The following is a 138,825-nucleotide window of genomic DNA, read 5'->3' as shown; positions in this document are numbered from 1 at the left end:
AAGAAGCGTCTACTACTGGAAGAAAATTTTGCTTAGCTTGAGAACTATCAAAAAGCACAGAAGTATTCCCGAACCTGCGTATCCTCTCTTCAGACATTTCCATAGTGTGGACACCCAGGTACTGATGGATTATTCAAAGATGAGAGTAAGAGGGGTTGTATGTCACAGGCTTACATATGAATTGTTAGCTGGTTGGTTTGTTTTTTGTTTCAGTTGGCTTTGTGTGTTGATGGGTTGTGGTTGGTTTTATTTTTTTTGTTTTTTTGTTTTTGTCATTGTACTGCTACTACTGAGATTTGGTAGTATCTTTCTGTTGAACTTCTGAGTTTTAAAACTCTGATTGGAAGATACTGAACTGCCTTAGTACCTCCTCCTATTTGATTACTGTATGGGAACTGCTGAGTCAAGGCCTGAACCTCTGATTAATCACCTGAGGTGAGCAATGAGTCAGCCCTGGGAGCACAGGTGAAAGCAATTCACCTGTGCTGCAGGAAGGGGTGGAGCCTGGCTCCACCTCTCCTAGACCCATTTAAGAGCTGACTACAAGTGGGGAAGGATCTCTCTCTCTCTCTCTTCAGAAGATCCACTCCACTGGAGTTTCCTGAGTGAGCCCACGATATGGGTCAGCAAGTGGAAGCTTTAACGGTAAACAACTTGAGTCACTATATTCGATGCAGAACAGTTGATCTTTTTGTTCTGGTAAGTACTTTGTGACCCAAGCATTGAACTTCACTTACCAGGCTACCTCTTAACTCAGTGAAGAGAACTGCTATAAACACCTGCTTAAACTGAGTTCAAGAGTAAAACTTTGTTGCCTACAAACTCTGATTTGGTACTCAGATATGGGAAGTAATCCTGAGGATTGTGCGTGCAGAAAGTTGTGCTTTCTTCAGCTTAGCTACTTTGTTCTGGGTTTATTTCTAGCTTCAGGGAACAGTCTCAGTTTCGTAAAGCATAGGAAGATCATAGATTATTGCAGCACTTAACTCATCTTTTTTTTGTGTGTGTCTCAGACCTTGAACATGCTTTAAAATAGCAGAGGAGCGTAGGGATCATTCCTTAGGTTTCCTCCAAATACCGATGTAATACGTTTACATGCTCTTAATTGAAACACTGTCTTTAATAGAATGAAATATGGGAAATGAAACGTAATAGTTCCAGTGTAAATGTATCATCTCACTGCTGGCCTGCTGGAAGCTATGAAACAGGTACAGTGTCAGATGGTTATCGGAGAGCACAAAATCTTCATGAAGCTCCTTTAAGGGGTAAGTTGATGCTGAATTTTTAATTGAACACTTAGCTAAACGGAGTAAGACTTCTTAAAATGTTTCTGCAGTGTTCTGAGATGAATGAGTAAAACTGGTCCCTTGGGAAAGTTCACTCAAGTCAGTAATCACAAAAACTGGATATAAACTCTTTTCTTGGTGTTCCTTTTCAGTTGCTACCTCTGGCCCATCTGTTCACTGTAGCCAGTCACCTGCTTGTAACTCACAGTCTCTTCAAAGAACTGCTGCAACCAGTGTAGCACCAACAAAGGTGAGGACATACGAATCTGCTCAAGCCATTTCTACTGATGTGTTGAAAACAACTGGTTTTGATTCTGTGTGTAGCAGGATATAACTGCGGTTCCCGAGAGAGCGTTTACTAAACTTGAGGTCTGCTGGAGACAGGCAGAAAGTTCCGTAATCAGCTAAGCTTTGGGATATTGGGTTTGGGAGAAACAGCCAGCAAAGCATGTTTTTAACCTGCTAACATATGTCCTCTGCTCGTTGTCTGCAATGTTCTTTTCCCCAAAATAGTATGGGGGCTTGATTTTTTTTTTTTTTTTTTCTTTTTAAATACTAAAGAAAAATGAGTCTATTCAGCTTACGCTTCTCCCCAGTCTGTGTTTTCAGATACCACTCAAGTTTTGAACGTATGATTTTAGTTTAAACTGATTAGAGTTGAAATGTAATTTTACGGTACGCCTTGCTATTAAGAGTGCGTGTTGCATGGGCTTTAGCACCCTAATCCCTTTTCCTCCTTTTCCACAAGGAAGTAACGGTGCTTTTTCTTTAGGCACCTGTCTGTGGCATGGATGGACTTGCACCTCAGCAGCGTAGATACACTCATCAACAAGCAATCCGCACGCCACCTCTGCGAAACACTTGCGCTGCTGTGTTTCCTCAAGACACGTATGGCGCACCTTTGCATTTTGATGCTCCATCTGCTGGAATCATTTTGCCTCGTGGTGGTGGTGATCGCTACAACTACAGCCTTCCACAGGCAAGCACAAATCCACCACTGCCTGAACCAGGCTATTTCACAAAACGTGTGGTTTTAAAACCTCTAGAATCCAGTGTTAGTGTCGCACAGGACAAATTGGGATCTGCCTTTGCTAAAAAGGAAGGCCAGTGGAACTGTGACATCTGTTTAGTAAGAAATGAACCCACTGCCCCAAAATGTGTTACTTGCCAGAATACAAGCAAAACTAATTCAGAAGTATCTCTACAAGAATTTTCCTTGAAACTTGAAGGGAAAACACCAGCATGTACCTCTCAGAATCTTGCAGATGGTGAAGCAAAGCCTGCAGAGGAAGGATGTAATTTTTCAATGTGGATGCCTCTCGGTGGATTTAAATTTGGTATACAGGAGTCCAGTAAAAATACCGCTAAGAAAGATGATCCATCCAAAGAGTGTACAACTGACTTGACAAACATGGATGAAAAAGACAAAAACGAACTGCCTTCAAGTAGTGGAGTTACACTCCAGTCTGAAGAAACAGCAGACAGGGACAAGAGTGAGCACACCCGTGAGAAAGGCACGTTGGTAACATCTCATGTTTCTCGTACGAATGCAGCCAAAGCATCTCCTTGTGGTAACAACGCTGTAGCTGTGCTGGAGGAAGCTACCAGGGTGAGAAGCGACCTCGGCCATGGTAGTGATGCTTCTGATGCCACCGTAGAAGCTTTAGAGGTATCAAGCACCGCTGAAACGCCAGCAAAAACGGAGGTTTCTGCTCCGAAGTTTGTATTTAGATCTGAATCTGTCAGGAGCGTTTTCAGTAACAAAGAGACATTCCCGTTTGGGAATACTTCAGCCCCCGGCTCCCTCTTTGGATTCAGCTTGAATCGTCCAAGAAAGAGCGATGAAGGAACTTCAGCATCTCGGAAAGCAGAGCAGGAAAAAGCGGGAGTAGCTGAACCACCCAAAAGCTGTAGTGCTGCTCAGAAACCTTGGGAGAGCGAGGCATCCCAGCCGGCTCCTTCGGCACAGGGTGGGCCCTCCAACTTCTCGTTTAAAATCCTGGAGAAAGGTGAGTGTTAATTGAACCAGTAATTTATTCAAGTGTGCAGCTCATTAGTCAGTCACTTGTTAATGCTGGTCATTGTGTATTACTTCTTCTGTCTTAATAGTATGTCATTTCTTTCAGTTCTAATGCACGTCTGTGAATCTTCAAATCCTAGACGTTCAACTTGAGTAAATATGAAGTTGTAGTTCTTTGCACGTAAGAACAGAAGCGTGCCTTATGCAGGACTCAGTGCAACTCTGTAGTGAGAAAGGGAGTTGCAGGTAGGATTTTGGAATCTGTCCGGGGCGTCAGAGTTGATCTTAGTGTTGCTTTTTTTTGTAGGGAAGGAGTTTGGTACTGCTAGAACCAGGAGATGCTAATATTGTTTAAACAACGAGGCGTTTAAAATGTCAGGGTGAAGTGCTGACAGTGCATTTTTTGTGTTAAGCTGGCAGTTATTGTGTTCAAGGCCTCGCTCTGACTGGTAACCTACGAGAACAGCAGTTGTGCTTAAGCTTCAACTCAAATTATCCCTTCAACTAGGAGGCATCCTTCTTGTCTGCTTCCATTCCTTTCCAGTAACTTCACATCTGTCGCTTGAGCCTTTGTTTGTCGTGGTTTTTCTTCTTGTACTTCCCAGAAGTGTTGTGAAATAAGCTCTATTCAGTCTCTGGTTAATACCATCTGGAGTTCCAAATGCTCAAAGTTCATCGGTAGCACACGCTGCTGCTGACTGCTTTCTGTTTCTTACTTTCTTTTTCAGTCCTTGGTTTTGCTTTTCCTCTGTAGATGATACCCATATGGCTCTTCTCTGTAGCTGTATTTTGTTTGGCGTATGGCCATCAATAATTCTTGTAACAATATGAAAATGCTGACCTGTTCTTGGTCTGAGACTTGAATTTCAAAAGGAAAGTGTATAGTGCTACTAGAACCAACAGACAACATTTACAATATGTTTACAATATTTAAATTGAGAAAAACTGTCATCTTCCATTTGGCCAGTCACTCTTTCTGAGGCTGTGAGTGTCTGTGTACTAACAAAAGGTGGCACGTATTGAGCTTCCAGAAATATAAGTAAATGTCAAAGGAAGCTAGTTTTTGTAGTGGCAGTTGCAAGATTGAAGTCTTCATTATTGCATGGAGGTTCTTTGATAGCAGCAGAAAACCCAAGTGTGATGGATTTACAGTTCCTTGGTTATCCTGAATGAGTGTCTTTTTACATAATGATGTTATTTCAAAAGCTCTACATTTAAGATGTTCTGAATATCGTTAGGTTACTTTATAACGTATGTGCCAAAAATGATCACAGTATTTAGCTGTCTTATCAGCTGTTTTCCACTAACTTTTGTGCTTTGCAGCAGGCCCCCTAGTCAAACGTGAATGTGTTACTGCTTGGGAAACTAAATCTTCTGAGCAGAAGGCTAACGGAGAAACTCCACAGGTCCCTTCTACGTCTGTCTGTGGCTTTAGTAGCAGTGCGGAGGATGCCAGTCCAGAAGGCTCTCAGAAAGAAGTAAAAACTCAAAGAAAAAGTACGAGTCAAGTCTTTACGAAAGTTTAGGCAATAAATTTGCAGTATTATCCTTAGACTATTTTCACTTAGTGAGAAATAAAGCGTCCGGCAGATTAGAAACTACTTGGCTTGTTTGACTGTGTCTCAAGTCTGTTCTGGCACTGGAACTATGGTACTACTAAGAACTTAAGTTTCTCCGGGAGAGAAAGGAAACAGCTTTGCCTCCTAAAGTAGAAACAGCTTTGGCTAGTAGAATTCCTCCTAGCAGGTATGTAAGAGTTAAGTGATTTCAGAGCAGTTTCCAAGGGAAATGGTGCTTGTTTTGGAATCGTACTGCTTCAAAGGTACTTCAGTCTCTTGTTGAGTCAAAGCTGTGTGTGTTTTAAGAGTGATGAAGAATGTCTGAAACCTTCCAACAACAATTCTTGTTTGTTTTTTTGTTTTTCCCCAGTTGTTCACTTCCCTTAATCCCTGTTAGTTAGCTGTTCTGAAACATTAGTAGCACTATAGGAAAGTTGGAGACTGAGAACTTACTATCATGTTTTTACTGTACTGCTGTTGTAAATAAATGAAGAAATTTATCAATTTCTGGAAGGGAGGGAGGGGAGAGGGGAAATGTGGCTTTTTTGGAGGGAGTCATTATTCTTAGTGTCCAGACTTAATGTAGTTTGAAGTTTGTATCTTAGGCTCTTACGGCTTATTTGCTTACTGTTTTATTAATCGTACTGACTCAGTCTCTACAAGTAAGGAAGAATTACATACTCCATCAACCAGTGAAGCAACAGCAACAGTATTTGTGCAGTCAGCTGCCAGCAGCGGAGAAGCAGAATCCACAGAAACTGCTCGCGTGTCAGAGAGTTTACCAGGAGGTGGTGATACAGCTTTTTAGGAAGTAGAACAACTTGCTTGAAGAAGCCTGATGTAGCTTTGTAAGGCTTAACTCAGTTGTTCATGTCTGGATTTCGTGTTTAACCTTAGTATGCCTAATAAGAGGAGAAGCTTGCAATGACTGTAGTCTTCTAGTTTGGCTTCCTGTAAAGAATAGAACTTAATTGCAGGTTAGTATAATGACTAAGCAAGACTGATGGAGCACAAAAAAACAGTATGTAGTGTCCTTTAATTGGAACAGTTAATCTGATGAAGTCTGCAAAATGTTGTCTTCCTCTTTCTGCAATATCTTGTCTGCCTTTCCTCATCCGTTAATCATATTACGACGTCTGTTGTTTTCTTTCTTGCCTTGCCTGCTCTCTTTCTCCTTCAGAAATGCTTGTCTGTCACATGTTTCTCCAGTTCTTTCAAGCTTTTCTTTAACTGTGGAAGATGTGTTAATTGAAGGATGTTAAAAGGCAGTAATGTGCACATATAAAGTGAGGAGGATACGCAGCTGTGAGGCCTCCATTTATTATTTTCAGTTGATTCTTATTCTGATCAAATGCCAGTATTAAGTTACTTAGCAGCCTTCATAAGGGGAACACCTGGAATGCTAACAGTGCTGGGTTATCACTCAGCACATCATTCAGCAGACCTGAAATTTCACTGGGAAATATGCCGGCACACTTGATAGCTTAAAAATGAATTTCAAAGGCTGAAATCTGTTGGGCTCTCTCCTTTTGAGAAGGCAGGGCTGTTTGGTCACTTCAGTGCATGATGAGTATAGAGCTGTGGGTACAAAGCCACTGAAGAAAGGAAAACATCGAATAATTTTGGATTATGATGTCAGAATTGTAACAGTGTTGTTGGTGACAACAACTTCTGGGGAAATCACGCGTTACTGTGCTGTGTTTTAGGTGGAGGTAGTCTGGAGAAGAAGATGAAGGAATTCCCTTCAAAGAGAGGGCGAAATTTTACAGTTGGGCCAGAGATGCTGCTCAGTGGAAGGAACGCGGTGTTGGAGAGCTCAGGGTCCTCTTCCATACACAGAAGAAGTGTTACAGGATCCTTATGAGAAGGGACCAAGTTCTTGAGGTGTGTGCAAAGCATGTCATCGCTAAAGAAATGAACTTAGTGCCCTCTGAAACATCAAACAGTGTTTTAATTTGGACAGCTACAGGTGATGCTGGTTAGTCGGTTGAGTGGTTTTTACAGTTCTTTTCAGTATCTTCTGTAGTTTGTTTGGCTTTGTTTTACCCTGGAGATTATACAGAACAAAAGCTGCTGATCTCTGGCTGCAGTGACTAGAGCTAAGGAAATCTCGGATTTGTTTTCAGATGGTGAAGTGAAAGTAGAGCAATTTGGGGTCAGAGCTAAAGTTCAAGAACTGGCCAATTCTTTTGAGAGGAGATTTGAAGAATGCCAGCAAAGCTTGTCAGAGCTGCAGAAGGGCCACCTCTCTCTGGCAGCGGAGCTGTCAAAGGACACCAACCCTGTTGTTGTGTGTTTTGTTTCTGCCAGTGACGAACCTGTAGGACACACAACCACGGAGCTGCTTTCAAATATTGTCCCTCGAACAGCTGAAAATTTCAGGGCCCTGTGCACAGGGGAGAAAGGCTTGTGGGTTCAAGAATACCACATTTCACAGAATAGTTAGTGACTTCGATGTCAGGTAAGCTTAATGTGAAGGCTTTTCATTGAGAGAAAAAACCCTTCTGGGCTGCAGCACTCCATGAATCCTGCCTGAAAGTGGGCTTTTCCAGTTCTTGAATGTGGTGAGAGTAGCCGAAATCAGCAGGGCTGCAGTCAGCAGCGATGCCTCAAGCTTTCCCGACACTTCTAGAGACCATCGCATTTTATTCTTGGAAAGCTATGACTTCAGGGGAATGCCACAGACTTGCATGTTAGACTTCGTTTTCTTCATACCTGTTATCTGCCTGATCGCTTCTCTTTGGCAGCTGTTTGATCTGTAGGCTCTTCAGAGCCGGGTGTCAGCCTTTGGCAGCAGCAGGAGGCGGAGCTCCCGACGTATTGCAGGCAGCGTTTGCGCTGCTCAGGGCCTTGGCTGCAGCGTGCGTGCAGAGAACAGCGTGAGTGTTTGGCATGGCTGTGCAGCAGAGAATATGAAATGGTAGTTTTCTCACTTCCTCAGTGCCTCCCAGCACAGGACTCTGTGGTAGATCAGAAATTGGTGTGCGTGTTGGATTTGCTGTTTAGCAAGTGCATTCTCCTGCTGTATCTCTGTGTGTCTTTGTATTCTACTGTACTTTGACTGCAGGAGTTTTCTCGCAGGAGGGTCAGGGCCATCCAAACTCAGTTCTGTTGTGCTTTGAGTATGGAGCTCTTTCAAGCCTTGATTCTAGGCCTAGTGGAGTAGAAGCCAACACTGTGTGAATAACAGTTGAAAAGTGTCCTTTTCTAGAAGAGGAGCAAGGCAAAAATGGTGATGTAATTCTAGCGATTCAGTTGCAGGCTTCTTTTAACTTTGTGTAGCATGGCATTTTACATCCTGTTACTGTGTTTCCTACAGGTGAGTTCGTTATTGGTTGCGTTACTAAAGCTGTGAACAACCACTGGAAGTGCTTCTGCTGTGATATCTGCCAACAAGTATTGGCAGGAGTTGGATTCGTCAAGAATGACGGCAGGTGGGTCTTCACCCTTCCTTCTATCACTGGTAATGATGAAAATGGAATGACAGTTGGGAGGGATGGTTATGGTTCCTAAGGCTTTCCTGCTGAGATGGAGTAACCAAAGTGTCTTTTATGAGAAAAAGGTCTAAGAATGCATCACAAAACTGAGAGTGGATATCTTAAAATGTGTGCATAAAATATTAACTACTTGTCTACTTCGACACCGGATTTCCTGTCAAGTGTGTGTTGTACCTGGTGATGTTTCAGGATGAGTAGGATACACTGTGGTAGACACTTAAAAACAAATCAGATGCAGAAGTTTTGTCATTTTTAAATAGGTTTTTATTTTCCCAACATGGGTTCCCCAATTTGAGTCCAGTTTATCACCTTTTTCACTAATAAATGCGCTCATTTCAGTGGGATCCTTCACGGTTTGTTTTTTTTTTTTAAGTAAACTGTGTAGCCATTGATTTCATGCTTTTAATGCAATACACGTGGTTATGTAGAGAGTTAGGGCCCGTTTTGCCATCCAGCTTCCAATCTAAATTTCTGAAGAGGCTGAGGGTAAACATGGGAGTGGGGCGGGATGAAAGTCTGCAATTTGCAGCACAGGGTGGTACCATAGGAAATAGGAAATCTGAGTGCAAACTTGCTTATAGCAGCAAAATGATTGACATTATTTTTCTAATACAAAGGGCAGAAAATTGGTTGTCTTCAGCTGCTTCAGTCATTATCTTGCCTATGTTCTTTGCTTTTAGTTGAGTTGCACAAAGTGTGTTTTTCTTTTCAGATTTCCTTCATCTCGTTTCATCAGCTTCTGCAGCTGCAGAATACATAGCTGCATGTTTTTACATCCCCCAGTGATGCATGGATGAGGGGGCATTGTAGGATATAACACACGTCACTAGTTGTTTGCTTTTTAGTACAAAGGAAGCTATCATTTCATTATCATGGCAGAGGCTGATTTGAAGAACAACCGGTAGTGTTGTGTCAGCGGTATTGTCAGCTTATATTTTTCTTTCTCTGATGTTTGATATCACGGGGAAAATGCAGAGGAGTGCATTTTTCTTTCCTTCAATTACATTTAAGTAAATCTAAAAGAAACCTGTGCTAAGAGAGCCAGAATGTAAGCCAGGCATGACTACAGCTTTCTAACCTGTTTGAGACAAGCTCCGTAGCTATTTTCATAGAGATTTGATGCATCCTACTTAGCAGGCTTTTCTCAGAATCAATCAAGCTTGTTTAAAAAAATAATCATATTGAACTGTCGTATTTGATGCTGCTAAAGACATTATTATAGTATAAATCCTGTTACTGAAACAAGTGCTAAAAATTAAATGATCTCTACGGAAGCTCTGAAGTTGAAATTGTTCTATTCATGCTCTCAATTAATGAATTTTTGAACAGGAAGGAATTCACTGCTGATGCTCACGAACCGAAAGGAGAATAATTACATGGTTTACCTGCCGTGACAAAATGGGCGTCCCCATCTGTGGAGCACACAGAAGACCAGTTGAAGGACGTGTGGTGAATGCTATGGGCAAACAGTGGCACGTGGAGGTAAGCATCAGCTGACACGTTGTCTTTCACAAGTGTAAAGGTTAACGTACTTACCTGGAATATCGCTGATCAGCTTCCATGAAAGGGTTAGAAAAGTGTGCAGCAGTGATCAGCAAATGCATCTCCTAATCCCATTTTCAACCTTGATGTGCCTGATCTTCCACTGAGAAAAGACCTCTGCCTGCGGAGCTAAAATCAGGAGATGTCCCAGGAAGCATTGCGAGGTCCTTGCAGAAGAAAATGTCACCAAGTGAGAAGCAGGATATATGGAAAGGCAGTAAAGTTCTGTGACAAACGTAGTGCTAGTGGGCATTATAATGTTTCTATGGCTTCCAGTTACTTGCCACGTAAGTATCTCTAAAGCAGTTTAGGTGACAGTTCATATTTCAAGTCTCTGTACAAGATTTACTTCTTTATCTTCCATTTAAGTTATAAAGATAAGCAGTCTAGTCCTTTTGTTGTGAAAATATCCTGTAGCATGTACTTTCTTCACAAGATGCAGTGGTGCTGAAAATGTAGTCTTTGTCATTAATAACGTATCAGAATCACTTCAGTGCATTTTTTTTGTAACTTTTGGGTTGAAATGTTAAAGACAGTAAAAGGAATGTTATTTTAGTGATCTAAAAGTACAAAACAATAGTTGTAATTCTTATTTTCAGGATAGCTGGGCTAATCAGAATCTAGTTGCTCTTCAAGCTTAGTGTTGCTTATGTTGAGCTGTTTCAAGCTTTTACAGATGTTTAAATGAGAGCAGCTAATGACACCCAGTTTTCCCCAAGAACATAAAGACGACTTGCCACTCAGGAGTAGTGGTTTAACACAAAGCTTTTGAATGGCGTGGTCTTCCTTACAGCTGCAGTTCTAAGATGACTGTGTGTTAAGATAAGCTGCATCAAGCAGCTCTTTCATCCGGTTGCTGAAGACTAACAAAGACTAAATTTGTCAGAGGACAGCACCTAGCATTTAAAGAAGAGGTATATGTAGTTGTACCGTTTCCCTCCAGACTCCCTTGACTGTGCAGTCCAGCACCATAATGGATAGACCTTTATTCTTTGGAAGCCAGGTGCAAGGTGTTGTGTACACATCTCTGCTTGGATAAATAAAGGAGGATTACATTTGGGAGTTCTGCAAATTTGCAGGTGGATCCTAAATTTGTCAGCGATGAAGGGCAGGTGATTGAAGTATGCTGGCATCCCTGCAGACAATAAATGCCATGACATGATTAGCAACAGTATTGCAGTCAGGATAGAGCAAGAACATACACCAGGGAAGAGTTGTGTGTTGAGTGGATGTACAGATGTTCAGCTGGATGTTTACTAAAAATGCATATGTGACTCTTCATTGCTGGATTTCCAATGCTCAGATGTTCAGGATTAGGGAAGCAGCAAAACAAAGCCATATTTGTAGAGGGTGGAGCAGATGTAGAGAAATATTTTCATTTTTAATATCATGAAGCCATTTGTAATTAGATGACACAAGATTCAATTGGAAACCCAAATCAGACTTGCCATCCTTCTCCTTTTATTTCATTTTAAATAAAACAGGAAAGCTATTGAGATACATTTGAGAAATTACCGTCAATAAAATCATTGCTTGAAAACTTTGTTGTTTCTACTTCCTCTTCAGCTGTTTTGTTTCCACTGCAGTCGTGATTGAAGGAGATGGTAAGCAGTTCTCTAGCTGTTTTCTTAGCTTAGTTACGTTTTGATGAAAGTTCTTTCTAAAAGTGGAAGGAAGGTCCTTTGTTGAATCCCTCACTGCTCCCATTAGACCGCAAAGAGGTCTCTCTATCAGACATCAGGATAGGTGTGATTAGTCAGAGGCCAAATGGGCAGAAGACCTTACAGCAGCTGTTTTGTGATGATGGAAGATGAAACAGGAGCTAAAGAGAAACCTTTTAGTAATAACCAAAGGCCAGAGATGCTGGGAGATGCAGAGGAGGCTTCCTGCCCCACCGGCTTTAAAAAGGGACACATACCGCTGTGAGGGTGACCACATAGGCATCTCCCCAAATGAACTTAGGGATCCATGACCCAGATTTGTAAAATATTTAGATACTGAACAATTTAGGTGGGCTTTGTGAGGGATTACTTTTTATTAAGTGCCTAGCTTCTATTGTTTCAGTTTGGTACCTGGAGATATTCACCTATCTGTCACAGGCACCTGTCTTTTGAAAACAGAGGCTGATGATAATTGCACAAAACCAGGAAGGGATTGTACCTGGAAAGATCTGTCCTGCAAAGGCATAAGTGCAAGTGTCTTAATTTTGAGGAGGAGAGATTGTTTGGTGGGCTTTTGGGACTGTCATCAATGATGAAATGCCCTAAGGCAAATCATTTCACGTGCGTCATGCCACGTTATTTTGTCCCTAGCTCTACAGCTCCCTCACCTAACACTGTAATACACGTCTTAGCCTCACCTAGGCCAAATCCATTCTCAAAGCGGGAGGAAGCCTCTGGTATACAAAAGGAGCCATAAAGTAGCTCATAGTCATGTGGGTCATGTAGTCATATAGGGTGAGACCTACGTTCCAGAAATGCGCTTTCCCCACACTTGGGGACTGGGCTGGACCTCGGCGGCTGCATTTCCCTCGTCCCCCACCAGGGGGCGCTGCTCCCCATCCAGCTCAGCACGCACCCTGCGCTCACTTCCAGGGGGCGTTCTCGGCAGCGTGCGCCCTTTGCACCGGGCAGCCCGGGCTGCGCTTTACTGACGTGCTGCTCGGCCGCGTTCACAACGTGTGCTCCAGTCAGCCCGCAGGCTGTCGGCTTTTCAGCGTCTATTACACAGCCCAGTGCCGGAGCTGGTGTGCGCTAAAGGCACCTGCAGCTGCCGGGACAGCCTGAAGAAAAGCCTCGGGAGGGGTTTGCACGACCCCAGGTGAGCCGTCAGCCCGGCGCTAAGCGCACAGAAGGGAACGCTGGAAGGGCCGCTAGAGGCAGATGTTGCCTGCTGGGTCCCCGAAGGGAAACTGCGGGCTGCCGGGGAGAGAGAGGGGAGTGGAAATTCCCCCGCTGGAGGCTTCCCATTCAGACACTCCAAAGGAGGAGTTGAAAGCTGCCATCAATCCATGCGTGCAGAGCTGTGGAGCGGGATCATCTCGTGTCTGCCGTGGCCCAGAGGGAGAAACGCACTCCCGGCTGGGCTGTGTTACAGAGAGCCAACCGGGCAGCAGAGCACGCTGAGCTCCTCTGCTCACTTCCTCACTGTCCCAGCTCCAACCCCTTCCTGTGCCTCTCGGAGCCCAAGCCGGGCTGCAACACGCCTGGCAACCGCTGCTCCCCTCGTTGCAGCCCGTCTGGCCCAGCAAACCTGCCGTGCTGGGCAGGAGCTGGGGCCGGGACCGGGCTCCCGCCTGGGCTACAGCAGCGCCGGTTCCGCCCCGCCCGGTGCCGCTCCCCGCTGCCCTCCCGCCGCTGCTGGCAGGGGGCAGGAAGCGTGCGCTCCTCTGCACGAGGCACGAAGGGCTCCTACCTTGGGTGCGGAGCAGGCTGCTCCCACCTCCGGTGCAGGCAACCGGGCTCCTGGGAGTCGCTCCTGGGAGAGCAGGGGATGCCGAGTGCCCGCAGCCCGGAGCTGGCCGCAGGACGGCCTTGCTGCACCTCCTGCCGCCGCGGTGCTGCCCGGATGGCTTCCAGCCAGGCTCTGGCCGCTTCGGCACAGCCTCAGGTGCCGGGCAGCAATTCCCACAGCGAGCACGCCCCGAGCCGGCTGCCAGGCCTTGGCAGTTTCACAGCTCGTTCTCGTGGCACATCTGCACCCGTGGGAGAGAGGGGAGGATGGGGGCTGTGTTTTGTCACGCTAATGAAGCGTCGCTCTCTGCTCCGTCCCTTTGCTTCCTTTGCTGGGGCCATTCGCACATCCTTGCGGTCGCACATCCCCACGTTGCTGTCCTGGCGCTCCTTTAACTCCTCTCACCCGTGAGCAGGTCCCAGAAGAGGCAATCTCCCGCTGCCCTGCTCTCGAGGGCAGCATCTCCCTGCAGCTGGCTCACTTCCTCACTGAGCGCTGCCCATGGCACTCATGGCACGTTTCTCCTCACTGAGCGAGTGACTTCTATTGCTAACAACTTCCTATCCTGCTTTCTCAATTCGGTCTTCTCTGCAAGGCATGAGCATGGTTAAGCTCTCTGTGTACGAGGGCCAGCTCTGCTGTTCACTTATGTAGATCTGACTTTAAGGTCACCCAGGAGGAACCGCCCTCGGGGTAACCGGGGGTTTGTGTCTGGAGAAGACTGCTTCCTTTTCTATTGCATTTTCTGTGGGGCAAAAGTGGCTCCAAGTTTCACTTGGCAATGTTTAAACTCTACGCATCTTTCTGCAGGGGATGTTCCTCTGAACTTTGCCGTGATCACAGCCGCATCTCTTTCCTTTGTGCTGGTAACCCAGCTGCACACATGAGCAAAATTATTTCCTCTGCTCACATCAAAATTTTCTAGGAAGCAATGGTTTTGTAACAAAAGGGCCAGTATCCCTATGGCAGAGGAGGTCAACACATCCTCTTCTGACTCTGCTCTTGAGAAGAAAAAAAAAAAAAGAAAAAGAAAAAGAAAAAGAAAACAAACAAGGAAGCTAACAAAGAAGCCCACCCTAGTCTAGTCTGGGACATGGTTCACCAGATTCTTCCAAGTGTTCTCACTTCTGTCTCACTCAAGGCTAAACAGAACTTCCATATGTGTGGAAGAACACAGATCATGGCCTGAACAGGACGACTTGTGGAAAATCAAACTCCATAACCACAAAGTGGTTATAAAGCAGGTATATTTTGAGTTACAGCACTGCACACACACGCTGGGTACTGAGGGAGTAGCCTCTCCTAACATGCACACCGTAAAAGGACAGTTTAAGGATATTTATGGAGACAAGTTACACATATGCAAGAATAGGAGAGGATATTACGATTGATTCTAAGAAAGGAGGTGTAGATTATTCTGATATTACCCTTAGTATAGGAGGAGATATTCACTGGTTCCAAGAAGTTATAATATTCTCCACCCCAACTGCTGAGTTACTGTGGCTTGCAGCTCTTATTCCTTGCTGTAGTGGCACAGCAAGGAACCAGTAAGTGAGCACGAGTGCCTGGAGCGGTGCGAGAGATGCGTTCCTCGGCTCACCTCCCCCTTCTCCAGGCTGCTGCTAGGAAGGGTGAGTCAACCCCCCTCTGACGTCCCCCCCGAAGCGTCTGCGTCACTTTTTCTGCTCTACACCTCCTTACCTAGTACATAATTCCGAAACAATTCTAAAGAAATAGTCCCACATCAATTCCCCCCTTTTCTACAATCTAGCAATTGTCACGTCGCTAGATGACACCATTCTCACCTCAGGATTTATGAAGAACGCCCCGCTTTCCATCTTTTAGTGTATCTTATGCTGTTTCCATTAAACATACTCAAGAAACAATGTAACAACACATACGAATATTCCAAGAAAGAGTAAGACTACACAAGCCTTGAAGAGTTGCTTTAGCCAGGCAAAGCCCGGTAACCAACTGGTTAATCTGCTCCACAGTTCTGTAAATCCAAATGAGGTGTTATCCAAAATAACTTGGTGGATCACCTGAATTTATTCCCATAGTTTAGTGTGCACATCTGTTTCTTTTCTTTGAGTTTCGTCAGTTTTGATTGATTATAGCATACACCCCTCCTTCTTTGGCCGTCAGGAGATCAAGAGCCATTCCTTTCTGCAATACTACTTGACTAAGAGAGGATACCTCTGTCTGCAGTCCAAGAATAGCATCCATAGTTGAGTTCTTGATTTCCCTAATGTAGCTGCTATACTGATAATTGCCTTTTCTGATTCACTTACTCCTAGTCTAGGAATAAACCATCCAATAAAACTACGGAACCCAGAGGGCCTGTCTATATGGGGGTTATTACCTGCTTCACCCTTTTCCAAGAGGTTCTCAGTATCCCTGGAGGAGGCGCTGTTCCATTGAAGCACTAAGTATCCTCCTCATAATGTCCTTTCTAGTTCTCAGGAAGGGTCTCACATTGAGGCCTGTCTATAGTTGTATACTGAATTTAGGTCCTTTTTCCTATTGTCGTGATTTTATTTGCACACCTAGGCCTACTTCCTGCTCCACCCATAGTGTCCAATTGGTGGAGGGAATCCCACACTGAGGGATTTCCATTCCTCCATCTCTTGGTAAGGCTGTACATATCCAACAATCAGTGAGCTTTAGGCTAACCGCTAGTGATATTTGAATAGGTGATTTCACGCCAGGCTAAAGCAAGTGCAATCTATAAACACATTCTAAACTTATTGTCTCTTAATCCTTAGCTCCAATGGTCCAGTCTTCTTAATATTCCACTGGGGTTGAGATGTCTTCTTAACTCACGTGTAGCTCCACAAGCTTGCTCTTTCACCTTGATCGCTGTATATGATATGATATGATGATATGATATGATATGATATGATATGATATGATATGATATGATATGATGATATGATATGATATGATATGATATGATATGATATGATATGATATGATATGTTCTGGAACCCCAGATCTTGGAATTATCTCTTGTAACAGTACTTTAGTTACTCCCTGCACCCTGTTGGTCCTGCAAGGGAAAAGCCTCTGGCCAACCTGAAGAGGTGTCTGTTAATACCAGCATATACCTATACCCCCCTTTTCTTGGGAGTTCAGGGAAATCAATTCACCATTGTTGCCCAGGATAAATTCCCTTCCCTGTTTGTCCCAGGGCACCCTGGGGCCTGTTCTAGGATTACTCTGTAAACAGATCTCACATTGCTGTGTTACCTGCTTAGTGGTGGTGTATAAATTCCAAGCCACAACCCGTTGGCTCAAGTATTTATACAGGGTCTCGGTTCCCCAGTGAGTTTTCCTGTGCTCAGCCATGATTATGGCCCATAATAGGGAGGTGGGAACTATTATCTTGTTTTGAAGCCTGCACCTCTGTGTCCTCTGTTTCTGAATGCTCTCCAAGCCCCCTCAATTAGTTTATCCAGGTCCTGTATTTTGCTTCCTTTACTCTGTGTATCGCTGGGAGAAAAGACATTCTTGCGCTGATTAGCAAAAGACCTTGGGAGATGTAAACAAGTTCAGCAGAATGAAGGGAGAAAGCCGAAAGATTGTAACTATCTGTGCCAGACCGAGCCTCTCGACGTGATCACGAGGCGTCCAGGAGTGAGCAGATGCTATCAAGGTCAAGCTGACCAGTGGCAAACCTGAGGTGGCTGACAGAGGTGAGTGGCCTGTGTGCCACAGGATGGCACAAGAGGGACGAGCCCAGCTCTAGTGCCACCTCCTTCAGGGCAGGATGGAAGATCCAGCACTGCCGCATGCAGCAGGAGGGTCACAATTCATAAGACACTTGACCAAGAGCATATTGTTCAAGTCCACTGTACACAATAAAAGTTTTTGTTCTGCACGAACAACAGAGTCTGTGTCTAATTGCCACAGGTAAACCTTAATCTGCTTTGCCCTCCTCAACCTGAATGAGGACCTCTGGATAGGATTTAAAAAGGGCATAGAGAGTTTTTACCAGTATTCCATAGTTGTATATCCATATGCAACACCACCTTGTCATCCCTAGGAAAGTCCGGAGCGCCTTTGCTGCTTGAGGTTCCACAGTCTGGCAAATCGCTTCCTTCCTTGTTGTTCTCTAGGGTTTGGAATCCAGCAGCAATTTCGTAACCCAAGGTTACTTGTGGCCACGCCATCTGGGCTTTCTGTGGAGAAACTCAATAGCCATCAAGTCCGAGAAAGTTTAGTAGACTAATTGTCCTTGCTATGCATACCTCCTTTGTTGTGGTAGCTATCAGAAGGTCATCCATGTGCTGTGACAGGATTCCTTGTCCTGGGGCCGTACCCATTGCTCCAGTCTTTGGCAAGTTGGTTCCTGAAAAGAGTGGGACTTTGTTTGTTTGTTTGTTTGTTTTAACCTCTGGAAAAGTGCTGTGCATGTAAGTTGTGTTGCTCTTCCTGAATCAGTTTTCTCCCACTCAAAGGTAAACATGAGCTGATTCTCTGGACTCAATGGTGGACAAAAAATGGCATCTTCTAGGTCCAGAACGGCAAACCATGCCAATTCACCTGATAATTTTGGAAGCAGCGTGTTTGGGTATACTACCAATGGGTATAAATCCTACACTATCCTATTGATGGCCCTTAAATCTTGTGCTCACACTCCAGTAACAACCCGAATTTCTGAAAACTGTCAATTATTGGCTGGATTCCTTTCCCATCTCCGAATCTGAGGGGGTACAGTTTAATCCGAACCGGCCGAGCTCCCTGCTTTATTCCGATTGCTAGTGGTGCTGCATTCTTAGCTCTTCCTGGGGTCTCTACTACCCACACCCCAGGATAGACTTGATCACTTCCTTTGTCTGGGATCCTGGTCCCAGCAGGGGTAGCGATTAATGATAAACTAAGCACCTCCATTAACTGTTCTTCTTGTACCTTACATTCCAATTTTCCTTTCAACTTGATTTCAAGATTCCAGTTGTTCTAATAAATCTCACCCTAGTAAAGGCTTTGGTGAATTTGGCACCTACAAACATTTGTGTATCCCTACCTGTTTACCTACACTAAGTTAAGGGTTAAGAAAGTAAACTTCCTCACTTTTGCCAGTGTCTTCCCTTACGGTTACAAATTCACCACTCACTGGAGTATTTAACACCCAATTAGATGCTCCAGTTACTACAAATTCCACACTTTGCTGCAGTTCCTTCCTCAGCTTAATCTTCTCTACCCTTGACTGTTACTGCATCTGTTACCAAATCCAGCGCCTCTTTTTGCACTAACTGCTTTCCCGTTCAATGGGGGCAGAACCTCCTGGGCCCTTCCAGCTCTCCCCTGTCAGCTCTTCCTGAGGAGATCTCTGGTCCTAGAGCCCTGCTCTCAGCTCCTCCCTTCCTAAGGCTTCCCGTGCTAACACTGGGATATCAAGTTTCCCAGGTCTCTGCAGATGAAGGCTATTCGCTCCCAGCATCTCATCTCCTGCCTTCGCAAAAACAATATTAACTGCTAAATGGTCATCGCCTTCCAACCACCATTGATTACAATTTTTAATTAAAGTTTTCTTGCTCACGGGGCCCCCAGGCTCTCCAGCAATATCTCAGGTGGAATTTGCCTGGGAACTTCCTTTCCCTGTGTTCCTCCATACTAAATTTCATTGATTCTTTATTGTTCCCCAAAGTCCACACCTTATAGCTAGTAAGTTACTGTGACCAAATACATACTCCTCTTTAAACCCCAGTCCACAACGCCAACCAAAATGCCAGTTTCCTCTATTCCACTGTAATTCCTGGACAGTACTACAGGTCAAGGCTCTGATAACAAATACAGGGTTAAACAAATATCCAACTAAACTCGATTCCCACGTTCACACCACTCACACCTTGGATCCAAAGGTTAGCATTCACACTAGATAGCAGCCGCTTATAAAGTCTCGTTGCTGGGTAATGGAGTCTGCCTACTTCCCCAGGGCACAGGAACACCAAATTCCCTGGGCACGAGCTATAACCAATGTCTCCCAGCAACAAGAGCACTTGTATTGTAAATGGAATTCCACAAGCAATAATTTTATAACAGAAACACTTATCAATCACAAAGATAACGACAATGAAAAACCAGTTTGGACATTTACTCGTTACATGATCCTACCAGGCCCCTTCCTGGCAGCTAACTGCAAATGCCCCCCAGCGCATTTTTGTTGCGATGATTTCTCCAAAGTATTACAAAGCTTACATTCCCGAGCGCATTATAGCCTCAATCTCAGGGTGCCTTGCAAGATTTCACCTCAGAGATACCTCCCCAAGTGGGACCCTGCTCTCAAGGGTTGTGCTCCCACACCGATCTGCATCACACAGCCTATAGCTGTGGATCCACCCTCTGGGGGAGCACCCTCGCTCCTTCACCCAAATGGAGGACATCTCCTTAAGACATACGGGTCCCTGTACCTGTAATGTACCTGGTGCATACCAGGGCTTTCTCTGCCCCACAGTGGATGATGTGTGGGCCTCGAGAGTTATAGCATAGCCAGCCCTCGTACAACAGAGAGCTTAACCATGCTCATGCCTTGCAGAGAAGACCGAATTGAGAAAGCAGGATAGGAAGTTGTTAGCAATAGAAGTCACTCGCTCAGTGAGGAGAAACGTGCCAGCAGGCAACATCTGCCTCTAGCGGCCCTTCCAGCGTTCCCTTCTGTGCGCTTAGCGCCGGGCTGACGGCTCACCTGGGGTCGTGCAAACCCCTCCCGAGGCTTTTCTTCAGGCTGTCCCGGCAGCTGCAGGTGCCTTTAGCGCACACCAGCTCCGGCACTGGGCTGTGTAATAGACGCTGAAAAGCCGACAGCCTGCGGGCTGACTGGAGCACACGTTGTGAACGCGGCCGAGCAGCACGTCAGTAAAGCGCAGCCCGGGCTGCCCGGTGCAAAGGGCGCACGCTGCTGAGAACGCCCCCTGGAAGTGAGCGCAGGGTGCGTGCTGAGCTGGATGGGGAGCAGCGCCCCCTGGTGGGGGACGAGGGAAATGCAGCCGCCGAGGTCCAGCCCAGTCCCCAAGTGTGGGGAAAGCGCATTTCTGGAACGTAGGTCTCACCCTATATGACTACATGACCCACATGACTATGAGCTACTTTATGGCTCCTTTTGTATACCAGAGGCTTCCTCCCGCTTTGAGAATGGATTTGGCCTAGGTGAGGCTAAGACGTGTATTACAGTGTTAGGTGAGGGAGCTGTAGAGCTAGGGACAAAATAACGTGGCATGACGCACGTGAAATGATTTGCCTTAGGGCATTTCATCATTGATGACAGTCCCAAAAGCCCACCAAACAATCTCTCCTCCTCAAAATTAAGACACTTGCACTTATGCCTTTGCAGGACAGATCTTTCCAGGTACAATCCCTTCCTGGTTTTGTGCAATTATCATCAGCCTCTGTTTTCAAAAGACAGGTGCCTGTGACAGATAGGTGAATATCTCCAGGTACCAAACTGAAACAATAGAAGCTAGGCACTTAATAAAAAGTAATCCCTCACAAAGCCCACCTAAATTGTTCAGTATCTAAATATTTTACAAATCTGGGTCATGGATCCCTAAGTTCATTTGGGGAGATGCCTATGTGGTCACCCTCACAGCGGTATGTGTCCCTTTTTAAAGCTGGTGGGGCAGGAAGCCTCCTCTGCATCTCCCAGCATCTCTGGCCTTTGGTTATTACTAAAAGGTTTCTCTTTAGCTCCTGTTTCATCTTCCATCATCACAAAACAGCTGCTGTAAGGTCTTCTGCCCATTTGGCCTCTGACTAATCACATCTATCCTGATGTCTGATAGAGAGACCTCTTTGCGGTCTAATGGGAGCAGTGAGGGATTCAACAAAGGACCTTCCTTCCACTTTTAGAAAGAACTTTCATCAAAACGTAACTAAGCTAAGAAAACAGCTAGAGAACTGCTTACCATCTCCTTCAATCATGACTGCAGTGGAAACAAAACAGCTGAAGAGGAAGGAGAAACAAAGTTTTCAAGCAATGATTTTATTGACGGTAATTTCTCAAATGTATCTCAATAGCTTTCCTGTTTTATTTAAAATGAAATAAAAGGAGAATGATGGCAAGTCTGATTTGGGTTTCCAATTGAATCTTGTGTCATCTAATTACAAATGTCTTCATGATATTAAAAATGAAAATATTTCTCTACATCTGCTCCACCCTCTACAAATATGGCTTTGTTTTGCTGCTTCCCTAATCCTGAACATCTGAGCATTGGAAATCCAGCAATGAAGAGTCACATACGCATTTTTAGTAAACATCCAGCTGAACATCTGTACATCCACTCAACACACAACTCTTCCCTGGTGTATGTTCTTGCTCTATCCTGACTGCAATACTGTTGCTAATCATGTCATGGCATTTATTGTCTGCAGGGATGCCAGCATACTTCAATCACCTGCCCTTCATCGCTGACAAATTTAGGATCCACCTGCAAATTTGCAGAACTCCCAAATGTAATCCTCCTTTATTTATCCAAGCAGAGATGTGTACACAACACCTTGCACCTGGCTTCCAAAGAATAAAGGTCTATCCATTATGGTGCTGGACTGCACAGTCAAGGGAGTCTGGAGGGAAACGGTACAACTACATATACCTCTTCTTTAAATGCTAGGTGCTGTCCTCTGACAAATTTAGTCTTTGTTAGTCTTCAGCAACCGGATGAAAGAGCTGCTTGATGCAGCTTATCTTAACACACAGTCATCTTAGAATTGCAGCTGTAAGGAAGACCACGCCATTCAAAAGCTTTGTGTTAAACCACTACTCCTGAGTGGCAAGTCGTCTTTATGTTCTTGGGGAAAACTGGGTGTCATTAGCTGCTCTCATTTAAACATCTGTAAAAGCTTGAAACAGCTCAACATAAGCAACAGTAAGCTTGAAGAGCAACTAGATTCTGATTAGCCCAGCTATCCTGAAAATAAGAATTACAACTATTGTTTTGTACTTTTAGATCACTAAAATAACATTCCTTTTACTGTCTTCAACATTTCAACCCAAAAGTTACAAAAAAAATGCACTGAAGTGCATTGAAGTGCAGTGAAGTCCCCCCTGGTGGGGGACGAGGGAAATGCAGCCGCCGAGGCATTCTTGGTGCAACGAGGGACCGGGGCTTGTTCAGCTTGGAGAAGAGAAGGCTCCGGGAGACCTCCCAGGCCTTGAAGGAAACGTATAAACTGTATAAACTGGAGGGGGAACAGATGTTTACAAGGGTGGATAATGACAGGATAATGGGGAATGGTTTTAAATTGAGACAGGGGAGATTTAGTTTAGATATCAGGGGGAAGTTTTGCATTCAGACGGTGGTGAGGCATTTTAAAAGGTAGCCCATAGAGGACGTGGATGCCCCATCCTTTGGGGCATTCGAGGCCAGGCTGGACGTGGCTCAGGGCAGCCTGGTCTGGTGGACAGTGTCCCTGCACATGGCAGGGGGTTGAAACTAGATGGTCATTGTGGTCCTTTTCAACCCTCCTTTATCCCCTCTTATCCCCCCTTGGAATCATGCAGAAGGATCTGCATGAGACATCCTAGAGAGGTTTGGGGGCTCTAGGGGGCTCTTCTGGACTCAACCAGAAGAGTCTGGAGATATCCCAGAGGGACCTTGGGATGTCCAGGGAGTCCCCGGGTTGGTCCTGTGGCACCATGGAAGGATCTGGAAGTTCCCACTATGGGCCCAAGAGCTCTGAGGAGTCCCTGGGCTGATCTGGAAATGGCCCAGCAGGGTCTGGTAGGGTCCAGGGAGTTCTCATGTGGGTCTGAGTAGTCCTGGAGTCATCCAGAAGGGTCTGGGGATGTCCCAGAGGAGTCCTGGGGTGTCCAGTGGGTGCTCATGCGAATCTGGGGGGTCTGGCCATCCGTCTCATCATCTGCTGTAACATGACCACAGCACTTTCATCAGTGGTTTGGACTCACAGCGACAAGACGCACTTTGTCAACTGTGTCACCAAGGAATCATAAGAATTGGAATCGTTGGAACTGGTTAATATGGACTGCTGTTTATACTTCTAAAGAACCCATCCTTGTTCAGTGTATTAATTTTAGTTTAGCTACTTTTAGGATTGTTTTTGAACCGTGCTTCTTTTTCTCTTAATAGCGAAGGGGGAGATGTGGGATAAAGAAAGTCATTATCTTGCTAATGAGTAAAGAAACTTAGCAGTAACTTGAGCCAGATGTAAACACACACGAGGCTCCTGCTTCCTACATGTAAGTTGCTGTTGCACGGGTATAAAAGGTTGTAAGCATCTTCAGTAAAGGTCCTTCATCCTTCCTTCTGCACCAGCAAGGGAGTCTGAGCCTCTCCGCACCAGCAAGGGAGCTCGGAGCCCTCTTGCCAACAAAGAGGAGAGGAGAGGAGAGGAGAGGAGAGGAGAGGAGAGGAGAGGAGAGGAGAGGAGAGGAGAGGAGAGGAGAGGAGAGGAGAGGAGAGGAGAGGAGAGGAGAGGAGAGGAGAGGAGAGGAGAGGAGAGGAGAGGAGAGGAGAGGAGAGGAGAGGAGAGGAGAGGAGAGGAGAGGAGAGGAGAGGAGAGGAGAGAGAAAAGATTGAGCAGAACAAAGGAAAAAGGGAAGAGAGAAGCTTGTAAGGGGGAGAAGAGTGATGAACAAGAGGGGAGAAGAAAGAGGGCAGAACAGAAGAGAGGATACAGGTAAGAAGAGCAGATCTAAAAAGATCCTTTTTCGGAGCAGGACACCATCACTCTGATCAGAGTGCTGTTGGCTGTTCCCAGGCCCTAGAAAGCAAAGCAGCCACGTGCACAGAACGTGCTGGAGAATCACTGACAGACACAAAGGTCTCAGTGCCCAGTCTTGTGCAGGAGCATTTACCTGCTCTTAATTACAGCAATTTTGCATTAATGGAGCGATCCATTAGCAGCTAGTGTGGAGGAGGCCCAGGGCAGACCTTATTGCTCTCTATAACTACCTGAAGTGAGGTTGTCGTGAGCTGGGTGTTGGCCTCTCCTCTCATGTAACTGGTGACAGAACTAGAGGGAATGGCTTCAAGCTGCACCAGGGGAGATTTACGCTGGACGTTAGGAAATACTACTTCTCTCAAAGAGTGGTCAGGCAGTGGAATGGGCTGCCCACGGAGGTGGTGGAGTCACCGACCCTGGAGGTGTTCAAGGAACGTTTGGATTTCGTGTTGAGGGATATGGTTTAGTGAGAACTATTGGTAATAGGTGGACGGTTGGACTGGATGATCTTACAGGTCTTCTCTAACCTTGGTGTTTCTGTGATCTTCTGTGATCTTCCCAGTCCCCAGTCCTGCCCTGTGCTGGTGCTCTGCAACAAACAGCAGTCCAACACACTGTGTCCCTGCAGAATCACAGAATCGCTCACGTTGGAAAAGACCTTCAAGAGCATCGAGTCCAACCATGACCTGAGCAAAGTACCCCAACTCTAACAACCCTCCTCTAAATCATGTCCTGGAGCACCACATCCAAACAGTTTTTAAACATGTTTGGGGATGGTGACTCAACCACCACCCCAGGGAGCCCATTCCAGTGCTCAACAACCCTTACTGTATAGAAGTTTGTCCTGATATCCAACCTAAACTTACCCCATGCCTGTGCGTTCTGTGCAACCCCACAGATGTGACAATGCGGACTGGCTTCTGCACTGGCTTCTCAAAGGAAACGGTGTCAGGAGGAAGCAGCTGATCCTGCCACTCACGCTGCTATTCTGGGAGTCCCTCCCCAGGACTCCCACAGCTTCCCCTTCCCAGCCCCGCTCAGCTCCTCGCGGGCTGCAGACGCTGCTGAGGCTCTCGCACTCCACGGCCGTCATCTTCTTCTCGTGCTGCCGGACCGCTCTCTGCAGGGCTGCGCTGAGTTCCTGCCGCTGCAGCCAGAACCGCAGCTCCCGTGCTGACGGATGGAGGAGCTTCGTGCCGGCACCCACAGCACGTGGTCCCCGGGCTGCCGGTGGCACGGCAGGATGCTCCCCTCCCTGTCTCCCATCGCCCCTCAGCTACGCCATCCGCCTATAATCTGCCTAAGGATTCCAAAGACCCTGCAGAGGGCTCCGGTCAGGCCGATCGACGGCTGATGCCAACGGCACGAGGTTCAACACCACCACGCGCCGGGTCCCGCACTTTGGTCACAACGACCCCAGGCATCGCTGCGGGCTTGGGGCAGAGCGGCCGGAAGGCCGCGTGGAGGAAAAGGATCCGGAGCTGCGGGCCGACGCTCGGCTGAACGCGAGCCAGCAGCGCCCTGCGCAGGCGGCCGAGAAGCCGGCCGAGCATCAGCAGCAGCAGCAGCCGCTGATCGCCCCGCGCTCAGCCCCGCCCCGCACAGCGCCGGCCTCGGGCCGGCACCGCGACCGCCGCCTGCAGCGGGACGCCAAGGTGCCCCGGAGCCGCTCGTCTCCAGCGGGTTCCCCACGCCACCGCCGGGCCGCGCCGCCCGCCCGGACGCCCCGCTCCCCCACCTGCCGGCGGCCGCCAGCCCGCGCTCGCCGCTCTCCAGCAAGGCCCGCACGGAGCGGGGCGGGGCGGGGCGGGGCGGGGCGGGCCCGGCCTCGCTGAGGTCCCCCACGTCCCCGCCCTCCTCCCGCAGCCGCAGCCGAGGCCCCGGAAGCGGAGCGGGCGCACGACGGCAGGCATCGCGAGGGCAGCCGGGCTGGGGCCACGGGGACGCGCGCGGTGATGTCGCAATGACGGCGCGCCCGCGGACGGAAAGGACCCCGCGCGGAGCGCCCGCCCCGTTCGGCGCACCGACCAATGGCAGAGCGGAGGAGGCGGGGCCGAGCGCGGGCTCTCCGCCAATGGCGGCTGCGGACGCGGGGCCGCCGCCATGGTGATGCCGATGGCGCCGGCGGGATGGAGGAGCCGCGGGGCTCCGTGCGGGGAAAGCGGAGCTCCGCCGCTCCGCTGCCCCGCCGCCGCTCTCGGGGACGCCGCGCGGTCGGGGGAAGGCGGCGCGGGGGCACCGCCGCCGGCCCCGTCCGTCCCCCGTCAGAATCCGGCTGTCCTCGGAGGGGGAACCGAGCCGTCCTCCGTCGTTGCGGCGAGGCGCTGCCGGGCTGCGAGAAGCGGCGGCTGACCGCGAGAGGCGGGACCCGCCCGGTGTCCGGGAGCGGCTCCTGGCTGAGCCGGGCAGCCCCGGAAGAGAGGGAGCGATCGCGCGGATCGAGGCGCGTTCGAGCCCGGCACGGAGTCCGGCCCAGCGGAGTCCGCTTCTCGCTCGGCTCCAGTCATCGGCAGCGCTGTGCTGAGCTGCTGCCCCGCAGCTGCAGTCTCCAAGCGCCGTTTTCCATCTGATGCCGTGGAGACGGCGCGCCCTCCCTCATTGCAGCGCGTAAAGCCGCCCCCCCGGCGACAGCGCATGCGTGATGGCGTCCCCGTGGCGACAGCGCCTCAGCGCGTGCGCCGCGCCGTCCCCGCTGGGTGACGTCACCAGCCCCGCGACCCGAGGAGGAGGCGGCCGTGCGGAAGTGGGGCGGCGCACCCCGGGGCTCCGAGCGCCGCCTCAGCTTCTACAGGTGGGTGTTCGGGGGGGGCACCGGGGCGGGGCCGGGGTTAAGGGGGCTGGGGGCCACGTGCCGCTCTGCGTTGGCCCCGCGGGGTCTCTGTGGCGCTCGGGGCTTCCGCTCGGCGGGGGCAGCTGCCCTGTGTCTCCCCGCCTCCCCCGCCCCGTGTATTTCACTGCCCTCCTCCCCTCCCCCCGCCACTGGTCGCCCACAGCCTCCCCCGTCGCTCTGTGTGACCCCCGGGGTTGCGCCTCCCCTCCCCTTTTTCCCCCTTCCAGTTCCCCCATTCTGATCACTGTAGTCCTCTTCATCATCATCAAATCATCAAATCACCAAGGTTGGAAAAGACCTTCAAGATCATCCAGTCCAACCATCCACCTACCACCAATATTTCCCCACTAAACCATGTCCCTCAGTACGACATCTAAATGTTTTCTGAACACCTCCTGGGAAGGTGACTCCACCATCTCTTTGGGCAGCCCATTTCAGCATCTAACCACACCTTTGAAGAAGAAATTTTTCCTAATGTCCAATCTGAATCTTCCTGGCACAACTTGAGGCCATAAACACACAACCTGCTGTTAATACTTTTCCTAATGCCCTGACAATACTGAATGAGAAACACATCAACCTCCTGCTAGATATCTCCGAATCAAGTCAGTAGAACAACAGAGAAAGTAGGAGATGCTAACATCTGAGAAAAAATACTGAGAAGGGGAAGTAAAACAAGAAGAAGGCAATGAAGTGGCAGGTGGGTTGTCCCTCCATACCTCTGCTGGTCCTTCACTGAAATTCTTTTCTGAGGGCAGGGCTTTCTTCTCACTGCAATTTCTTGCTTCCTGCAGCCCTTCCCTAAGGCAACAGACACATTCCTGCCAGCTGCATTAATAACTTCCACCTTGTGACACTGAAAACAGTGGGGAACTGTTTAAGAGCATCCTGTCTTGTACAGATACATACAGAAGCAGCAATTACAGTAACAAGAGGAATAATAACGACAAGAAAAAGCACAAGGTGGAAAAAGTCTGTGAAGAAAGTGTGGGCGAAAGCATTTTTTCAGGTTCCTTGCACGAAATATTCCCAAGCAACAGACACTGTGAAGTGGGAGAAATCCAGAACTTCTACAGCATTTTGTCTGAATGCCCTCACAAAGAGAAAGGAGCGGGCTTCAAGACAGGTATCAGGATTTGGCCAATAATAAAACATACCGTTAGTTTTAAATGTGTTCCTTAACCCATTGTGTTACTTTGGCTCTCTCTGAAGGGTTGAAAACTAAGTGCTTTTTTCTCTGCTTGTAATCCATTTCCTGTGGGTTGTTACCACCTATCTGTCTGGCAGGAACTACCCAGTTACCCCGTTGATCAAACCTTACCTTTGGATGTCATCCAAAATTACTTAACAGAAAAGAATCCAACTGGCATATCTACTATGAGGAGAATGAGCAACATTTCCTTGAAGAATTTACTCAAAGTAGGCGTGCGTATTATGTGCCAAGAAAAGAAGGAAATTTGATGCTAGCATCAGTTGATGAACATTAGCATATATTCTTTATATGGTACATGCTGAAGGCAATGCTGGAAAAAAAAATATGAAGAAAAATCATTGTTTTAAGGTCTTCCTGCCTCAATTTAGGGAAAGAAAATGGCAAGTTCTTCAATGGAAAGGCTTTTTTGTTGTTTTGTTTGTTTGTTTGTTTGTTTTCCATGAAGAATGGAAGTACTTCAAGAGATGGGGGTTTTGTTGTCAATGTCTAAACAAAACATTTGCATTGAATTCAAAATCTGTATGTTTCAGCGTGTCCAACACAGCCAAAATATTTTGCTTAGAGAAGGCAGGCATGTGTTACTATTTTCAATGCGTTTCATGTTTAAAAAAAAAAAAAAAAAAAGTCAATAATGAAGCATTCACTCTGTTGATCCAGTTCTCACTGAGTCATTAAGGGCAGGGAACAGAAGAGACAGAAGGATATGAGACATCTTTGAACGCAGCGTATACAGCGGACTACTGAGAAATTCAAACCCAAACGTCTAGACTAAGTGGAAAAACTTGAAGGAAAAGAAAATAAAAACAACACACAAAAACACAACTTGGAACGAAGTCAAAAAACCAGGATGAAATGAAACAAACTCCATCTCCCCTCATGGAGATGTTCTGATGCAGTTTGGCAGACCAGCTATATGCTCACTTCCTGCTCCCAGGCCAGCTGTGAAGATTGCTCTCTGAATTATGGACTCACAGAATCGTTAAGGTAGGAAAAGGCCATGAATATCATCTGGTTCAACCGTAGACCTCTGGAAGGTTTCCTCCCAGACCACCACCCCCTTCCTTCAGGGGACAGGTGCCATGGTTTATTTTAGTGGGCAGCACCTCCTCAACTTAAGTTCCCTTGCCTTCAGTTCTCTTGCCCCTCTGCAAACACAGCAGCATGCCCCTAAAAATAAACAAACAAATAAATAAATAATCCTGTGGTTTTGACACCTGTCCTCAAATTCCATGTCTGCTTTGACAGAATTACATGTTTTTAGAGGAGTACTTGGCCTGTGATTTTCAGTTAGTTCTGTCAAGCAGTGCACAGACCTTGGTCTCTGTAAAATGGGGCTCTCAGATAGGGTGAGCAAAGCTCACATGAGGGGAAATCACTAAGGGCAGGCTTGTCAGCAGGTTTGAATCTATCCCCTGAACAAAAAGAAGTGAAAAAACAAATTTGGCATCTTGGAGCCCAAACTGGCAGGCCTGATCTGAAATGACATTCCAGTTTTCATTAGCTAGTAGGAGCTGATTTCTTTCCTCCTTATCCAACACGACCTTGAAACATACCTTAAGCTTAAGTAGGTTGTTGTAGTCTTCAGGGGCCTATACTAGCTTTCCACTAATGGAAACTAAGTTTTGAACTCCAGGGGATGAAATGAGGTGAACAAAATTGTCTATCTATCTAGTCACAGCTGTAAGATTTAGGGCATATGAAATAAAAAATGGGGCAAAAGGGACACCAAGAACCGGTTTGAACTTTAAGGTAGTAGAATATGTACAGGGCTGGAGCTGAAGAAGTAGCTTAAATAAGAGTCTTGTTTCTTGTTTTTGGCTTTTGTGGTTCAGCAGGGTGCAAGGATGACAAATATTTAATAGCAGACCACTTCTGCCACAAAGCATGGCCATGGCTACAGAGGCTGGATGATGTCAAAGGATACAGAACAGCAGTCGTGTGATTATCCAGTGCATCACGTGGTAAGTAGGGGAGCTAACATGACTCTGACACCAATTCTTAGTCTACAGGCTTTTGTAGGATGGTATTCCTTAGCAGTATCTTTCACCTGGGGGTAAAGGGAGGGAGACCAAACATCCTCGGACAACCACATGCAATTTCTCACCATCATCAAAAAAGTAACCTGCTGTCAGTCATCTGGCTTGCTCCCTTCTGAGGTTACAACCCTTCAACAAAAGCAATTCAACAACAGACCACTCATAAACTCCCGGTCAACAAAAATAGTTCTTTTTTCTATTGCTGGAAGAGCTGCAGCAGTTTCAGTCTCCCGATGAGCTATACCACTGCAGCACTTCTTTGGGCTTGAGTTAGTGGTGCACCACTTTAACTTAGTAGGCTTAATAAAATACAGAAGGTACTTCACCTTTTTACTGAGAGGGAGGGCAGGAGAGGCAAAAATTGCTACTTTTTGCAAACTACCCTCAGTTTGCAGTATCCCAATGCTCTGTATGAAAGCCTAAAACCACAAAGAAAATGACTATATCTTTAAATATTAGCAATGCAATTTCCTTTCTTCTATTCTTGTGAATTCCAACTGCTTTCCTGATGTTTGCACTTACCAAGTAGACAACCCAGTGATTACTTTCTGTGATCAAACCTGGCAGCTGTGAACTCAAAAGGGCAGGCTGGAACGAAAGCAACACAGCAATGCTGGAGAAAAGAACAGCGTGGCTTCACGTGGTGATGGAGCTTTGTTTCCTATCTCCTCTGAAATTCTGCTCTTTCACATACCCTGCTGTTGTACAGCAAGAGGAAAAAAACAATCAGTGAAAGGGTTGAGTTTGTAGGAGACATGAGCTCCACTTGAAGAGCCATGAGACGTTGGCTGGTATGCTGGTTCAAGGGTATGCTGGTAACTCGTAAACTGAGAAGCCTCCAAGTAAACACTCAGTGTGTCAATAAAAGGCTTGGTGGAGGGCAGAGAAATGTGCTGCTCCTTAAGGCGTGGTGCCCCCATGAACGGATGCACACGGTGTCCATCTCTGCTCTGCATTTAACGCAGGGCCCATGTCCCAGCCCACGTCCCAGCCACGGATCGCGTCCCGACCCATGCCTCGAAGGACTACATCGCAGTGCTCGCCCTATACGCGGGACCAGCTGCTGAGCCCAGATCCCCCAGTGGGGGCAAGGGGCTGCTCAGTAGGGCTGCCCTTTATGCTCTCACCCCCTCGGGCCCCTCCTGCGAGTCTAGGGGGCGCCGAGCTCGAAGGTCGCTCGATGAGGGCCGGGGGTCGCCGGTCCGGTCCGGTCCGGTCCGGGGCAACGGAGAAGGGCCGTCCGCACACCCCGGGAGCTCCCCGACAGCCCGAGCGGCCGCAAACAGGGTTAAGGCCGAGGCGATTTGCGCGTAATCCCCGGCACGGCCCGGGGAAAGGGGCGCGGTGCCGGGTAGGGGCGGTGAAGGGGGAGGGCAGCTCGGCTAGACCCCCGGGAGCCGGGGGAGGGAGCGGAGCCGGTGGGGAGGGAGGACGGGGCCCGGAGGGGGCCGGGGGGAGAAAAGGGAGGAGCGGCAGGGGGTGGAGGGAAGGAAGAGCGGCGTGGGGAAGCGCTACGCGCCCGAGCGGCGGAGGGAGGGAGGGAGAGGAGGAGGCGGCGGTGGAACGCGCTCGGCTCCCTGGGCCGAAGGTGCCCACCCCTCCCCTCTGTGCCTCCCCCGTTTTGACCCCCAGGGTCCACCTGTCTGCCCCCCCCCCCCCCCCCCCCGGTCCCAGCACCGGATGCCAGCACCGGGACAACCGCCTGTCCCGAAGTCCACACTGTCACTGTAACCATGGAATCTGGGGCCGTACCAACCCGTTTACCTCGAGAGCCCCATCAGCGTCCTACAGCTCCTGGAGCCTGGTGTCGCTGTCACCCTGGCTGTCCATGACTGTCCCAAGCTGTCCCCCCTGCCATGGTGGCACAACTGCAGCGCGGTGCCATCCTCATTGAAGAGGTGATGAGGAGGGGTACAGGGAGGGGGGCTGGGGACAGTTGGGGGACACGTGGGGTGTGACATGGGGTTGGTGGTGTCACCATCGTTGGGTATCACCTTCACTGGATGCCATTGGGTGTCATCGAGTGTCACTGTCTTCAGGTAACACCGTGACACAGGGTGACCTCGATGTGGAACAGCCGTGATGCAGTGTCCCCATCCCTGGCTGTCACTGTTGTTACCGTCATCCGGTGTCGCCATCACTCGTGTGTCACCATCCCTTGGATGACATTATTCCCTGTGCTGTGATCACCACACAGAGGTAGGCACTGGTGGCCCCGCGTTGTCACCGTGCTGTCTCTGAGCCTCTTGCTGTCCTTTGTCACCCCTCCAGGCCTGCCTACAGCCGGACTCAGTGACACTGGAGCCCTCTGGTGCCCATCATTGCCTGCCACGAGGACGGGGACACACACGGTGGTGAACTCTGTGCCACCACCAGAGGAGACCACATGTGACATCAGCGTGGCACAGCCGTGATGCAGTGTCATCATCGTTGTGCGTCGCCAGCAGCTCACCAGCTTCAGCCTGTATGACACGTGGCAAGTTCTCGTGCCATTTGCCGAGTAAACCACGGTGACTGTCAATAATGATATTTCAACCTCGTGAGGTGTGTGTGTGCCTGTGAACGCACAGGTTTTTGTTTATTAAGCAGACGTGAAACAACTTCTCTTACTAAGCCATTAAAGTTAGGCTTGCGTTCTTTCATAACAGAATTCAGTAAGTTAACTGGAACTCCTCCTGGAAGAGGAGATCTCCTCTCCATGCCAGTGACCCAACAGAGCTCCAGGTGACCCGGGCTGATGTCACAGTGCGATGCGCTGCATCACAAGGAGATCTTCCACAGGGCAGCATCAGTGCCAGCACTTCCCTGCAAGGCCTGGGCGCTGCTGCAGCACTGCTCAGGGGCTCTGTCCTTCTGCGGTCAGGAGTTGGCTCAGGGGCAGCAAGGCTGCACTGGGTGACCTTTGTTGACACGTGGAGGAGCAGGGGCACTTTGCGGAGAATTGTTGGTTGGTTGAGGAGCCTTGTTTGTGGAGGGCATCCTTAGTTCTGAGCTGAGGGCTGTCGGCCAGCGACATGGAAGGCTGTTGGACTGTGAGCCTCAGCTCGGAGCTGGTCTACACGTTCCCAACGCTGCTGGAACTCTCTACCAAAGGTAAGGCTTTCCGGACTCCCTTCCCAAGGCATCGCACGGGGCTGTTAGCTGTCCAAAGCCTCAGCTCCTGCTCTCTGTGCTTGGCTGGGCATGGCTGGGGGCTGCTGCAAGAGCCCTGCCCAAGGGTCCAGCTCTTCTGGGGACCACGTGGCAGCCAGGTCCCAATAGTAGAGCTGCCCAGAGCCCCCAGGTTCCTTTAGGCATGCTCAGTCCCCTGTGATAGGGCAGTCCAAGACCAGGTTTCCCTGGGAGAACACACCTACAGGTGTTTCCGTAGGTTCCTGCTCTGGGAGGAAAGGCATCCTGTGTCCCACAGGCTTCCTATGTCCCCGTTTCCCCTCGGGGCCCTGAATAAGGCTGAAATCAGAGCAAAGCCCAGCTCCGCTAGCCATGGCGGTGCTTTTCTGGGGTGTGTGCGTGTGCCTGTATCGATCACTGTCTGTGTGAGGAGCTTGCCAAGCAGTTGTGAAGAGGCTGTCCTGGAGCATGACATGTCTTTTCTTTCCTTTGCAGAGATTGTGGCGGTCTGGGATGCCGTGTCTGATTACATCCTGGAACAGATGAAGCTGGACAAGGTGGGCTGGTATGCTGGTGTCCCTTGCCCTGGAGAGAGGTTCAGTCCCGCCAAGAGTGTGGGCCTCACAGAGCAGTCCCTCCCTGAGTACCACACTGAGCAGCACGCTGAGCCCAAGCCGGGTGCCCAGAGCAGCCTGTTGGCCAACTGGGAGGGAAACCCAAGGCCAGAGCTGCCCTGAGCAAACGTTTGGCACACGCAGGGGCTTTGCTCTGCCCTGTGATCAGAACGGGGAGAGCCAAGGGAGAAATGGGTGGGGGATTTTTTCTGGCCCTATGCCAAGGATGTCCTTGGGAATAAGTCCCAGGCTTAAGCCCTGTGCTGTAAATGCCCGGGCTCTTCTCTAGCCAAAGGATGTTGGGAAATACTATGCGAAGGTGACTGTCTTGCAGGGATCACAGATTTTTCCAAAGCTTTCCGGAGAGCCCCATCTCACCCTGCTGTCCATCAGGAGTGGGGAGGGCGGAGAGCAGTGACCCCATGCTCTTGATGTTTGTGGCTTTTGCCGCCCCTAAAGTACACACTCGTCAGCCTTTCTGTCTTTTCCCCGTGCAGGGAGTCCTGGTTCCGGGGCTTGGGGTCTTTGCTGGGGTCCGAGAGCAATTCCACAGCAAAGAAGAGGCAGTTTCGGTGCTAAGGCCTGTCTTCCAGCTGGACATCGGGGTGCTGTGGCTGCAGGACCTCCAGTCTCCCAACGACATCATCCCTGGTGAGAAGGCAGCAGCCACCTTCCCCTTCCTGTCCCACGTCTGGCTGGGTGTGTTATCCCTGCTCTCTGGAAATGGCCGGGAGCAGCAGAGAATTGTCTGCAAAGCTCGGGGTACAGCGTGAGTTCGTCCCGAAGGAACCACAGCTCAAGAGCTGTTTCTCCGAAAGACCTTTTCTATGGGATTTGGTCAAGATCATGTTGCATGGGAATGTGGCTTGCTGTGGCAGTGAGGCTGTGCCTTCTCCTTGCAGACGATGTCAAGATTGAGTCGCTCAACTACCGGCAGCTCTCGCGAGCCTCCGGCGTCCCGCTGAACGTGGTGCTGCGCTGCGTGCGAGAGAGTGTGCTCTTATACTGTCACCTCCTGAGGAACAGGGAGCCCGTCTCATTTGTCTTTAAGAACATTGGCGTTATGACGTGCCAAGACGACTTCCTCCTCATGAGGTTCTTCTGCAGCTGCATTGCAACGCTGGAAAGCAATGCCACCGTCCTTTCTCTGTTCCGCACTGTAAGTTGAGGAGGTTTTGAGGGTGCGCCATCAGATCACTGCTGGCCAGCCTGGATGTGGCAGGCCAGTCCAATGCTTGTCCCCACGGCTTTCTCCACTGGCAAAGAGATTTCCTGGATCTCTGCCCCTGCAGAAAGCCTGGCAGTGCTCTTGCACAGCCTCTCTATTTGGCCATCCTGCTCCTTCAGAGCAGAACAAAGCTCTGATGTTCACGGAAGAGGCTTTGGTGGAGAGCAGCTTTCTCTTGGCATGGGAGCCAGGCTTGCTTCCTGTCAAGAAGAGCCATGAAAAAATGGCCTTGGCAAGCCTCCAGCAGGTCTGTGTCCCTTTGCAGAGATTTTGGACAGAAGATTCTGCTGACTTCGGGCCAGAGACCACCGCCCATGGGATCCGGGTGTTCCCGAGGTGAGCGCATTTCCTCTGCAGCACTTAGCTGGCCAGGAGACAGGCTTATTTCCCACCTCCTCCTCTGAGACGTGCCCTGCTGGGTCTCCGTGCTCGGCATCCAGTCGGGTAGAAATCCTGGAAAGTCTGGCTCCTGGGAATCATGGTTGTGTTACTGGTGCCCAAGCTGTCCCGATTCTCATCAGAGAGAATGGACTGCACGTGCAGAGGAATTTGGGCTACGTGTGCTGGTTTGGCGTGGCCAGGAAGGAAAAGGATGCCACGCTTTGCATAGCACATAGATAAATACTGCCAACCAACTGTGTGGGGTAGGAAGTCATCCTTCTTCAAGGGTTGTCACTCTTTGTTTCCAGGTTTCAGCTCACTGTGGAAAAGAGCAGAGCAGAGGTTGCCGCGGAAAAGAAAGCTGCAGTAGAGCGGAAGATGAGTAGAGGTGAGGGAACGGGTCCCAGCTGTAGGGAGGTGGGCCCTGTCCCGTGCCGGGTGACCGGATCCAGGTTCACGTGCTGTGTCCGTGGGGCTGCTCTGAAGAACTTCTTTCTGTCTTGGTTCCAGGGGGCTCTGCCGGCAGGCTGCTGCAGAGGCGGAAGACACTTCCCCCCTCCATGCTGCTGCAGCGCAAGCCAAGCTCAAGGCAGCAAGACGTGGTGAAGGAGCCTTCTGCCAGGTGAGAGCCTTGGGTGAAAAGAAGAAGGAGATGCGTGTGCTCGTGTAGGAGTAGCCTCCCCTTTGGAGCTGCCAGCTCTCAGCACCCAGAAAGGCTCCTGACACACGTGTCCCAGTGGGAGCCGTTCTCTCCAGGGATGGCAAGCACGCGGCACAATTGCTCAAGGCAGACACACCAGCTTCATGTTCCACCCTGGCCCCCGATCCCTGGGGGAGCTGAATGCTGATCCCCATTGATGGCAGAAGCTCTTCTCCCTTCAGGGGTCTCTCCGCACTGCACCGGAGCCCATCTTTACGGCTGTGGGAGCACGGGGGGAGACCGAGGTGCCCTGGGCTCCTGCAGACTCCTCTTGTGTCTGTTTGCAGCGCGCTCCCGCCATGTGCAGGCAGCTCCCGCGGGACGAAGACAGCGGGACAGAAGGAAGCATCTACTCCTGCCCAGACCAGCACTGCACTCCCTGCCACAGAGGAGTCTAAGAGGGTGCTGCAGGTACCGGCCCTGCCTTGCTACGGGGACTGTGCTGCTTGAGACTGCACAAATGACAGAATGGTAGAATCATAGAGAAGTTTGGGTTGGAAGGGGCCACTCAGACCACCTAGTTCCAATCCCCTGCTGTAGGCAGGGACACCTGTCTCTAGACCAGGTTGCTCTAAGCCTGACCCAGCCTGGCCTTGAGTGCTTCCACAGGGAGGGAAGCAAAAGCCTCTGTGTGTGCAGTGACCTGGAGCACAGCCCTTGGGGTGCCATCATTTCACATTTCTACCTGCTCCTTCAGCTCCTCTTCAGTAGATGGAGGGTGCTGCACACCTTCCCTATCTTTTCTCGCCTCCTGGCCTGCCACCTGCCACAGCACTCTGATTTTGAGCAGGGGCCATGAGAGTGGAATACGACCTCTGAGCCACGTTTGCTACAAGTTGCGGATCCCGTCCTGCCTTTAGGGCCCCTGGTCCTTCAGGGACAAAACAGTGCTGACCGGCTGCCAGAGGCGAGGAGCAGGAGCGTGGAGCTGAAGGAAAGTCCCAGGGGCTGAGGCTGATCCTGTATGCTGCTGTGTCTCTGCAGGAGCTCCGGGAAGTGTCTGCATTGTGGAAAGAAGTAGACCGCACGTGGCCCATGCACCAGCAGCAAGTAGAGCAAGCACGGGCAGAAAGGGCGGCGTGGGAAGGCTGGAGCGTAGGGGCGGACCAGCGTCCACCCCAGGTACTGTCAGGGATCGAGCCTGCTGGCAACAGCCGCCATCCTCAGAGCCAGGCTGCGAGCTCAGCAGGACTGAGGGGGTGGGGAGTGGGACAGGCGCTGTGCAGCATGGCAGGGGCTGGCCTGCTCCTCCTGGGGAGGAGAGCTTGGCACCTCGCAGGGAGAGCCCTGCAGGGAGAAGGGAAGGGCGGCGGGCAGCCGTGGGCTGGCAGGGCCAAGTCTCCTGCTTGCCGGGGCCTGCTGCAGGGCCCTTGACAGAGGGCTTCTGAGAAACAGCCCCGTGCTCCCAGCCACTTTGCTGACAGCGTCTCCTCTTTGGCAGCTGATGGCCAGGCAGAGCATGCGTGCTCCGCATCCTCCAGCCCAGCCCAGGGGACAGCAAGTGGAGAGGAGGTGGAGGAAGGATGTGGATCCTCTGCCGGGAAGTAAAATGGGAACAGCGACCAAGCTGGCACTGCATGCTGAGTAAGTGTGTGCGGGCTCTGCTGGCTGCCTGAGGCACTCGGGCAGCTGTGACCCTGCAGCTCGGGGACAGGCCCGGCCCGGCCAAAAACTCTGGCGGGGTGCAAGGGTGGGGACACGTGGCAGCACGGGGATGCTGGGCTGGGTGAGGGGAGAGGCAGGGGGGCTCAGCAGAGCCCAAGGGATGACTTTCTCCTCCTGCTGCAGCCTCCTTTCCCCACGAGTGGCTCAGGTGCTCCAAAGGTTGGAGCCGCACCTCCATCAGCAAGAGGCTTTTGCCAGCACAGCGGAAAGAAACCGGCAGAAGCTGGAGCTGAAGCGGCAGCTCCCCTGGTGAGCTCCACAGGCAGCAGATCCTGAGAGCCGGGCTGGAGCCCAGCCTGCACTACTTGCCTGCGCTCAGCCCGTAACGCTCCGTGCGCTGTTCTTTTCACCTCTGCAGTGCTCGATGCTCGCGTCGCTCCAGAGGGGAAGGTGCAGCCAACGGTGGTGACCGCGGTGGAGCTCTCGGCAAGGGGGCTGGGAAGCTGTCCAGATTTCCACCTGTGAATGGAAGATCATAGAATCAAAGACTCATTGAATGGCCTAGGTTGAAAAGGGCATTGAAGGTCGTCTAGTTTCAACCCACCTGCTATGTGCGGGGTCGCCGACCACCAGACCGGGCTGCCCAGAGCCATATCCAGCCTGGCCTAGAACGCCTCCAGGGATGGGGCATCCCCCACCTCTCGGCAAGCTGTTCCAGCACGTCACCACCCTCCGCGGGAAGAACTGCTAACATCTAACCAAATTCTGCCCCCCCTTCCACAGTTTAAAACCATTCCCCCTTGTCCTGTCACTATCCAGCCTCGTCAACGGCCGTTCCCCCTCCACTTTATATCCTCCCTTCAAGAATTGGCCACAATGAGGTCTCCCCGGAGCCTTCTCCTCACCAAACTAAGCAAGCCCAGTTCCCTCCACCTTTCTCAATAGGAGAGGTGCTCCAGCCCTCTGATCATCTTAGTGGCCCTCCTCTGGATTCGATCCAAAGCTCTGCGTCTTTCTTGTACTGGGGCCCCAGCCCTGGACGCAGTACTCCCAATAAAAATAAATTGGCCTTATTTCCAGTCGGTCTGCTGGTGTCGTGTCTGTTGCCATCAACTAATGTGATGGAGCCGTGCTTTGAGAGAGGAGTTTGGGTGGCAACAAGAGCTGCTCCCAAGGCCCGGTAGGCCCATGCTCTCCAAGAGCGGATTCCCAGGACGGCAGCCATCTCTGCTGGCCGTGCACACTTCCTGTGCAGAAGAATTGATGTGTCCCCTCGTATCCCCATAGCTCCCTCCCAGCAACAGAAATTCCGTGGGAGAACCGCAGGGGAGCTCTGTGGGGACGAGGAGCAGGCAGGGGCACAGGGAACATGAGGGCTTCTGAAAGGCCTCTCCTTTCCCCAGAGGGCTTGTGAGCACTCCTGCCTGCAGCTGGGAACTGTATTGCCAGGAGCTCTGCAAAGGTGGATTTGCTTGTAACTGTAGGCAGGGAGTTTCAAACCAACACTGCCGTCCACAAGGGGAACATTTACATTCTCTGTCTGACAGCACTGAGACAAAGATTTGAGCTGGCAGTCTGAAGGCCACATTAAGCTTGACTGGAACAGCTGTACAGTGAGAAACCATTTGCCTTTTCACGGGGAACACAGCTGGAAGGGAAATCCAGAACAGGGGAAAGGAAGGCAGATGGTTGCCAGGCAGAGCTCTGAGCGCAAGGAGATCTTGGAGTGGATGCTCCTGGAAGAGATGCTCAGACACATGCGAGATGAGGACGCGATCCAAGACAGCCAGCACAGCTTCACCAAGGGCAGATCGTGCCTGAGCCATCTGGTGGCCTTCTACATTGGGAGTGCCGGCACTGGTGGTCCAAGGAGGGGCAACTGATGTCATGCACCTGGGCTTGTGTGATGCCTTTGACATGGTCCCGCCCCATATCCTTATCTCTAATTGGAGAGAGATGGATTTGAGGAGCAGCCTCTCGAGTGGATAGAGAATTGGCTGGATGGTGGAAGCCCGAGGGTTGTTGTCAGTGGCTCCACATCCCGGCGGAGGCCGGTCACCAGCGCTGTCCCCCAGGGGTCCATCTGGGGGCACACTAACACTACTCGATAGCCTAATGGGGTGTGACTGATCAGCCCCGCCCCGCTGCCGGTACTGCTGGCTCTGCCCTCGCCCCGTTGCCGGCTCGTTAACGGGAGCCCCCGCACTTACCGCTCACCGACAGCGATCGCAACCCTCCTTGCGGTGTAGTCCCGCGTACGGGCGGCTTACGGTTTCTCCTCGCTGAAACAGCCCGCCTGATCCTCACAGCCCGACTCCTCCTCTCCGTCTGTGGTGGGCAGCGACGCGAGGCTGCCCTCCCAGAGGCTTCTTCTCGGCGGGGGCGCGGATGCAGAGCCGTTGCCCTGGCGACGTCCCCGCCGCGTCAGCCGCTCTCGCCAGAGCTGCCCGGCCGCTCTGTTGTCTCGGGGATCCTGGGTGAGGGGACCGAGCGAAAACCCCCGTACCTCGCGGTCGGTCGCTGCGGTTCTGGCTGGAACAGCTCCGAAGCAGCGAACGCCGGGGATCGAGGCTTCTTGCGAGGCACAGTCATCGAGGCAGAAGGGAGAAGCGTTCATTTGTGTCCCCGTGCGAAGTTCCGGAGGAGAAACGAGGCTGTTCTCCCCCTGAAGCTGAAACGGAAAGTTTCGGAACTATCGCTCATGGGTTCCTTTTGCTAAACTCACACGTTGGTTCTTAAACCGATGTGCTAATCCCTGCTGCCGAACAGAGCACCCCACATCAATCCCTCCTCTTCCTTTGAGGATTATGGTGTTTGTATGGTTGGAAATATCCAGATAATTGCATAGAGAGACGCTTGGAAGGAGGATCGAGGGGAGTATCTTGATGCCTGCCTGTTGCATCCCATCCTTGGAGCTCTGCCCTCCCCCGAGTCGCTCTCCCACCTCCCCAGGAGATCCCTGAGGGCTCTCCGTCCCCCCACTCTCCCGGTCTTCTTCACCCCCCACTGCCCTTCGAGCCCCACTCAGGCTTCAGGCCCCGTGCCCCCCGTCCCCCACCCAGGGTATTTCACTGCCTTCCCCCCACCTCCACCACGGGTCGCCTACAACCCCTGGAGTCCCTCAGTCTGACCCCTGGGGTTCCACTCCCCCTTGTCCCCACCTCCAATTCCCCCACTCTCATCGATGGAGTCCTCGTCCACCCCTCCCCAGTTGTTCCTCCACCAGTGTCTGCCCCTGTTCCCCATTCTGACCCCCAGGGTCCCATGCCTGGCCCCCTCCCATCCCGTTCCTTCCTCGGTCCCCCACTCTGATCCCTTGTGTCCCCTTTCCCGCCCCCCCCGTACGTCTTCCCATTTTGTCCCGCAGATTCACCCCCCCCCCCAGTCCCCTCTACCTGACCTCAAGAATTCCCTGTCCCCCCAAATACCCCCACTCTAATTCCCCTATTCTGAACCATAGTCTCCTACCATCCCCCAGTCCCCTCAGTTTGCCCCCCTCCTTCCTGACCCCATTTTCTGATCCATAGAGTCCCCTGTACCCCCCATGCCCTCCTTCCTGACCTCTAGAGTCCATTCCCCCATTTTGACCCCCAATATTCCCTAACAGGACCCCCCTTATGTCCCATAGTAGCCCCCCACAACCACCAGCTCTTCCCTCCCTCCTTCCCCCTGGCCCCCTTTCCACTCATGGAAGCTTCATTCTCCTCCCCCCAGTCATCCCCCCACAACCCCCACTCTCTGCCCTAGACCCCCTTTACAGAATCACAGAATCACAGAATCACAGAATGGCCAGGGTTGGAAGGGACTTCAAGGATCACAAATCTCCAACCCCCCTGCCACATGCAGGGCCACCAATCTCCCTGTTTAATGCTAGGCCAGGCTGCCCAGGGCCCCATCCAATCTGGCCTTGAACACCTCCAGGGATGGACAGGGCATCCACAACCTCTCTGGGCAGCTGTTCCAGCACCTGTAAAGAATTTCCCCAACGTCCAACCTAAATCTCCCCTCCCTCAACTTCAAACTATTTCCCCTCGTCCTGCAGTCATCAACCCTTTCAAAGAGTTGATTCCCCTCCTGTTTGTAGGCTCCTTTTCGGTACTGAAATGCTGCAATGAGGTCACTCCTCAGCCTTCTTTTCTCCAGGATGAACAAGCCCAACTCCCTCAGCCTGTTTTCATAGGGGAGGTGCTCCAGTCCCCTGATCATCTTCGTGGCCCTCCTCTGGACCCTCTCCAACAGCTCCCTGTCTTTCTTGTACTGGGGGCTCCAGACCTGGACACAGTATTCCAGATGGGGCCTCACAAGAGGGGAACAACCAAGAACAATCACCTCCCTGTCCCTGCTGGCCACCCCTCTTCTGATGGAGCCCAGGATACCATTTGCCTTCCGAGCCACAAGGGCACACTGCTGGCTCATGTTAAGTTTGTCATCCATCAAGACCCCCAGGTCCTTCTCCACAGGGCTGCTCTCAAGGACCGCTCCTTCCAGTCTGTAGGGATGCCTGGGATTCCTCCGGCCCAAGTGCAAAACTCTGCACTTTGCCGTGTTGAACCTCATCAGGTTCACCCGGGCCCACCTTTCTAGCCTCTCGAGGTCCCTCTGAATGGCATCCCTTCCTTCAACCGTGTCGACTGGCACCACTCAGCTTGGTGTCGTCAGCAAACTTGCTGAGGGTGCACTCGATTCCGTCATCGATGTCATTGATAAAGATGTTAAAGAGCACCGGTCCCAAGACAGACCCCTGGGGGAAGCCACTCATTACCAGCCTCACCTGGACATGGAGGCATTGATGACCACCTTCTGTCTGTGGCCTTTCAACCACTTTCTTATCCATCGAGTGGTCCACCCATCAAATCCACATCCCTCCAGTTTGGAGAGAAGGATGTGGTGGGGGACCATGTCAAAGGCCTTGCTCAAGTCCAGGTAAATGACATCGGTCGCCTTTCCCTTGTCCACCGATGCCGTCACTCCATCATAAAAGGCCACCAGATTGGTCAAGCATGACCTTCCTCTGGTGAAGCCGTGCTGGCTGTCACGGATCACACGCCCTTTCCTCATGTGATCAAGCATGTCATCCAGGATGATCTGTTCCATGATCTTCCCAGGCACAGAGGTGAGAATTCACTGGCCTGTAGTTCCCAGAGTCCTCCTATTTTTTTTTTTAATATTTTATTTTTTTAAATTATTTCTTTTACACTCTATAGAAGCTCCCCACAACTCCCCAGTTTTTCCCTTCCATCCCTCCCTCCATCACCAGAACCCCTTTCCACCCCACAGCAGTCCCACTCACTCACACCTTCCCCCCCTAGATTCCACACAACCCCCCTTTCCAGTCCAAAAAAGTCCCACTGACCCCTTTCTCACCCCACCCACACCCTCCTTTATCCCCTCTTATCCCCCCTTGGAATCATGCAGAAGGATCTGCATGAGACATCCTAGAGAGGTTTGGGGGCTCCAGGGGGCTCTTCTGGACTCAACCAGAAGAGTCTGGAGATATCCCAGAGGGACCTGGTGTAGGGATCCTGCTTTGGCAGGGGGGTTGGACTCGATGATCTCTGGAGGTCCCTTCCAACCCCTACGATTCTGTGATTCTGTGACCTTGGGATGTCCAGGGAGTCCCCGGGTTGGTCCTGTGGCACCATGGAAGGATCTAGAAGTTCCCACTGTGGGCCCAAGAGCTCTGAGGAGTCCCTGGGCTGATCTGGAAATGGCCCAGCAGGGTCTGGTAGGGTCCAGGGAGTTCTCATGTGGGTCTGAGTGGTCCTGGAGTCATCCAGAAGGGTCTGGGGATGTCCCAGAGGAGTCCTGGGGTGTCCAGTGGGTGCTCATGCGAATCTGGGGGGTCTGGCCATCCGTCTCATCATCTGCTGTAACATGACCACAGCACTTTCATCAGTGGTTTGGACTCACAGCGACAAGACGCACTTTGTCAACTGTGTCACCAAGGAATCATAAGAATTGGAATCGTTGGAACTGGTTAATATGGACTGCTGTTTATACTTCTAAAGAACCCATCCTTGTTCAGTGTATTAATTTTAGTTTAGCTAATTTTAGGATTGTTTTTGAACCATGCTTCTTTTTCTCTTAATAGCAAAGGGGGAGATGTGGGATAAAGAAAGTCATTATCTTGCTAATGAGTAAAGAAACTTAGCAGTAACTTGAGCCAGACATAAACACACACAAGGCTTCTGCTTCCTACATGTAAGTTGCTGTTGCACGGGTATAAAAGGTTGTAAGCATCTTCAGTAAAGGTCCTTCATCCTTCCTTCTGCACCAGCAAGGGAGTCTGAGCCTCTCTCTCCGCACCAGCAAGGGAGCTCGGAGTCCTCTTGCCAACAAAGAGGAGAGAAGAGGAGAGAAGGAGAGGAGAGAAAAGATTGAGCAGAACAAAGGAAAAAGGGAAGAGAGGAGCTTGTAAGGGGGAGAAGAGTGATGAACAAGAGGGGAGAAGAAAGAGGGCAGAACAGAAGAGAGGATACAGGTAAGAAGAGCAGATCTAAAAAGATCCTTTTTCAGAGCAGGACACCATCACTCTGATCAGAGTGCTGTCGTCTGTTCCCAGGCCCTAGAAAGGAAAGCAGCCCCGTGCAGCTAACACAGAACGTGCTGGAGAATCACCCACAGACACAAAGGTGTCAGTGCCCAGTCTTGTGCAGGAGCTGCTCGTAATTACAGCAATTTTGCATTAATGGAGCGATCCATTAGCAGCAGCTTGCTCCTGAGTATGACTACTACCCTGATGTGCAGAAAAGCCTGATGTTTCCTAGAAAAGCCAGTTTCCTGACTGGCTGCAGCTTCCATCTCACGATTGCCATGATGCTGCTGACTCGAGCATGAAAATGCAAGAAGGAAGCAAGCAATCTTACTCCATGTTTACCTTCATGGAATCACACAGTATTTCAGCAAAGCACGCAGGCTTTTTTCGCATGCATTTTACTCTAAGGAGAGACAAGAACAAGAGAATTACGGTCAGTAAAAGCAGGAGGTTTTCCACAAAGCTGCAGCACTTTCTTGGTGCAGGTGTTTCTTCTGTCAAGATGCACCTCCAGGTTAACAAACAGCAGCTGCAGTGCAGGCATCCAGTCAGTGATGTGCTGTGAGCTGACGTCTCTGTGCCTGGTGCACAGCAGTATTTGCACGAAGGCTTTCATGCCTCCTGGGAGCAAACCTCTGCTGCCAAAGCACCCTATGACCAAGCACACTGTACCATAAAGCACAAGATAGCTTTCTCACCTGACTGGGTCTGTAAAGCATAGAATCATACAATGGTTTGGGTTGGAGGGGACCCCTAAGATCATCTAATTCCAACCCCCTGTAATAGGCAGGGACACCTCCCTCTACACCAGGGTGCTCCAAGTCCCACCTAGCCTGGCTTTGTGCCCATAAACAAAGACAAACCATGTCTGCCATGTTAACAGCCACTCGAGGAAAGACACAGCACCTCTCATCATTACATCACTTTGTAGACAACGTTTTAAAGCAGAGCACTCACGCACAGCCAGCAACGCATGTTCCAGGTCTCCTGACACCTCAGATTTAATGCTGTCTGTTATGTCCTTGTCAGCAATGCCTCACTACCATCAAAAACTAAGGGGAAGAGTCCATGGCAGAAAGTCAGAGAGTTAACACGGAGTTTACTAGATCAATCTATGCCTGTGACAGGGGGCAGTAGGCCCCTGCCCCCCACACCCCCCGGCCCCACAAAATGGGAAGGAAGGAAGGGAGATTAAAAAAAACAGCGGCAAGGAGGAAAACTTATTTTACTATGATATCGGAATGCAAGATAACACAATATAACACAATCTAATTGAAATTGAGACTAATAAATCAAATAAGATAGGAGAGAGAGTTCCTGAGACCGAGTCAAACCTGGAAAGCTTGGAACGGCTGGGAAAGCACCTCCAGCACCCACTGCCAGGCAGTAAGAGCCCGCCCCACCCGGAAGGGTCAGATCCATGACTTCTGTAATGTATAGGGACAGGTACCTGGAATTGGAGCATTAACACTTTAATTCCAGCACACTACATGATGTTTCGATGCAGAATACTGAAAACCAAAAAACATAAAACCATGACAGATTCAAAAGAACGCTTTGCAACAACAAGCTCCTTATATACTGCACAAACGTTCTATCATTCCTGCAGCACTCTCAGCTAAATCCAGACCGTCCCTCAGAAATATTTCATTTTCATTGCTAGCAGTCTTCTAATTGGCCTACCACAGCTATTACCATTTTCAAGACCTGCTACTTTGTGCTGCCAATCAAATTTCTTAGCTCCTCTCCCCCCTGCCCCAGTGGCAGTCACACTTCACTCTGTCAGGGACACAAGGACCCTTTGAAACATGGAAGATGTGTCAGATGCCATCCTCAAGGGAGCAGCCAGATTCTAGCAAGAACACACACACAGCATCCGTTAGGAGCAGGGCCACCACCTGGGTGCTGCCCACATTTTCTAGCCATAATGTAGCTAAGTACAGAACCATGCCCACGGCTCTCAGCATCACTGCAGCACTCCAGCCATCATCATTAGCAGGACAAGGCCTGGCCTTTCACACTACTTATGAAGCTTGTAGTTCTCATTAATGTGACGAATCTCTTCATTGGTGCAAGAAGCCAGAATTTCAATCAGGCAACCTTCATCTTTCCTGCTCCCTAGGGAATTGCCATGGCAAGATTTAAGATACCAGCAACTGCTTGTGACGTGCAACCAGGTTTCTTTAAGAGTTAGTAATAAATAAGAAAACATACATAACAAAGCAATAAATCCTTGGACAGAACTTAAGCAATACAGAAGGAAGATTTCCAAACCCTCACAGCACTCCTTAGTTCGTGCACATCATACATGGTGGTGGGAGTCATCCCAATGATCACCCTCTCAAAATTCCCACTCAGCTCTGACTTCAAGTCATCAATCAAACCCTAGAAGGCCAAGAGGACAGAAGGAACTGAGCTGTTCACCACTTCTCTTCAGGCTCCAACCTTCCTTGCATCAACAACTGCTCTGAACTGAACAAGAACAAAACAACCCTGGTCAGGTAAAGTCTCTGCTGACCTTTCTCTTACGGAGATTAGGTCATTTCTCACTTTTCACCTAAGTGACACAACCACGTTCACACATCTCTGAAGACCACCTACCCTGCCAATAGTGCTCAGAACTTGCTGACACTGGGAAACGTTTAGTTTGGTCAAGACACCAATGATGGCATCTTCATCTGTGCCTGAAACCAACAAATGGAAGCCAGTCAGGCTGCTTGCACAAGAATCAGAAGAGCCCTCTGCTCTTGTGCCACCTCCAGTACCCTACACAGACGGTTCTCAACAGCCCCAGGACTACAGCTATGCGCACAAAGCTGCCAGGACCCACACCACCAGAGCAGTTGCATTTTGGGACATGAAGGGCAGTTCTGTTTCCACTTTTCAATGATTTTTAGGACAGTTGTGCAATGTGTTTAGGACAGTGGAGCATTGCAAGCAGCTATGCTTCCCTCTAACAGATCACCAGAGCAGCCATTCCCAGCACTGGGGAAAAAATAAAAGTTGACCTGTGGAGGGAGATCAACTTACCAAAGCCCTTCATGACCTTCCTGAGCGCCTGCGCTTCTTGCTCAGCGCTGAAAACTGAGGCCCGCTTGATTGTTGCCTAAGGTCACAAGGAAAGGATTTAGTAAAGGCAGACTTGCACACATAAGAGTTGAACTGAAAACAAACAAACAAAGAAACAAACAAACATAAAAGAGGTGAACACAGACAGTAAAACTCCACCCACACAAGTGATGTTGTATCAGGCTTCTGTCTCACGCAGCAGTCTGCTCTAGTGGGACTTCCCAGGCACATCAGAAAGAAGCCACAGGGGCACAACTACATGGAGAACATATCTCCACATTGCTGCCCATGGAGTACCTGGTTTCCAGTGAAATAAAAGCTGGGCCACCTGGCACCTGTGTTCAGGCCCACCAGGCCTTCTTCCTAGCAGTTCTCCATGTCAATCATAAAGCAGCGTGCTCCCATCATAGCCCTAGTCCTGACCTGTAGCAGTAAGGACCATTATTCTGCACCATTACCTTTGCTCTGCTCGGCACTGGTGAGGCTGCACCTGGAGAACAGTGTCCAGGTCTGGGCTCCCAGTACAAGAGACAGATGGACATGCTGGAAAGAGTCCAATGGAGGGCTACCAGGATGGTGAAAGGACTGGAACACCTCTTCTATGACAAGAGGCTGAGAGAGAGGGAGCTGCCCAGCCTGGAGAAGGGCAGCTCAGGGGGATCCCACCCACGGCCATCAATCCCTGCAGGGAGGGGCAGAGAGGACGGAGCCAGGCTGCATCCAGTGGAGCCCAGTGCCAGGACCAGAGGTTGCCACCAAACATCAGGAGCACTCCCGCACTGTAAGTGCTGCAGCACTGGCACAGGCACCCACAGAGGCCGGACACCCCTCACAGCGGGGGCAGTCAGCCGCGCCTGCCGCCGATCCACGCAGCCCGAGTACGCCCGGAACGGGCCGGGTCCGCCCAGCACCGACCGACTCGGTCGCTCCACGGCGGCGGCGGCGGCTCGGGTAGGACGGAAGGACGGCCCGGCCCCGGCGGGCACCGGCCCACACGGTCGCGCCGTGGCAGCGGCCGTACTGCGCACGGTCTGTCCGGCTCCGAGCGGCTCGGCCGCTCCGCAGCGGCGTGGAGAGCGAGCAGCTCTGAGCGAGCCTCCGCTGTCGCGTGGGAGAAGGCGAGGGAGAGCGAGCCGCGGCGAGAGCCGGCGCCCGCGGCGGAACCACCGGGCCAAGACGACTTCCTCCGCACGGGACTCTGAGCCGCGGAACGACTGGCAGCTTTGATCGAGCCTCTGCTGTCGCACCGTGCGGCGCCGTTACCTGCAGCACTCACGTTCCTCTGTTGCATGGAGTGCTGTGCTGGTCTGAGCAGAAGTAGGTGCTTTCTTCTGTCCCGCTTTCTTCGTCCTGCGGGAGCTGCCTGCTCATGCTGGGAGCGTGCTGCAAACAGACACGTGGAGTCTGCAGGACCCCGTGCACCTCGGTCTCCCCCTGTGCTCCCACAGATGTAATGACGGGCTCCGGTGCAGTGTGGAGAGACTCCTGAAGGGTGAAGAGAAGAATTTCTGCCATGAATAGGGATCAGCATTCGGCTCCCCATCACTCCGGGAGGCAAGCATGGGGAAAGACATTTGGCTAGCCTGCCACATCCAGGCTGGCCAGTGGTGATTTGATTGCACACCCTCAAAACCTCAACTTAGTGTGGGACAGTGCAATGACTCTGGTATTGCCCTCCAGTGCTGCAATGCAGCTTTAGAAGAACCTCGTGAGGAGAAAGTCATCTTGGCACGTCATAACGCCGAGAAGGGTTCGTTGTTCCTCGGGAGATGACAGTACAGGAGCATGCACTCTTGCATGCAGCGCTGTACCATGTGCAGTGGGATGCCGGAGGCTCGCGAGAGCTGATGGTAGTTCAGCGACTCAGTCTTGACATCGTCTGCCAGGAGAAGGCACAGCCTCACTGCCACAGCAAGCCACATTCCCATGCAACATGATTGTGACCAAATCCCATAGAAAAGGTCCTTCAGAGAAACAGCTCTTCCTCATTCCTCCTGGAGGAACTCACACTGTACCCTGAGCTTTGCAGACAATTCTCCGCTGCTCTCTGCCGTTTCCAAAGAGCAGGGATAACACACCCGGCCGGACGTGTGGTGGAAAGGGGAAGGTGGCTGCTGCCTTCTCACCAGGGATGATGTCTTTGGGGGACTGGAGGTCCTGCAGCCACAGCACCCCGATGTCCAGCTGGAAGACAGGCCTTAGCACCGAAACTGCCTCTTCTTTGCTGTGGAATTGCTCTCGGACTTTCCTCCCGAACGGCTGCACGTGGGCCCCCCTGCTGGATCCAGACCCAGACCTAAGATGCAATGACCACTTAAAAATAGTGGAAGCTGGTTTTCTCTTTACAACCATCTCCTTTCCTCGGGGCTGAGCTCTGGGCCCGAGGCACGTTCTCCTGCTGCCCTCTCCTCCTCCCCACTCCCAGCTCTGCTCTTCACACCATCCCACCCACACCTCAACTCTTCGTGCCTAAACGGGAGGCTGATGTGCAGGCCATGGCTGCCTGCGTGCAGCTGGGCTTCCCAGGGCAAACAGCAACCCTCAGTACAGCCCAAGGCTGAAAAAGCCATCAGGAAAGAGGCGAGCTCAAGGGGCTGAGTGCAGGGACACCTTTCTTCCTCCCGGGCTGCTTCTCCTCCTTTGTGCTTTTGCTAGCAGTCCTTGGAGAGCAAGGGGATGCTCACAGCCTATTGCTAGCAGTTACAGTTGGGCTGAAAAGCCACCCATTGGGAAGACCAACAAGGAAATGGGGGAAAACCAGCAGAATTTCAGGGGAGAGCCAACCGGTTCATCGCCCCGCAATTGCCAGCCCAAGCAAGGGACCTTTTGACCAGCTACGGAAACAGGCAGCACAATTTTTAAAAAGTTGATTTCGTTTTTATTCAATACAAAAGGATTTGGGTTGTATTTCTCAACACAGCCCAAAATGAAACCCCAGTATCCAGGATTTCTGCTTAGCAGTGAGTCATTCAGCCTCCAGTCAGACACAAGGAGAAGCCTGACATCACCTCTTCTCTCTCCAGGCCCGGCTAGCTGTATTTCAATCTCATACTAGACCGGCTCTGGCCCTGAAGAGACGCATCCTGAAAGAACACAGCGTCTCCATCTCTTGCCATAGATGAAGTCCTGCCTCTGGCAAGTCCTCTTGGCTTGGAACGCAGCACAAGCCCTTCCCTCCCAGTTGCCTTAGTTCCTCTGCACTGTCCGTGACAGGGAGAGCACGGCCATGCCAGAAAACCAGACGACTCAGTCAGCTGCTTTTGGTGCCACCTCTGAGGAACCATTCCAGATGATTCTAGTGTCCTCGGTCAAGCCCTTATCGGTTCTTTTTGCTTTCCTTCTTGGCTTTCTTCCTCAGCTGAGCAGCACTTGCCTTGGGTTTTTTCACTGTCTCCCAAGTCTTAGTCCCAAGACCGTGTGAGTCCTACAAGAATCAATTCAGAAACGGTCAGGGAACCTTCACAGCTAACAACTGGCTGACAGCTCGCTTTGGGAGCTCAAGTCATCCTCCTGGGCAGCTTTGGCTGCCAGTACTGGAAACCGCCTTCCTGACATTAGGGCACACTAGAAACTCCACTTCTATCTCAATCCCAAAAGACCCACACAAACTAGAATCCAAAGCCATCTTCTGCAAGGCAGCACCTGCACAGGGGTTGGACACTGCCTGGCAGTGCACAGAGCACAGCAGCAGCAGCAGGATAAGATGAGCTTGCACCTCAAGGCTTCTTGCGTGCATCAGGTACAGCACGCACATCGAAGGAGGGACAGAACTATACCACTTTCAGCAGTGCCGGGACACACTACCGTAGGCAACAGCTACAAATTGTTCCCTCCCTGCCTATTGTCTGTGCCTTTCTATCAGCCTCAGAGAGCATGACTTACTGGCTTATGGCACCTGGAAATTGGCATGATTACAACTGACGCACAGAGAAGCTGCAAAGTGGCTCCGCAGAAGAGATCGTGGTGCAGCACATTCTCCACCAGCGTGGGCTCAGGGATCTCAGCTGGGGAGAAATGCCCTTCAGGAGCCACAGAGCAGACAGCCTGCTGCTCTCCCACTCTCAAGGAGGCTGCTTTCTACAAGAGGGTAAAAAGAGTCATCATTCTCACATGCACATTGGTGTTACAGGCTGACTTAGCTGTTCTGAAGATATCCTTGGTCTACTGACCCAATAACAAAGAAGGGCATGAAACGCAGCTGCATCGTCTTTTACCACCTGCCGAGGAAAAGATTCCTCCAACTTGAGCATTGCTCCACTTGCAAGTGAGGGGAGCAGGAGCTGAAGAGGATAGGTGGACATGAAATAAGGGAAAAGCTTAACAGAAAGCAGATCTGTTGCAGACAGTGCCACAAGCTGTGTTTGAACAGCACCACCTTAGCGCACGCTTACAGTAAGGCACACCTACCTGGCAAGGGTCACACAGGCACCTATTGCTCCCCTGAGTCCCAACTCCATTTCTCAGCCACTCAATACTCTCTTCCTCGATGTTCTGCAACAGAAAAGTCACAAGACGGAAATTCAATTCATCGCAGACGTCATCAAACCTCCCGTCTCAGTGCACTCGCACTCATTTCTCTGCATGGTAAATCAGGGGAGTGCTTACTGAGTGAGCGGCATGTACTGCCAATTGCTAGCAGCAATCTATGCCTAACTCTAAACTACTAACAGTAACCTATGCCTAACGCTAAAACTAAACTTAACACTAAAACTATGCTAACACTAACATCAACAACAAAACCCAGAAGGGGGACCTAACTCCTAAAAGGGGAAGATGGAACTGGAGGCCTGCAGAACCGCGGAGGAGCAACAAGGTGGAGGAGGAGCAGATGTTAAACAATGCCACCCAGCTAATGCTGGGGGTGGGGCCGCGCGGCGGGTAAGGAGCCCAGCGCCCGGACCAGCGATGGCGGAGCTGTGACCGCGCCGATGCGGGGCCTGGCACGGTGGTGTGGTGCCAGGCCAGCTGTGCCGCAGGCGGATCCACCTCCATGGGCTCCTCTGGAGGCAGATCCACCTCCATGGGCTCCCCATGGTCGGTCACAGCGGTGGTCTGGGTGTGATGGAACCGAGCTCTCTTCCTCCTCTCCCTCCTCCACTTGATGGTCACGGCGGGCCCCCTCCTCCTCTTCGGTTCTGGGGCCCCCAGCTCCCTCTTCCCATTTAAAACCACGCTATCCTCTTCTCTCGCTCTCTTCGTGCTGGACATGGCTGCCACCTGCCCAGCACTCTCGGAGACGAGTGCGCCGGGTGGGGCGGCAGCGACCAAGGTGACAGCTGTGACATGGGGAAGGTTCTGCAGTGGCACCTGTGCTGCTGCTGGGAGTGGCGTTCTGCATAGGACAAGGAGGGGGCTGGAGGACGGGGCACGGGACGGGAGCTAGAAGGCGCTCCCTGTGCCCAGCGGGCAGCCCTTCTCTCCGGCGAGCAAGAGGGCACAGGGGAGCCGAACCCGAGAAAAGGGCCCTTGGCCTCTTTCACCCTCTCCACACATCACACAGAAGCAGTTCATCATAAGGGCACTGAAGTTGTATTTTCTGAATATGCAGCATTTGGGACGCTGACTTACTCCTGTATTTGTATCAAATGTAACATGGAGAGAAATGCACAATAATTTGCCATTTCTAATGAAATAAAAATGGTAAAGCAACAACTGATGTTTTCAAAATTGCTTTCATGGTTATCCTGTAAGCATGGTAATCCAAGCCTCGACCACCTACTGCTTTAACTGCAGGCACAGTAAAGCAGGTAATAATTCAACTATTATACCACTTGCATTAAGAAGCTTTTGCTTTCCCTTTCTTACTCAGAGTACAGAAACATTTCTGTTTTTTTAAGAAAAAGTTAAGAATCTAAATAATATCTCTGAGGCAAGAGACCAATCATCTGACAAATTCCACATGGGTATGAAGTATCTCACTGCGCCCACATTGCTCTCAGGAGGTGCAATGTATGAACTATGAAATTTAAAGCCATATAGCAGATTATGTCCAACAGTAACTTTCCTTCTACTTATTTATACCAGTTTCTTACTACTTGACTTCTTTCTAATTTGAAGACAGCAAGTTGTCTCACTATTTAAAACCTCTGTTTCACTGACTTAGCAACTCGCAACAAGCATCAAAACTACTTAAAAATTAATTCCTTATTGATTAAACCACACACACACACACACACACACCTGAAGGTCTACTAGGCCAAATAGTTTAGAAAACCTTCACTTTAAAAGCTTTTGGGAATTTTTGTTATGCAGCAAAAGACAGATGTTACGTGTATTTTGGTATGCTTAAAATAAGAAAACAGAAAAGGCAGCAGAAAAATTCATTAAACTCATACCCAGGTGGAAGAGGACCTTGACAGTCTGCAATTAGTGCCTGAGTTGGAGGACTTACTGGCTGCACTTGTCTTGATACTGGAGGTGTGGTGAGTGCAGCAGTTGCAGGAGCTGTTGTTGCTGCTGTTCCCCCCTCAGGGCTCGGTTCTGAAGATGTATTTGCAGCTGCACCTGCCAGTGAACCTGCACTGGCCCCATCATTCTCTGTGGACGTGGATGGAGAACCATTTACACTTCCTACGATGCCAGACATGTCAGAAGAAAAAAAATAAATCTTTAATTGGTATTTCTCTCCTTATTGGTAACCTATTTCAGAATTTGTAAGTCACAAAAGTTGACGTGCAAAAGGTGGTGGTTTGAAGTAGTGCGCACATATAGCCACATTTTCTATTTCACACACACACACAGACACACACAAAAGGCAACTTTAGCTGCACTCTGTAAAAATGCTTCAACCCAAGAACTATCAGCTATCAGCTGCACAGCTTTGATATGACAAAGAAAAGTTATTCACCAAAGCAACTTGTCTGCATTTTCTAAACATTACATGATTATAAAGAAAAAGCTACTTGCTTGCATTGATGGATTTCCCATTTAATATTTGCAACAATTTAAGAGGCAGCATGCATAACATTTTCAAGAAGATATTTGACACAACGGGGAAAAATTAAGGCTGTGGAAGGGAGAATACATGCATTCTTTAAACGCTTTCAGATTTTTTTTCCCATGCAGGCCATTTGGTAGGCAGTATTAAGAACTATACACAAGTCTTATTACTAAACTACACTGCCTTTATCTTTTAAAATAATTACTGCAGCCTAGTTTTCCGTCCAGCCTCAGTATTTATCAATTGTGACAATAAGATCACCAAAACACATGGTAGTGTATGCAACACCTATCACTGTCTTAAAGCTTTGTAGATTCTGAATTATAAGATGGACTAAAAAACATATTTATTTTCACGCAATCAGTGTTTGAAGTGCTGCTGTTTCAAATAATTTAACCAGGACTGTAGAAACAAATCACTAGTCTTTCAAGCTCCAGTATTATCTACTTGAGGCAGTTCTGTAAGTCCTTCAGCAGATTTGTTCACGGGTCTCATTAAAGTTAACTGAATGCAACAGTAGCACTCACTCATGTTCTTTTGGCACCAGCTCCAACATATTTAGCAGTATCGCTGCAATCATCACTTACCTGTCGTGGAAACAGAAATTACTTATAAGAGGAACAACAATATTGAATGCAAGCTGTTAAAATAGAAGTTATATATCCAAGAATTTACCCTGAAAAAAACTGTAGTTAAAAACACGCATCGGAAAACGTTACGTTCATTTTAAGACTGTACAGAGAATCCACAGCTTTGAAGTGGATGTCTGGCCCTAGAATACGCACCAGCTACTGATGTGGGTCTGCGGGGTGTGGGTGGAGGTGGTCAGAAAGGCCTGCGAGGTCGAGAAGGTTTGCAGCTTCCATTGGTGAGTAGTGGGGAATCACTGCCATTAACAGTCTTGTTTTTATTTGAAGCAGCATCTTCAGAGCTTTCAAGGCCATCTGAGTGAGTCCTTTGTAGGAAAAGACAGTTAATCATGAAACCTTGCTCTGCAAAAAGGTGAAAAGCAGGCAGAAGACCCAAAGAACCTGAACCCAGGGAGAAGCAGATATGCTGAATTCAAGCCTAAGCTGTCAGGAGAACTGGAATCTAAAGAAGAGATGAAACTCTGGGAAGCGTAACACAGGACCTATTATGGCAAAAGAATATTACTTAGGCTGCAATCTGAGCTCTGCCTGGGCTCCTCAAAACTAGAGGAGAATGGTCTTCTGCAGATACTCCTTACTCTTCATCCCAATTAATATCTTGCACAACTGCAAAATGCCAATATGTTCCTTCTGCAAACATTACAATTTCTGTGAAATGTTTTTGGACGACTCATGATGAAAGCAATTCCTACTCCCTCATCCCTCAAACCTTTCCCACAAAAAAGCCTTCATAGAACATATCATAAGAGGAAAATTCTACTCATTCAATTTACCTCATGCCTGCCACGTGTGTAGTGGTTTCTTATTTGTTTCTTTTTGTTCTGAGCAAATCCTCTATGTAAGATGATGTTGAAGTTCACACCTTAAAGCAGAGCTTATATACTGCTGCTCGCTGGGGATATTACAAGACAAGAAGGGGATATTTTGAGACAAAGCACCTCATCGCTCATGTTTTTCTTCTGTAATCACTCATAGGCTCCTGTCCTTGCTTTAAAACGATCTGCTACTGCTATATCATAATTCCTCATTTACAACAGTACAACACATTACATTGTTCGTAATGCTGCCTTGTTACAAATGCCTAGACATAACAGCTCTATCAGGGCAGTTCACATGGAAACTAGTATCAAAACTATGCATTTTTAAAAACTCAAGTTTACCACAAAAGCATCCAAAACTGTTCTTTGGTTAAAAACAAGCAACACCATAAATGGCTGGATAGAATATCAGCAGTCTACAAAGCCAAAATGTGAATAATAAATGTGTGCAATGGTACGGTGAAGTACCTGACGTTCACATTTGTTGTCACGATGTTCTGCTAAACTTAATTATCTCTGGGAAAAAAACACAACAAGTGGAGCTTCTACTAAACTGAATCTTTTGGGAAAAGTAATATATGTATTACTTTTTGGAAATGTAATATATATCTATTTTAAATGTTTCCATCAATATTTTCTTTTCAAATGTGGAATCTGAACAATTGCCACATTTTGCCACATTTTGCCATCAGTACTTATTCATAGGCAGAATTTCAATAATGCTTCAGATTACATAGTGTGACAGTATTTTCTTGATTGAGCTAAAAGAAATGGGACAGATAAGAGTATTTTAAAATCTTCATTTAATCTTACTTAATATATTCTTCTTTGTTTTCTTCCGTCACAAGAATGTTGCTACCATTTGGCTTCAAATCATGGCTTTGGATTTCACCTAGAATTTCTTTAGCAACTGAGAAAAACATTTCCAAGCCACATTCTTCAATATCATTCTCTCTGCAAGGATGAAAATGTAATTATAAATAACCAGGTCCAGACTGTGCACGCAGTAGAAGAGATGGGTACGAAGAATATAAGGACTTTTCTTATCTGTTTAGAGCTCACGAATCAAGTTAAGGAAACGTTACACAATAACTGTGGTTTTGTAAGATTTACAGACTACACCTCACTGATGTGCATAAGCAAACTGTGCACTAGGTACAGTTGTATCCTTAAATTCATCTGTCACTGGGCTGACAAATTACCCACCGCCTCTAAGTGGAATGCCTATAGAATACAAAAACCTTTCAAGTAATGACATTGTTGTATGTTTCATTACCTGCTGCCTTGTGAAGTAATAGCAGATAAGAAGGAAAAGACTCAGAATGCTTAATGAATTATCTTCAACTCCAGTATATTTATGGGACTATCTTGTAAATCAAAATATTCCAAGCTCCTAAGTTAACAAAATAATACGTTCCTGAGAAAGAGGAATTTTCTCATTAGAAACTTCAAAATAAGAAGAACCTTCATTCAACAAACACTGCTCAGATTTCTGTTCTCTCTATATGGTTTAATAGCCAGAATAACAGGTGCAACATTGCAATTTCTATGTTGGTATGTGCTTCTCTATAGCAGTGATGCACATATGCAGGGGTGCTGTACTGGGGCAGGCAGGGACAAGGTTGCTGTTCCCACGGCAGCCACACGGCGCTGTGCTTTGCACTTGCTGCCAGAGCAGCACTGGTATCACAGCCATGTTTTGGCTCCTGCCAAGAGTGCTGGCACAGCATCAACTCTGCAGCCCCTGAGCCAGCAGGCTGGGCGTGGGCAAGAGGAGGGGGAAGGACATCAGCAGGGCACTGATCTAAACTGATTGAAGGGATATCGCATACCATACGATGCCACACACAGCATGAGGAGCTGGGGAAGGGCCACAACATGTACTGAGGCCTTGCTTTCCAAGGGGTGGCCAAACACTGCTTACTACTGAGAGAAGCTGTGGATTTCCCATCCCTGGGGGTCTCCAAGGCCAGGCTGGATGGCACCCTGGGCAAGCTGATCTAGTGGCTGGCAACCCTGCTGGCAGCAGTGGAGCTGGAACCAGGTGGACTTTGAGGTCCCTTCCAACCCAGGCCATTCTATGATGAGCAGAGGATAATTGTTTTCTCTCCTTGTATGGCCTTTGTTTGGTGTTTTTCTTTTTCCTCCTTTTCCTTTAAATTGTCCTTATCTCAACCTATGAGCATTTCGTTCATTTATTTTCCAACCACATTTTCTCTCCCCGTCTTCCTTTGAGGGGCAGTAACAGCATGGTGTGGTGGTGTTCTGTTGACAGCTGCTGTGAAACCACCACTTGATGAACATTTCCCCAACATAAAATGCAAATGCCCTTAACTATAAACATAGAAACATCATTACTGAAAACATCACCGTGATGTATTTAGTGCTGTGATGCAACAGTGCTTCTCAATTTGATCTCTCCAAAATACAATACAAAACCTCAGGAGAGCTGATGGATGGCAAAATAAAGTTACTTCTTCCTTTCAAATGAGACACCTGCTCTAACTGACTCAGCTTGAGCAGAGGGGCCTCACTAGATGAACTCTCAAGGTCTTTCCAAACAAAGTAATTCTGCAGATTTTCTCAAAAAGTGGGACCAGAAAGTGATTCAACATTATTGCAAAGCTTCCTGGGAATTTGCATCATTTGCTTTTTTGGTGATTAATAAAAAGGTATCCTCCCTGCCAGGTGTGATTTTTTTACCGCACATTTACAGTGATTTCCTTCAGCAGTGCTGGTAAGCAGGTCCAGCTACTGACCTCTGCATTTAGAGCTCAGTGCACACTGCTTAGAGGTCTGAAGGTTCTTCTCTGAAATGCTCAGGTACTTCCGTGTTTACTCAAAAGGGGCAAAGCCTTTCATGGACTCCAGATTAGAAGACTTCTGTATCAGTACAGATGCTGTAATTGACATGTAGTTTGTATTTTCTCTAGAGACAGCTTTCAGAAAAGTTCTTGCTACAGCCCTAAGTTTCCTCATTGCTTTTTTTTCTGAGGCAATGAGCTAGAAATTAAAAAAAAAAATTCAAACAGCCAAACTAGCCAAAAAGAAACCCCCTCAAAATACTAAGTGTAAATTAATAAAAGCATAGGTAGCCAGCAGAGTGGATAAATTTGAAACTAACACTTAGAGTGAAATGCAAAAGTTGTTTTTGACAAGTTCTGAGTTTTTTATTTCCCTACTTCCTATGTAAGCTTCTCCTGGTAGGACTGCTGGTCCTACTTGGAAACCTACTCAAACTTTTTGTACTTGAAAAGCTCACACAAACTATCACCTGAATGCTGTCTGGCAATGCTGCACACTTTGAAGTAAAGGTGAGGAGGAGGAAAAAGTAATCTGTAATGTCTACAAGTTCTCTTCCATGCCATTGACAAGCAGCTTAGTACTGGTATTCAGAAGGCTCTGTGCTCTCTTTTGATCCATTATAGTAACACATGCATCAAAAGAACTATACAGAGAATAAAAACAACACACTTCTGCACCAAAAGACCTTCAGGTTATCAGATGTTATTTAAAAAAAACCAAAACACTGTTTTGAAATGTGCAAATGATAGTGCTGAGCAAGTGTCCAGCTCACCTTTACTACACAGACAAATGCAAAGAGGTGACTATGTTTACAAAAGGTTATACTGCTCTTTCACTCTTAGACTCTCCACAGAACGTTAATGGAGTGACATTGTTCTTAAGGTAAATTTTGTTACAGATGGTACTTATTAGAATTTATTCACAAGTTCTTTGCCCCTCGATTAAAGACCAATTAGTGTAAATTTCTTTCCTGTAGCTTTCTCTCACTGTTGTATTTGCTTGATTTCTAAAATCCAGTAAGTCACAGGATAACAAGGATAAAGAAAAAAATACACACCTACTTGAGATTCTTTAATCTCAAGAATCAAGCCTTCGATCTTTTTTTCCCTTTCAGGTCTCAATTTCATGGCATCTTTACTCAAATGCCAACTACTGAAGTTTCCTAATGAAATGTTCACTTACTGCACCTTCTAGCAGCACATTACCCAGCTCAGAACATGCTACCTTTTCAAAACTGATCCAAAAGTCCTATTTCAACTTGTAAATATCTCAAAAGCTCTTTCACCCTTTCTTCCTTGCTTACAATAACAATCCCAAGATTAATCACCAGAGATGCACTACTTTTCGTCTTTCACATTTCTGCTTTTTAAAAATGCATTCATCTCCTAAGCTTTTTAAAAAACGCTTCATCATTCTTGAGTGAAATACGTTTTACCTCTCTAGACACTTAAACCAGCCTAAGTTTTCAGATTTTTAAAGAATTATTATTTATCATTATAGCAGTAGAAGTTTTAACTGACTATTTATCCCTTCTATTCCTCAGTCCCCAGTTCCTGCTTTTAAGTGTCAGGAAAAAAAAAAAAAAACACCACTTGTTATTAGAACAACTGGTGCATAACAACCCTGGAAGCTTGCTCTTACAAAATTAGTACCGAACTACAATGCTTTAAAACTAAATGCTGTTTAAAATTATTTCTACGGAATTTTTTTTTGAAGTTTCCAACACAGTTCTCGTCTTTGTGCAAAAAAACCCCCAAACATATATATATATATATTTATATTTATATTTATTTCATGGACACAGTGACACTTGGAGACAGAATTTCACATTTTTGCATGATCTTTAGATAAACAAGCATGGCTGTATGCTAACTGTTAGTTTTTGTTAGTCTCTGTTCAAATAACATTATTAAGGTGTCAGGGCATTAAGAATGACATACAGGTAACAGATTTCTTCAATTCAACTTCTCATGCCCACTACTAATATGTTTTAGTACAATACCTGTTGAAATGAGTCTTCAAATAATGTTTTTCTGTCAGATGGGCTCTAGGGAGACAAGAAGGGCAGTAAGGTGACAAAGTTGAAGGGACAGGCTACTTGGGGAGATTGCAAGGAAGTTGCTAAGGTATGCAGGGAGGAAGTTAGGACGGCAAAAGTCCAACTTGAACTCAGACTGGCCACCACAGTAAGAGAGTAAGAAATCCTCTTATAAATATATCAATGGTAAGAGAAGGACCAAGGAGAATTTCCATCCTTTACTTGATGCAGCGGGGAATGTGAGCACTGAGGATAAGCAGAAGTCTGAGGTCCTCAACGCCTTCTTTACACCTGCCTTTAAAAGGCAGATCAGTTATCATCAGGGCACTTTGTGCCCCGATCCCGAAGTCTGGGATGCTACGCAGAATACACCCCTGGTGATTCAGGTGGAGACAGTCAGAGAGCTCCTCCTCCATCTGGACTGTCACAAGCCCATGGGACCGGATGGGCTCCATCCTAGGGCGCTGAGGGAGCTGGTGAGGGTGATTGCTGAGCCACTCTCCACTATCTACCAGTGCACCTGGTTAACTGGACAGGTACCAGTACTTCTTGTGATTCCCATCTACAAGAAGGGCTGTAAGGAGGATCTGGGGAACTACAAGCCAGTCCCCAGTCACGGGAAAGTTATGGAGCAAATCATCTTGGGTGAGATCTCATGGTATGTGCGTGGCATCCAGGGGATCAGGCCCAACCAGCACAGGTTCATGAAAGGCAGGTCGTCCTTGTCAAACCTCATCTCCTTCTATGACTGGGTGACCAGCCTGGTAGATGAGGGAAAGGCTATTTATTGATGTAGTCTGCCTAGACTTCAGCAAAGCCTTTTCCATGGTCTCCCACAGTATTCTCCTGGGGAAACTGGCTGCCCATGGCCTGGACAGGTATAGCCTTCTTTGGCTAAGGAACTGCTAGAGGGCTGCACCCAAAGGGTAGTGGTTAATGGAGCTAAATCCAGCTGGCAACTCCAGGGGGCGGTACTGGGGCCCATCTTGTTTGATATCTTTACTGATGACCTAGATGAAGGGATTGAGTGTACTCTCAGTATGTTTGCAGATGACTCCAAGTTGGGAGGTGGTGCTGACCTGCCTGAAGGCAGAGAGGCACTTCACAGGGATCTAGATAAGCTGGATCGCTGGGCTGAGGTTCAACAAGGCCAAGTGCCAGGTCCTGCACTTTGGCCACAACAACCCCATGCAGTGCTATAGGCTTGGGGCTGAGCAGCTGGATGACTGTGAAGAGGAAGGGACCTGGGAGTACTGGTTGATGTCCGGCTGAACAGGAGCCAACAGTGTGCCCAGGTGGCCAAGAGGGCCAACAGCATCCTGGCCTGCATTAGAAATAGTGTGGCCAGCAGCGGGGAGGGAATCATCCCCCTGTACTCAGCTCTGGTGAGGCTGCATCTCAAGTACTGTGTCCAGTTTTGGGCCCTTCACTACAAAAAAGACACTGAGGCCTCAATGTCCAAAGAAGGGCAACAGAACTGATGAGGGGTCTGGAGCACAAATCTTATGTGGAGCGGCTCAGGGAGCTGGGATTGTTTAGTCCGGAGAAGAGGCGGCTCAGAGGAGACCTTACTGCACTCTACAATTTCCTGAAGGGAGGTTGTGATGATGAGGAGGGGTTTGGCCTCTTCTCCCAGGTGACAAACAGGACCCAAGAACGGCCACAAGTTGTACTGGAGGAGGTTTAGGTTAGACCTCTCTGAGGTTTTTCTCAGAGTGGTCAGGCACTGGAATGGCTGCCCAGGGAGGTGGTGGAGTTGCTGTCCCTGGCAGTGTTCAAGGGGCATCTGGATGAGGAGCTACAAGATGAGATTTAGTGCTTGTGGTGACAATGGTGATGGGAGGATGGTTGGACTAGATGATCTTGTAGGTCATTTCCAACCTTGTGATTCTATAATTCTATGCATCTACCAATTCAAACAATAATTAATTCCTTCCTTCTTCACAGATCTTAACAACTTGGTTTCCTCTTCCTCTCAACACTCTCTCTTCATCCAGATGCTAGCAAGTCCTCTTGGATGCTTTCAACTGCTCAGCAAAATGAAAAATCAGGGAAATTGTTCTCTACTCTGGGAGAGTTCCAAAGCTTTTTGACCAGGGGTAAAACTTGGGTACCTCACATTATTTTTTTCCAACTGTTGGAACTATCTTTTTTTATGTGCACATTACATATTTTCACATTTATCAACAGTTCTTGGAGATCCTAGAGAAAAAAACCAAAGGACATTCTTCCTTATTTCTCCTATTGCTTGGCTACTACTTTGTGTTCCTCCATGACAGTGACACTACTAGCTTATTCATTATTGCTTCTATTTTTAAAATAAGGAATATGCATTTTTTTTTCCATGCAATTCCTTGAAAATTAGTAAAGGACAAACCTCAAGCTTTTGAGAGGTCTGAACTGGTCATGAAAAGCATCCAGAAGCTCAGAGGCTTATCCAAAGCTAATCTGAAAATTTCCAAATGTCTTTGCTCTAGAGAGAGGCACAGAAACCCGTTGGATCAGGACTCCCATCACTAACTGGGCTCACCTCTCTCACTCTGCTCCCTCACCAAACATCCAGGACTGGTTTTTACCATGTCCTTGCTGAAGAGCACACAAGATACGCAAGCACACTGTTCTCCCTAGGAAAAACATGGCTCCTAGGCATCTACACTGCAAACCTATAACAGATGTTTAAGTCTTATAGGAATCAGAACAACTTAAAACGTATGCCTGAGGCCCCTGTTTAGCAGTAACGGCTTGCTGAATTTGGGCTCACAATATGATTCCAACTTGTCACCTTCCTGCCTTCCAACTGCCTTCACTGTGCCTTGAAGCTAAGATCCAATGCCTTAATGCCCTTATGTAACGGCATCTACTTCATAAAACACAGAGGAAGGAGCGTCTCAGTAACATACATCACACACCAGCCAGGCTGGTAAAGATAGGTAACTCTTCTGTGACAGCTTCATTGGAACGTTATTGTATTAGCCTTGGTATCACCTCGGTCTTCACTGGTGGCCAGGATTCTAGTCTTTTTCATGTCCCTAAGTCTTGCACCCCCATACCTCTATGTGGGGACCAAGGAGGTAAATCCCTCCCCACTGTAAGGGTTGAGCAAGTCCGAGAGTGCCTCCTTAGACTGAATGAGTATAAGTCTATGGGGCCAGATGGCGTGCATCCCAGGGTCCTGAAGGAGCTGGCTGAGGTGGTTGCTGAGCCGCTCTCCATCATATTTGAGAAGTCGTGGCTGTCAGGTGAGGTCCCGGACGATTGGAGGAAGGGTCACGTCACTCCCATTTACAAGAAGGGGAGCAGGGAGGACCCGGGTAACTACAGGCCGGTGAGTCTCACCTCCGTGCCTGGGAAGATTATGGAACAGATCCTCCTGGACAATATGCTTGATCACATAAAGAACGAGCACGTGATCCTAGATAGCCAGCATGGCTTCACCAGGGGAAGGTCATGCTTAACTAATCTTGTGGCCTTCTATGATGGAGTGACGGCATTGGTGGACGAAGGGAAGGCAACTGATGTCATTTACCTGGACCTGAGCAAGGCCTTTGACATGGTCCCCCATCACATCCTCATCTCCAAACTGGAGGGAAGTGGATTTGACGGGTGGACAACTAGATGGATAAGCAATTGGTTGAAAGGCCGCAGACAGAGGGTGGTGGTCAATGGCTCTATGTCCAGGTGGAGGCCGGTAACGAGCGGTGTCCCTCAAGGGTCTGTCTTGGGACCGGTGCTCTTTAACATCTTTATTAATGACATCGATGAGGGAATGGAGTGCACCCTCAGCAAGTTTGCTGATGACACCAAGCTGAGTGGTGCAGTCGATACGGTGGAGGGAATGGAGGCCATTCAGAGGGACCTTGACAGGCTGGAAAGCTGGGCTCGGGTGAACCTAATGAGGTTCAATAAGGCAAAGTGCAAGGTTTTGCACTTGGGCCGGAAGAACCCCAGGCACCTGTACAGGCTGGGGGGAGTTGTCCTTGAGAGCAGCTCGGCAGAGAAAGACCTAGGGGTCCTGATAGATGAGAAACTTAACATGAGCCAGCAGTGCGCTCTGGCAGCCCGGAAAGCAAATGGGATCCTGGGCTCCATCAGGAGAGGGGTGGTCAGCAGGGATAGGGAGGTGATTGTCCCTCTCTACTCTGCTCTTGTGAGGCCCCATCTGGAGTACTGTGTTCAGGTGTGGAGCCCTCAGTACAAAAAAGACATGGAGATTTTGGAAAGGGTCCAGAGGAGGGCCACGAAGATGATCAGGGGGCTGGAGCACCTCCCCTATGAGGACAGGCTGAGGGAGTTGGGTTTGTTCAGCCTGGAGAAGAGAAGGTTGCGGGGCGACCTCATTGCAGCCTTTCAATATCTGAAGGGAACTTACTCCCAGGAGGGGAGTAAACTCTTCATAAGGGCTGATAATAGCAGGACACGGGGAAATGGTTTTAAGTTAAAAGAGGGAAGATTTAGGTTGGATGTTAGGGGGAAGTTTTTTACTAGGAGGGTGGTTAGATCCTGGAACAGGCTGCCCAGGGATGTTGTGGATGCCCCGTCCTTGGAGGTGTTCAAGACCAGGTTGGACGAGGCTCTGGGCAACCTGATCTAGTAAAGGTGTATGTTTGGTGGCCCTGCTAGGCAGGGGGGTTGGAACTACATGATCCTTGAGGTCCCCTCCAACCCAGGTCATTCTGTGATTCTGTGATCTGTGATCACCCGGAACTCATTCCATTCACTGCTTTGAGGGGTCAGAGCCTAAACTCTTCTAAAAGACCACATATCATCATGAAATCAGGTACACCTGATACAACCACACCACTAAGGCTCCTTTGCTAAACTTCAGTGGTTCCCAATGCTTGCTTAAAAAATAAAATCCAGCGAGAATATCAAGCGCCAACACTTTCCTCAGTATCCCAGCATCCCTGCCTTGTCCATCTCTGGCCAGCAGGACTAAATTCAAAGCAGCGCAAACCACAATTCCACACAGGTAGCCTGAAGCTATGTTTAATCTTGCAGATCAGAGCTCAATAAACATTGGATTGGCACAAGTCACTCACACAGAACAGGGGCTCTGCTATCACCAGTACCTGCTATACATCAAGAAGGAATGTGCTGAGGAAAATGAACACAGCAGCATACAACATAGAGTTCCTCATGACTGTCAGCACTGAAAGCAAAGCAGGCTGAAGAAAAACCTCAGGTAAATCCATAGAGAACAGCAAAGCAGGGAGGACAAAGAACATGGACTGATCCTGAACCGAACACATTAGAGAACAAGAGCCTTGAGAGGACTAGTTGGTTACACAGATAAACAATACGCACACCTGAAATGGTGATTTCTTCTGAAGACTCTAGGGTGTTCCTCATAAAGAAAAAAGATAATACATTAAAAAAATCAGGATGGATATAATCTGAAAATTTTTTTCAACTGACCTGGCATCCTGGGGCAAACTGAAGACAAGACAGGACACCAATACAGAAAAAAAAAGAACTAACAGCATAGGGGGGTGCCACAGAGAAACTGGAAAGTGACCAAATCTCTGCTCAGGTAGAAACCATTGTGTGAAGTAGACAGCTTTTGCCAATGAGGAGCACAGTGGGAGGATGAGGATGAGGAAGGATGCCATCTGTAGCACAGACATTCACACCAGTGGCATAGAGTAGCGCAGAGCTACAATTTCAAAGTGATTGTAAGGTTTTATTTAACAATTCTGTGTGGGATGAGCTCAAACAAACTGCAAGTGACTGATTAATCAATGCATCTCAGTGACCTCAAAACCTGATTGTCTTGGAAAAAATAAACAGAACACGCCATCTCAAATAGCATATAATCAATCTACAGAATTTAATCCAGCAGGCAGTCCTGTGACCAAATTTTGTGCTGGCAGCAAACTCTTCTTATGACCATTAGGAACATTCCCAGTTACAGAGCTACCACAACTTGGGCAGAAAATATACAGACCCACCTGGGAGAATAGAAAATAAAGAAGCAACTTACCCTCCCCTTATCCAACTCCACTCTCACATTTAGAAGTGAAACTACAACTTTAAATGCCAGGAAAAAATGAGGGAAAAAAAAAAATCATCTGGTATTTTCCAGGCAAACACCAAGATCATAGAATCACAGAATGTCCCAAGTTGTACGGCATCCACAAGGATCATCAAGTCCAACCTCGTGCTCCAGGAAGGACCACCCAAACACAAACGGTCTTTAAGCTGCAGCAGCTCAGGACCAGGCCCACAGCCCTGGGGAGCCTGCTCCACAACCACTGGTATCAGATGCAGCAAGCACAGGGAGCAGGCAGGTAGGCACAGCAAAGCAGCAAGCAAAGACCAATCTCTGAGAGGGGGCCTGCTTACAGAAGTAAACCTGGGGCCAACTACAGAAAGCCCTCTGGAAGGCCCAGAAAGGCTCTGGGGTAGCTGTTAGCTCATCAGCAATAATAACATCATCAGATGGTGGATCGTCTGATGGCGCAGTCACAGCTTTGGACAGAAATTGAGCAAAACATGAAGACTGAATTACTCGAGAACAACAGCAACATTAACCCCACAATGCCCTTATTACTGAGCTAATTAATTCCCAGGTAGTTAGAAACAGATTTGGAGTCTACGCACTTTCTCCTTGCCCACAGAAAAAAAAATAGTCCAAGTTACAGAATGGCGGGGCAGAAATTATAGGCTGTAATGTAACAAGCTCCAATCTCCACGCATAATTACGTCTTATACTATTGCCTTTGAAATTCAAGGCTCAGATCAGGAACAAGCCTGCATCTTCATACTGTCACAAGGGTCAGTTATATCCTCACATCAAACAATACAGGATTACGGAGAAGAGCCAAAGAGGTGTCGTCTACAGAAGCGGAGAAGTAAAATTCAGGCAGGACTGAGAAAAAAAAAAGCTGTTTGCAGCAACGCGTACTACTGAATAACTTTGAGTGTTTGAAATTACAGAAGACGTTGAATAGCAACTGAAGAGGACTTGTTTCAAATCACTCATGGGAGATCTGTGCTTTTTACTAACTAATCTCAACCTATTACCATGGTAGCTGTTAGTGAAACAACTTCTGCTCAAGAAGTCATCTTTTAGTTCCATGCTCCTGAGATCACCGGAATACTGCTCTCAGTCTTTGAAATTTAACAGACAATTATATAAATATTATAAATATTATAAATATTATATATTTATTATGTATATAATAATCCTGAACAACAGATAGTAGCACACTAGGTTGACTTTGCGAGTTAGGATTCTTACAGGAGCAACAGTTTTCATCACTTCCTTCGTTTTGGCATACAGAACAGCTAAAGAAAAAGCAGTTCTCAAGTAATTCTGATGCTTGGAGCATCCGCTTCTTCAAGTTTAAAGGAAAATCTTTGAAGAGATGCTTTTGTATTAGTTTTGCTTGGATTCTGAAAGGCAACATGCTAGGAGGCAGTGGGTTCTTTTCTCACCGAACAGATGTTACAGTCCCACTGACCTTCCTTTTTAGCAAAGCCAGATCCAAATTTCCCTCGTGCAGTATTATGTTTGGCTTTGAAACTTGCAGTACATTCAGTGAATGGGGAGCCACGTGTTTCCCACATAGCTGGATCTGGGCTCTGGCATGAAACATAATTCTTTGCAGTTGTTTGGAAGAGCAACAACTTACCTGTTAAGGGAGCTTCATGAAGATTTTGTGCTCTCTGAGAACTATCTGACATAGCATCTGTTCCATAGCTTTTAGCAGACCACCAATGAGATGATACACTCACACCGGAGTTATTACATTTCATTTCCTGAATGTCATTCTGTTAAAGACAGTGTTTCAATTAAGAGAATGTAAAGGTATTCCATAGGTATTTGAAGAAAACCTAAGGAATGATCCCTACTCTCTTGCTGTTTAAAAGCATGTTTAAAGGTCTGACGAAAAAAATCAAGAGTTAACTGCTGGAATAATTCAAGATCTGCCCGTCCTGTACAGAACTCTGAGACTGTTCTCCAAAGCTAGAAAAAGCCCAGAACCAAGAGGACGATAGCCAAGCTGATGAAAGCGGGACTCTTTCTTGTTCACACAGTCCTTAGAAAGGCTCCCTCCGCATCTCTGAGTCCCCAGTCAGAGTTTATAGGCAACAAGTTTTACTCTCGCACTCAATTTCAGCAGATGTTCAGAGCAGATGTTTTCATGAGTCGTGCACTAGTCCAGAAAGAATGTCTGTCCAATGCTTGGATCACCAAGTACCTACCATAAAAAAAAAATCAACTGTTCTGCATTGAATATAGTGACAAAGTTATTTACCTTTAAAGCCTCCACTTGCTGACAGAGCATCTGAAGTAAAGACTGGGCATCTTCTGCCCACTGTGGGAGAGTTTTAGGAGAAAACTGAAAAAAAAAAAGAATGTACTGAACTTTGAGTTGTTATTCAAACGTAACGCTTCCCTGAAATCATATGGCTCATGTACCTTGTAGCTGTCAGTTGGTGAGAACAATAACTTCTTAGGAAATGGAATGGAATGTTTTACTCCTGAACCTGCAGCTTGAGAGATCTTTCTGGAGGAAAGATCCCCCTCTTCCTTCTCTTCAAATTCTCCAAGCTCCTGCATCACTGCATTCAGCATTTCTGTTAGAGTTTCAATAGACACTGGCAGCTAGAAAATTAATTGAAATGCAAGTCATGATTGCAATCCTTCCTCAGAGCAAGAGGCTACATTCTGAACTCTGGTAGAACAGCTCACAAGGCTTTCATTACAAAAAGACAGAAATGTCGTTTTGTTCCTTGCTTTTTTTTTTTTTTTTTTTTTTTTCCTTCCCAGCAAAGCGCAACCTCTGTTAAAATTAATGTAAGTGGACAATTCACACAAGCCTTAATTCTACTTGGAAACTATCAACCACAGTAAGAAGATAGTGGGAAAAAGCTATTTGTTTACATAAAAATTGCCATTTGCAGGAGTCAAAACATTGCATGTTCTCGTGTTGTTAGAGAAGTTTCCCAGAATATATCAACCCACTGGAGTTAGGCAAGTTATTTGTCTGGGGGAACAAGTAAGTTTTCACTTGCCTTAAAGCAAAGGCTGCAAATGGTTTCAATTTGAAACTGTAAGCGACACCACTGCATCTCTCCAAACAAGATGTTGAGCAAGAATTACTTACTTTGTCAGCTACTGACAGAGCTGAGGAGAACTCATCAATGATCTTCGTTAGGTAGTGCTTTCTTTTAAGAAGATAGGTTTTGTGTTCTCCTTGTTCTTCTGGCAAAACATCACCATTCACAATCTCCTCTGCCTTTCTTTGGCAAAGCTAAGCAACAGCATTTGGATTAATAAGAATCAGTTGGAATGCAAGTAACGAAAAAGCATTTGGGGTAATGCAGGTTAGGGACCAACCTTGGCAAGATTCCAGTATGAAATCACATTCTTGATAGCTTCAAATGCTAGGAAGGCATCATCAGTTTTGCTTTCAACTGCATCCAGCACTGCAAATGCTATTCGTGCCTCTTCTTCATAGGCTGCAACCTGAAAGACCTACAACCAAAGCCAAAGACAAGTCATACCTAACATATGCGTGAATACTTGGAACAGCTAGTGCATGCCAACATCCAGGAAGTAATCAGGTATTACTCATCTTCCTCTAAGACAAGAAAATACTTTTTCAACAAAGTTGGTGCTAAGGGAGTTCAGTGTTGTCCAAGCAGATACAGGTTCACATCTAAGAAAAGTTCTCAGAAAATATTTTTCCCCCTTTATCAGATGCATTCTAATACTACCAAGTCTCACTGTTAGCACAATGCAAAAAAAAAAAAAAAAAAAAAAAATCCAACTACTACTACAATAAATAAATAAATAAATAAAACAAAAACCCCAATGTAAATGTGTCTTATTTTCAGCTGGGAACTGTTATCTTCAGCGTGTCTGGTATGATGCGATGTTTTGGTTCTAGGAGAAAAGCAATGTTGAGAACACACCAATGCTTATAGTTCCTGCTAAGCATGTTGTACAGAACCAAGCCATTCTCAGCAAATAATCCAAGCAGCTGGGAGGGAACAGAATTAGGACAGCTGACTTAAACTGGCCAAAGGGGTGTTCCGTGCAGGATGACATCATGCTTAGCCATCTTCCAGGTTAAACCACAACCATAAGCTTGTATAAAGACATATAACCTTACTCCAATCTTAGATTGGTCAATCTGCACCTGAATGTCCATATTATGGAAACATTTGAAGAGAGGATCAGTTGGTTCAGGAATATTTTTGTTCTTTTTATCGTTTCCAAACTAATCAGGATTTTCTTCCAGTAGTAGACACTTCTTCCAATGTATTCCTTCTGATCACAGAAAATTTTCAGGCTGGTGCCCTGTTGAAAAGAAATAGAAACTACCTCAACAAATTCAAATCAAGTCTTACTAACACTTATTCTTTCCTGGTGTAGTTGTTTTCTTGAAAAATTCAAGAATTGTTCTCTGACACTTGTGATAAATTTCAGGAGGTCTCTCTCTAGAGTTATTTGAAGTAACATAAAGACAGAAAACAACACTACAGTTCACTGTAATGTGAAGAGGTAGTGAGGGAGAGTGTACCTGATAGGTTGACTAGAGAAACTAACTTACCCGACAAAGTTAACAGCAGTTCTCAATAGTACCTTCTCATCTGATTTTGTTTATTTTGTGTGTTCAATTTACACAAGGAGAGAAAAAATGGACTGTACACCTTTAAAAATAATCTTAGCTTGTTATATTTTGCAGGCTTCTTGCCCAGTGTATAATTAAGGCGGGCCGAAGGCTTGCAGTGCTTGCAGAGAACTTAATCCATGCTGTGCAAGAAACTTCAGTTTTGTCTCTCATTCTGGTCTGAGTATCAAAGGAAACAGTCCTCAGTTAGTATTTTCTCTTTTTCTTCTATTCACGTGACTTGTTTGACTAAAACAAATAGCTAGTAGGTTCTAAACTAGCTCTAGTTTAGAAATGCTGTACGTGAAACATTAAGCCCATTTACAGAAAGCTTGTATGCAGTAGGTCTCAAACCCCTACTGCAACAAAACATTCATGTCCAAAACAGCCCAACAAAGCAAACTAGTTTTACACAAACTATGGGAATCAATTCAGAACCTGTCTAAAGGCTTGTTTCAAATATTTCCGAACTGAAGAATTCTTACGTTGTTTTTTTCTGCATAAGAATATGAACAGCATCCCACCAGGATGTTTGCTTCTCAGTATAGCACTGTTTGCACAGCAGCAACAGTAAGAAAGGAGGCTGATGTGTTTCATTACGAGTATTAAATTTCTCTTGCAATTCTAAGTTGCTAGTGAATACCATCCTGAGTAGAAATACCTGTTTTTGTGAAAATAAATAAACAACAACCAAAAAATTAGATACCAAAAGAAATAAAAGAAAGGAAAAAAAAGGAGAAGAAAAGAAATAAGAAAAGAGAAAATAGCACTTAAATACATTTAAGATGTACGAAAGTGTACTGACTTCAAGGTCCAACAGGCAAATGGATTCAGGAGCATCTGTCTCAAGTCTTGATGTTTCTTGGGGCAAGTGAAAAAGCTGTTTTAAAAATTGTCACATTGGGGGTAACACCGACACAGAGTTCCACTGCAAACCAAGCCACACAAGGTGCTGGAGACTACCGTTGTGCATTCGAACAGCACCTGTGCAAAAACAAAGCAGTGGTAAGTTAGTATCTACGTCCTAGGGAGGAAGGCTAGCGTCTGATCAAAGCTGGGTTTCATTCCAAGAGAAGTAAGGAGCTCTGAAGATTTCTCCCATCCTAGGAGCTTCCTAGCAACCTCTTCCGACCTGTTTGCCTTTGTCTAACAAGCTGGAACTAAGCCTTTTGAAAAGCAGATGTAACACTCTTCAAGTGATTTCTCCATCTATTTTGTTTACACAAGTAACTTTTAAAGGAGAAATACCAACTTCACAGAAGTGCACAAGGCAAACATATTGGTACATTTGCTCTTTCTGTCAAGGCGAAAAATGGAGAGAACATCTCCAAGGAAGCACATAAAAAATTTAAACATTAACCTCTCCATTTTGAGGTATCAGGTTAAGCTGATGTATTATACAGACATCCTTCCCGTTTTTCTAAGTCTGTAAAGCTCAAGAGATCTACCATTTTCAGCAAAGAAAACAACCTGAATGCTTAATTTCTGTTTTGAATTCAGTTTTGTTTTTTACTCCTGCAAATATGCTTACACTGCTTTTCCTCTAACAGGGGAAATCTTTATCCCATGTATAATAAGCACAAGCCTTTGAGTGCTGTTTTTTTTTTTTTTGTTGTTTGTTTTCGTTTTTGTTAGTTTGCTTTTAAATACACATTACAAAATAATATAAAGAAACAAACCCCTTAGGAGAGACTGTAAAACTATAAACTTTTTTCCTTTATACCTACACGTATCTCTCTTTAGCTATATCTATCAAGAAAAAAGGCCATAGTTGTTGCTGTAGTTATTGTTTTGTATCCTGCTAGATCATTTTAGATTTAATAATCTAAACATTTCTGAAAACTAACTAAGTAGAAAACTACCAGTATTCTAATCTTCTCTCACTCAATTTCAAAGCCAGACTTCATCATCAAGTCTCAGCAATTCATCCTAGAGTTACTTCATTTTTATGCTTGGAAACTGCATTCTTGCATTACAAGATGTGCCTTCCTATTAACACTTCCTAGTGTTCAGACACAAAAGGCTAAGCAGACAGCTGAAGTGAAAATGAATCAGAGCAGACGAGAAGACAGCACTGTGGAAGCAGGAAGTGCATGAGAAATTCTTCAGAAGCAGGCGTGACAGTACCACCTCTCAGCAACAAGCATCAATGGAAGCTTCGTGCACATCACCCCCTTGCATTGATACACTGAACAGCTGTCACAGCCCCACCTCTTTCGTTGCAAAAGGAAGGAGTTAAAAAAGCTCCTCTGAAACAGTCGTGCTTCAGTTGAATTTAAGAAACACCTCTTACCATTATCATATTTATTAAGTTCTTCTTACATTGGTGCTCGTGTACTGACACTGCTTGTCTCATCTACGCCAAGGAAAGAACTCTCTTGAGAAGCCCCCCTCCCAAAGAGGCTTTCAAACAACGTCAGTAAACCCCTTGTGTTGGCAAAACATTCCAATCTCTTTCAAGAAATCTTCCTTGCCATGGCTTAAGTTCAGCAACATATGACCTAGAAAACAAAAATGGGATTTCACATAAAAACACTGAAGGACAACCCCAACAGTGGGCTGCTCTTGCTACTTAAGGTTGGGAATCGAGCCACTTAACTCTTCAAGTAACTATTCATAAGATTAAAAGAGATCTATGGAACTTTCTTAACGATTAATTCTTATTACCAGACTGGCTTTTTCGATCACAAGCCAACATTTCCAGCTTGTCTTCTCCAGCAGGATCCCCTTTTATTAGTTTTGACTTTGGTTTAAGAACCTGGAGAAGAAAGGAGAGGATTTGTCACAGCTTCTTTACAACAAAAAGCAGATCACTTAGTTTAGTCTTGAACATTAGGAAACATATTCTTATTTCTAGCATAAGAAAACTTTAGAAATATACACTCATTCTGAAGGCACTCTGCAACATATCAATGAAGAAGACACAAAGTGAGTAATTTTAACTACTGCCAATAGCTGTAAGCACACACAAGAGAAAGTAAAGTTCCGAACACCAGCAGTTGCACAAAATGGAAAATTAGTAGTATTTCATAAGGCAAAGAATTAAGACTGACTAAGCTCTACTGACCGTCTGTGAACAAGAATGTGGGAGATACTCAGTTAGCTCCTGTCCACATCCTTTAAAGGCATGTGGAAGAGTAAGACTTAGTGAGGGGAGAGCCTTACAAACACTAATTAATCTTTGGAATATGGGTGTTCCGCACATGTACAGCAAGAGTGGTCAAGAACTGCATTAACTACAGGCAGAAAGTGAAAAGTGACTTACGTTGAAACTTTTCAAATAACACAGTGCTGCCAGTTGACACGCATCGCTCCACTGCACCTCACTGTTCTGGGCCAGTTTGAGCAGAAACGTCCCAGCATACATGTATAGCTGTCCTTTCATTTCCAGGACGGTGTGAGACAGCTCCTCAGCTTCTCTCACATACTGTTTCACAGAGTGAAGGAGACGATCAAAGCTAGAAGGCAGAAAAAACTCATTTTCAACAAAGTCCTGGTAAAAGCCATTGCATGCTTTGGGTCAGTGTTATTTAACTGCGGACCAAGCAACTCGGTGATTCAACTGCCACCACCTCAGTTGTTTAAACCTGAGTTGCACAAGAAAGCAGGACAACAGCCTCAAGTTCCCAAAGCACTGACCTTCACTTATGGAAGTGAAATCAACGGAAGTCAGTAGAAGTCAGTATGAAAGAAAACATAACGGGAAGAATGGAACACAGAACTTCACCAAGGAGTTTCCTACAGACATTGTTTTGCACTATGCCAGCTGTGCCTCAGATGATATACCTTGAAGTCAGTTGGTTTACCTGGCCCTACCGTTTTTTTCTGAAGGAGAATGTTCTTACTGAAAGTGGCCTTCTGCTTCTCTTTTATACTACAGACCTACAATTCTTCATTATCTCACTGCAGGTTCTGTTAAGTTGATCAGGACAAAGCTGATCCACAAATGTCTGTGAAATCTGAATTAGCTGCTGAAGTATAGAACAACGTTCTCTTACTGAAGAGACAGAAGATAACTGACCCAGGATATCACCAAGTCTTCTCCAAGGCTTGTAGCTTGGACAAATACATAGCTTGGGCTTCAAGCCTACTAAGAACCTTAGTACAAAGAAACTCCTCTCCTGTCCACAAACTGGTTACTCAGGGAAACTGATACCTGCTAGATGTTCTCTGACTAAGAAAAAAGCATTCCGTTCTGGATTTGCACTGACGGACATCTCCCGAAGCAAATTTCATTTTAATAAAGCTAGAATGCGCCAGCAGATGACCGCTTTTGATAGCTCTCCAATTCCTTGTATTAGATTCCAAGTCCTGGGCTGATTCAAGGTATTCCTAAAGAATAAAGTTCATCAGAGGATGAGGAACCACCATCTTTCTGTGAAGGCAAGGACATTACTTCTCCAGGACACACTGCTACCTAACCCACTTTCACAGGTGAGGCATTAATGTATCTTTCAGCAGTGAAGTTCCAGGAACTCTTCAAACAGTTCTCTCCTTGATGAAGCTACTATATCTAGCTTAGACTTGAAGTTAGAAAATATACAAGGTTTAACTTTAGGAAGAAAATCCCCATTAAACAATTGGCTTCAGTAGACTTTCATTTGGAGGAGTTACATTATTTGAGCAATAGCTGTCAGTGGAACGAAACTGAGAGACTGTGACCAGTTTTGAGGATACGGAAGATTATGACAGAATCAAAAGATGATTAAATACCCCAAGTGTCTTTACGACACAGGAGCACCATTCCAAGCTCGTCTCCAGAGGTATTTTCTTCTCTGCCTCCTGAACATGGAGCACAGCATCTTGCAATTTATTGCATGACTGGTACAGTGCAACCAAGTTTGATGTTAAGAGAGACGTCATCAGGTCTTGCATGGAATTCAGCTTGAGTCACATAAAAGAGCTCATTCCAGCCATCTTCAACTTTACATTCTTGTAACTTCTCCTATTAAACATGAAGGCAACATAATTAATTTTTTTTTCTGCATCAGTCTTTTCAACAACCACATCACCACTGTTTGCTCACCTCCACTACACAGACTACAGACTTGATGAAATTACTCCAACATCTTACAAACAAGATAACAGGGAAAAAAACTTCAGAATGTGCCTCTTGTAGATGCTAAGTTAAGACTGTCAGACAGTTTGATTCAGTGACAGCACACCTTGTTACAGAATAGCTAGTCCGTATGGGAACTGTTGAATCACAGTTTGAACCTCTGATTGATCACCTCAGGTGAGCACTGAGTCAGCCCTGGGAGCGCAGGTGAAGGCAATTCAGTTGTGTGACCACAAGGGATGGAGCCCGGCTGCACCTCTCCTAGACCCCATTTAAGGGCTGACTGCCACTGAGGAAGGATCTCTCTCTGGAGATCGCTCCTCATGGAGTTTCTTGCGAGCCTACAATATCAGTGAGCTTTTTTTCATTTATTTCTGATTATCTTTCTCAACGTGATAACCTTACCAGCCTAACTCTTCTATATACTACATAGCATCTGTATACTTATTGACCATACACTAGTCCAAGTAAAACAAAAGAAAACCAACAGAAGCCCCTAAGAACCTCAATGTCATTGCTGCTGTGCTACATAAAACTAAGTGCCAAAGTGACACTGTATAACTGAAAGCATTTACACAGTAGTTGAGAATGACAGCACTTCCCACACACTTCATTTTTAAACTCAAAAAACTAAAAAGGAGCTTAGTCACAAGAGACACATCAGGTATTGCCTATCTAAGCTCAACTTCTTAGATATTATTACTAACAATTTCCCCACATTTTTGAACAGATAAACCTTAAAATGCATGTGAAAGCCCAGAGCTGTAATTTTCATGCAAGCTAGAAAAAAACAGCAGGCAGCAAAGAAATTAATGTGTAATTGATTTAAGATTCCTGATTCTAAAATAATCTAGCCAAGGAAATATTGAGATGACTAGATGACATGAGAAGCTGGAATTTACCTTCAACCTTCAAGAGAGCAGCAGCATTCCCAGGAAGCAGCCTGGCAGCTTTCTCAACCCAGTATTTTTCCCAACCCAGGGTTTTTCAACACATCCTCCCCCTGCCCAAAGCCTGATAGAAGGAATTTTGACTGAGAAGTTCACATTCATTCACTTGCCTACTCAGCACTTCATTTGCTCTGCCCCTGTCTACCTCTGTAACAAGAACACCACCAGTAACAAACAAACAGTGCCACTGAAAAACACCTTTGGTCTAGTCTTCCAGTTGCAACTAGGTTACCATTATCCCTGCTAGGCAATTCCACAGCAGACACAGACCCTTAGTCCAAAGGGCAATGGCAAGACTATCACAGCAGCTACCAGACGGATCAAGTCAGGACACAAAAGAAAGGATCGACTGGAAAAATAAATTAAAACCTGAAGCTAATTCTATCAAAAAAATAATCATTTTTTAAGTACATCATAGACAGATTTAGCAATAAAAAATGTACATCATACAATTTGCCCACAAATAACACATTTTCTACTCTGGGTTTAAGGAATGCACTGTACAGGGGCATTGGTGCTGCATGAATGACTGCAGGCAGAGGTGTAGCAAAGTGAACACTAAACATTTCATCATTTAACGTAGAAAGCATTGAAAAAGAAAAATGACAATTTTCCCAACCTCTTTCCATCACCCATCACAGACATGGGAAGCACAGACAGATGGCCATTGGGCATGACGTACAGGGTCTTCATGACTGGGGCTTCAGGGGCTGGCCGTGGTCACTGTGGAGAAGGGAAGAGCGTGGTCAGCAGACATGGAGACCCTACAGCAGAGTTGCAGGGTTTCAGGCTGCACAAAATACCATTTGTCTCCTTTTGTATTCAGAGTGACTCAAAATAAAACCCCAGCAGTGTCACAGCCTGGGCAGAGCACTGCAAAGGAACCCTAAACCTGTCACCTCCCTTCTTAGACCATTCAGATCACTCAAAGAATCCTCTCTCCCGTCAGTAATCCCAGCCTCTCCACAGGGGGCTAGGACCACAGGGCTCTTCCTTGGTCAAGAATCTCCATTCAATTCTCAAAGCTCTCACACAGCTCAGGCATCTTCAGCTTTGTCATACTAGCAGTGAAGTGCATGCACCCACCTGCCACAGCTTTGCAAGAAGGCACAACTCCCAGTGAATTATCTCATGGGCCAGCTATGTCACACTAACAGAAAGAAAAGAGGAAGAAAAAAAAAACTGAGAGACAGAGAAAAAAGGCCCTCACTCAACTAAGGACTTTGGGGCTCCCTCTAGGACACCTGTAGTCTCAGCACAGTTCACAGTTACTTACAATGCACACAGCACCTACAAAAGCATCACGCTCCAACAAGCAAGGAAAACAAATCCACAACGCTGCAAAGGGCCCCTAGCTCTCACTAGGTGACGCCTGCTCCGTGTACAGAGCACGCACAGAAACTGCACCTCAGCTCTTCCCCATTTATCCCCCCACCATTTCTACAGGCATTTAGAGGCACTAAATGTCTCTACATGGAAGGCTGGTGGAGAAGACAGGATGTACAGGAGATTTCTCACTTCTCTGGTGCGAGACACTGCTTCTCTAGATGAACAACATTTTTCAAACAAGCACCAACCAACCACTGTAACTAACAACTGAAATAGCATTTCCCCTGAAAAACAACAACAACAACAACAACAACAACAACAACAACAACAAAACAACAAAAGAACAGCCTGTCCAAAGACCTCTCCTCACACACTTGACAAAAAGGCCAGAACCATCATTCCATTTGCCAGGCTTACTCACAGAACAGCAGCCTTCCCTTCACCGTGCATCACGTGGACACAAACAGGCTGTTGGTGCACGGAAGGCAACTCCACCTGAGCATCTCACCACAGACGTTCTCTCCGCTCTGCTTTCCTGCAAAGATACAAGGAGAAAAGCCTCAGCTCATCCAAGCAACAACTGGAAACAACTCCAGAAAATTCTCCATTCCAAAGCACTTCCTGGAGAGGTACAAAGGAGTCCGCCAAAGGGAACACGTGCTCACGCTGTGGCCTTCGGAGAAACACGCTGCCTTTGTGCTCCTGGTTCCTCAGGGCTCTTCTTCATCACCTTCTGGGTTTTCTTCTACAAATCTAGGCCCTACGACCTTCCTCCACCCCAAGATAAAGTCCAACACAGAGTTGCGGTGCAGAGACTGGATGCTGACAAGAGCACTAGAAGAGCAGAACAGGGGAAGAGCACATGCAGACAAGACTGAAATAAAGAAGAGCAGCAGAGAAGAAAAAGAAGAAAGGATGCAGGGAAGAAAGAAGTGCAGAAGAAGAAAAGTGCAATAGAGAAAAAGATTGGATACAAGACAGCAAAGCAATGAGGAGATGAGCAGAAGAGGAGAAGAGCAGAAGAATAAAAGAGAGGATGAAGGTAAGAAAGACGAGCAGACAAGGAGAAGAGCAGAAAGGGAGATGAGCCAAGACAGCTAAGGCAGAAAAGCAGAAAGGGAGAGGAGCTGAAGAGGACAGAATACGGGTATGGCAGAAGTACAGAAGATGGGAAGAGAGGACACGGGTCCGTGAGAAGTGCAGAAATGAAACAGAACAGAAGGGAGGAAGAGAGCACAGAAGACAGAGAAGGAAAAGAGCAGTAAAGTAGAAGAGCAGAGAGTGGCCAGAACAGAAGAACCGTAGAGCGCAAGATGTGCAAAGAGGAAACAGTTAAGTCAGAAGAGCGGATGAGGAGAACAAGAGGAGAAGAGAGGATACGGGTAAGAAAGAAAAGCAGAAGAGGAGTACAGATGCAGGAAAGGAGTCAGGACACAAGGAAGAAAGAACAGCAGATGAGCAGCAAAAAGAGGATAACACTCAGGGAGAAGAGCTGAAGAGTAGATGAGGAAGAGAGCAGAAAGGGGAAGCACGGAAGAGGGAAGAGCAGAAAAGACGATGCTGTCTCTTCTGTCCTCACTAGCAGTGCCCCCAAGAGACAGCCAAAACCAGGAGAAAAAGTCCACAGTTTAAAGTTAGTGATGTTCTTCGAGGCACAAAGGACCAGTTCACAGTAACAAGCTCGGCATACGCTGCACGGGCACTGACTCATTCCTGCACTGTTCTCAGCTAAACCAGGGCTGTCCCACAGAAATCCCTCCTTTTCATTGTTACCATAGGTCTAACTGGCCTACCACGGCCGCTACCACTTTCAAGAACTCGTAACTAATGCTGGCACTTTACACAGTCTTGGGTGGTGACGACTGGAAATCGCTTGGACGGGAGGGGAAACCATCCCTGGGGTGAGAACTCACTGCAGGGATGGCAAATCCCCACTGGGACGGGCAGACCCTTGGCAAGGAAGAGCACTGGGCTGCCAAATGCCCATCGGGATGGTCACTGATCATCGGGATGGGAAACAACTGGCATGAAAAGGATGTCTGGGTACGAAAAGTCAAACCATCGCAAGCCTGGGGGAAAGGGGCTGACCCCAACGGTCACGGAACCCCCCTGGGGGGAGGGGCTCCCCCAACTGCCACTCTCCAGCTGTCATGGCAGGTAAGGCAGCAGGCTCCCCCTGCTCTGACACTCCATCTGACCCCAATGCCCCAGATCTCACCCCAGGGCCCCAGATCTCACCCCTTTGACCCCAGATCTCACCCCTGTGCCCCCAGATCACACTCCAGGGCCCCAGATCTCACCCCTGTGCCCCCAGATCTCACCCCAGGGCCCCAGATCTCACACCCGTGACCCCAGATCGCACCCCAGCACACCAGATCCCACTCCTCTCACCCGGATCTCACCCCAGTGCCCCGGCTCTCAGCCCAGCGCCCCTTCTGGCATTTCCCCACAGAGAGATTCCCTCGACGAGCGCTGACGGTGCCTCTGACACCCGACGCCATTTTCGCTGATGCGACTGTGCCGCCACCGGACCCCGCCTGGATGCAGCCCACCGTCCGCGGACCGATGCCGGTACCACCCCAACCCTCCCCTGTCCCCACTGCCACCTACCTGGCACCTCAGGCCTCTGTCTGGCCTGGGGGACCAGGTGTCTGGGGACAGGCAGCACAGCTCCCACCTGGGGGGCTGCCCCCAACCCCGGCTCAGCTGCCACCTGGGGGCCTGACCCCAGCTGCGGGGCTGCACTTACCGGTGCTGCTGCTCCTACCTGGGGGGCTGCACCCAGCTGTGGCTCCCCCCACCGCCCCTGCTCCCTGCTCGGGACATCCCCTGCTGGCAGGGACGCTGCTGCCCCAGCAGCCCATGGGGCTGTGGCCTGGGGCCGTGCTCCTCCACGGGGAGCCCCCGCAGCCCGCAGGCCCCCGCCCGCCCCGGCCCCCCCCCCGTTCTTTTGCAGGTACCCTCCCTGCAGCAGCAGGTGCTCCCCGTGCCCTGCACCCTGCCTGACACCTGGGAGCCGCCGATGGAGCCCTTCCAAGATGACGTGGTGCTCTCGGAGGACCGGGGGCACCCTGCGCCCACCGACGTGTGCCCCCATCCCGCCACGGCTCCGCTCACCTGCAGCGCTGCCACGCTGGAACCAGGCGGTGAGTTCAGGGGCTGCGGAGCGGGCGGCACGCTGTCCGCACCGGCTGCCTGTGGGAAAGCTGGCATTGCTCCACTGGGGATGTTCTTGCTTTTCCAGCAGTGACAACGAGCGCAGACACCCCGGAGGACATCGCGGACGACATCGATGAGCTCCTCACGTGGATCAACGAGGGTGAGTTTGGGGGCAGCACAACTGGCGGGGGGGTGTTCGGGAAAGCTGGCTTTGCCCCACTGGGGATTTTCTTCCTTTTCCAGAAGTGACGGCCAACACAGGCCTCCTGGACGACACCGCAGACATGGATGACCTGCTCACGTGGATCAACAACGGTGAGTTTGGGAGCAGCACAGCTGATGGAGGCCTGTCTGCGCTGAGTGGCCGTGGGAAAGCTGGCATTGCCCCACTGGGGATTTCTTCCCTTTTCCAGAAGAGAGACCCAGGACCAACAGTCTTGCCGACGATGTGGAAATTGACCATTTGCTCACCTGCATTGATGGTGAGTTTGTGGTCTGCAGAGATGGCGGGTCCGTGTCCACACCGAGCTGGCGTGGGAAGGCTGCCATCATTGTTCTGGGGGATGTTCTGCTTTTCCAGAAGCAGCGAGTGCTCTGGACAGCTGCAAAAGTGAAGAGCTGATGCAGTGCATCACAGCCACGGAGCAACTGAGCTCAGATGTCTCCAGCAGCTTCGACTCCTGCTCTTCCAACGCAGAGCTGCCTGACTCCCCCAGGGCCAGCCGGGAGCTCAGCAACGAGACAGATGCTGAATCTGGGCTCCGCACCAACTCGTTCTGGCAGAAGACAGCATCCCCGGAGCTGCCCGTGCCGACCCCCATGGCTGCCCCAGCACCTCCGGCGCCCAGCACTGCACACCTGATGGCAGAGGTGCAGCGGAGGCAGCCCCGGGTGATTCTCACCCGCCTCGCACTGCCAAACCCACGGGCTGCCCCAGCACCACCGTCGCCCTGCACGGCACACCTGATGGCAGAGGTGCAGCAGAGGCAGCCCCGGGTGACTCTCACCCGCCTCGCACTGCCCCCCGGATGCATCTCCTGCCGGGTGGCGGCCAAACACCAGGGGGACGGCACTGAGACAGCCAAGCGCCCCGTGCCTCCTTTGCCGCAAACTGGACGGCTCCTGGAAGAGGCGCAGCAGGAACAGCCCCGCGTGGTTCTCACGTGCCTCGCACTGCCACCCAGATGCATCTCCTGCCGGCTGGCAGACAAGCACCACGGGGACAGCACCGAGCCACCCAGGTGAACAACGCCTGCCTGCACCACCACCAAACGCAAGAGCACCAGGCACAAGCAGCACGCTGGCAGCATCCCAGCCGCAAAGAGGAAGCTGCCGCGCTGCCAGGATGTTCCAGGCCACAAACATCGGCGCTAGGCAAAGCTGGCTGTGGCAGCACGGCGGCCAGCAGGAGCACTCAGGCTGGTTTCTTGGCACACTCCCGCTCGGGCCACTGTTGGGGTGTGATGGGCACCACTTGGTGCAGCAGGAGACGTGGCCGTAGCCGATGAATATGGCTCCCTGTAGCCCTGGGCTCCTCGCTGGCCCCCACGACACCCAGAGAGCAGCGGCAGCGTTCCAGGAGCACCAGCACCGGCCCCAGCCCTACCCTTCCAAAACTGCGCTGTCCACAAGCGGCGTCTTGGACTGGGGCAATGTGGGACTCTGAAGCTGATGGACCGCAAAAGTGCTGGACTGTCAAAGCTTTGGGCTGGGAAATGTTGCTTGGGGGGCGGGAAATGGTTGGGGGGTGGGAATGGCTGGGGGTGGGGAAGGGTTGGGGGTGGGAATTGCGAGTGGGAATGGGGGGGGGGAGGGATGATTGCGGGTGGGAATTGCGGGTGGGAATGGCTGGGGGGAGGGAATGGATGGGGGTGGGAATTGCGGGTGGGAATTCTTGGGGTGGGAAATGGTTGGGGGTGGGCATTCTTGGGGCGGTGGGATCTTTTTGGAGTGGCAAATGAAATGGCTGTACTGTGATATTGTTGGGGTGGGAAATGACTGGGGTGAGAACTGGCTGCGGTGGGAGATGGCTGGCATCAAAAATTCTTGTACTCTGTAACTGCTGGCACTGGGGATGTGGGGAGGGGGAGGGAATTTTGTGGGGTGGCAATTCTGAGTGAGAAATTGTACTCTGATACAATGTTATACTCCAAAATCGTTGGAACTGGGAGGAAAGAATTACTGGGGTGGGAATGTTGGGGGCTGGGAAGTTTTTTGGACGGGGAGGAAACTGTTGGTGGGAGGGAACGGGGGGGTGAGAACTTGATCGGGGGGTGGGAAACTGATTAGAGGGTGGGAATTTTAGGGGGTGGGATCAGCAACTATTGTTAGGGTGGGAAATGGTTGGGAATATTGTCATTTATTTACTCTTTTGTACGTTTAACTATTAAATGGTTTGCGTTCGCTTTGCTACACCTCTGCCTGCAGTCGTTCATGCAGCACCAAAGCCCCCCCAGGCCTCCGTGCCCACCTCTGGGGATGTTGGGGTGGCCGCAGGGAGCCAAGAGCTGCAGCTCCTCCACACTGAACATCTCTAGCACAATCGCTGCTGTCATCATCTCTGTTGCCTTGTTTTGTTCCTGGGGAAATAGTCGGTCACATACTGAGCAATGGGGGTGTTGAACTGGGGGCACTGGGCAGTACTGGTGGCACTGGGAGGTCCACTGCGGGGCACTGGGAGGCTAGTGAGGGCCGCACACAGCACTGGGGTGGCTCCAGGCAGCACTGGGGGGCACTGAGTTTGCACAAGGAGAGTCCAGACAACGCCGAGAGGCAATGGGACCTTACTGGGGAACTGCAAAGAGCACCAGGCGGCACCGGAGAGCTTTGGACGGCACTTGTGGGGTTGGAGGGGGCTCAAACAGAACCCAGGTGGCACATTTTAACTAACCTCACTGATTTCCTCTTCTCCAACATCTCACCCAAGGCATTCAACAAGCCCTTTTTTCCATCGGGGGAGACTTTCTCCTTGGGGCTGACCTTCCCCCCCCACGCCCCCTCCCCGTGCTGCCTGTCTCTCCCCTGGGCGCTATGTTCCACGCATTCCCACCCTGATGCTCTCACTCAGTGACACGTTTGTCACCCACACGCTCACCATGGGTCCTGAGGAGGGGTGGCGGGTGTCCAGTGAAAGCAACCCCAGTGACAGCTCTGGCCCCGAGCCCTAGAAGACACAGATCCTGGAAAACCACCCTCAGTGCTGCTTCATCTCATCACCTTGGCACTCCATTTGGGGGCTCTGAGGAAGCTAACTGCTTCCCCTGATGTTTCAAGCTGGTGCTACCCATGCCTGCTGATGATGCTTCACGCTCTGGCACAGCCGCCTGTAAAGCTTAAATCTGCTCTGCACCCTCGCTTAAAGTCACATCTTTTGCAACCAGTTCCAATACTCTCAGAAGTAGAAAACCAAAGAGACGTTCCAGTGGAACGGCACTAGCTCAAACACCTTCCCTCACTGCTGCTCCCAGGACCCCCAGCACTCCTTTTGCCCCGCCTGCACGCTTCTTTCTCTGTCCGTGCGCTCCTGGCAACAGAAATTCCACCAACAGCCCTCAACAAAACTGCTCTCTTCCAAACACTCAGGGCATCTAACGAGCCCACGCGGCGGCTGCCAGAAGAGCAGCTTCTGGGAGAGACGGGGACAGTGAAGGCAGTAAAGAAGAAAAGGGAAAAAAAAAGAGTCATTAAACAGCAACAAAACCTGAGAACATCATCCCCTCAGTTGGCTAGAGACTGCTCTGCAAGCACACACCTGCCTGCCACTGCTAACCAAGCAACCACCTCCCGGCCTTCGCTTCACAAGCAATCACCTGCCTGCCTGCCACTGCTTTGCAAGAACCCATCTGCCTGCCTTTGCTTCACAGCCATGCACCTGCCTGCCTTTTCGAAGCAAGCATGCATCCATCTACCTGCCGTTCCATCATACGCACCTGCCTGCCTTTGCTATGCAAGCATGCACCTGCGTGCCTTTCCTAAGCAAGCAAGCACACCCATACCTGCCTTTGCCTCACAAGCACCTGCCCGCCTTCGCTTTCGATGCGTGCACATGCTTCCCTTTGCTCTGCAAGCACACACCAGCCTTTGCTTTGCACACACCTGCCTGCCTTTGCTTCTCAAGCACCTTCCATTCCAGGGCCTACAAAGACGTCTGTTCTCTCTTCATTACCAATGCCTCTGAGCACGCTGAAAAGCAGGAGGAAGAGGCCATGATAGAAAGTCAGAGAGATTCCTGGAGCACAAGGGACCGTTTCACAGGAACAAGCTTCCCGCCGTCTACGGCGTCTACAATGTTCCACTCCTGTCAGCCAAGTCAGGGATGCCCCACACACATAAGTCACTTTCATTGTTAACGCTCTCTCATTGCTAACTAACATCGTTAACTAGCAATAGGACTGGAGGGAATGGCCTCAATTTGTGCCAGGGCAGACTCAAGCTGGATGGTAGGAAATAGTGCATTTCCAAAAGTGTGGTCGGGCACTGCAAAGGGCTGCCCAGGGAGGTGGTGGAGTCACCCACCCTGCAGGTGTTCAAGGAACGGTTAGACGTTGTGTTGAGGGACATGGATTAGTGAGAGCTACTGATGATAGTTGGATGGTTGGACTGATGATCTCATAGGTCTCTTCCAACCTTGGCGATTCTAGGATTCTAACATCTTGCTAACTGGCCTACCGTGCCTGTTACCATCTTCCGAACCTGCTACTTCACGCTGGCAGACAAACTTCTCAGCTACTTTCCTCCCTGCCCCAATGGGAGGAAAGGCATCATCTCCACTTGACGGGCTGGAGCAGTAGCAAGGTGTACTTGTGAGTTTTTCAAGTCCCTTTTAATCCCCAGAGGGAAGAAAACTGCCCAAACAAAAAGCCTGCAGAGGGGCTCTCTCTAGGACACCTGTTGTCTCAGCACAGTTCACAGTTACTTACAATGCACACAGCACCTACAAAAGCATCACGCTCCAACAAGCAAGGAAAACAAATCCACAACGCTGCAAAGGGCCCCTAGCTCTCACTAGGTGACGCCTGCTCCGTGTACAGAGCACGCACAGAAACTGCACCTCAGCTCTTCCCCATTTATCCCCCCACCATTTCTACAGGCATTTAGAGGCACTAAATGTCTCTACATGGAAGGCTGGTGGAGAAGACAGGATGTACAGGAGATTTCTCACTTCTCTGGTGCGAGACACTGCTTCTCTAGATGAACAACATTTTTCAAACAAGCACCAACCAACCACTGTAACTAACAACTGAAATAGCATTTCCCCTGAAAAACAACAACAACAACAACAACAACAACAACAACAACAACAAAACAACAAAAGAACAGCCTGTCCAAAGACCTCTCCTCACACACTTGACAAAAAGGCCAGAACCATCATTCCATTTGCCAGGCTTACTCACAGAACAGCAGCCTTCCCTTCACCGTGCATCACGTGGACACAAACAGGCTGTTGGTGCACGGAAGGCAACTCCACCTGAGCATCTCACCACAGACGTTCTCTCCGCTCTGCTTTCCTGCAAAGATACAAGGAGAAAAGCCTCAGCTCATCCAAGCAACAACTGGAAACAACTCCAGAAAATTCTCCATTCCAAAGCACTTCCTGGAGAGGTACAAAGGAGTCCGCCAAAGGGAACACGTGCTCACGCTGTGGCCTTCGGAGAAACACGCTGCCTTTGTGCTCCTGGTTCCTCAGGGCTCTTCTTCATCACCTTCTGGGTTTTCTTCTACAAATCTAGGCCCTACGACCTTCCTCCACCCCAAGATAAAGTCCAACACAGAGTTGCGGTGCAGAGACTGGATGCTGACAAGAGCACTAGAAGAGCAGAACAGGGGAAGAGCACATGCAGACAAGACTGAAATAAAGAAGAGCAGCAGAGAAGAAAAAGAAGAAAGGATGAGGGAAGAAAGAAGTGCAGAAGAAGAAAAGTGCAATAGAGAAAAAGATTGGATACAAGACAGCAAAGCAATGAGGAGATGAGCAGAAGAGGAGAAGAGCAGAAGAATAAAAGAGAGGATGAAGGTAAGAAAGACGAGCAGACGAAGAGAAGAGCAGAAGAATAAAAGAGAGGATGAAGGTAAGAAAGACGTGCAGACGAGGAGAAGAGCAGAAAGGGAGATGAGCCAAGACAGCTAAGGCAGAAAAGCAGAAAGGGAGAGGAGCTGAAGAGGACAGAATACGGGTATGGCAGAAGTACAGAAGATGGGAAGAGAGGACACGGGTCAGTGAGAAGTGCAGAAATGAAAAAGAACAGAAGGGAGGAAGAGAGCACAGAAGACAGAGAAGGAAAAGAGCAGTAAAGTAGAAGAGCAGAGAGTGGCCAGAACAGAAGAACCGTAGAGCGCAAGATGTGCAAAGAGGAAACAGTTAAGTCAGAAGAGCGGATGAGGAGAACAAGAGGAGAAGAGAGGATACGGGTAAGAAAGAAAAGCAGAAGAGGAGTACAGATGCAGGAAAGGAGTCAGGACACAAGGAAGAAAGAACAGCAGATGAGCAGCAAAAAGAGGATAACACTCAGGGAGAAGAGCTGAAGAGTAGATGAGGAAGAGAGCAGAAAGGGGAAGCACGGAAGAGGGAAGAGCAGAAAAGACGATGCTGTCTCTTCTGTCCTCACTAGCAGTGCCCCCAAGAGACAGCCAAAACCAGGAGAAAAAGTCCACAGTTTAAAGTTAGTGATGTTCTTCGAGGCACAAAGGACCAGTTCACAGTAACAAGCTCGGCATACGCTGCACGGGCACTGACTCATTCCTGCACTGTTCTCAGCTAAACCAGGGCTGTCCCACAGAAATCCCTCCTTTTCATTGTTACCATAGGTCTAACTGGCCTACCACGGCCGCTACCACTTTCAAGAACTCGTAACTAATGCTGGCACTTTACACAGTCTTGGGTGGTGACGACTGGAAATCGCTTGGACGGGAGGGGAAACCATCCCTGGGGTGAGAACTCACTGCAGGGATGGCAAATCCCCACTGGGACGGGCAGACCCTTGGCAAGGAAGAGCACTGGGCTGCCAAATGCCCATCGGGATGGTCACTGATCATCGGGATGGGAAACAACTGGCATGAAAAGGATGTCTGGGTACGAAAAGTCAAACCATCGCAAGCCTGGGGGAAAGGGGCTGACCCCAACGGTCACGGAACCCCCCTGGGGGGAGGGGCTCCCCCAACTGCCACTCTCCAGCTGTCATGGCAGGTAAGGCAGCAGGCTCCCCCTGCTCTGACACTCCATCTGACCCCAATGCCCCAGATCTCACCCCAGGGCCCCAGATCTCACCCCTTTGACCCCAGATCTCACCCCTGTGCCCCCAGATCACACTCCAGGGCCCCAGATCTCACCCCTTTGACCCCAGATCTCACCCCTGTGCCCCCAGATCACACTCCAGGGCCCCAGATCTCACCCCTGTGCCCCCAGATCTCACCCCAGGGCCCCAGATCTCACACCCGTGACCCCAGATCGCACCCCAGCACACCAGATCCCACTCCTCTCACCCGGATCTCACCCCAGTGCCCCGGCTCTCAGCCCAGCGCCCCTTCTGGCATTTCCCCACAGAGAGATTCCCTCGACGAGCGCTGACGGTGCCTCTGACACCCGACGCCATTTTCGCTGATGCGACTGTGCCGCCACCGGACCCCGCCTGGATGCAGCCCACCGTCCGCGGACCGATGCCGGTACCACCCCAACCCTCCCCTGTCCCCACTGCCACCTACCTGGCACCTCAGGCCTCTGTCTGGCCTGGGGGACCAGGTGTCTGGGGACAGGCAGCACAGCTCCCACCTGGGGGGCTGCCCCCAACCCCGGCTCAGCTGCCACCTGGGGGCCTGACCCCAGCTGCGGGGCTGCACTTACCGGTGCTGCTGCTCCTACCTGGGGGGCTGCACCCAGCTGTGGCTCCCCCCACCGCCCCTGCTCCCTGCTCGGGACATCCCCTGCTGGCAGGGACGCTGCTGCCCCAGCAGCCCATGGGGCTGTGGCCTGGGGCCGTGCTCCTCCACGGGGAGCCCCCGCAGCCCGCAGGCCCCCGCCCGCCCCGGCCCCCCCCCCGTTCTTTTGCAGGTACCCTCCCTGCAGCAGCAGGTGCTCCCCGTGCCCTGCACCCTGCCTGACACCTGGGAGCCGCCGATGGAGCCCTTCCAAGATGACGTGGTGCTCTCGGAGGACCGGGGGCACCCTGCGCCCACCGACGTGTGCCCCCATCCCGCCACGGCTCCGCTCACCTGCAGCGCTGCCACGCTGGAACCAGGCGGTGAGTTCAGGGGCTGCGGAGCGGGCGGCACGCTGTCCGCACCGGCTGCCTGTGGGAAAGCTGGCATTGCTCCACTGGGGATGTTCTTGCTTTTCCAGCAGTGACAACGAGCGCAGACACCCCGGAGGACATCGCGGACGACATCGATGAGCTCCTCACGTGGATCAACGAGGGTGAGTTTGGGGGCAGCACAACTGGCGGGGGGGTGTTCGGGAAAGCTGGCTTTGCCCCACTGGGGATTTTCTTCCTTTTCCAGAAGTGACGGCCAACACAGGCCTCCTGGACGACACCGCAGACATGGATGACCTGCTCACGTGGATCAACAACGGTGAGTTTGGGAGCAGCACAGCTGATGGAGGCCTGTCTGCGCTGAGTGGCCGTGGGAAAGCTGGCATTGCCCCACTGGGGATTTCTTCCCTTTTCCAGAAGAGAGACCCAGGACCAACAGTCTTGCCGACGATGTGGAAATTGACCATTTGCTCACCTGCATTGATGGTGAGTTTGTGGTCTGCAGAGATGGCGGGTCCGTGTCCACACCGAGCTGGCGTGGGAAGGCTGCCATCATTGTTCTGGGGGATGTTCTGCTTTTCCAGAAGCAGCGAGTGCTCTGGACAGCTGCAAAAGTGAAGAGCTGATGCAGTGCATCACAGCCACGGAGCAACTGAGCTCAGATGTCTCCAGCAGCTTCGACTCCTGCTCTTCCAACGCAGAGCTGCCTGACTCCCCCAGGGCCAGCCGGGAGCTCAGCAACGAGACAGATGCTGAATCTGGGCTCCGCACCGACTCGTTCTGGCAGAAGACAGCATCCCCGGAGCTGCCCGTGCCGACCCCCATGGCTGCCCCAGCACCTCCGGCGCCCAGCACTGCACACCTGATGGCAGAGGTGCAGCGGAGGCAGCCCCGGGTGATTCTCACCCGCCTCGCACTGCCAGACCCACGGGCTGCCCCAGCACCACCGTCGCCCTGCACGGCACACCTGATGGCAGAGGTGCAGCGGAGGCAGCCCCGGGTGATTCTCACCCGCCTCGCACTGCCAAACCCACGGGCTGCCCCAGCACCACCGTCGCCCTGCACGGCACACCTGATGGCAGAGGTGCAGCAGAGGCAGCCCCGGGTGACTCTCACCCGCCTCGCACTGCCCCCCGGATGCATCTCCTGCCGGGTGGCGGCCAAACACCAGGGGGATGGCACTGAGACAGCCAAGCGCCCCGTGCCTCCTTTGCCGCAAACTGGACGGCTCCTGGAAGAGGCGCAGCAGGAACAGCCCCGCGTGGTTCTCACGCGCCTCGCACTGCCACCCAGATGCATCTCCTGCCGGCTGGCAGACAAGCACCACGGGGACAGCACCGAGCCACCCAGGTGAACAACGCCCGCCTGCACCACCACCAAACGCAAGAGCACCAGGCACAAGCAGCACGCTGGCAGCATCCCAGCCGCAAAGAGGAAGCTGCCGCGCTGCCAGGATGTTCCAGGCCACAAACATCGGCGCTAGGCAAAGCTGGCTGTGGCAGCACGGCGGCCAGCAGGAGCACTCAGGCTGGTTTCTTGGCACACTCCCGCTCGGGCCACTGTTGGGGTGTGATGGGCGCCACTTGGTGCAGCAGGAGACGTGGCCGTAGCCGATGAATATGGCTCCCTGTAGCCCTGGGCTCCTCGCTGGCCCCCACGACACCCAGAGAGCAGCGGCAGCGTTCCAGGAGCACCAGCACCGGCCCCAGCCCTACCCTTCCAAAACTGCGCTGTCCACAAGCGGCGTCTTGGACTGGGGCAATGTGGGACTCTGAAGCTGATGGACCGCAAAAGTGCTGGACTGTCAAAGCTTTGGGCTGGGAAATGTTGCTTGGGGGGTGGGAAATGGTTGGGGGGTGGGAATGGCTGGGGGTGGGGAAGGGTTGGGGGTGGGAATTGCGAGTGGGAATGGGGGGGGGGGAGGGATGATTGCGGGTGGGAATTGCGGGTGGGAATGGCTGGGGGGAGGGAATGGATGGGGGTGGGAATTGCGGGTGGGAATTCTTGGGGTGGGAAATGGTTGGGGGTGGGCATTCTTGGGGCGGTGGGATCTTTTTGGAGTGGCAAATGAAATGGCTGTACTGTGATATTGTTGGGGTGGGAAATGACTGGGGTGAGAACTGGCTGCGGTGGGAGATGGCTGGCATCAAAAATTCTTGTACTCTGTAACTGCTGGCATTGGGGATGTGGGGAGGGGGAGGGAATTTTGTGGGGTGGCAATTCTGAGTGAGAAATTGTACTCTGATACAATGTTACACTCCAAAATCGTTGGAACTGGGAGGAAAGAATTACTGGGGTGGGAATTGTGGGGGCTGGGAAGTTTTTTGGAGGGGGAGGAAACTGTTGGTGGGAGGGAGCGGGGGCTGAGAAATTGATCGGGGGGTGGGAAACTGATTAGAGGGTGGGAATTTTAGGGGGTGGGATCAGAAACTATTGTTAGGGTGGGAAATGGTTGGGAATATTGTCATTTATTTACTCTTTTGTACGTTTAACTATTAAATGGTTTGCGTTCGCTTTGCTACAGCTCTGCCTGCAGTCGTTCATGCAGCACCAAAGCCCCCCCAGGCCTCCGTGCCCACCTCTGGGGATGTTGGGGTGGCCGCAGGGAGCCAAGAGCTGCAGCTCCTCCACACTGAACATCTCTAGCACAATCGCTGCTGTCATCATCTCTGTTGCCTTGTTTTGTTCCTGGGGAAATAGTCGGTCACATACTGAGCAATGGGGGTGTTGAACTGGGGGCACTGGGCAGTACTGGTGGCACTGGGAGGTCCACTGCGGGGCACTGGGAGGCTAGTGAGGGCCGCACACAGCACTGGGGTGGCTCCAGGCAGCACTGGGGGGCACTGAGTTTGCACAAGGAGAGTCCAGACAACGCCGAGAGGCAATGGGACCTTACTGGGGAACTGCAAAGAGCACCAGGCGGCACCGGAGAGCTTTGGACGGCACTTGTGGGGTTGGAGGGGGCTCAAACAGAACCCAGGTGGCACATTTTAACTAACCTCACTGATTTCCTCTTCTCCAACATCTCACCCAAGGCATTCAACAAGCCCTTTTTTCCATCGGGGGAGACTTTCTCCTTGGGGCTGACCTTCCCCCCCCACGCCCCCTCCCCGTGCTGCCTGTCTCTCCCCTGGGCGCTATGTTCCACGCATTCCCACCCTGATGCTCTCACTCAGTGACACGTTTGTCACCCACACGCTCACCATGGGTCCTGAGGAGGGGTGGCGGGTGTCCAGTGAAAGCAACCCCAGTGACAGCTCTGGCCCCGAGCCCTAGAAGACACAGATCCTGGAAAACCACCCTCAGTGCTGCTTCATCTCATCACCTTGGCACTCCATTTGGGGGCTCTGAGGAAGCTAACTGCTTCCCCTGATGTTTCAAGCTGGTGCTACCCATGCCTGCTGATGATGCTTCACGCTCTGGCACAGCCACCTGTAAAGCTTAAATCTGCTCTGCACCCTCGCTTAAAGTCACATCTTTTGCAACCAGTTCCAGTACTCTCAGAAGTAGAAAACCAAAGGGACGTTCCAGTGGAACGGCACTAGCTCAAACACCTTCCCTCACTGCTGCTCCCAGGACCCCCAGCACTCCTTTTGCCCCGCCTGCACGCTTCTTTCTCTGTCCGTGCGCTCCTGGCAACAGAAATTCCACCAACAGCCCTCAACAAAACTGCTCTCTTCCAAACACTCAGGGCATCTAACGAGCCCACGCGGCGGCTGCCAGAAGAGCAGCTTCTGGGAGAGACGGGGACAGTGAAGGCAGTAAAGAAGAAAAGGGAAAAAAAAAGAGTCATTAAACAGCAACAAAACCTGAGAACATCATCCCCTCAGTTGGCTAGAGACTGCTCTGCAAGCACACACCTGCCTGCCACTGCTAACCAAGCAACCACCTCCCGGCCTTCGCTTCACAAGCAATCACCTGCCTGCCTGCCACTGCTTTGCAAGAACCCATCTGCCTGCCTTTGCTTCACAGCCATGCACCTGCCTGCCTTTTCGAAGCAAGCATGCATCCATCTACCTGCTGTTCCATCATACGCACCTGCCTGCCTTTGCTATGCAAGCATGCACCTGCGTGCCTTTCCTAAGCAAGCAAGCACACCCATACCTGCCTTTGCCTCACAAGCACCTGCCCGCCTTCGCTTTCGATGCGTGCACATGCTTCCCTTTGCTCTGCAAGCACACACCAGCCTTTGCTTTGCACACACCTGCCTGCCTTTGCTTCTCAAGCACCTTCCATTCCAGGGCCTACAAAGACGTCTGTTCTCTCTTCATTACCAATGCCTCTGAGCACGCTGAAAAGCAGGAGGAAGAGGCCATGATAGAAAGTCAGAGAGATTCCTGGAGCACAAGGGACCGTTTCACAGGAACAAGCTTCCCGCCGTCTACGGCGTCTACAATGTTCCACTCCTGTCAGCCAAGTCAGGGATGCCCCACACACATAAGTCACTTTCATTGTTAACGCTCTCTCATTGCTAACTAACATCGTTAACTAGCAATAGGACTGGAGGGAATGGCCTCAATTTGTGCCAGGGCAGACTGAGGCTGGATAGTGCATTTCCAAAAGTATGGCAGAGGTGCAGTGGAGGCAGCCCCGGGTGACTCTCACCCGCCTCGCACTGCCCCCCGGATGCATCTCCTGCCGGGTGGCGGCCAAACACCAGGGGGATGGCACTGAGACAGCCAAGCGCCCCGTGCCTCCTTTGCCGCAAACTGGACGGCTCCTGGAAGAGGCGCAGCAGGAACAGCCCCGCGTGGTTCTCACGCGCCTCGCACTGCCACCCAGATGCATCTCCTGCCGGCTGGCAGACAAGCACCACGGGGACAGCACCGAGCCACCCAGGTGAACAACGCCCGCCTGCACCACCACCAAACGCAAGAGCACCAGGCACAAGCAGCACGCTGGCAGCATCCCAGCCGCAAAGAGGAAGCTGCCGCGCTGCCAGGATGTTCCAGGCCACAAACATCGGCGCTAGGCAAAGCTGGCTGTGGCAGCACGGCGGCCAGCAGGAGCACTCAGGCCAGTTTCAAGACAGCATTAAAGGAGAGGAGAACTTCTGTTGGTGACTGGTTTCAGCAAAATAGAAAAATTGCACTTTGTTTTAGGGAAGCAGCCTAGGCGTCGATTCAATCTTTTTAAGAAAGTGGGAAATGGAAAGCTTGTGTGGGTGAGAACCAACATTTTGAATGAAAGGATGTGTTTGATGTAGGAGAGAGGAGAAGGCACTGCAGATCTGAGTCGGCTGAAACGGGACAACGTGTAGAAGTGGAATGGCAAACGTATGGGACTACGATCGAAGAGATGAAGAGATGGGACTACGATCTAAGAGATGAAGAGATGAAGCTTGTGCTCCTCAAGTACTGCTTTGTTTCTGACAGCAGCTGATGCAAGTGGCCTTCCCCTGATGCTCAGCCATGTGGAAGGGCAGGGGAGGAAGACAAAACTTTAGAAGGCACCAACAAGAGGTACAGATACACAACAGCCACCTGGACTTGATGCACTGTCTTTCTACCTAGGTTTTCTTTTTGTTCCTTCCTGGGACACATCTCCCAACTTTCTCCTAAGCCCTAGCTGTACAAAAATGCAAGCAATCAGACGAAGAGATGGAAAAAGCAGGGGAGTTACCTTCCAAGAAAAGAGAGGAGGGTGAGCACAGGCAGCTTGAGACAGCATCTCAGGAAAGTAGTGCTTTTCCTGAGGACTGCCCTGTGTCCCAGTTCTCCTCGCAATTTGTGCATGAAGCCCTCAGAAGGAAAACCCAGCCTCCTCCTCCCAGTAAGGGCATTGACCAAGCAGCCCCCTGGGCTCTGCCTGAAAGGAAGAAAAAGAAAAAAGGAAAAGAAAAAATAAGCAAAAAAAGCATTGCAAAGCAACAGAGAAAGAAGTATGAAAGAAAGAAAAAAATATTAAATAGCAAAAGGAAAAGCAAAGAAAAACCAATTGGAAAGAACAAAGAAAAAGAAAACTCTCTGGAAAGAAGAAAATAATGCCTTCAGGCATCTACCCTCTAGCCAGAAACTTCCTACGTCCAAAGGGCTTCTGCAGTGGGACCATGTGCAGGACAGCAGGCTTAACTCCTTAGGGCGCAAGGCCAAAAAAGCTTGGAGGCTGCAACTCCAGGCCCGCCACAGGATGTCACAGCAGCCATCACCCGGGCTCCCGCAACCTGTGTGCTGTCACAGTGCGTTTCCATGATGACGACGGGCCCCGCAGCCGCTCACCAGCCCTGCGCCTCACAGCAGCCCTGGAAGCAGACAAACTCAGCCTCATCCCGCTCTGGATTATGCTGAAGTGCTACTATTCAGCATTACTGCTAATTGTGAAGGGTTACCCTTCGGCATTAGGTTTTAGGATCGCTATTTTGGATTACGTTTAAAGGTGAAATGTTACCAATTTCTTTTAGTGCTAAGGTTTAAGGAAAACCCTTTAGGTTAAAGGTGACTGTTTTGGGCTAGAGTTTAGGATGAAGAGGTACCATATTAGATTAGGATGAAAGGCTTCCCTTTTGTAGTAAGAGTTAACGGTTCCGATATTGGATTAGAGTAAAGGATTCCCACATGGGGGTATGCTTAAGGGCTACCCTCTTGTGTTAGTATTAAGGGTTACCCTTTTTTGATTAGGGTCAAGGCTTTCCCAGTTGCATTAACAGTAAACGGTTATGTGCTCCCCATTTGGTGAAGGTTACATATTACCTGTTTGCTTTAGAGTGAAGATTTCAGGTTTATGCATTTGAGTTAGTGATATGAGTTACACAACAGAGTAAGTGGTAGGCATAAGAGGGGACAGTTAACTTGCTCGTTACGGGTTACATTTTCCTAGCAGGCTTAAAGAAAACCCATTAAGCACGAGGGCAAACTGTTAACAATATTAGACATGATTACACGTTAAACCTCTCCTCTTTAGGTTCGGGGTTAAAAGCTTCACATAGGGGATAGTGTTAAGACCAAAGGGCTCAACATTTGGTTTAGAGGCAAGCCGTCCTCTTGGGAAAAAGGAAAAAAAACCAAAGGGAATACGCTTAGGACAGAAAAAGTTTTTCAAAGAACAGAAACAGAGGGGGAATGAAAATCAACAAAACTGAAAAGAAACCAATGCACTGCAATGCAGAAGAAGCAGGACACCAAGGCAGAAACAACAGAAAAACAACCAGGAAAACAAACAGAGCAAACCAACATCAACCCATCCAGAAGCAGCAGCAGCAACACAAAAAAGCAAAGGAAATGAATACACGGTCATGGCAAAGCAGAGATGACGACTGAGCCTGCAGGAGGCCAAAATCTTCCCATCCGTGCCTGGGAGGAGGAAGGGGTAGCTGCTGGGCATGCTGCTACCTCCACCAGAGATGAGCCTTCAGGGTCGCCAGCCCAGAAGGAGTCTGCGGCTGCCGGGTAGAACAAAGCATCTCTCTGCAGGAAGGCAAAACTCTTGCTTTACTTAGTGGTAAAATAGTAGAAATGCAATAATACAACTATCTTTTAGTCTAACTGTAAATCCCAGGGTTTTCGACCTGAATCAACATGCATGGAGAACAGTCCCATGAAAGAACAAACAGAAACCTGAACAGAAAAGCCCTGCATCCAATCCACATGCCTGTTGTGTATCTCTATCTCTCACTTGGTTCATGTTTCAGACTCTGTTTTCTTCCCCTGCATTTCAGCAATTCTGTTCGTCAGTGGAAGGGCACTTGTATCATACTCATACTTTAAGAAAGTAGTATATTATGAGCAGCTCTTTGGAGATGCTTAGTTCAGACAACCATGATCTTATTGGAAACAGGCACCTAAGGTTTGCAAAGAGAAACACGTCTCCAGTACATGCCAGGGACAGGATTATCATAGTGCTGAAACATTATTTCAGATGATCCTTTATCAGTAAAGGATAGAATTTGGGGGCATATTCACAAAGTCTGCACAAGCTGAAGCTAATTAACATATTCTGCTTTCTCATCATTCAGTTGGAGAAGACAGGCACATTCAAACATCAGTCTGTAGGAGTTGAACTAATACACAGTGCAAAACACTTGGATTCTTCAGAGGGAAACGTTGTCTTCAGCTGCCTCAGTTAAATCTATTCAAAATTATCTTGCAAAATTATCTTCTTAGTTCCTTACCACTCTTTCCTTCCCCACACTTCAAAACTACAAGCAGCTAGAACAACGTTCTCTGTAGAAATCCAGGACAGAAGAGTCCTGGTGGATCAGTATCAAGCCCATCTCACAGGAGGCCAACGCCCACTATTTCCTGTCTCATCAACACAGATCTTTGGCAGCATTCAATTGTCTTCCCTGTCATCAAAACCGGGATCATTTCAAAGCAAGTGAATCCAGCCTGTAAAAGCACATTTAGCCTCCTACAGCAATGCAGTGGTTTTGGGGATTGAGTTTGAGAACACATCTTTAGGCAAACACACCAATTTCCATGTGTCTGAATGTGCAGCCACCCCGACGCAGTGATCCTCCTTCCACAGCTGCAGACCCTTTCATTCCACACAGTGGAAGAATGTCTTCACAGGGGCAGAACAAACAGCTGTCTCCCTGCAACAAGAAGGAAACAAAAAAGACAAATAAAGGAGCACAGCCCCATGTCCAAGACTGTGTAAACTCCACGTATTCCAGTGACCAAAAGTAATCTGCAATATCAGCCTTCACCCTGGCATCACAGGCCCTTGTTGGCCTATGACAGCAGTCTTGGTACATGATACCTGTGAGTGGGTAACACAACAATAGAGGTGAAGCCTGAGCCAGCAGTTTTCCTTACTGTCTCACTTATCTGCCTGAAAAACAGATAACCTCATTGCACCTACTGCAAAAAGACATTTAGACACAAACTTCCATTCACTTTGACTGTGTTTGCAAGGATCTTATGAAGGAAAAAAATGGTTTCTTCTACAGTTAGCCAGAATAGGGGCTTCTTTGAAAGAGCAACAGTGTGCAGACACTACCCCTGGCATCCTTCTGCTGTGCTTATGTAGCACCTGGAGCAAGCAGGTACTGTACAGCTTGTGAGAAAACATGTCAGTAGGAGCAGTACACTCATAATGCAGCAACAAAGACCGGAGCACTGTGAGACAGGTAGCAGAGTGCTTTTGTTAGTGGTCAATGTTAACCCCATCCAGTCAGTGCTGAGCAGAATGGGGACAAAGGGTAGACTCCACAAACTGAAGATAATGTTTCCTCCTGGCTCGGCTATAATCATTTCTTTGGGCTTTTTTTTTTTTTTTCCTGTTCCTTGGTTTTGGTAAGATGCTAATAATTTATGCAAACTCCCCCATACACTACCAATCTCCATCCGAGGATGATATAAAGACTGTGATAAGCCCTTCTTCTAGACATACAATTTTAGAAACAAAATCTGTTAGAGATTTTGTGATGCAGATAGATATGGGCAATAAAAGCAGAGGCAGAGAAAAAAAGAGCTGGCTTGCATGGCAGCAGGTAAACAATGTACCCAGGAAAAACACTTGTCTGTAACACTCACACCTGTATCTCATCCCACATAAAACCCAGAACATTACAACTTTAAAAGTCTAATTCATCTATACTGTGTTGAGCCTCTAAGCTGTCTTTGCTTCTCTGCTTCTGTAATCTAAGCTCACTTTGTCTTTCTACTCAACAGGCAAACCTCATCATAAGAAGACAATATGCAAACTATGGGTGGAGTACGTATGTAGCCAAATTATTAAAAGAATTTTTTACTATGAGACAACAAACATATGTGAGGCAATGTTGTCTGAACTGAAAACACAGTGACTTTAACATACATACCAAAACACTAGAAATCAAGTTTTACCATATTTGAGAATTTCTGGTTATGTAGGTTATGTAGGAATTAACTTAAGCTGCGTAGGAAAATCTGGGATGCCACATGAACCAGCCAGACCTCCAACCCCATCCCCTTTGCATTACGCACAGGAAAAGGAAAAGGTTACCACTTATTTCACTTAAAGAAAAGCAAGAAAATCCTCAATTACTGAAAATCACCACGCTTGATCTTACAAATCAGGATGTAACATAGTAACTCTTCTCTCCAGCAACCAAAAAAGATAAATAGCAGAGGAATAATTGATTCAGAGGTCTGGAAGAGAAATACTGACATACTAAGAGCATGAAACAAATCCAGTCTAGTTCAGACATAGCTGAAAGCTGTTGTCAGCCAAAGCCTCAGCAGTTACCAACATGTAAACAAAGCTATGTTTAATGTGTTAATTTTTTAACTTGAACACAATGCCTGGCATTAAAAAAAAAAAAATAATCATAAGTTGTTCTTGTTTGAATCAAAAAATGGGAGAAAATCACTCGGAAGCAGAACATTCACGACTTCTAAAATCACTGCCTTATGAAGGTAAGTACAAAAGCCTATCTGCTAACCAGCAACCGGCCCAGCAAAAACTACTGAAATTATCCATCAACAATGAAGAGGCAACAATACAAGGAAAAGTACATCAGCTGAATTATTCACGCTTTAGAATACCAAAAGGTTAGATCTGAACTACCTGAGCCCCCAGGGTCAGCCTTTCTCAAGCTACACGATCATCTACTGCAGCTGGGACTTATTCTCTGTGTTCCTAAGCCTACTTCTTCAGTAGATTGGAAAGACTGGTTGTATCAGCTATAAAATACCAAGAGTTCAGGGTTCTGTGTTACATGGAGTGAAACTTCATCTTAGCAAAGACGATTCTATTTTTGAAACAACCCACTGTTTCCTGTGGATAGTAAAAATAAAATGAAATCCAACAACAGCTTGTACTCTTAGCCTGTACTCTCAAATGTAGTGACAGAGTGCTCTAGAGTGGAGGTAAGAATGACATGAGTCCTACAGCAGTTAAAAACATTTTAAAGATAACAACATTCCTCTGAGGCAGTAACAGCAAGTGCAGTACGCTCTCCCCCCACGCCCCTGCTCACACAAGTAACCTGCTGCTGGTTGTGGTCCTGCTTGGCAGGAAGCTGCCCTACACCCACCCCAAGCAGCCTCACCAGCACAGGGCAGCCTAAGCCCAGCACCAGGCAGGGCACCCTGCATGGCATCTGCCAGGCTGTGGCTGGCTCAGCTCCCATCCCGCTGTGCCTGCAGTCCCGCTAACCCCATGCTACAGCAGGTGCTGTGTCATCACAAGACAGAGTGGCGACAGAGGCATATTCTCTATGGGTTCTGCCCTATAAATGCCATCACACAACCTGGCACTCTGAAGTTTACATGGATTAACACCTTGTGAGCCCCTCTCTTCAAGGAGCTAATTCTACAAGTCTGAATCCCACAAAGGCTGTGGGGCGATGACAATTGGCACTGTGGCAGATACCCTATCCTAAGCAAGATTGTGCTCCTAAGACACTCAAATTAGTGTGGCAGAACCCTACCTTATTTTCAGTTTAATCTCTGTATCAATCTAACGTGGATCAAAATAACAGATTCAGCACCTGCAATGAGTCTAGATTGAGCAAAGCTTTCAACAGAGGGAGCAAAGAAATCAAGACAAGATGATGCAATGTGATGGAGTCAAAGCAGCTGGCCAACCAAACACAATGTGCACGCATTTCCAAGCTGAGTGTGTACCTGGAGTTGGGATTGTATCATTCACTACCAAAAGAATTCCTGAGTACCCTCATAAAGAAAGCTATATGCTAACATTACTGGAGTCAGTTTTCATAAGTTAGTCCTCTTTAAAATTCCTAGATGCTTGTTTGCTTAATATGCACCATTTACTTCTCCGAAGTTGCATTTCCTTTTGTCTTTCCATTTGAAGGGCTTTGAAAAACTCTTTGAAATAGAAATTCCATGATTACTGTAATACACTTGGGTAGGTATTTGGACTTTCATCCAAAGACATTCAGTGCATTTTACTAAAATAAAGAATACTCAAAAACTTACTCCAACAAATTCCCATTGATTTTTATACCACTGGTTTTGGATGTTACAAGCAGGAGGTAGCAAAACACAGCTATTCAGCAATCCCAGCAAGTCAGATGGGCTCTAGGGAGACAAGAAGGGCAATAAGGTGACAAAATTGAAGGGATAGGCTACTTGGGGAGATTACAAAGAAGTTGCTAAGGTATGCAGGGAGGAAGTTAGGACGGCAAAAGTCCAACTTGAACTCAGACTGGCCACCGCAGTAAGAGAGTAAAAAATCCTCTTATAAATATATCAATGGTAAGAGAAGGACCAAGGAGAATTTCCATCCTTTACTTGATGCAGCGGGGAGTGCAACCACTGAGGATAAGCAGAAGGCTGAGGTCCTCAATGCCTTCTTTACATCTGCCTTTAAAAGGCAGATCAGTTATCATCAGGGCACTTTGTGCCCCGATCCCGAAGTCTGGGATGCTACGCAGAATACACCCCTGGTGATTCAGGTGGAGACAGAGAGCTCCTCCTCCATCTGGACTGTCACAAGCCCAAGGGACCGGGCTGAAAGGCAGGTCATACTTGTCAAACCTCATCTCCTTCTATGACTGGGTGATCAGCCTGGTAGATGAGGGAAGGGCTATTTATTGATGTAGTCTGCCTAGACTTCAGCAAAGCCTTTTCCATGGTCTCCCACAGTATTCTCCTGGGGAAACTGGCTGCCCATGGCCTGGACAGGTATAACCTTCTTTGGCTAAGGAACTGCTAGAAGGCTGCACCCAACAGGTAGTGGTTAATGGAGCTAAGTCCAGCTGGCAACCCCAGGGGTCGGTACTGGGGCCCATCTTGTTTGATATCTTTACTGACGACCTAGATGAAGGTATTGAGTGTACTCTCAGTATGTTTGCAGATGACTCCAAGTTGGGAGGTGGTGCTGACCTGCCTGAAGGCAGAGAGGCACTTCACAGGGATCTAGATAAGCTGGATCGCTGGGCTGAGGTTCAACAAGGCCAAGTGCCAGGTCCTGCACTTTGGCCACAACAACCCCATGCAGTGCTATAGGCTTGGGGATGAGTGGCTGGATGACTGCAAGGAGGAAAGGGACCTGGGGGTGTTGGTTGATGCTTGGCTGAACATGAGCCAACAGTGTGCCCAGGTGGCCAAGAGGGACAATGGCATCCTGGCCTGCATCAGAAATAGTGTGGCCAGCAGTAGCAGGGAGGGAATCATCCCCCTGTACTCAGCTCTGGCCACACCTCAAGTACTGTGTCCAGTTTTGGGCTCTTCACTACAAAAAAGGCACTGAGGCCCCAATGTCCAAAGAAGGGCAACAGAACTGATGAGGGGTCTGAAGCACAAATCTTATGAGGAGTGGCTCAGGGAGCTGGGATTGTTTAGTCCGGAGAAGAGGCGGCTCAGAGGAGACCTTACTGCACTCTACAATTTCCTGAAGGGAGGTTGTGATGATGAGGAGGGGTTTGGCCTCTTCTCCCAGGTAACAAACAGGACCCAAGGAAACAGCCATAAGTTGTACCGGAGGAGGTTTAGGTTAGACCGCTCTGAGGTTTTTCTCTCAGAGTGGTCAGGCACTGGAATGGCTGCCCAAGGAGGTGGTAGAGTCGCCGTCCCTGGCAGTGTTCAAGGGGCATCTGCATGAGGAGCTACAAGATGAGATTTAGTGCTTGTGGTGGCAATGGTGATGGGAGGATGGTTGGACTAGATGATCTTGTAGGTCGTTTCCAATCTTGCGATACTATGATTCTATGAAATATCAATGCAAACAGTAATAAATTCCTTCCTTCTTCACAGATCTTAACAACTTGGTTTCCACTTCCTCTCAATACTCTCTCTTCATCCAGAGGCCAGCAAGTCCTCTTGGATGCTGTCAACGGTTTATGGGCTGGTTCAGCCTGGTTCTGTGACTAGTGGGGTGGAGGGATCCACAGATCTGCACCTTTGGAAAAGGGAAACAGGGGACCCAAAATAATTGAAAACAGCAGCAACGATCTCAGGAGAAACAAACTAATTTACTAAATACAGTATCAGCAAAATATAATGAGAGAGAGGGAGTGTGTGTGAAAGGTGGATTGGTCTCACCACAACGCTGAGGTGAGAAGTGCAGTCCAGTTGAGCTGACGAAGAAAAGCAGACAGAAGAGCAGACAGAGAAGTGCAGGCAAAGAAGAGAACATCAAGTGACCTTGCCGGGAGTTACATCTCCTTACTGACCGCAAAGCCCCCTGGGGAATGCAGTTGTTGTTCTCCTCCAGACAGGCACCCGGAACTTGAGCATCCACAGTCAAACCTCCAGTGCATTACATGATGTTATGATGTGGAATACTGATAACCAAAAATCATAAAACCATGACAGATGCTTTCAACTGCTCAGCAAAATTAAAAAAAAAAAAATCAGAGAAACTGTTCTCTACTCTGGGAGCGTTCCAAAGCTTTCTGACCCAGAGTAAAACTAGGAAAAAAAAATGTGAGGTACCCAATTGTTAGAACTACCTTTTTTTTTTTTTTTTTTATGTGCACATTACATATTTTCACATTTATCAAGATTTCTTGGAGATCCTAGAGAAAAAAAACAAAGGACGTTCTTCCTCCTTTCTCCTATCACTTCACTACTACTTTGTGCTCCTCCATGACTGTGACACTACTAGCATATTCATTATTGCTTCTATTTATAAAATAAGAAACATATATATTTTTTCCATGCAATTCCTTTGGAAATTAGTAAAGGACAAACCTCAAGCTTTTGAGAGGTCTGAACTGGTCATGAAAAGCATCCAGAAGCTCAGAGGCTTATCCAAAGCTAATCTGAAAATTTCCAAATGTCTTTGCTCTAGAGAGAGGCACAGAAACCCGTTGGATCAGGACTCCCATCACTAACTGGGCTCACCTCTCTCACTCTGCTCCCTCACCAAACATCCAGGACTGGTTTTTACCATGTCCTTGCTGAAGAGCACACAAGATACGCAAGCACACCGTTCTCCCTAGGAAAAACATGGCTCCTAGGCATCTACACTGCAAACCTATAAAGAGATGTTTAAATCTTATAGGAATCAGAACAACTTAAAACGTATGCCTGAGGCCTCTGTTTAGCAGTAACGGCTTGCTGAATTTGGGCTCACAATATGATTCCAACTTGTCACCTTCCTGCTTTCCAACTGCCTTCACTGTGCTTTGAAGCTAAGATCCAATGCCTTAATGCCCTTATGTAACAGCATCTACTTCATAAAACACAGAGGAAGGAGCGTCTCAGTAACATACATCACACACCAGCCAGGCTGGTAAAGATAGGTAACTCTTCTGTGACAGCTTCATCGAAACCTTATTGTATTAGCCTTGGTATCACCCGGAACTCATTCCATTCACTGCTTTGAGGGGTCAGAGCCTAAACTCTACTAAAAGACCACATATCATCATGAAATCAGGTACACCTGATACAACCACACCACTAAGGCTCCTTTGCTAAACTTCAGTGGTTCCCAATGCTTGCTTAAAAAAATAAAATCCAGCGAGAATATCAAGCGCCAACACTTTCCTCAGTATCCCAACATCCCTGCCTTGTCCATCTCTGGCCAGCAGGACTAAATTCAAAGCAGCGCAAACCACAATTCCACACAGGTAGCCTGAAGCTATGTTTAATCTTGCAGATCAGAGCTCAATAAACATTGGCTTGGCACAAGTCACTCACACAGAACAGTGGCTCTGCTATCACCAGTACATGCTATACATCAAGAAGGAATGTGCTGAGGAAAATGAACACAGCAGCATACAACATAGAGATCCTCATGACTGTCAGCACTGAAAGCAAAGCAGGCTGAAGAAAAAACCTCAGGTAAATCCATAGAGGACAGCAAAGCAAGGAGGATGAAGGACATGGACTGATCCTGAACCAAACACATTAGACAACAAGAGCCTTGAGAGGACTAGTTGGTTACACAGATAAACAATACGCACACCTGAAATGGTGATTTCTTCTGAAGACTCTAGGGTGTTCCTCATCAAGAAAAAAGATAATACATTAAAAAAAAATCAGGATGGATATAATTTGAAAATTCTTTTCAACTGACCTGGCATCCCAGGACAAACTGAAGACTAGACAGGACACCAGTGCAGAGAAAGAGAACTAACAGCATAGGGGGGTGCCACAGAGAAACTGGAAAGTGACCAAATCTTTGCTCAGATAGAAACTGCTGTGTAAGGCAGAAAGCTGATGGTGATACCTTCTGCCAATGAGGAGCACAGTGGGAGGATGAGGATGGATGATATCTGCAGCACAGACATTCACAACGTGGCATAGCCTAACACAGAGCTACAATTCCAAAGTGATTATAAGGTTTTATTTAACAATGCTGTTGTGTGGGACGATTCAACTGCTTCAAGCTCAAACAAGCTGCAAGTGACTGATTAATCAATAAATTTCAGCAACCTCAAAACCTGATTGTCTTGGGAAAAATAAACAGAACACACCATCTCAAATAACATATAATCAATCTAGAGAATTTAATCCAGCAGGCAGTCCTGTGACCAAATTTTGTGCTGGCAGCAAACTCTTCTTATGACCATTAGGAACATTCCCAGTTACAGAGCTACCACAACTTGGGCAGAAAATATACAGACCCACCTGGGAGGATAGAAAATAAAGAAGCAATTTACCCTCCCCTTATCCAACTCCTCTCTCACATTTAGAAGTGAAACTACAACTTTAAATGCCAGGAAAAAATGAGGGAAAAAAAAAAATCATCTGGTATTTTCCAGGCAAACACCAAGATCATAGAATCACAGAATGTCCCAAGTTGTACGGCATCCACAAGGATCATCAAGTCCAACCTCGTGCTCCAGGAAGGACCACCCAAACACAAACGGTCTTTAAGCTGCAGCAGCTCAGGACCAGGCCCACAGCCCTGGGGAGCCTGCTCCACAACCACTGGTATCAGATGCAGCAAGCACAGGGAGCAGGCAGGTAGGCACAGCAAAGCAGCAAGCAAAGACCAATCTCTGAGAGGGGGCCTGCTTACAGAAGTAAACCTGGGGCCTACCTACAGAAAGCCCACACCTTTCACTTCCAATAAAGCTCCACCATTTTGACAGCCAAAACAGAAACCAGCATTTCACTTCTCATGAGTCTTCCCTGAACTCCCAAATAAATGGTTACTTGAGATGCCCTATTGCACTGCAACTGCTCATAATTAACAATCAAAATTATATCTTTCATGACATAAGAAGCTCAATTCTGCTTGATGGTAATGACAGTCTTTTCAACTGGCCTGGCATCCTGGGGCAAACTGACAATTAGACAGGATACCAACATAGAAAAAGAGAACTAACGGCATAAGGGGGCGCTACAGAGGAACTGGAAAGTGACCAAACCTCTGCTCAGGTAGAAACTGCTGAGTGAGGTAGAAAGCTGATGTGTCCTTTCATGTTCACAGCTTCTGCATAAGCTGTAATGATTCAGCATATTTAGCTTTCTTATCATTCAGTTGGAGAGGGCAGATGCTCTCACACATCAACCAGCAAGCACTTGGAGGAGCCAGCCCTCTCGTTTTTTTCAGTGACAGACATCACTACTGCTGGCTCTGACACCTTACCATGAGATGCTTCAGTTTACTAACGTGGACTTCAGCAGCTACTCCTAAATTGACCTTCATTCATACAGTGACACCATCAACTTCTAGCACAAGCTGACCTGCAACACAGAGAAAAGAAAATGGGATGGCAACAAACACAGAGATAACAGAATCACAGAACGGCCAGGGTTGGAAAGGACCTCAAGGATCATGGAGCTCCAAGCCCCCTGCCACATACAGAGCCACCAACCTCCACATTTATTACTAGACCAGGTTGCCAAGGGCCCTATCCAACCTGACCTTCAACACCTCCAGGGATGGACGGCCATCCACAACCTCTCTGGGCAGCTGTTCCAGCACCTCACTGCTCTCTCTGTAAAGAACTTCCCCCTGACATCCAACCTGAATCTTCTCTCCGTCAACTTCAAACCATTTCCCCTTGTGCTGCTGTTATCTACCCTTTCAAAGAGTTGATTCCCCTCCTGTTTGTAGGCTCCCTTTAGGTACTGAAAGGCTGCAATGAGCTCACCCCGCAGCCTTCTTTTCTCCAGGCTGAACAAGCCCAACTCCCTCAGCCTGTCTTTGTAGGGGAGCTGCTCCAGACCCTTATCGTCTCCATAACGTGTTAATATTCTTTAACAAAAAAAGCAACGACAATACAGAAGGGCAGCTGCAGCAACGTATCAGTACATAAAGAAATGTACATAAAGAAGCCCGGCCCGGCCGCGGCGCCCCCCCAACCCCCCGGAGCCGCCCGGCCGCGGCAGCCCCCCCCCCCCCCCGGAGCGGCGCAGCACGGCCCGGCCCGGCCGTGTGTGACAGAACACACACACAAAAAAAAAACCAAATAAGAAAGAAAGCCATAACATAAGTAACGGCAGAAACACCAGTGGAATGGGAGTATATTACAAAGGTAAGAAAAGGACTGCTCACCATCTCCAAGGATTTACACCCACAGAACTGACTCCAGAGTGGAGAAACTTCCAGAAAGAAACCCTTCCCCCGTGGCAATCAGCCCTTAAACGAGCTCTGAGAGGGGCAGCCAGGCTCCACCCCTTCCAGCCACGGAGCTGCATTGCGTTCACCTGTGCTCCCAGGGCTGACCGGGTCCTTTCCTCAGGTGCTCAATCAGTGGTTCAGGCTGGGATTCAACACTTCTTATACAGCATAGCAAAGCAAAGCAGTAGATGAAAGAAAAACAACAAAAGAAAACTAGCAGGATTCTAGATGAAATAACACAGAAAACCTGAGGAAGCAAGGCAGAAGGCTAGGTTATGGCTGTGTGTCTGTCTGAACAGCTGCTCGGTGCACCCATCACAGACAGCTACATAGAACTGGGCTCCAGAAGCACTGACAGCTCCTGTCAGCTTCAGTATTAAAGCAATCTGATAAACTTCCAATTCCATATTTCAAGTACTTCAAAGAAAAAAGCATTAAAGCTGGCAAACATATGATGGCTTCAGTTAACAAACACGAAGTTAAATGGCACTTAAGGAAATAAGCATCCTTAAATTACTGCACCTCTTTTAGTTTATCCAGAGAGGCTTCTAGCTCCTTTAGAGCTTCACTTCTAGCTCCTTTAGAGCTTCACTTCTAGCTCCTTTAGAGCTTCACTTCTAGCTCCTTTAGAGCTTCACTTCTAGCTCCTTTAGAGCTTCACTTCTAGCTCCTTTAGAGCTTCACTTCTAGCTCCTTTAGAGCTTCACTTCTAGCTCCTTTAGAGCTTCACTTCTAGCTCCTTTAGAGCTTCACTTCTAGCTCCTTTAGAGCTTCACTTCTAGCTCCTTTAGAGCTTCACTTCTAGCTCCTTTAGAGCTTCACTTCTAGCTCCTTTAGAGCTTCACTTCTAGCTCCTTTAGAGCTTCACTTCTAGCTCCTTTAGAGCTTCACTTCTAGCTCCTTTAGAGCTTCTTCTCATTCCCGGAGCTGGAAAAATCAAGGAAAAACTGTTGAAACGGCTCCAAAACCTGTCCAATTTTCACCTAATCCCAATTTTGCCCTGCAGATGGGGTATTGTTTTTATTTACGGTGTTACACAACAGGTGACTAAAGTAACTGATGTAGCTTTGAAGTAATATCATTCCATAAAATATACTGTTTTTCTTTGAAATCTCTCTCTGAAATGAATTAATTCATACATACATTGTAGGAGGAATTTTACTAGCTGTGGGAATGGAATGTTGTATTCTGTAACTTATCCTTAGAAATAAGAAGAAGTAAAATTAGAAGTGAAATATTATGTATGTTAGCAGCACGTTTTAGAAACATTTTTTACTGAATTATGTGATTAATTCTTTCTTGCAAAACTGGAATAGTTGTTAAATGTTCTAAACAATGAGACTTAGAGCGTGTTAGAGATTAGAAAACATACTGTAGAGTTGTTTTGTTAGGATAAGAAACTCCCAGCAAGAGAAAAACAGATTTAGCAAACACCAAAGAAGCCAGGGCCTCTACACAAGGCCGGACTGTCTCACTCTGTGAGAAGTTGGGATGTGACAGGCAGGCATCAAGATACTCCCCTGTCTTTCTCTCAAGCTTATCTTTGTAGAAAGAAGGACAAGCAGATATCTGCAGAATAATGATCAGGTGTGAAATAATTAACTACAGATTCACACTCATGCAGCAGAAATTTATGTTTGTTTAGTATTTCCAATGTTTAGTGAAGCATCAAGAAGATTGCGAACCTGAAGACCTCAGCCAATAAGGAACTAGAGAGAAGGAGATAAGCCAGGGAATAGGGAATTAAAGATGTAACTCTGTTTTCTATGTGCTCTCCTGCTTGCAGGAGGCCTGCCATTGCAATTGCAAATAAAACCTGCTTTATCAGAGATTCTGTCCTAGAAAATTATTTGGATATTTCCTATATTAGCCGAAGTCAATTGTAGGTTTGGATACAGCTGTAACTCCTTATTCTCCCTGAGAAACATAAGATCTGTGCCTCACTTCCAGCGTTAGGAAAGACTATCAATGAATAGACAGATGTTATAATTAAGAAATATCCAGGAAAGTTAGGCTAAGATCATTGCTACAAGAGGATAATAAATGGAAAATGCTTACCAATGTTGTAGGCTCACACTATTTTCCACAAGGAGCGATCTCCAGGAAGAGATCCTTCCTCAGTGGCAGTCAGCACTTAAATGGGATCTAGGAGAGGTGCAGACAGACTCCACCCCTTCCAGTAGTACAGGTGAATTACCTTCACCTGTGCTCCCGTGGCTGACACATTGCTTGTCTCAGGTGGTCAATCAGAGGTTCAGGCCATGATTCAGCAGTTCCCATACACTTAATGATACCCAGAACATCTTAAAGTAAGGTAGAACTTTTCAAATAGCACCATTTAAGAGTGGCACGGGAACTGCACATTTGTAAGGCTTGGTTTTCTGTTGCTATCAGAAGTTCCATGCAATGGTGAACATTTCAGTCTTGCCATTGTCTCTACTACTAGCTTCTTGTGATGTTTACTTCTATTTCTGATAGCTCAGCATGAGTGTCTGAGAGCTGAAAGGGACAGTCTCAGGGAGACAGTAGAAAATGAGCAAGAGAGTCTCCAAACTGAAATGGAGAGTTTCCAGGAGACACTCTGAGCAGAGAGGGAGAATCTCCAATCTGAGAAAGATGCCCTCCGGTCTGAGAGGGATATTCTCAAGTCTGAACAGGATGCCCTCTGAATCGAGGGAGACTCCCTGCAATCTCAAAGAGAGAATCTCCAGGTTGAGAAAGAGAGTCTCCTAGCCAGGAGAGAGAATCTCAAAACCTGGCAAGAGTGTCTCCACACTGAGAAAGAAAGTCTCCAAGCCGAAGGGGAAGATCTCCAAGCTGAGAGAAGGAGTCTCCAATCTCAATGAGATGCCCTCCGAATCGAAAGAGACTCCCTGCAATCCAAACTCAACACCCTCCCGTCTGAACGGGACACCATCCAATCCTAACCGAGACACCCTCCAATCTGAACTAAATGCTCTCATAATTAAACAAGACAGACTCCGAGCCGAGCTGGAGGGTGAGAGCATTGGAACTGACCAACCTGATCAACCACAGGAGGCACCACAATTGATGTCAGTTGCCCCTGTGAGAGGACGGAAAACAAGATGAATCTCAACTGAGTTAGAAGAGAAGAAAGAGGAGCAAAGAGGTCCAGAGGAGTGGCTCTGAGATCCAGGGGAAGCACCCCTGAGTCCAGGGGAGGGGCCCTCAGTAAGACCACGGTCATCAACGCCTATGAGGGCAACAAGAAGTCCTGAAAGAGTAAGAGGTGAGCAAGATATTGTTACCATTGTTGATCGATCTCTGAAAATGAATGAAATTCGAAGTCCGAGAAATGACTTTTCATGTCACCCAAATGAGCCTATTGCCACCTGGTTACTTCAATGCTGGGACAATGGGGCCAACAGTGTGTGGCTAGATAAGATAGAGAGAAGCTCGCCAACTGGGTGGCATTGCTAGGGAATCAGCCATTGATAGAGGCATTAGTACATGCCAGAACCAGGCCTTCACCCTCTGGAAGAGGATGCTGTTAGCTGTAAAAGAAAGATACCCCTTCAAAGACGATCTGATGCCTGAGAAAAAGAAATGGGCTGATATAGAAAAAGGCGTCCGTTATTTGAGAGAATATGCTGTGGTGGAAATGCTACATAGTCCCGATTTCATTCCTGATGAGCCAGACCAAGAGCATGATCCTGAGAGAGTCAGGTGTACACCAAATGTGGTGTACATTCACAAAGACTGCACCAGAAAGGTATGCCAGTACATTTGCAGCAATGTATGGCAGAGGAGAAAGAAGACCCCTTATAAGTGAACTGATTAATAAACTTCAAGACTTTGAGTTACATTTAAGCCCTCTACAAGTTTGTGTTTCAGCCATTGCAGAAGTAGCTGAAAAGCTGAACAGAATGGAAAGCAAACAAGAAGATATAATAGACAAACTGTCAACTGTGCCTAATGCTGATGGATCCAAGGTGGTAACAGATGCATCGAATGGGAACCAGAATTCCCAAAACAGCCTACTGGAGGGCCTGATCAACTTGGTTTCCTCCCAGCTGGTGTCATCCAATGTCTCTTCTATCAAAAGAAGACGTCCTCCTGCTTGAGCAAGTGACAACAGTAAGACTATGTCACATTTTGCCTTGTGGCATTACCTACATGACCATGGAGAAGATATGAAGAAGTGGCATAAACAGTTCAAGCTATGACTCAACAGCTCCCATTCACAGGGCCGTTAAATGACAGATGTGTGTCACTGGGAGTTGTAGGTGTGCAAACAGCACTCTGCATACCCAGCTGTGATTTCAGCCTTCGCTGTCTGGGCTGCTCACACAGATCTCAGCATCTGCTGTGTCAGCACTGAGATCCGTGCTCCCCAGTCTGTTAGAAGAGTCACCAACCAGCACCGAGGACAGCCTGGGATCAAAGTGTGAGGACTATCACAGGTCATCCATCAGCCTCCCTTGGTAGACATTCACGTTATTCATTTCCTTTGCTCTGTGGCTGTATCAGCACTTTAAGAGCACAGCCTGAAGCTGTGATAGAGCGCCTGGGGAGGGGTGCAGCCCTGCAAGCACAGCTGGGGGCAGTTTGGCTGTGGGGTGGAGCAGAACCAGTCTCCACCCCTCCCTGACTCCATTTAAGGGCTGGGAAGCACAGGGGCAGCATCTGAACCTGGGGAGTACTTCCTTTAGAGTGTGGGGTGAGTCTTACTCAATGGGGTGGGTGATCCCTTCCCTATTTTAGGGCTGTGATCTCTCCTTTTTCTAGGGTCTCCTGACTACGTTGGAGGGCTGGCAGCCATCTGTACATGGAAACTGCTTCCTTTAGTGTGTGGGTGAGTGTTGGTCCTTGGAATGGGGTGAGTGGCTCTGTTTTTATTTCAGGGCTGTGATCCCCCCTCTTTGGGGGGATCCTAATGTCATTTAAGGGTGGTAGCTGTAAGGACAACATCTGAACCTGGAGACTGCTTCCTTTGGGGTATGGGGTGAGCAATTCCTGCTTTGATTCAGAGTTGTGAGCTCTGCCTTTCTGGGGGAATCTCAAGCTGGATTAGAGCAGCTGTATCTGCTGTGTGTGTTGTTACCTCTTCAGTGGTTCTCACCTCATAATCTCCAGTCTGGGGCTCCAAACGTGGTTTGTCTGCTCCTATGTCATCCCACTTCATGGCTGTAATTCATAGTGCCATGTGTTAATTGCACCAATACAGAATTTTTAAGGGCATTCTGTGCATTATTATCATGTATTAAATTACATTCTGCATCTCTTCTGACTTCATTTTGCAACCCGATGGGGTTTAAGGATTGCCTGGGCTCCTCTGATCAGTGGTGTGAGATCTGTGCAGCAGGTAATGAACATCGCAAGCCCCACGTTGGTGCACTGCTTGTATGCAGGTTTGCGATGCGGTCCAACTCCCCCACAGTGACCATCCACAGCTGGATCAGGTTGCTCAGAGCCTGACCCCGTTTCACCTTGAAAGGGATAGCACATTCACCACATCTCTGGCAACCTGTTCCACCACCTCACCACCCTCACTGTGGAAGACATTTCTTGTATATCTAACCTCAATTTTCCCTTCTTCTTTCCTTTAGGCATTGAAAGGCTGTTACCAGGTCACCTTGGCGCCTTCTCTTCTCCAGGCTGAACAGCCCAACTCTCTCTTCTTATAAGAGAAGTGTTCCATCCCTCGGTTCATATTTGCGGCTGTACTCTGGATGTGCTCCCACAGCTCCATGTTTCTCCTGCACTGAGGACTCCACATCCAGATGCAGCACTCGAGGTGAGGCCTCACCAGCGCAGAGCAGAGGGGCGGGGATCGCCTCCCTTCACCTGCTGACTGCACATCTTTGGATGCAGCTCAGGATACAGTTGGCTTTCTGGGCTGGAGAGGCACATTGCTGATTTGTGTCCAGCTCCCACCCATCAGTACCCCCAAGGCCTTATGGGGCAGGACTGCACTCAGTCCTTTCATCCCCCAGCATGTTTTGGTGGTGGGTGTTCCTTCATCCCAGCTGCTGACCCAGCACTTGGATTTATGCCCCTACTCAGCCTGTTGAGGTCCCTCTGGATGGCATCTCATCCCTCTGGTGTGTCGCTGCACCCCACAACTTGATGTCATTAGGGTGCACTTGATCCCACTGTTGATGTCACTGATGAAGGTGCAATTCCAGATGTTTGTAGAAGCTGAGCGTAGAACCCCTTGAGAGCAGCCCTGCAGAGAAGGACTAGGGGATCCTGGTGGATGAGAAGCTGGACATGAGCCAGCAGAGTGTGCTTGCAGCCTGGAAGGCCAACTATATCCTGGGCTGCATTAAAAGAGGGGTGGCCAGCAGGGAGAGGGAGGTGATCGTCCCCCTCTACTCAGCTCTTGTAAGGCCCCATCTGCAGTACTGTGTCCAGGCCTGGAGCCCCAGCACAGAAAGGACGTGGAGCTTTTGCTTTCGGAGCGGGTCCAGAGGAGGGCACTAAGATGATCAGAGGGCTGGAGCACCTTTCTCCTATGAAGAAAGGTTGAGGGAACTGGGATTGTTTCTCTTGGAGAAGAGAAGACTCCGGAGAGACCTCATCACAGCCTTCTAATACTCAAAGGGAATGCATAAGCAGGAGGGGGAATGGCTGTTTACGAGGGTGGATGGTGATAGGACAAGGGGAAATGGTTTTAAACTGAGCCAGGGGTGGCTTAGGTTGGTTATTAGGAGGAAGTTTTTCACGCAGAGGGTGGTGATGCCCTGGAACAAGTGCTTTAGGGTCACTTCCAGAAGGATCTGCTCTGCGATCGTTCCCAGCACAGAGGTAAGACTGACATGGTGGTAGTTCCCTATCCTTAATAACAGGTGTGCTGTTGCTTTTTTCTACTCATCAGGGACTTCACCTGACTGCTTTGACTTCTCAAATACCATTGAGAGTGGCTCGGTGACTGCAGCGGTGAATTTCCTCAGAACTCTGGGATTCATCTCGCCAGGACCCAAAGACTCCTGGATGCCTGGATGTTTGGATCCTCAGGTGGTCCAGAACCTGATGTCCCATCACACTGTGGGATGGGGAGGGGTCTGTGGGACTGGCATTGCTTCCTCAATCCCCACCTACCAAACCAAAGATGAGGGCTGTGTCTAATGAGCAGTTATCAGAGAAGAGGGAAGCAAAAATGGTGTTGTGTATCTGAGCTTTTTCCTGTGCGTTGTTCCCAGCTGCAGTGCTGCCGGTAAGCAGCATCAGGCACAGAGTGCAGCCACGCTGCTCTGAGAAAGGAGACTACAGCGCACGTTTGTGAGAGAGGCACTGCTCTACATATGTGTGGCAGTGCCTTCATTACTGTATTGTATCCAACATGTGGCAGCAGAGAGCTGTGGTGCTCCAGAGTGCTGTAACGACTGCACAGAGAGATGTGTGGCTCTTTGTGAGAGCAGCCAGGAACTGAAATCTGCCTTTCCTGGAATGCCCTGGAACCTCACTTTGCTGACTGGTAATTGTCTGCCCAACAGGTAAGAGCAACGCACGCCCACCAGTGTTTACCCATTCCATAGCATGGCACAACATGGTGCTCCCAGAGCTCTTAATTGCACTTTATGGTGCCCAGAAGGCTGCCTGTCCTTTTCTTTCTGTGTTCTCCTTGTCTCTGGCCTTTCACTGCAGTGTTCTCCTTCTCTTTACCCTAGACATTCTCTACTGCATTTTCTTGCTGTCCTGTTTTGGTGTTCTGTGCCCCATTGTCTTGGCCATTGTACTTGGCTTTCTTTGCTGCATTCTCTTCAGCGTTTGGTTTTGGTGTTTCTTGCCATGTTCTCTTGGCTGTTGTCCCCAGCATTTTCTGCCATCTCATAGCCATTGCCTGGGCGTTCCCTGTGATGTTCTCCTCGGTATCCTGTTTGGCGTTCCCTGTGGCATTCTTCTTGGCCTCCAGTTTTGGCCTCCCAACCACCTTCTCTTGGCCTTCTGCATTGGCTTTCTTTGCCATGTTCTCTCTGGCCACTTGTTCTGGCATTCCCTGCCACATCCTCTTGGCTTCCTGTTTTGGCACTTCCTGCCATGTTCTCTTAGCCCTTGCCTAGGCATTTACTGCTGTGTTCTCTTAGCCTTCTGTTTTGGCATTTCTTGCCGTGTTCTCTTGGCCGTTGTCCTCGGCATTTCCTGCCATCTCATAGCCCTTGCCTGGGCGTTCCCTGTGATGTCCTCCTCAGCGTCCTGTTTTGGCGTTCCCTTCCCTGTGGCATTCTCCTTGGCCTCCTGTTTTGGCCTACCCAGCCACCTTCTCTTGGCGAACCTTCTCTTGAAGGCCACCTTCTTCTCTTGAAGGCCACCTTCTCTTGAAGGCCACCTCCTCTTGGCCACCTTCTCTTGAAGCCGAACGCCCGCTTCAGCTTCATACAGGTGTTCGCAATCGTTAGGGACTCATTGGTCTGTCCATCTACCTCGGTGCACACCAATGTGGTGGGTGGTAAAATGGCGTTTATTAACTCGTGACAACAGTTTATATAGCCTTGTACAACTTCGTCTACGCCCCTCTTATCGTACGTAAGCACTTGCGTCACTACTTCTTATCTGGTTACTACTAGCAACTACTCGAAAGTTCTATGCTCACTGTCTACATCTCCCCCTCCCTATGCACAAGCGTAACTACCCTATTCTGAGAGGACCCTAACCGCGTACAACCGAAGCCCCGCTTTGCGCCTATACATGCCTCTGTCCTCTCAGTTAAGCCTTGCCCCGTTACATCCCGAATCGCAAAATATTCCCGCGCTACCCTTATATCGCTGCGTTTTCTGACTGCCTACAAGCCTTTTGCATTTTACTATATTCTACGCGATAATTAACTGTGCGGTCAATCATCCTTTGAATACAACCTAACATAATTTGTAGAAAGCATGGTACACACACTACCAAAAGCAGGATAACTACAAGCCCTAAAAGCAGTCCCTTCAATAAGTGCACACCCCATTCTCCGATGCCTCCAAACACACTTCTCAACCAGTCCCCGATGGTGTCCGTCTCCACGCCGATCTTGTTGACCTGTTCCTTCAGATACTGGAGCTTCTTGTGCATAGATTCACTGTGATCGCTGAGATTGAAACAGCACATCCCTGCAATGTCCTCACAACCATGACCCTGAGCCAAAAGCAAGAAGTCAATAGCTGCTCGGTTCTGTAGGACCGCGTGTCTGATACTCGTGACGTCCATTAACAGATTGTTGAGGAGTGATGTCGTTACATTGGCCTGTTTAACGGACCAACAAGCCAGTCTCTCAATTTCCTTTAAAGCCTGTGCCGCTGCCACTCCCGGAGCTAGGATAGACGCGAAGATTCTTGCCGTGGCACTCCAAAGCTGCACGCCATCTGAGCATGTCTCGCCCAAATGCTTTATGCCCCGTTTTATTCTGCTAGGTGTTCGTGTTGTATCGCTGAGCACTTTAAGGGTTTTAATGATTTCCGTGTGATTAGGTGCTAACATGGTGAGCCTCCCCAGATAGCAAGGACCCCCTACCGGACGGCTTGGTATTCCTTGCCACGCGCGATCTCCGCAAATGAGGAAGATGTTAGGTGGTAGCGCCTTTGGCTTGGAGAAGGTACTACTTTTACAATTAAGCCATGCCCCTGGTGGGAAGACTGTGGCAGCCCATCCACAGCACCCGCTGGCGTTACCAAGCTGATCGCCAGTACAGTATATCGTGGTACCACTCACATTAAAGGGTTGGAACCTATTGATCCACTCACCCCCTCTCTCGCAGTTGACCCAGGGAGGTGTCGAGCTTTGTGTAGTAGACTTCCCTATTGTGCACGTGTAGACGTCGAAGGATCGAGAGGATCCCGTGTGTTGCGAGTGTGTACAATTAAACATTTTCCAATACTTATATTGATACCTGCCACAATATCCCCCTCCCTTGAAGAGTTGGTACCTATCAGCTGTTACTATAGTGAACGGGTCAGAGGAGTTGGTTTCACGGTTAAAAAAGGGATTAGACCATGGGGCTATCAGAAAGTTGTGTGCCATTCCCTCACGGTCCCACCCGTAGATGCCGGCTGGTTTTGAGTATGGGGCGAACCCTATACATCCCCCCACCGTAGGATCAGTTGTAGAGTGAGTGCTATGGGTGACGTTTGGGAGGGCTTGTGAGCCTAATAGTTGCATCTCTAGTGGCTCGTCCCAGAGGGAAACATTCAATCTTGTCAGCAAGCAAGATACCTTTCGATAGGCAAAGGTAACACTTGTGTGAGGGCCACTCTTGATTTCCTCTGATACAAAGAGTCGGTCTTGTTCTGAGGCCCCGCAATTAGTATTAGAGACATAGCCTTTAAAATCCTGTTCTCGGATCCCTAATGGGACACCAATTAAGCACGTTTTAAATGGCGAGGTGGCCGACTGTGCGGAGAGACAAAAGTCTGTCTGGCCGGTGCGGTTGGCCCAAGTGACCCAAAGGTTCCCTGGCTGTTCTACAAGGTGTACATCAGCGCCCGTCCCCGTGACCCCGCACAGAATCAACAAACAGACAAACACCATAACTCCATCAACTCTCGTTGGCAGCAAGGGCTTCTTCTCCGGATCTTTCTCGTCTGTCTTCAGGGGTCTCTTCTTCGGGTCCTTCTTGGTGGTGCTCCTGGGATATCCAGTCAGAAATGCCTGCAAAGGGAGAGCTCGCCTCATCTTTTCCAGTCACATTATTTTCGCGACCTAGATCTGGTTTGATCTTTCTGGAGGGGATCCAAATAATTTTGTCCGTTTCCCTATTCTTAACTGCCGCATAGCCCCGACCCCAGACCAAGACATTCCATCCCTTTTCCCATTCACCTGCTCCCAAGCGTATTTTAACAGGTGGCCCTTCTGTAAGGATGGTCGGTTTCCAGTGCTTCTGCATCGGGGTCTTGGCGTTGTCGCCCCGCTCAAAATGATTCAACGCATACAAAGCTTTCGCCAAGATTTCCCCTTGCTTATTCATTGGGATCTTTTTCATAAACCCGTCTCCCTCTGCAAGTACGCGGATCTTATTCTTCAGAAGACGGTTAGCTCGCTCTACCATGGCCTGACCTTGGGAATTCCCTGGGATTCCGGTCGTGTGTGCTATCCCCCACCTCGCCAGCCACTCTCGAGTGGATTTTGAGGTGAAGCATGACCCATTGTCTGTCTTGATCGCCTTGGGCTTCCCTAATGCGGCAATAGCCGTGGCCCAATGATGCTGCGCCGCTATTGATGTAACACGCCCATGCTGGGTTGCTATGAGTACTGACGAGGCAGTATCCACAGTAACGGCCAGCCAAGAACGCGCGGCCATTCTTGGTTCAAGCGTGAAATCAGTCTGCCATATCTGTAAGGGCCCCAAGCCTCTAGGATTTACCCCGGCTTCCAATGCTGGAGCAGAGTTGCAATAGGGGCAGGCCTGAATAACCTCCCGAGCTTGTTGCATAGATATGTTACATGCTCTAGACAGAGCACGAGGCCCGATATGGAAGGCCGTATGGAGGTCTTTGGCTTCCCTTAGCGGGTATGCCTGGAGGGCGGCTTGAGTGTCCGCTACGGCATTCCCCTCTGTAAAGAACCCCGGTACATCAGAATGACTACGTACATGAAGGACCGCGACCATGGCCGTTCTCTGGCTTAGTGCATCCTCTAGGACAAAGGCGGCCGTCGTAGACGGAACCCCCTCTTGTCCCATCTTGAGCAGCATTTTCGCAGCAAACGCAGAGTCTGTAACTACGTTAGTGGGCGTTGCGGGCCACAACAGAAGTGCCATTGCTACAGCGCGAACCTCAAGTTGTTGTACACTCGCCTCTGGATCACTGGTCTCCTTTACCAGCCACTCAAAACCTTCCCTCCATACCACCACCCCCTTATGGGTGTTCGAGGAGGCATCGGTGAACACCGTAGGCCCTACCACGGGGCCATCGGTGACCCTTATCTTCAGCGAGACACGTAGCGGTCGTGCGATGTCGAAGATGGGCGGCGAATCGCCGCTCCTTATTTTTCCCGCAAATCCTCTAAGGGCCAACAAGATTCCCTCTGGGAAAGGGAGGTCTTCTCGGAAACACGCGGGTAACAAAAGGATCTCAACATCCTTACCAAAGGTTCTTACGGCCGAGGCACGGAGCTTAGCAATCAGGAGGGCAAGCACCTCCAGCCAAGCGGTAAATGCTCTAGTAGGTTGGGTGGAAAACAACCACAAGCATGGTCTGGGGTGCGTCGCCAATCCCTGCCCCAGGACCCCTACCGCTCCTTGCTCACATCGAGAAACTGCTCCCTCTAGTGGCAGAGCGGGGTCCCAACGATCTAAAGAAGCAGAAGTACTGAGCTGCACAATTTCGTTCCATGCTAATCTCATATCCAAGTTCCATTCTCTCTCCTCATTTGGATCCGACCCCTTCAACTGTTCGTAAAAGGGGTTCATCAGTCGTGGTGGGATCCCTAACGCTGGCCGGACCCATTGAAGGGATCCTACCAGCTTCTGAACGTCCCACAAAGTAGAGATCTTCGGCTCTGCTAATAGGCCTACTGGAGTTACGCAGGTGCTACCTAACCGATATCCAAGGTACTCTACGCCAGGTTCTCTCTGGATTTTATCTTGAGAAATAGTAAAGCCCGCCTCCTCTAGTACACTGATGATCTCCTCCCCCATCATTTCCACTTTCTCGCGGTCAGGGGCAGCTATCAAGAGATCATCCATGTAGTGTAGCATACACAAAGACGGATATTTACGTCGGAGGGGCTCCAATACCTGTCCTACTACCAGCTGGCAGATAGTAGGAGAACACGCCATCCCTTGAGGCAAGACCTTCCATTGAAATCTGCGTGCAGGAGCCTGATTGTTGGTAGAGGGAAGGGTGAATGCAAAGGCTTCGCGGTCCTGCTCCGCGAGGGGAATAGAAAAGAAGCAGTCCTTGAGGTCCAGTACCATCAGGGGCCAACCACGCGGGAGCGCCGAAAGAACTGGTACCCCCTGTTGGACTGCCCCAAAAGGAACTAGTTTAGCATTAACAGCACGCAAGTCATGCAGCAGACGATAGGATCCAGACGCTTTCCGAATCACAAAAACAGGTGTATTCCAACAGCTAAGCGAAGGTTCTATGTGCCCTAATTGAAGTTCCCGCTCAGCCAGATGCATTAGCGCTACATGTTTAACCTCAGGAAGGGGCCACTGATCAATCCACACAGGGGTGTGGTCTGGCTTCCATCTTAGCGGGATAGCCAGATGTAGCGCTACAGTAAGAACAGTGGCCCTTCTTATAAATTTGTCAGACGAAGCCCTAGGCCCTGCAGGCAATCTCTCCCTAGGATGCTTCCTCTGACCGGGGCCACCGCCGGAACAATAAGCAAAGGTCGCTCCAGAGAGCCGTCTCGATTTATGACCCCGACTTCAATCGTTTCTCGGGATTTCCGCATAGGAACTCCCCCGCCTATCCCATAAACCTGCTTCGAAGCCTCCATCAATGGCCAGTCGACAGGCCAATCCTCCTCCGAGATGATAGTAACATCAGCCCCAGAATCCAGCAACGCCGTGATGTAAACGGTGCGCTGCTTCACTGGGTGGCTGCCCGTGTTAGTCATTGCAGCCTTGACCAGGGGGCGGTCATTATGTTCCATAGTCATTGCCAATGACACGGAAGGGCGAGTTAAAGTAGGCCCCAGCCCTGAGAAGGATCCCTTCCCTGGCCGGCGGCCCCTACTCATACCCTCATCCCGCAGGGCGTGTTGAAATTTCCGGCATGACCTAGCGGTGTGCCTCAGCCCGCCGCATAGTTGGCACCGATCACCGTCAGCTCCTGACCCCCTTCCTTTTGGGCATTGCGCCTGGTAGTGCCCTGGGGATCCGCAAGAATAGCAAACTCCCCGGACGCGGCCTCCTGGCCCACCTTGTCCGTCCCTTTCTCTGTTGGCTACCGCCATAACCAAGGGCTGGAGGGCCGATGACATAGCCGCAGCTATTCCCTGGTCTGTAAGTGGGGTAACCTTCTGTCTGTCTAGAACATATTTGATAATCTCTCCTGGTGTCGTTAAAGTGGAGGGTGCCGCTCGGATAAGCTGTTGGACATCCGGGTGTGATTTCTGTCTAAAGCAATCGATAATCACCGGGGCTCGTGCCGAAGATGGAAGGTCCGACCCCTCAACCGCCTTTATGAGGCGATTAGCAAAGTCCACAAAGGATTCCGATGGTCCCTGTGTGATATCTGCCCAGGGGACAGTAGGTTCCGCTAACCGGGCAACCTCCCTGAACGCTTGGAGAGCCGACGCCGTAGTAGCGACCAACTCCCCCGGTCTCAAAAGCGCAGCCTGGCCTTCCGGGTTTCCGGCCATTCCATCCGCCAGGCCTTTTAAATGATCTAAATTGGTTCGCTCCCCTCTTCCTTGACCATTCGCAGGGTGTCTGGGGTCTCGGGTGGCTGCCGCTACAACCGTCTGCAGCTGGACGTCCCAAGCGTCCAACCACAAAGCGTATTGAGCGGGGGCTAATATGACCCTCATAAGATTCGTGACATCGTGCGGCAGCAGCGGGGAAGACATTACAGCTTCCACTTCTGCCATAGTAATTGGAGATCGCAAGCCTTTGGTTCTAACTGTATCGGCTAATCGCGTAATTACTTTTGGCTCCAAAGGAGCCCAGGCCGGTCCCCCCGTTTTTATCACCACGGGCATGGCTATCACGGACGGAGCTGCCGTTGCAAGCTCCTCCCTTATCCTTGCCCAGTCAGTCAAAGCTGGCCCGGGGGCCGAGTCGGGGCACCCCGGCTCCACCTTTCGCTCCACCCCTTGGGGCGGATCGTCCCTCCCCGCTTGTGACGTGGCTACGCCCTCCCCTCTCGGCCCACCCAACCCCTCCAAAGAAGGATATAAGCTACTCCCCGCGTAAGGAGGAGGGGCCGAGGGGGCCGCCGTGACGCAACTGCAGCCAGCGCCTGTTCCACAGCGATAACAAGATGTGGTTTTAGGCGCGGTCACCTCTCCCGGCGCCATCTTCGTTTCTTGCTGCGCAGCTGTTATCTTTTCCTCCACGCCGTTCTGAGGCTCCGCGGTCGGTTTTCCTGTAGAATCTGTGGGAGAGACCTTCCCTCCCCCTAAACCCAGCCAAAACTTCGCTTGCTCAGATGTAACCTGCTCCTCTCGAGCTGCCTTCAGCGCCCCCCAGACCAATCCCCAGATTTTCAACTCCCCTGACTTCCCGAGTACCATCGCCCGCTGAGAAAGCGCTGCGGTGATAGAATCCCAAGACCCCGGGGTATATAAATCTGAGGGAGATGTAAGCAGCCCCTCCTTTAGTAACAGTGATAACACTGTACCTATTTCCTTCTTAGAAGGAGCATTTTTCCCGCAATGGGTCTTACACGCGGACGAAATCACCTTTATGACGGCTTCCATCGTCGGACGTAATCTCCTCGACGGAACAAGCGACCACCGGGCACCTCTTCCGATGATCTCCTGGGTCCTCGGACAGGCCTTATAGGCTATCGGCCGTACCTTCCGACGCTACCCAGCTTCCACTCTCCTAAGCCGCAGCCCCCTCTTCTAGGGTCATCACCTCCTTCCCCAAGGGAGGTGGGACGAGAGCAGGAACCCGCCACGCCGCCTGTGGCCGACCACTCTTCCCTAACGTCACGTCGGGGTCACCATATGAAGCCGAACGCCCGCTTCAGCTTCATACAGGTGTTCGCAATCGTTAGGGACTCATTGGTCTGTCCATCTACCTCGGTGCACACCAATGTGGTGGGTGGTAAAATGGCGTTTATTAACTCGTGACAACAGTTTATATAGCCTTGTACAACTTCGTCTACGCCCCTCTTATCGTACGTAAGCACTTGCGTCACTACTTCTTATCTGGTTACTACTAGCAACTACTCGAAAGTTCTATGCTCACTGTCTACACCTTCTGCATTGGCTTTCTTTGCCATGTTTTCTTTGGCCGCTTGTTCTGGCGTTACGTCCTCTTGGCCTCCTGTTTTGGCATTTCTTGCCATGTTCTCTTAGCTCTTGCCTAGGCATTTCTTACCATGTTCTCTTGGCCTTCTGTTTTGGTGTTTCTTGCTGTGTTCTCTCGGCCTTTGCTGTTGGCCTTCCCTGCTGTACTCTCATTGCCCTCACCATAGCTTTTCATTGGGTATTTTCCTTGCTTTTGCCCTTCCCTTAGCCTTAGCTGTTTGCTTTGCCTTTACCTTGGATTTCCCTTTGCTTGTCCTGGGAGTTTGGCTCACCTTTGCCTTTGGATCTCTGGGATTGGCTGGGAGGCAGTGTTAATTGTAATCTTGACCTGAATCCCTAGCTTAATGGGAGCTCTAATGATAATTACATTTACCTGCAATGTGTCTGTCACCCTAACCCTTAGCCTGATATTAAAAATGTCTCTAACCCTAAATGCAGCAATAAAAATGACACTCCTTGTTTTCTGTCAAAGTAACCTTCATCCTAATTGTAGTGCAGAAAAGAAATGTTAAACTAACTGTGACTTCAAGCCAACAAATAGCATTAGTTATATCCCTAACACTCCTTTGCGTCATCATTTGAGCAATGTGCACAGGGTGCAGCCCCCGCATTTGCGGGACAGTGCCTTCATTACTGTATTGTGTCCAACAGGTGGCAGCGGAGAGCTGCGGCGCTCCTGAGCAGTGTAAAAACTGTACAGAGAGATCTGTGGTTCCTCCTGAGAGCAGCTAGGAACAGAAATCTGTATTTCCTCGGATGCCCTGGAAGCCGACTTTGCTGACCGGTAATTATCTGCCCAACAGGTAAGGGCAATGTACATCTACCAGTGTTTATATATTACTTAGTAAGACGCAAGGTAGGGTACCCAGAGTTCATTTCTGCACTTCAGCGTGCCTTACAGGCTGTCTGTTCTCTTCCTTCTGCGTTCTCCTTGCCTCTCCTCTGTGCCTGGTTATTTCCTGCAGCATTCTCTTTAGTCTCTATTTTGGTGTTTGTGGTGGCATTCTCTTGTGCATTGCCCAGTGTTTTGGCATTCGTGGTGATGTTCTATTGGGCCTTGCCCTCCATTTTGGTGTTCCCTGTGGCATTATCTTGGGCTTTGCCCTCTGTTATGGTGTTATGTGTAACGTTCTCTTCAGTCTTGTGCCGTTTTGGCATTCCCTGAGGCCGCCTCTTTGGGCCCGGCCGCCTCTTTGGGCCTGGCCTCTTGACGCGGCCACCTCTTTGTTGTTTTCCATGACTTAGCCTTACTTTGATACTTTGCCCTCCCTTGGGTACTGTCTATACCTTTACACTCTGTTTTGGTGTTTGCTTCAGTGTTCTCGCCTTTTGCTCTTGCCTTTGCCTAGGCTTTCCCTAACAGTCACGCTGAGCATGATCCTAATAAACCTAACTGTAATATCTTCACCCCAGCCTTAATGAGCTCTGAACACCAAATGTAGTGCTAATTGTAACCATGACTGTATAGATAACTATACTAACTGTCCAAATTAACCCTGAACCTACCCTCTAACCCATCTCTAACCTTCAGTGTAATACTGAAAATAATTCTACATCTTCCCTGTTAAATACTCCTAACCTTAATGTTAAGCCATTTTTTGGGGTGGTCTTTTGCTTGCACGTTTTGTGGGGGTGGTCTTACGGTGAGCGCCGTTTGTGTCTTGGCGTTCCTCTTTCTAAAGTGTGTCTCTCTGTATTGCAGGCAAAGATGCCTTTGACACTTCCAGTCGATGACTTCCCCCCTGGGATGCCATGCTCTCTCCAGGCCTCCCACACTCACCGCCAGCTTAGTTCAGTTGAGCTGTTACCCATATCCCCCGGTCTCTTCCCTTCCCATAGTCTCCCTTTCACTCTGCCACAAGCCCCTACCACCGCCCAAGGTCATCACAGGCAATGTGTGGAATGCAGTACTTGTTCTCATTATAGTTCACCCCATTGGCCTCAGCCCAGCAAATCCAACCCACCCACACCCTTCCTTAGGGCCCTTCTACTCCCAGGCCAATCAATCCTTCCTTCTCATGTGATTTTGTGTTCCTTCCCAGCCAGTCTAAGACTCATGCCCCTTTGTGGCTATTCTGAGAGTTGCGCTGATTTCAGTATGTGCATTCAATTTAAGTCAACCAAATTGTCATTAGCTTTACAATCAATTTCTCTCCACCAAATTGGCTTTAGTTTTACATTCGGTTTATTTCAACCAAATAGGCTTTAGCTTTGCCTTGCTTATGGGGTTGGGTTAGCTTTGCTTTGTTTGTACCGCAGGGCTAACCCAACCCTGTAAGCAACACCCAAGGGCCGTTGGAGGTCATTTGCCTTCCTTTCCGGCCAGTCTGAGACTTGCATTCTGTTTTGGATGGGCTGAGATCTAAACTGCTTTTGAGGTGGATTGCAATACATAATGTTTTTGAAAATGTAATGTCATTAATGGGGTATGGAGGCTCTGTGACCTTTCTCTGGTTAATCTGACGTATGTAAACCACGTGTGTTAAACTGTATGGAGTAAGTGTATATTGCATCTCTAAACTGCATTGTGCCACATAGTCAATCTGTGTAATGCTGCGCCTGTAAACTGTGTTGTGCCACATATGGAATGTATGGATGCTGCACCTATAAATTGCATTGTGCCATGTACAGAATATATGAATGCTGTGGCTATAAACTAAGTTCAGGAATTGTAATGAAGATGGGTAACCCTGATGTACTTCCCAAGGTATAATTGCTGGTATAGTTTCTGTGCATATGATTCTGTGAAAATAGTGCTTTAACAAGTATTATTGCTGAGTCATTTAATGCTGTGGAGTGTCTTGCTTTGACACAATCACGACTTGGATCACACTTGGAGGAAGGTCTGAGAGGTAGGTATGGAGGCTGGGGGTTAGGCAGGCTTGGGGCGAGGGGTGAGGGTTAGGGGGTTAGGGTAGGGTGAGGTTAGGGTTAGGCGGGTTAGGATTAGGCGGGTTAGGGTTGGGGCAGGGTTAGGGTAAGGGTTAGGGTAGGGTTAGGGTTAGGGTAGGGGTAAAGTTAGGGTTAGGGTTGTTAGGGTAGTTAGGGTAAGGGTTAGGGTTAGGGTTAGGTTAGGGTAGGGTTAGGGTTAGGTTAGGGTAGGGTTAGGGTACGGGTTAGGGTTAGGGTACGGGTTAGGGTACGGGTTAGGGTTAGGTTTAGGGTAGGGTTAGGGTTTAGGGTTAGGGTAGGGTTAGGGTTAGGGTAGGGTTACGGTTAGGGTTAGGGTAGGGTTAGGGTAAAGTTAGGGTTGGGTTAGGGTACGGGTTAGGGTACGGGTTAGGGTACGGGTTAGGGTTAGGGTAGGGTTTAGGGTAGGGTTTAGGGTGAGGGTAGGGTTAGGATAGGGGTTAGGGTTAAGATAGCGGTAAGGGTTAGGGTAAGGGTTAGGGTAAGGGTTAGGGTAGGGTAACGGTTAGGGTAGGGTAAGGGTTAGGGTAGGGTAAGGGTTAGGGTAGGGTACGGGTTAGGGTTAAGGATTAGGGTTAAAGATTAGGGTTAGGGTTACGGGTTAGGGTTAAGGGCTAGGGTTAGATTAGGGTTAGGTTAGGGTAGGGTTAGGGTTAGGGTTAGGGTAGGGTTAAGGGTAGGGATAGGGTAGGGTTAGGGTCGGGTTAAGGATAGGGTTAGGTTTAGGGTACGGTTTAGGGTTTAGGGTTAGGGTAAGGGTTAGGGTAAGGGTTAGGGTAGGGTTAGGGTTAGGGTAGGGTTAGGGTTAGGGTAGGGTTAGGGTTAGGGTAGGGTTAGGGTTAGGGTAGGGGTAGGGTTAGGGTAGGGTTAGGGTAGGGGTAGGGTTAGGGTAGGGGGAGGGTTAGGGTGGGGGTAGGGTTAGGGTGGGGGTAGGGTAAGGTTAGGGTTAGGGTTAGGGTTAGGGTTAGGGTAGGGGTAGGGGTAGGGGTAGGGTTAGGGTTAGGGTAGGGTTAGGGTTAGGGTTAGGGTTAGGGTTAGGGTAGGGTTAGGGTTAGGGTTAGGGTAGGGTTAGGGTTAGGGTTAGGGTTAGGGTTAGGGTTAGGGTTATCAATTAAGGTGAGGGTTAGGGTTAGGGTTAGGGTAGGGTTAGGGTTAGGGTTAGGGTTAGGGTTAGGGTTATGGGAAAGGGTAAGGGTTAGGGTTAGGGTTAGGGTTAGGGTTAGGGTAGGGTTAGGGTTAGGGTTAGGGTAGGGTTAGGGTTAGGGTTAGGGTTAGGGTTAGGGTTAGGGTAGGGTTAGGGTTAGGGTTAGGGTTAGGGTAGGGTTAGGGTTAGGGTAGGGTTAGGGTTAGGGTAGGGTTAGGGTTAGGGTAGGGTTAGGGTTAGGGTTAGGGTTAGGGTAGGGTTAGGGTTAGGGTTAGGGTTAGGGTTAGGGTTAGGGTTAATTAGGGTTAGGGTTAGGGTTAGGGTTAGGGTTAGGGTTAGGGTTAGGGTTAGGGTTGGGTTAGGGTTAGGGTTAGGGTTAGGGTTAGGGTAGGGTTAGGGTTAGGGTTAGGGTTAGGGTAGGGTTAGGGTTAGGGTTAGGGTTAGGGTTAGGTTAGGGTTAGGGTTAGGGTTAGGGTTAGGGTTAGGGTTAGGGTTAGGGTTAGGGTTAGGGTAGGGTTAGGGTTAGGGTTAGGGTAGGGTTAGGGTTAGGGTTAGGGTTAGGGTTAGGTTAGGGTAGGGTTAGGGTTAGGGTTAGGGTTAGGGTTAGGGTAGGGTTAGGGTTAGGGTTAGGGTTAGGGTCTTAGGGTTAGGGTTAGGGTTAGGGTAGGGTTAGGGTTAGGGTTAGGGTTAGGGTTAGGGTTAGGGTTAGGGTTAGGGTAAGGGTAGGGTTAGGGTTAGGGTTAGGGTTAGGGTTAGGGTTAGGGTTAGGGTAGGGTTAGGGTTAGGGTTAGGGTTAGGGTTAGGGTAGGGTTAGGGTTAGGGTTAGGGTTAGGGGTTAGGGTTAGGGTTAGGGTTAGGGTAAGGGTAAGGGTAAGGGTTAGGTTTAGGGTTAGGGTTAGGGTTAGGTTAGGGTAGGGTTAGGGTTAGGGTTAGGGTTAGGGTTAGGGTTGGGTTAGGGTTAGGGTTAGGGTTAGGGTTGGGTTAGGGTTAGGGTTAGGGTTAGGGTTAGGGTAGGGTAAGGGTTAGGGTTAGGGTTAGGGTTAGGGTTAGGCACAGGGTTAGGGTTAGGGTTAGGGTTAGGGTTAGGGTTAGGGTTAGGGTAGGGTTAGGGTTAGGGTTAGGGTTAGGGTTAGGGTTAGGGTTAGGGTTAGGGTTAGGGTTAGGGTTAGGATAGGGTTAGGGTTAGGGTTAGGGTTAGGGTAGGGTTAGGGTTAGGGTTAGGGTTAGGGTTAGGGTAGGGTTAGGGTTAGGGTAGGGTTAGGGTTAGGGTTAGGGTTAGGGTTAGGGTTAGGGTAGGGTTAGGGTTAGGGTTAGGGTTTAGGGTTAGGGTTAGGGTTAGGGTAGGGTTAGGGTTAGGGTTAGGGTTAGGGTAGGGTTAGGGTTAGGGTTAGCGTTAGGGTTAGGGTTAGGGTTAGGGTTAGGGTTAGGGTTAGGGTTAGGGTTAGGGTTAGGGTTAGGGTTAGGGTTAGGGTTAGGGTTAGGGTTAGGGTTAGGGTTAGGGTTAGGGTTAGGGTTAGGTTAGGGTTAGGGTTAGGGTTAGGGTTAGGGTTAGGGTTAGGGTTAGGGTTAGGGTTAGGGTTAGGGTAGGGTTAGGGTTAGGGTTAGGGTAGGGTTAGGGTTAGGGTTAGGGTTAGGGTTAGGGTTAGGGTTAGGGTTAGGGTTAGGGTTAGGGTTAGGGTTAGGGTTAGGGTTAGGGTTAGGGTTAGGGTTAGGGTTAGGGTTAGGGTTAGGGTTAGGGTTAGGGTTAGGGTTAGGGTTAGGGTAGGGTTAGGGTTAGGGTTAGGGTTAGGGTTAGGGTTAGGGTTAGGGTTAGGGTTAGGGTTAGGGTTAGGGTTAGGGTTAGGGTTAGGGTTAGGGTTAGGGTTAGGGTTAGGGTTAGGGTTAGGGTTAGGGTTAGGGTTAGGGTTAGGGTTAGGGTTAGGGTTAGGGTTAGGGTTAGGGTTAGGGTTAGGGTTAGGGTTAGGGTTAGGGTTAGGGTTAGGGTTAGGGTTAGGGTTAGGGTTAGGGTTAGGGTTAGGGTTAGGGTTAGGGTTAGGGTTAGGGTTAGGGTTAGGGTTAGGGTTAGGGTTAGGGTTAGGGTTAGGGTTAGGGTTAGGGTTAGGGTTAGGGTTAGGGTTAGGGTTAGGGTTAGGGTTAGGGTTAGGGTTAGGGTTAGGGTTAGGGTTAGGGTTAGGGTTAGGGTTAGGGTTAGGGTTAGGGTTAGGGTTAGGGTTAGGGTTAGGGTTAGGGTTAGGGTTAGGGTTAGGGTTAGGGTTAGGGTTAGGGTTAGGGTTAGGGTTAGGGTTAGGGTTAGGGTTAGGGTTAGGGTTAGGGTTAGGGTTAGGGTTAGGGTTAGGGTTAGGGTTAGGGTTAGGGTTAGGGTTAGGGTTAGGGTTAGGGTTAGGGTTAGGGTTAGGGTTAGGGTTAGGGTTAGGGTTAGGGTTAGGGTTAGGGTTAGGGTTAGGGTTAGGGTTAGGGTTAGGGTTAGGGTTAGGGTTAGGGTTAGGGTTAGGGTTAGGGTTAGGGTTAGGGTTAGGGTTAGGGTTAGGGTTAGGGTTAGGGTTAGGGTTAGGGTTAGGGTTAGGGTTAGGGTTAGGGTTAGGGTTAGGGTTAGGGTTAGGGTTAGGGTTAGGGTTAGGGTTAGGGTTAGGGTTAGGGTTAGGGTTAGGGTTAGGGTTAGGGTTAGGGTTAGGGTTAGGGTTAGGGTTAGGGTTAGGGTTAGGGTTAGGGTTAGGGTTAGGGTTAGGGTTAGGGTTAGGGTTAGGGTTAGGGTTAGGGTTAGGGTTAGGGTTAGGGTTAGGGTTAGGGTTAGGGTTAGGGTTAGGGTTAGGGTTAGGGTTAGGGTTAGGGTTAGGGTTAGGGTTAGGGTTAGGGTTAGGGTTAGGGTTAGGGTTAGGGTTAGGGTTAGGGTTAGGGTTAGGGTTAGGGTTAGGGTTAGGGTTAGGGTTAGGGTTAGGGTTAGGGTTAGGGTTAGGGTTAGGGTTAGGGTTAGGGTTAGGGTTAGGGTTAGGGTTAGGGTTAGGGTTAGGGTTAGGGTTAGGGTTAGGGTTAGGGTTAGGGTTAGGGTTAGGGTTAGGGTTAGGGTTAGGGTTAGGGTTAGGGTTAGGGTTAGGGTTAGGGTTAGGGTTAGGGTTAGGGTTAGGGTTAGGGTTAGGGTTAGGGTTAGGGTTAGGGTTAGGGTTAGGGTTAGGGTTAGGGTTAGGGTTAGGGTTAGGGTTAGGGTTAGGGTTAGGGTTAGGGTTAGGGTTAGGGTTAGGGTTAGGGTTAGGGTTAGGGTTAGGGTTAGGGTTAGGGTTAGGGTTAGGGTTAGGGTTAGGGTTAGGGTTAGGGTTAGGGTTAGGGTTAGGGTTAGGGTTAGGGTTAGGGTTAGGGTTAGGGTTAGGGTTAGGGTTAGGGTTAGGGTTAGGGTTAGGGTTAGGGTTAGGGTTAGGGTTAGGGTTAGGGTTAGGGTTAGGGTTAGGGTTAGGGTTAGGGTTAGGGTTAGGGTTAGGGTTAGGGTTAGGGTTAGGGTTAGGGTTAGGGTTAGGGTTAGGGTTAGGGTTAGGGTTAGGGTTAGGGTTAGGGTTAGGGTTAGGGTTAGGGTTAGGGTTAGGGTTAGGGTTAGGGTTAGGGTTAGGGTTAGGGTTAGGGTTAGGGTTAGGGTTAGGGTTAGGGTTAGGGTTAGGGTTAGGGTTAGGGTTAGGGTTAGGGTTAGGGTTAGGGTTAGGGTTAGGGTTAGGGTTAGGGTTAGGGTTAGGGTTAGGGTTAGGGTTAGGGTTAGGGTTAGGGTTAGGGTTAGGGTTAGGGTTAGGGTTAGGGTTAGGGTTAGGGTTAGGGTTAGGGTTAGGGTTAGGGTTAGGGTTAGGGTTAGGGTTAGGGTTAGGGTTAGGGTTAGGGTTAGGGTTAGGGTTAGGGTTAGGGTTAGGGTTAGGGTTAGGGTTAGGGTTAGGGTTAGGGTTAGGGTTAGGGTTAGGGTTAGGGTTAGGGTTAGGGTTAGGGTTAGGGTTAGGGTTAGGGTTAGGGTTAGGGTTAGGGTTAGGGTTAGGGTTAGGGTTAGGGTTAGGGTTAGGGTTAGGGTTAGGGTTAGGGTTAGGGTTAGGGTTAGGGTTAGGGTTAGGGTTAGGGTTAGGGTTAGGGTTAGGGTTAGGGTTAGGGTTAGGGTTAGGGTTAGGGTTAGGGTTAGGGTTAGGGTTAGGGTTAGGGTTAGGGTTAGGGTTAGGGTTAGGGTTAGGGTTAGGGTTAGGGTTAGGGTTAGGGTTAGGGTTAGGGTTAGGGTTAGGGTTAGGGTTAGGGTTAGGGTTAGGGTTAGGGTTAGGGTTAGGGTTAGGGTTAGGGTTAGGGTTAGGGTTAGGGTTAGGGTTAGGGTTAGGGTTAGGGTTAGGGTTAGGGTTAGGGTTAGGGTTAGGGTTAGGGTTAGGGTTAGGGTTAGGGTTAGGGTTAGGGTTAGGGTTAGGGTTAGGGTTAGGGTTAGGGTTAGGGTTAGGGTTAGGGTTAGGGTTAGGGTTAGGGTTAGGGTTAGGGTTAGGGTTAGGGTTAGGGTTAGGGTTAGGGTTAGGGTTAGGGTTAGGGTTAGGGTTAGGGTTAGGGTTAGGGTTAGGGTTAGGGTTAGGGTTAGGGTTAGGGTTAGGGTTAGGGTTAGGGTTAGGGTTAGGGTTAGGGTTAGGGTTAGGGTTAGGGTTAGGGTTAGGGTTAGGGTTAGGGTTAGGGTTAGGGTTAGGGTTAGGGTTAGGGTTAGGGTTAGGGTTAGGGTTAGGGTTAGGGTTAGGGTTAGGGTTAGGGTTAGGGTTAGGGTTAGGGTTAGGGTTAGGGTTAGGGTTAGGGTTAGGGTTAGGGTTAGGGTTAGGGTTAGGGTTAGGGTTAGGGTTAGGGTTAGGGTTAGGGTTAGGGTTAGGGTTAGGGTTAGGGTTAGGGTTAGGGTTAGGGTTAGGGTTAGGGTTAGGGTTAGGGTTAGGGTTAGGGTTAGGGTTAGGGTTAGGGTTAGGGTTAGGGTTAGGGTTAGGGTTAGGGTTAGGGTTAGGGTTAGGGTTAGGGTTAGGGTTAGGGTTAGGGTTAGGGTTAGGGTTAGGGTTAGGGTTAGGGTTAGGGTTAGGGTTAGGGTTAGGGTTAGGGTTAGGGTTAGGGTTAGGGTTAGGGTTAGGGTTAGGGTTAGGGTTAGGGTTAGGGTTAGGGTTAGGGTTAGGGTTAGGGTTAGGGTTAGGGTTAGGGTTAGGGTTAGGGTTAGGGTTAGGGTTAGGGTTAGGGTTAGGGTTAGGGTTAGGGTTAGGGTTAGGGTTAGGGTTAGGGTTAGGGTTAGGGTTAGGGTTAGGGTTAGGGTTAGGGTTAGGGTTAGGGTTAGGGTTAGGGTTAGGGTTAGGGTTAGGGTTAGGGTTAGGGTTAGGGTTAGGGTTAGGGTTAGGGTTAGGGTTAGGGTTAGGGTTAGGGTTAGGGTTAGGGTTAGGGTTAGGGTTAGGGTTAGGGTTAGGGTTAGGGTTAGGGTTAGGGTTAGGGTTAGGGTTAGGGTTAGGGTTAGGGTTAGGGTTAGGGTTAGGGTTAGGGTTAGGGTTAGGGTTAGGGTTAGGGTTAGGGTTAGGGTTAGGGTTAGGGTTAGGGTTAGGGTTAGGGTTAGGGTTAGGGTTAGGGTTAGGGTTAGGGTTAGGGTTAGGGTTAGGGTTAGGGTTAGGGTTAGGGTTAGGGTTAGGGTTAGGGTTAGGGTTAGGGTTAGGGTTAGGGTTAGGGTTAGGGTTAGGGTTAGGGTTAGGGTTAGGGTTAGGGTTAGGGTTAGGGTTAGGGTTAGGGTTAGGGTTAGGGTTAGGGTTAGGGTTAGGGTTAGGGTTAGGGTTAGGGTTAGGGTTAGGGTTAGGGTTAGGGTTAGGGTTAGGGTTAGGGTTAGGGTTAGGGTTAGGGTTAGGGTTAGGGTTAGGGTTAGGGTTAGGGTTAGGGTTAGGGTTAGGGTTAGGGTTAGGGTTAGGGTTAGGGTTAGGGTTAGGGTTAGGGTTAGGGTTAGGGTTAGGGTTAGGGTTAGGGTTAGGGTTAGGGTTAGGGTTAGGGTTAGGGTTAGGGTTAGGGTTAGGGTTAGGGTTAGGGTTAGGGTTAGGGTTAGGGTTAGGGTTAGGGTTAGGGTTAGGGTTAGGGTTAGGGTTAGGGTTAGGGTTAGGGTTAGGGTTAGGGTTAGGGTTAGGGTTAGGGTTAGGGTTAGGGTTAGGGTTAGGGTTAGGGTTAGGGTTAGGGTTAGGGTTAGGGTTAGGGTTAGGGTTAGGGTTAGGGTTAGGGTTAGGGTTAGGGTTAGGGTTAGGGTTAGGGTTAGGGTTAGGGTTAGGGTTAGGGTTAGGGTTAGGGTTAGGGTTAGGGTTAGGGTTAGGGTTAGGGTTAGGGTTAGGGTTAGGGTTAGGGTTAGGGTTAGGGTTAGGGTTAGGGTTAGGGTTAGGGTTAGGGTTAGGGTTAGGGTTAGGGTTAGGGTTAGGGTTAGGGTTAGGGTTAGGGTTAGGGTTAGGGTTAGGGTTAGGGTTAGGGTTAGGGTTAGGGTTAGGGTTAGGGTTAGGGTTAGGGTTAGGGTTAGGGTTAGGGTTAGGGTTAGGGTTAGGGTTAGGGTTAGGGTTAGGGTTAGGGTTAGGGTTAGGGTTAGGGTTAGGGTTAGGGTTAGGGTTAGGGTTAGGGTTAGGGTTAGGGTTAGGGTTAGGGTTAGGGTTAGGGTTAGGGTTAGGGTTAGGGTTAGGGTTAGGGTTAGGGTTAGGGTTAGGGTTAGGGTTAGGGTTAGGGTTAGGGTTAGGGTTAGGGTTAGGGTTAGGGTTAGGGTTAGGGTTAGGGTTAGGGTTAGGGTTAGGGTTAGGGTTAGGGTTAGGGTTAGGGTTAGGGTTAGGGTTAGGGTTAGGGTTAGGGTTAGGGTTAGGGTTAGGGTTAGGGTTAGGGTTAGGGTTAGGGTTAGGGTTAGGGTTAGGGTTAGGGTTAGGGTTAGGGTTAGGGTTAGGGTTAGGGTTAGGGTTAGGGTTAGGGTTAGGGTTAGGGTTAGGGTTAGGGTTAGGGTTAGGGTTAGGGTTAGGGTTAGGGTTAGGGTTAGGGTTAGGGTTAGGGTTAGGGTTAGGGTTAGGGTTAGGGTTAGGGTTAGGGTTAGGGTTAGGGTTAGGGTTAGGGTTAGGGTTAGGGTTAGGGTTAGGGTTAGGGTTAGGGTTAGGGTTAGGGTTAGGGTTAGGGTTAGGGTTAGGGTTAGGGTTAGGGTTAGGGTTAGGGTTAGGGTTAGGGTTAGGGTTAGGGTTAGGGTTAGGGTTAGGGTTAGGGTTAGGGTTAGGGTTAGGGTTAGGGTTAGGGTTAGGGTTAGGGTTAGGGTTAGGGTTAGGGTTAGGGTTAGGGTTAGGGTTAGGGTTAGGGTTAGGGTTAGGGTTAGGGTTAGGGTTAGGGTTAGGGTTAGGGTTAGGGTTAGGGTTAGGGTTAGGGTTAGGGTTAGGGTTAGGGTTAGGGTTAGGGTTAGGGTTAGGGTTAGGGTTAGGGTTAGGGTTAGGGTTAGGGTTAGGGTTAGGGTTAGGGTTAGGGTTAGGGTTAGGGTTAGGGTTAGGGTTAGGGTTAGGGTTAGGGTTAGGGTTAGGGTTAGGGTTAGGGTTAGGGTTAGGGTTAGGGTTAGGGTTAGGGTTAGGGTTAGGGTTAGGGTTAGGGTTAGGGTTAGGGTTAGGGTTAGGGTTAGGGTTAGGGTTAGGGTTAGGGTTAGGGTTAGGGTTAGGGTTAGGGTTAGGGTTAGGGTTAGGGTTAGGGTTAGGGTTAGGGTTAGGGTTAGGGTTAGGGTTAGGGTTAGGGTTAGGGTTAGGGTTAGGGTTAGGGTTAGGGTTAGGGTTAGGGTTAGGGTTAGGGTTAGGGTTAGGGTTAGGGTTAGGGTTAGGGTTAGGGTTAGGGTTAGGGTTAGGGTTAGGGTTAGGGTTAGGGTTAGGGTTAGGGTTAGGGTTAGGGTTAGGGTTAGGGTTAGGGTTAGGGTTAGGGTTAGGGTTAGGGTTAGGGTTAGGGTTAGGGTTAGGGTTAGGGTTAGGGTTAGGGTTAGGGTTAGGGTTAGGGTTAGGGTTAGGGTTAGGGTTAGGGTTAGGGTTAGGGTTAGGGTTAGGGTTAGGGTTAGGGTTAGGGTTAGGGTTAGGGTTAGGGTTAGGGTTAGGGTTAGGGTTAGGGTTAGGGTTAGGGTTAGGGTTAGGGTTAGGGTTAGGGTTAGGGTTAGGGTTAGGGTTAGGGTTAGGGTTAGGGTTAGGGTTAGGGTTAGGGTTAGGGTTAGGGTTAGGGTTAGGGTTAGGGTTAGGGTTAGGGTTAGGGTTAGGGTTAGGGTTAGGGTTAGGGTTAGGGTTAGGGTTAGGGTTAGGGTTAGGGTTAGGGTTAGGGTTAGGGTTAGGGTTAGGGTTAGGGTTAGGGTTAGGGTTAGGGTTAGGGTTAGGGTTAGGGTTAGGGTTAGGGTTAGGGTTAGGGTTAGGGTTAGGGTTAGGGTTAGGGTTAGGGTTAGGGTTAGGGTTAGGGTTAGGGTTAGGGTTAGGGTTAGGGTTAGGGTTAGGGTTAGGGTTAGGGTTAGGGTTAGGGTTAGGGTTAGGGTTAGGGTTAGGGTTAGGGTTAGGGTTAGGGTTAGGGTTAGGGTTAGGGTTAGGGTTAGGGTTAGGGTTAGGGTTAGGGTTAGGGTTAGGGTTAGGGTTAGGGTTAGGGTTAGGGTTAGGGTTAGGGTTAGGGTTAGGGTTAGGGTTAGGGTTAGGGTTAGGGTTAGGGTTAGGGTTAGGGTTAGGGTTAGGGTTAGGGTTAGGGTTAGGGTTAGGGTTAGGGTTAGGGTTAGGGTTAGGGTTAGGGTTAGGGTTAGGGTTAGGGTTAGGGTTAGGGTTAGGGTTAGGGTTAGGGTTAGGGTTAGGGTTAGGGTTAGGGTTAGGGTTAGGGTTAGGGTTAGGGTTAGGGTTAGGGTTAGGGTTAGGGTTAGGGTTAGGGTTAGGGTTAGGGTTAGGGTTAGGGTTAGGGTTAGGGTTAGGGTTAGGGTTAGGGTTAGGGTTAGGGTTAGGGTTAGGGTTAGGGTTAGGGTTAGGGTTAGGGTTAGGGTTAGGGTTAGGGTTAGGGTTAGGGTTAGGGTTAGGGTTAGGGTTAGGGTTAGGGTTAGGGTTAGGGTTAGGGTTAGGGTTAGGGTTAGGGTTAGGGTTAGGGTTAGGGTTAGGGTTAGGGTTAGGGTTAGGGTTAGGGTTAGGGTTAGGGTTAGGGTTAGGGTTAGGGTTAGGGTTAGGGTTAGGGTTAGGGTTAGGGTTAGGGTTAGGGTTAGGGTTAGGGTTAGGGTTAGGGTTAGGGTTAGGGTTAGGGTTAGGGTTAGGGTTAGGGTTAGGGTTAGGGTTAGGGTTAGGGTTAGGGTTAGGGTTAGGGTTAGGGTTAGGGTTAGGGTTAGGGTTAGGGTTAGGGTTAGGGTTAGGGTTAGGGTTAGGGTTAGGGTTAGGGTTAGGGTTAGGGTTAGGGTTAGGGTTAGGGTTAGGGTTAGGGTTAGGGTTAGGGTTAGGGTTAGGGTTAGGGTTAGGGTTAGGGTTAGGGTTAGGGTTAGGGTTAGGGTTAGGGTTAGGGTTAGGGTTAGGGTTAGGGTTAGGGTTAGGGTTAGGGTTAGGGTTAGGGTTAGGGTTAGGGTTAGGGTTAGGGTTAGGGTTAGGGTTAGGGTTAGGGTTAGGGTTAGGGTTAGGGTTAGGGTTAGGGTTAGGGTTAGGGTTAGGGTTAGGGTTAGGGTTAGGGTTAGGGTTAGGGTTAGGGTTAGGGTTAGGGTTAGGGTTAGGGTTAGGGTTAGGGTTAGGGTTAGGGTTAGGGTTAGGGTTAGGGTTAGGGTTAGGGTTAGGGTTAGGGTTAGGGTTAGGGTTAGGGTTAGGGTTAGGGTTAGGGTTAGGGTTAGGGTTAGGGTTAGGGTTAGGGTTAGGGTTAGGGTTAGGGTTAGGGTTAGGGTTAGGGTTAGGGTTAGGGTTAGGGTTAGGGTTAGGGTTAGGGTTAGGGTTAGGGTTAGGGTTAGGGTTAGGGTTAGGGTTAGGGTTAGGGTTAGGGTTAGGGTTAGGGTTAGGGTTAGGGTTAGGGTTAGGGTTAGGGTTAGGGTTAGGGTTAGGGTTAGGGTTAGGGTTAGGGTTAGGGTTAGGGTTAGGGTTAGGGTTAGGGTTAGGGTTAGGGTTAGGGTTAGGGTTAGGGTTAGGGTTAGGGTTAGGGTTAGGGTTAGGGTTAGGGTTAGGGTTAGGGTTAGGGTTAGGGTTAGGGTTAGGGTTAGGGTTAGGGTTAGGGTTAGGGTTAGGGTTAGGGTTAGGGTTAGGGTTAGGGTTAGGGTTAGGGTTAGGGTTAGGGTTAGGGTTAGGGTTATGGAATGGAATGGAATGGAATGGAATGGAATGGAATGGAATGGAATGGAATGGAATGGAATGGAATGGGTTAGGGTTAGGGTTAGGGTTAGGGTTAGGGTTAGGGTTAGGGTTAGGGTTAGGGTTAGGGTTAGGGTTAGGGTTAGGGTTAGGGTTAGGGTTAGGGTTAGGGTTAGGGTTAGGGTTAGGGTTAGGGTTAGGGTTAGGGTTAGGGTTAGGGTTAGGGTTAGGGTTAGGGTTAGGGTTAGGGTTAGGGTTAGGGTTAGGGTTAGGG

The 138,825-nt window shown here is 48.9% G+C and overlaps 6 protein-coding genes and 1 long non-coding RNA gene across 57 annotated transcripts in view; 4 read left to right on the top strand and 3 right to left on the bottom strand.

The window, feature by feature from the left end:
- Positions 1-8,272, top strand: part of LOC149911917 (uncharacterized) — a 16,333-nt gene extending 8,061 nt beyond the window's left edge. For 4 of the 14 annotated variants that reach the window (XR_016462685.1, XR_016462687.1, XR_016462689.1 and 1 more), the window contains 7 exons: positions 1-699; positions 1,127-1,265; positions 1,439-1,536; positions 2,059-3,295; positions 4,630-4,803; positions 6,572-7,326; positions 7,613-8,178. The exon at positions 1-699 is cut by the window's left edge and continues 41 nt beyond it. Coding sequence is in view for 3 of the 14 variants with exons in the window: in XM_090133016.1 (XP_089989142.1) it covers positions 619-699; positions 1,127-1,265; positions 1,439-1,536; positions 2,059-3,295; positions 4,630-4,803; positions 6,572-6,729 (1,887 nt within the window). In the remaining 11 variants the exon portion in view is untranslated. The other 10 variants (XR_016462683.1, XR_016462681.1, XR_016462680.1 and 7 more) reach the window with 10 other exon arrangements.
- Positions 8,273-26,243: 17,971 nt separating this feature from the next.
- Positions 26,244-38,828, top strand: LOC149911916 (uncharacterized). 15 transcript variants are annotated; one of them, XM_090133005.1, is made up of 16 exons: positions 26,244-26,828; positions 27,458-27,567; positions 27,662-30,041; positions 31,791-32,014; positions 32,156-32,660; positions 32,744-33,784; positions 34,339-34,492; positions 34,744-35,000; positions 35,335-35,405; positions 35,759-35,838; positions 35,961-36,072; positions 36,438-36,561; positions 37,135-37,272; positions 37,592-37,734; positions 37,939-38,064; positions 38,174-38,828. In XM_090133005.1, the coding sequence occupies exons 6-16, from the start codon at positions 33,533-33,535 to the stop codon at positions 38,292-38,294; spliced, it is 1,578 nt and encodes a 525-aa protein (XP_089989131.1). In that variant the 5' UTR covers positions 26,244-26,828; positions 27,458-27,567; positions 27,662-30,041; positions 31,791-32,014; positions 32,156-32,660; positions 32,744-33,532; the 3' UTR covers positions 38,295-38,828. The 15 variants fall into 15 exon arrangements, with proteins under 15 accessions (XP_089989131.1, XP_089989128.1, XP_089989137.1 ...); XM_090133002.1 differs by having other exon boundaries at positions 27,296-27,567; XM_090133007.1 differs by lacking the exon at positions 26,244-26,828 and having other exon boundaries at positions 26,857-27,567; positions 27,662-27,993; positions 28,738-30,041.
- An 11,386-nt stretch (positions 38,829-50,214) lies between these two features.
- On the bottom strand, positions 50,215-108,928 carry LOC149911914 (RANBP2-like and GRIP domain-containing protein 8). 17 transcript variants are annotated; one of them, XM_090133077.1, is made up of 23 exons: positions 108,321-108,466; positions 107,409-107,506; positions 98,382-98,505; positions 87,126-87,239; positions 78,995-79,108; positions 78,331-78,394; positions 77,864-77,967; positions 75,949-76,180; positions 74,501-74,693; positions 73,903-73,993; positions 73,529-73,736; positions 72,041-72,219; positions 70,735-70,922; positions 69,957-70,094; positions 69,724-69,870; positions 69,036-69,221; positions 68,872-68,955; positions 68,245-68,383; positions 53,751-53,929; positions 51,767-51,850; positions 51,529-51,639; positions 51,242-51,436; positions 50,215-50,783 (listed from the first exon to the last, which is right to left on the bottom strand). In XM_090133077.1, exons 13-23 carry the CDS (start codon positions 70,771-70,773, stop codon positions 50,676-50,678), a joined length of 1,410 nt encoding a protein of 469 aa, XP_089989203.1. In that variant the 5' UTR covers positions 70,774-70,922; positions 72,041-72,219; positions 73,529-73,736; positions 73,903-73,993; positions 74,501-74,693; positions 75,949-76,180; positions 77,864-77,967; positions 78,331-78,394; positions 78,995-79,108; positions 87,126-87,239; positions 98,382-98,505; positions 107,409-107,506; positions 108,321-108,466; the 3' UTR covers positions 50,215-50,675. The 17 variants fall into 17 exon arrangements, with proteins under 17 accessions (XP_089989203.1, XP_089989199.1, XP_089989198.1 ...); XM_090133073.1 differs by lacking the exon at positions 78,331-78,394 and adding an exon at positions 71,721-71,896 and having other exon boundaries at positions 72,014-72,219; XM_090133072.1 differs by lacking the exon at positions 78,331-78,394 and adding an exon at positions 71,721-71,896.
- Positions 88,095-91,840, top strand: LOC149911915 (uncharacterized). 5 transcript variants are annotated; one of them, XM_090133091.1, is made up of 4 exons: positions 88,095-89,966; positions 90,065-90,139; positions 90,223-90,461; positions 90,560-91,840. In XM_090133091.1, the coding sequence occupies exons 1-4, from the start codon at positions 89,843-89,845 to the stop codon at positions 90,599-90,601; spliced, it is 480 nt and encodes a 159-aa protein (XP_089989217.1). In that variant the 5' UTR covers positions 88,095-89,842; the 3' UTR covers positions 90,602-91,840. The 5 variants fall into 5 exon arrangements, with proteins under 5 accessions (XP_089989217.1, XP_089989216.1, XP_089989213.1 ...); XM_090133090.1 differs by having other exon boundaries at positions 90,223-91,840; XM_090133087.1 differs by having other exon boundaries at positions 90,065-91,840.
- Positions 108,929-111,090: 2,162 nt separating the features above from the next.
- On the top strand, positions 111,091-127,146 carry LOC149911911 (uncharacterized). 4 transcript variants are annotated; one of them, XR_016462724.1, is made up of 5 exons: positions 111,091-113,067; positions 113,136-113,202; positions 113,667-114,144; positions 115,228-115,846; positions 124,908-127,146. It is a non-coding gene; the product is annotated as an uncharacterized LOC149911911 (long non-coding RNA). The 4 variants fall into 4 exon arrangements; XR_016462723.1 differs by lacking the exon at positions 113,667-114,144 and having other exon boundaries at positions 124,908-125,059; positions 125,959-127,141; XR_016462725.1 differs by lacking the exon at positions 113,667-114,144 and having other exon boundaries at positions 111,091-112,831; positions 124,908-127,145.
- Positions 116,718-119,084, bottom strand: LOC149911913 (uncharacterized). Its single transcript, XM_090133069.1, has one exon. The coding sequence runs from the start codon at positions 118,998-119,000 to the stop codon at positions 117,108-117,110; it is 1,893 nt and encodes a 630-aa protein (XP_089989195.1). The 5' UTR covers positions 119,001-119,084; the 3' UTR covers positions 116,718-117,107.
- LOC149911912 (uncharacterized) lies at positions 120,981-124,699 on the bottom strand. The gene has a single exon (XM_090133068.1). The coding sequence runs from the start codon at positions 123,696-123,698 to the stop codon at positions 121,569-121,571; it is 2,130 nt and encodes a 709-aa protein (XP_089989194.1). The 5' UTR covers positions 123,699-124,699; the 3' UTR covers positions 120,981-121,568.
- Positions 127,147-138,825: the final 11,679 nt, after the last annotated feature.

This window comes from Phasianus colchicus, unplaced genomic scaffold (assembly GCF_987193195.1).
Source record: "Phasianus colchicus unplaced genomic scaffold, bPhaCol1.hap1.1 HAP1_SCAFFOLD_51, whole genome shotgun sequence".
NCBI classification, from domain to species: Eukaryota; Metazoa; Chordata; class Aves; order Galliformes; family Phasianidae; genus Phasianus; species Phasianus colchicus.
The sequence above is the reverse complement of the archived record's forward strand: the minus strand, read 5'-3'. Positions and strand labels throughout refer to the sequence as shown.

Bases quoted from the DNA above. Each gene is read 5' to 3' on its own strand.
- LOC149911916 (XM_090133011.1), top strand. From the start codon at position 33,533: ATGTCCCCGTTTCCCCTCGGGGCCCTGAATAAGGCTGAAATCAGAGCA. The intron at 33,785-34,338 runs GTGGGCTGGTAT...TTCCCCGTGCAG, and splicing joins AACAGATGAAGCTGGACAAG to GGAGTCCTGGTTCCGGGGCT. The intron at 38,065-38,173 runs GTGAGCTCCACA...TCACCTCTGCAG, and splicing joins CTGAAGCGGCAGCTCCCCTG to TGCTCGATGCTCGCGTCGCT.
- LOC149911914 (XM_090133078.1), bottom strand. From the start codon at position 70,773: ATGGACATTCAGGTGCAGATTGACCAATCTAAGATTGGA. The intron at 70,095-70,734 runs GTAAGGTTATAT...CTTTGGTTGTAG, and splicing joins TTGACCAATCTAAGATTGGA to GTCTTTCAGGTTGCAGCCTA. The intron at 51,851-53,750 runs GTAAGTCCTCCA...TTTCTGTTGCAG, and splicing joins TATCAAGACAAGTGCAGCCA to AACATCGAGGAAGAGAGTAT.
- LOC149911915 (XM_090133087.1), top strand. From the start codon at position 90,601: ATGCAGTGCATCACAGCCACGGAGCAACTGAGCTCAGATGTCTCCAGC.
- LOC149911913 (XM_090133069.1), bottom strand. From the start codon at position 119,000: ATGAGGCGAGCTCTCCCTTTGCAGGCATTTCTGACTGGATATCCCAGG.
- LOC149911912 (XM_090133068.1), bottom strand. From the start codon at position 123,698: ATGGAAGCCGTCATAAAGGTGATTTCGTCCGCGTGTAAGACCCATTGC.